Below are 135,000 nucleotides of genomic sequence, written 5' to 3' on the forward strand. Positions count from 1 at the left end.
CTTTGCGTTGAAATGTTTGCGAAAAAATAGCAAATACGAAAGCTTATCACCTGCGTGTAAAACACACAGAGACAGAGAAGAAAATAGTGCTTAATACAGTGATCCCATTCCGCAAAATGACTTGTGGTTTAATTCTCCTATTATGTATGAGGAGTTACAAACCGCTATAGCTTCCCTTAGCAATAATTGGTTCGCCTTGAAACAAGACCTGACTTAGTTATTGAGGCAAATCATTTGATACATTGTTTGAGGATTAAAAGGAATGAGGTTAGTGTTTGTTGGGTGCCTTCTCATGTTAGCATTCATGGCAATGAAACTGCTGATAAAGCAGCTAAAAGAGGAGCACAAGATTCAGAAAAATCGACAAAAATACATGTCCGTCTTTCCGTAAAAGAGGCATACATTTTGTTAGAAAAAACACAATAGGGTCGATTTCATAACCGATGGAAGGAAAAGTTTTTAAAACATAAAGGGACAATATTCCCCGAGAATATTATTAAAGAAAAGATACCGAATCCATCAGCTTGCTATACAAGATTAATAACCTATACTTTCTTCCGTATAAAACTTGGTGCGCTGGAGACAAAGTATAGTAAAAGTGTTACATGCATCTGTGGAAAGCAGTTCAGCTGACATCATTGTTTGTTTCACTGTCAGCAGTTACGTACCTTCTCGCCCAAGTATTTCAAAGAGAATAACTGTTCTGCAGATGATTTTTTTGCAAAGTTATTTCTGACGAGGTTCTTATGGTCGAACTTTCACAGGCATTAGTTCATAGCCCTATTTCTACATTCCTTTAATGTACTTCAGAAATGTGTTAATGGCTTCTGATTATTATCAACATTATTGAATCGTTACTGTTAAATGTAATTGCATTTTAGTTATGCATTTTTTGGTAGTTTTTTACCTTTTCTGTTTTCCTGTTCCCTCTCCCCGTTCAACAGAAACATTGTAATTTCGTATTGATTTTACCTGACAGTGAATAGGTTTTTCTTCTAGACTCCAAAATGACCTTATGGAAGAAGAGTTAACTGATGAGATACTTACTAACTAATGAGATATTTTAACTGCTTATCCCGCGATCTTTAAGTCAGATTCAGCTTAATGGTTATCCCTTGATCATAATGATCTGCGTAAATGATCATAAACAGGATATTTGAAAACGTCTAGAAACTGACTATATCACAAAATTATACACAGAATTACGTTTGTTGCTGTGAAGAGTGATATTCACCTTCCATGCGTCAAAAAAAAAAAGAAAGTTAAAAATTAGATTTTTCTGTAAATTTGAAATTACTGTTAACAAGAACATGCTTATCCACAGACTGTACCGAAATTCCATCATTTCCTGAAAAGTCAGATGTCATTTCGGTCAAAATTCCAAAATCAAATCAAAACAAAACAAAACAGATTTCTGAACAAAATAGCTATCATTGTTTACAGCAACACGTTTCCATGGACAGTTCCTGAAATTCCGTCATCCTTAAAAGGCTCAGATCTTCATATCGGTCAGGACGCCAATGACTTGAGGCAGGTAGTCGGAGCAGAAGGCAGAGCGAGTTAAGGGATGACAGGTACACACCTCCAGGGAGCCCTTGCCGGACCGTTCCCACAATTCCCCCCCCCCCTCCCTGCATGACCACGGAACTGTCGCCAGGGTCTCTGCAGGCTCCTCCCGTCACTGTGGGCAAACAAAATCACCAACAATAACAAAATCAACACAACTGCTAAAACTATATCTTCTATTTCTCACCCTTTCTGTTCTCTCGCTGGCTTCTTGTTCTCGGCCATGGCTACAGGAGTGAACCCAGTATTTCTTAAGTCCAAAGACGTTCCGAACGTAACCAGCGATCGTTCTGTTTCTGTGCTGGAGATGTGTCTTGCTGCAGAAAGAACGGCAGGGCAGGGCTCAGTTATCTGCGCCCAGCTGATGAATGGACTTTGGCGTATATACCCAGCATCCAGGGAGGCCAGGTCGACTATTCTGGTGCAAGGAGTACGTACCGCCCAACAGGTAAACGACATTAACCCTTTTATCATTCGCAGTGACTCTGGTGAGGAAAAAATTGTCGACAAAGGTCTGGATAGACAATGTTCCCATATCTGTGGCAAATTCTGAAATAGAACATGCGCTAAGTAAAGCAGGGTGTGAGCTTCGTTCCTCTGTAAAAATGGAGAGAGCGAGGGACTCGGATAATAAGCTAACAAGATTTCTGACTGGGAGGAGGTTTATTTTTATAACTGTCCCTTCTGTTCCACTGGAAAAGACAATGAAAATTAACATTTTCATCGTAAAAATTTACCACAAAGAACAAAAACTGGTTAACAAATCCGTAATTTGTTCAAAATGTTTGGAGAAAGACCACCACGCATCACAATGTTCAAAGGAGTTGTTGTGCAGAGCATGTAAACGTTCAGGTCACAAGCAGGGAGATCCACAATGTGACTTTGAAAATGTAGAAAATTCACAAAAAGAGAGTGAGTGTATGAATGATGAAAGAAAGGAAAGAGAGAGTGGTCGCGACAGAAGAGAGAATGAGAGTAGAAGAACTGAGCGTGAGAGAGAGGGTAAAAATGCGACAGGGAAAAAAGACTCTGTCAAACAGGCCAGAGGGCGTTCTAAGGCACTTCAGACAACGCTCCGCTCGTCGTTGCAACTCGGCTCCTCTCCCAGACGTCGCTCGGAGACGCCCAAACGTCGCAGGTCAGGGGATACCAGCAGCCCAGAGACCTCTGGCAAACAGCCTAGGCGCGACGGTAGGATATCCGACAGGCCTTCTCCCCCGGTCTCTGACAACGAGGATGACGAGGTATGTGACTGACAACCCAAGTCATTGCCTGAGTCCCCCAGATCCTTGACGACCCGGCTTCGATTGATGGACTACGATTTATGAATGCGATGAATGAATATTTGTGTTTGCACGAATGTTACTGTACATGAGATAACAATGAAATGATATAATCTGCTTAGATGGATAAAATAAGAATTACTTCGATAAATGTTAAGGGATTGAAAAAATAAACTTAAAAGGACTACCATATTCAATTATCTGAAAAAAACAAACATTACGATATCATTTGTATTCAAGAAGCTTACTTCACTAAAACTGATGCACCAATTTGGGAAAAGCAATGGGGGGAGGGGGGGGGAGGGGGGAATTATTCTATAACGAAGGAACAAACAGGAGCAAAGGAGAAGTTATACTGGTATCCAAACATTTCAATGGTGAAGTTAATTTAAACTGGCACAAAATAGAATCTTAGCCATATCAGTAACAAATGATAAGTATGACTTTATTTTAGTTAACACATACGCACCTAACAACTCCAGGGATAAGCTAGCCTTCTATGATGATCTACAGGAACAATTATGTGGATTTAGTGATAAGAACCTTCTGCTCTTGGGAGATTTTACTTGTGTGCTTAGCAATGACTTAGATATCATTTCAGGCCAACCTCATCGTCAAGCTGAGGTGAACAAGCTTAATGAAATAATTAAATCTTTAGAGTTAATAGATTCATAGAGAATTTTCCACCATACCGAAAAAGATCATAGTTGGAGCAGAACAAACCCATACATTGCCAGACGACTGAATTATTGCCTTGCCTCAGAAAGCATGATGCACTTCTGTGTCTCCTGCGAACTTCAGTATGTACCTGGTTCTGATCACAAGGCGATAGAAATAGAATTTAACGATAGCGATTTTATACGAGGTCCCGGATACTGGAAGTTTAATAATAGCTTCCTGAAAAACAAAGATTTTGTAGAAAAAAATGAATAGCCTTCTTGAGACATCTTTAGATAAATATAATAACGAATATTCATCTAGCATAAGTAGATGGGAACTGTGCAAAGTAGACATAAGAAATTTCTGTAGTGAATTTGGAAAACAACTTTCGTGTAAAAAAACACAATGAATCTCAAAATATGCAAAAACAAATAAAAGAAAAAGAAGAAATATTAAGTAAGAATCCAGATAATACAGAAGCAAATGCAAGTCTATTACAACTAAAGCAAAAATTAGAAATCTTACAGGTATATAAGGCAAAAGGAGCTCAGATTAGGTCAAGAGTAAAGTGGGTTGAAGAGGGTGAGCGCAACACAAAATATTTTTTTAGTCTAGAAAAATCCAGGGGGAAAAGAAAAATTACAACTCGATTACACAAAGATACAGGAGAAGTAATAACTAACAAGAATGACATTTTACACGAACAGGTCTCATTCTACAAACATCTTTACAATCAAAGCACTACAGTAGAAAATGTCATTGAAGCAGCCAACACATTTATAGAAGACGAAACATTTCCACGCTTAGATGAAAATGACGCTAATCTGTGTGAAGGTATGGTATCAGTAGAAGGAACAACAAATGCACTGAAAAAAAAAAAAATACAGAATGGTTTTGCACCTGGAAGTGACGGAATTACTGTCGAATTTCTTAAGTTGTTTTGGATTAAATTAGCTCATATTGTTACAGACTCTTTCATCGAGTCATTTCACAAAGGAGAACTATCATTCACTCAAAAGCAAGGAATAGTTACTCTGTTACACAAAGGTAAATACTTAGATAGGGACAAACTCAACAACTGGAGATCAATAACACTTACTAACACCGACTATAAGATATTAGCAAAAGGTTTAGCAGAGAGGCTCAATAATGTAATATATAAGCTAGTAAACGAGGATCAGGTAGGATACATTAGAGGCAGGAATATCGCCACAGTTATAAGATCAATAGATGACACGATTAATTATTTAAACACAATCAATAAAACTGGGTACTTACTTGCAGTTGACTTTTCTAAAGCTTTCGACTCTGTCTCTAAAACTTTTATGCAACATGTATTTCAAGTATTTGGTTTTGGTACTGATTTTCAAAGATGGGTTAATGTTTTGAATAATAATATCTCAAGTTCTGTTAACCACGGTGGATGGATATCTGAACCTTTCAGTCTTTCTTGCGGAATTAGACAAGGTTGCCCTTTCTCCCCCTTAGCTTTTATTTTAGCCGTAGAAGTGTTAGCCATTAGGATTAGAAATAGTACAATAGTAGGTATTAAACAACCAACTTCTGCAGAGAGAGACGCAATTTATTAAAAAATAAAGCAAATGGCTGATGATACAACATTATTCCTAAATGACAAAGATGATATCATTAAAGCCTTGGAAATATTTAGAATGTTTGAAACATTTTCGGGACTAAAGTTGAATATACAAAAAAAGAAAGCCTTAAAGATAGGGGAAAAAAAAAAAAAAAAAGAAAAAAGAAAAAGATGAAGACATTCCAATATCAGTAGTAAATAAATTAAAAATTTTAGGAATATATTTCGAATCAGATAATATGGTAAAAAACGTTGAAGAAAACTGGTTTAAGTAGAATGGAACATTTGAAACACTTAATAAGAGATTGGAGTAAAAGAGATCTCAGCATACAAGGTAAAGTTATTGTAATAAAAACATTCTTAATTAGTCAATTTGTTTACGTCATGCAGTCTATTGGTCTACCACGCACAGTCTTATGTAAAATAAATACGTATCTATATACATTTCTTTGGCAACCTCCCCCCCCCCCCCCCACAAAAACATAGCAACAGAAAGGCATTTGAAAAAGTAAAAAGAAAAGTAATGGAGTCTGGATATGGAGAAGGAGGCCTTGATATGACCAATATGATTAACTTACAAGAATATTTGCAGCCGCAGTGGGCAGGTAAGTTATTTGATGCCAAAGAACATTACTGCTGGAGTCTGATACCGAAATGGCATATTGGAAAACTCGCACCATACGACAATCTTTTCCAGATTAACTGTAAAACAGAAAAAAATAAAGGGCTTAGATAGAATAGATAATGAATTCTGGAAAGACGTGATTAAAATTTACTTACTTTACAAGAATATCACGAAACTAGAAGAAGTTACGGAAACTACTTTCCAAAACCAGTTATTGTTTAATAATTCATTAATAACACACAAAAGTACTCCACTCTTCTTCCAACACTGCCAAAAAAAGGGGATTATTCAAATCAAACACATGATGCATCACACAGAGAACTGACTGTTATCATTGAATGAAGTAAACGGTATAACTGGTCAAAATAGAGCGAGTATAATGCTAGAGTACAATGTTCTAATTAATTCCATCCCTAACTCCTGGGTTCAGTGGATACAGACAGGAAAACGGCAGACAGACGAACAGACAAGTGACGTAAACCGATTTAACACGAAACTAAAACAAATCAAGAAACTGTTAGCTGCTAATAAGGAACCAGACACCCCATCAGCTTTTTATTTTTGGCACAGGAAAATTAATTTTGAATTAGATCAGCTTGGGTAAGAGCAAAGGAAGTCACAAAGGAAACCAGATTAAGAGTTTTGCATTGGAAAATTCTTCATAATATCTACCCAACAAATACAATTCTAAATAAAATGAAAATTAAAGAAAACAACAAGTGCGCTTACTGTTGTGACAAAGTAGATTATATCGAACACTTTTTCTGTGAATGCCCAGTTGTATAATTTTATAACTTTTGGAGTTTAATTGAAGAGACAATTCATTACTCAGTTAATGTCAAGTTAAAACTATCAAATATAGATATATTATTTGGAGTAAAAAATGATCCGCACATTAAGGGAAATTATCACTATATCAATCTACTTATCTTAATTGACAAAATGTCTATAAGTATTTTCAAAAAAACAGATTCAGCTTTACCCTTACAATATACTTTCGAGAAGGAATTGAAATTAAGAAATATATCGGGCTGAAGTAATACTGATGATGGTGAAATGTAATACAAATCAAAAATACAAAGAAACGTTGTGTGTGTGTGTGTGTGTGTGTGTCTGTGTGTGTGTCTGTGTGTGTGTGGGTATATATATTTGTGTATATGTGTGTATATATATATATTTTTGCATACATACACACTGATTCACACGCACACACCGTGTGAAGAGTTCATTAATATCACATACGTTTCGTTATCTTTTATATATGTCAGGTATTGCAATACGTGAACATTGGTATCGGTTTCACCGTCTGGGAGTCTGAGTGTGATGTTGCTTGTTGGCAATGAGAATATCTCGAAATCATATTTTATCATTATTTTCATGTGGACAGCAACAAGAAGGGCCATCATATACAGTGGCAGATTCTCTCCAGTCTGCAACATTTCTGCGTTGTTCATCTGATTTGATTTTTTTCTCATTGAATTCAGAACATATTTCTTGTAATGATAATGTCTCATAACAATAATTAAGTGCTACTGACACTACTGAAATTAAGGATTCATGAAAAAAAACTTATAAAAGGGAAAGAAAAAAGAAAGAAAGAGAGCTAGGCCTCAGAAGTTGACTGAATCCATGTTAGAAAATGTTAAAAAAAAAGAAGAAAAGATGTCACACACACACACACACACACACACACACACACACACACACACACACACACACACACACACGCACACACACACACACACACGCACACACATACAGTCACAACACACACACACACACACACACACACACACACACACACACACACACACACACTGAACGCAAACACCTTTCACATATCCACTTTTGCATCCTTTATTTGTATCATTATTGTTAAATACTTGTGTTTATCTCACGGACTGGCCGAATGAGTATGATAAATAATGTCGACAATGAAAAAAACAACAACAAAAAATCAAAAAAAATCTTCTATTACAACAACAACAAGTGCTAGAACTAAAACTACTATACAACAACAACATTACAACTGCTAAAACTATGACTACTATACTACAACAACAACAACAACAACAACAACAACAACAACAACACACACACACACACACACACACACACACACACACACACACACACACACACACATATATATAAATATATATACATATATGTGTATATACCTGTATGATATAAAAAAAAACATGCCAAGTCTACTGTTTATATATATATATATATATATATATATATATATATATATATATAATGATATATCTATTTGTCTATCTGTCTATTCATTTATTTATCTATCTTACACACACACACACACACACACACACACACACACACACACACACACACACACACACACACACACACACACACACACACACACAGAGTGTGTTTTGTCAGTGTGGTTGTATTTGTGCATGTTATATGTTATCTAAACACACACAGAGAGATTATGTATGTATGTATGAATTCATACACAATAAAATGCATGTATATGTATGTATGTATGTATGTAGTGTATGAAATCATACACAATGAAATGCATCTGATCCATGGTTTCTAATATTGTGATTGCATATTTCATATCATGCATGTATGCACATATTTATAGCACACACACACACACACACACACACACACACACACACACACACACACACACACACACACACACACATATATATATATATATATATATATATACATATATATATATATATATATATATATATATATATATATATATATATATATATATACATACAGTCAGTGTTTTGTCAGTGTGGTTGTATGTGTGCATGTTATATATATATATATATATAAATATATGATTCTTATTTTTAACTGCAAAAGAATTGGCGATTCCGACTGATTTTGTTGATATTTTTATGGCAGTTTGGGGCATAATCCAGGAAGTGATGAGGCGTTTACAAATCTTTCTCTGAATAAATATTTAACGGTCTCCTTCTCCAACTTTCCATCACATGTTATCGTGTATTGTCTTTTGAATATTGGATTGAACGGGCAAGTCAACAACTTGAAACAAAATGTCGTCCTTCGCGTTCGTGAGGAATATGAGCACGCGCTTTGAATATATATAAATATGTGTGCGCAGTTTGTTTTTGCCCACTGCCTTCAGGGCTCAGCCAATAGATCTATAAAGACCACTCGTAGAAATGATTTTAATATTTTCCGAAAAAGACCACTTGGGCGAATGAACATAGTGATAGCCCTGTACACTGAGAGTAAAACACGCAAGCTTTTTATGTATTGAGTATAATTTCAAAATGTAATGTTTAAGATGAGAAAGGTAAGTTTAAAACAAATTAACCCCCCCACCCCCACCCCCCAGCATTAGTTACAGGTTAATTTCCCTTTTTCACTAGCTGCTCCAAAAATATAAATTCCATGCCTTGCAAAATAAATTCCTGTTTGAACAAAAAATGATAACAATGACTGCTATTGATGCTGCGTCAAAATATCAGATCAAAGTGCCAAGTTTAGTGAATAAAAAACAATAAATAAATAACAGTAAATTCATTTTGCATATAATTTGCCTTCTTTTAAATTTTTTTTTTTGGTGCCCATCCCACGGGTGCAATATTGTTTTAAACAAGATGACTGGAAAGAACTAAATTTATCCTATCTGTATGCCAAATTTGGTGTCAACTGACAAAGTATTTGCAGAGAAAATGTCAATGTTAAAGTTTACCATGGACACACACACACACACACACACACACACACACACACACACACACACACACACAACCGAACGCCTGGTTAAAATATAGATTCACTTTGTTTACACAAGTGAGTCAGTCAAGAATCAATATATGTCAAAATGTGTTCAAGCAATAAAATTCGAATAAGCATGTAAGAAAACAGAATGAAATAAATAAAAATGAAAATAAATCCTGGCTCGGTGCTTCTGCATGTCTCGCTGATCTTGAACATAATGCTATCTGAGTCAATGTTTTCACTCTACAAAATAACATTGTCGGATGGTGTTTACTCATCACCAGTTTCAGTTTCAGTTTCTCAAGGAGGTGCCACCGCGTTTGGACAAATCTATATACGCTACACCACATCTGCCAGGCAAATGCATGACAGCAGCATAAACCAATGCGCTTGTCAGGCCTTGGGTGCACGCTTACATCATACAATTTTGTGTTCTATCAGAGTGGATTTCTTTTTTTTAATAATTTTGCCAGGAGACAACACTCTCGTTGCCATGGGTTCTTTTCCGGTGCGCAAATTGCGTGCTGCACACGGGACCTCAGTTTATCGTCTCATCCGAAAGACTAGATGCTCAGTTTGATTTTCCAGTCAAACTTGGCAGAAAGGGCGAGAGTGGAATTCGAACCCACACCCTCACGGACTTTCTGTATTGGCAGCTGAGCGTCTTAACCATACTGCCACCTTCCTCCTTCCACCAAGAAAATCAGAATGCAGAAAAAAAAACAAATTCTTACCTGATGCGAGTTCCTTTCGTCTCTGGCCAGTCAGGGTGGACACAAAGTTTATGAATGTCCTTTTGGACACAGACGACTTGACATACATGAGCAGAAAAACGCAATCAACAATATCAAACGTGGCACGTATCATGACATTATCATGCACGTGTGAGATTTGACAAATGTGCGTATATTACACCAAGCAAGTCATTTTGGAGGAGAGGGGTTTGAGTTAATACATACATATAATATATATATGATACATACGAGCGTAAGCGTTTTGCAATCTGTTCCCTTCATTTTCTTTACTTTTATTGTCCACCTGTCGACGGGGGCAATAGACGAGTGGTTATAGCGTTGGACTTTCGATCTGAGCGTCCCGGTGTAACGTCCTAAATGCCCCCCACCCCCACCCCCTTTACATCCCCCGTTCCGTAGGTCCCCCGGGGGACTTGTCAGTGTCTATTCAGACACTGAGTCTGGTCATGGGCATAGCCCTTGCAACTGGTACCATGTAACCCAGTACTACCTGCCGCATGTGATGTCTCCCAACGACGGACCAGGCGGAGGAGGAAACCTTTCCCAACGGCTGTGAAGGCGGAAGAGGATGACCAAAGGGCAGGGGGAGCTCTTATCCGTGGTTGGAAATCTTCCTAGGAGACGGAGCTCCGAAGAAAAAACCTGCGCCTGCCGTGGCCGTCCTACACGTGGCAGTATCTGCACCTGTGGGACTATGAACGTCGGTAGGCGAGAGAGTGGGGAAGGGACTGCACAACTCCTCATCACCAAAAAAAAAGTCACCTGTGCTGGTCAGGCAGCCAGGCTAATGTCGGAACGACGAGCTAGCCCTTCAACACCCAGCTTTCCCAAACCCTGCGGCGATGGAGAACTGGTAACCAGGACAGGCAGAGGATGCTGCTGGCAGTTCCTAGTCAGGACTCTGCACGCAGGCGGTTGTGGGGTGATGGTCGTCCGCCGTAGACTGGGGCAGATGCGGCGCCCGTATCCTTCCATAGTGTCAGAGCAGCCCTGTTTAGGGACAGCGCTGCTCTCCCCACATGAGGAAGGGGAGAAAAAGTATCCCTGAACAAAGCCTGCCTCGCTTAGTACCTAGTAGGAAACCGCACCTACTTGGACATCCAACACTAGTGGTTGAAAACAACAGAAGAAAAGAACCAGGAATCATGCCCTGACTCTGCGTGCCTGGAATGTTCGCACCCTTTTAGACAGACGACAGACCAGAAAGACGCACAGCGCTCATTGCTAGAATGCTTCATCACTACCAGGTGGACATAGCAGCCCTGAGCGAAACCAGGTTTGCTGGTGAAATCCAGCTGGAGGAAGTTGGAGGGGGCTACACCTTCTACTGCATTGGGAAGCCAGATGGCATCCCAAGAACATCATGCGTGGGCTTTGCCATAAAAAACAAACTTACACGACAGCTTGACAGCCTTCCACGTGGGATAAACGATAGGCTGATGACCCTGCATCAGAAGCTGTCCGAGGATTGTTTCGCCACAGTCATCAGTTGCTATGCCCCGACGATGACCAACTGTGATAACATCAAAGAAGCTTTCTACGAGGATCTCAGCCGCACCATTTCAGCGGTAGACAGAAAGAACAGGCTGATCATACTTGGGGATTTCAATGCCCGCGTCGGTGTGGACTTCTCCTTGTGTCCAAAAGTCCTAGGACAGCACGGCACTGGCAAGTGCAAACCCAACGGACTGCTTTTGCTCTCGCTCTGTGTGCAGCATGGACTGACCATCACCAACACCTTCTTCCAACAAGCGGACAAGTACAAGAACACATGGATGCACCCCCACTCCAAGCAGTGGCACATGCTGGACTATGTGATTGTCCGGCAGAGGGACAGAGGTGATGTTTCCATAACACGCTGCATGAGAGGAACAGTCTGTTGGTCGGACCATCGCCTGGTACGCAGCAAGATGAACATCAGATTTGCACGCAAGCTCCAACCAGCCAGGCAGAAACCTACTAGGAGCTGAACATCCATCGCCTCCCTATCACAAAGGACGTGCTGCAGCAGCAAATCCAAGCAGCTCTCCAAGAAATTCCTGAATCGACTGATGTAGAAGAGGTATGGAGCACCTTTAGAGATGCTGTGTATACAGCAGCAGCTGACACATTCAGCTTTGTGCAGAGGAGCCACAAAGACTGGTTTGACGAGAACGACTCTGGAATCTCCAAGCTCCTGAAACACAGTGCATATAAGGCATCAGGATCACATTTCCGATAAAGACTGCCAGAACAAGAAGAACCAGCACTTGCAAACCAAGCAACTCGTACAGAAGAGGCTACGTGAGATGATGAACACCTGTTGGGAGAGAAAGTCCAAAGAGCTTCAGTCCGCTGTTGATGCTCACGATATGAAGACCTTCCATTATGGTCTCTGAGCTGTGTATGGGCCGAGAGTCACAGGATCAACCCCTGTCCGAGCCTTTGACCAGACCACCCTCCTAACAGACAAGAAAGACATCCTTGCCTACTGGGCAGAGCACTTCAACACCCTCCTCAACAGGGACTCGTCCGTATCTGACTAGGTAATTACAGCCCTCCCACAGCTACCAGTCAATGACTCGCTAGCTGCCCCTCCCACCAAGGCCGAGGCCCAGAAGGCCCTGAAGCTGACAACGTCAGGAAAAGCACCAGGAGCAGATGGAACCCAGGCCGACATCTACAAGTATGGAGGCGAGGTGCTGACAGACAAGCTGACCGCAGAACAAGGAGCTCCACATGGTCTTTGTGGACCTTCAGCTGCCCAGAGCGCCTAATCCAGCTGATTGCGCCATTCCACGATGGGATGCAGGCAAGAGTACAGGAAAATACTGACATGTCGGATCCGTTCCCTGTGGTAAATGGAGTGAAGCAGGGCTGCGTCCTAGCACCCACACTGTTCTCCATTCTCTTCTCTGCCATGCTGATTGATGCCTTCCAAGACTGTGACCGGGACATCTACATTCAGTTTCGCACAGATGGCAAACCTTTCAACTTGCTGCGACTCCACGCAAGGTCCAGGGTGTTTGAGGCACTGTTGAGAGAGTGCCTCTTCGCTGATGAGTGCGTACTTGCTGCATGCACCCATGAGGACATACAGTTCATTATGGACAGGTTCCCAACCTCCTGCAGGTGCTTTGGACTCACCATCAGCCTCAGCAAGACCGAGTCCATGTACCAACCAGCTAGCTCATAGAACGCCAGTGCCTACCCCCCACCTGCAATCAGGATCGATGACACAGAGATCAAGTCAGTCAACAAGGTTTGCTACCTGGGCAGCATCCTATCCAGCAACGGAGCCCATGATGCAGAAGTGACGCTGCGCATCGCCAAGGCCAGCTCTGCCTTTGGCAGACTCAACAACAGGCTGTGGAACAACAAAGGCATCAGGCTCAGCACCAAAATCAAAACCTACATAGCTGTTTTGCTGACCACCTTGTTGTACTTCTGTGAAACATGGACGACGTATCGCCGTCACATTCAACAACTTGAGCAGTTTCACCAGAGATGCCTACGAAAGATCCTCGGCATAAAGTGGCAAGACAGTGTCTCCAGCCTCCAGGTACTAGAGAGGAGCGGCCTGCCCAGCATCGAAAGCTTGCTGATCTAGTGCCAGCTACGCTGGACAGGACACGTTGTCCGCATGACAGACAGCAGGATCCCGATGATGCTATTGTATGGCCAGCTGAAAGAAGGCCACCGCAAACTTGGAAGACCCTGCAAGCGCTTCAAGGACACATTTGAAGACAAACCTCAAAGCCTGTGACATAGACATCGCTTCCTGGGAAACTGATGCCCTCGATCGCTCTCGCTAGAGGATGCTGTGCTCTAGTGGCATAAAGACGTTTGAAAACAAGAGAACGCTGGCCATTAAGGATAAGCGTGAGCGAAGGAGTTGGGCTCAACTTCTGGAGACGTTTTTCATTACCATCATTATTACTGTTTCTTTTTTTTTCTTTTTTTCTTTTTGTTTTTTTTTTGTTTTGTTTTTTTGTTCTTATTTTTGTTATTGTGGTGAAACACGTTTTAGATGTACTAAAACCATGTGGTGCTCACCCCATCTGCCCCCTTCTTCCCCCTGCCCCTTTGTAGTTAATATAAGTAACACCAAGGGGTTTATTGCAATGCTTTTTATTGGAAATGATATTATCACTCAAAGAACACCAACAAAAAGTGACTTGCTCGGTGCAATATATGCGCGTTTATTAAATCCAAAAGGAACAGATGTTAAATAATGTGCCACGTTCGCTGATGCTGAAGCTGCAGTTCTGTTCATGTATAAAATCGTCTGTGTCCCAAAGAACATTCATACACTTCGTGTCCAGCTTACGTGGCCAGAGACGAAAGGAACACACATCAGGTAAGCACCTGTTTTCTCATCTATCTTTCTCTGTATTCGGATTTAGTTGGAGGTGGGTGAACAGTGCTCGGTATTGTTGTATTTGTGGAGGGAAAATGTCCACACGGTAAACGTAACGTTCACGGAATTGTCGCCTCCTCCAATTTGTCATGGTTCAAAGACAAATTAGCCTACCAACAAAACTAAACGCCAAAGTCTCCCTGCGTATATTGCGGTGAGTTGATGATATCAAAGACAACGACAACGATGATGATCATGAAGATAACGATGAAATTGGTGGGAAAAAAGGAAATGTGGGTGGGGATAGATGATATCCCTTTCACGAGGAATATATACAGAGAGAAGGACACACACACACACACACACACACAGGGGACAGAGGCAGAGAGACAGCGAGGGAAAGGGAGAGAGAAGCATGTATGAAACGTGCACAGTGTAAACTGCCACCTGATACCTTTCTGTTGAAGATTGACTTGTTTTGTGTCCGTAGCAAAACATGTAAAATGATAAATGTTATTATGTGGTTCAGACGTTTGTTAGCATGCATATGTACGTTGGCAACCAATGTATTTGAAGGAACATTTGGTAAACTTCAAGTCTTTCGCTTTTTTGAACACAACGATCTCAGTTATGACAGCAGCAATTATTTCGTCTTTTAGGAAATGTGCGTAGAAGAGTGTATGTGTCTTCGGCACATTGATTTATCCAAACGTAATCAAACCCAAATTAGTACATATTAATTCTAACGTATGAGACGCAGTTTCTCTTACCTTTGTTACATTTTTTGAGGAAGCATCCTATCAGCCTCATTTGGCAGGTTATAAGCCCGTTCATTTGAGTTATCTTTTGTCAAAAATGAATACATTTAACACTAACCCCCCCCCCCCTCCCGGCACCCCCCCTCCGCACCCCACCTCACCCTCAAAACAAACGAACAAACAAACAAACAGCAAATACATAGAGTACATACCCGTTTTACCAAACACCAAAACGTCAGGCATCTGTGAAATTCCTTGGGAGCAAAAGAACTGATTTTCTCTCAGTGTAAGCATAAAGACCTCGTATTTCAGCTCCCTAATAATTGTACATTTGGTTGTGTTTGAAGATGAATCAGTTTCAACAACAACAACAACAGCACACACACACACACACACACACACACACACACATTTCTCTAGGATAGGAAAACTTAGTATGACAAAGTCAAGTTCGTTATCGGAATGAACCAGACACTTCGTTATCGGAATGAACCAGATGGCTATGCATCGCCAACCACTGAATCAAGAAAGAGCTATTATTCTGTCGTTCCAAACATTGTCTGGACCGGGTGAGATTTCCCGTGTTTAGTTAAACTATGCCACAGGCTCTACTCCAGGTGGTGCCATTCCATCAGCTCCTTGACGTTTCAGCTTCGCAACCATACCCCACCCCAAAACAACTCCCCAAAGCTGCCTGCAGAATGGATGAAGCAAACCCAGCGAATCGCAAGTTGGCGTCGTTTTCCTCGGAACTACAACGGTATTTGATTGTCTTCGAACCTTTGAGTTTCATTCTTGACAAATGAAAAACTGTTTCGCAAATGCTTTTGCAGATGTTCGTCTTCCGATGATTCAAGCCCCCCTCTATCCCTCTTCAGCATGACCCCGTGTTCCGAAAACCAACAAAATAGAATCCTCTCTTTTCTTTCTTTCTTTCTTTCTTCTCTGACATTAGGAGCAAATATCTTGCCCACCAGAGAACTGAAGACTTGGCGCAGACCCACAAGATGAAAGAAGCACGGTGGATGCCACTGCTGCTGGTGGTGCTGGCTTTGGGTGCTTCAGGTGTGATGGCAACTTCAAAGTGTCCAGATTTGCCATCGTCTCGAGGTAGTGAGTTGTTTCAATGTCTTCATGGATTGTGTTCACATTCTCTACGGCTATTGTGTTCATTTTAAAGATTTTAGACAATATGCACTCGTGCAAGTAGTTGTTTGTTGCAAATGTACCCCAGCAGCTTTTATTTAAGTATATTGATAAGTTATCAGCATGTACATACATCGACAATTCGCTATAATATATCATTGAAAAGAGGCAAATAAAGCCACCAATATTTCAGAGAATGATTTGCGCATAGGCCTCATCACTTACTGCATTGGGTATTGTCCAGGAATGATTTTAAACTCTCCTCACATTGCTTTTATGCTTTCTCTGGTTCTTCATCATGTTATCGTTTTGATCTCCACATTGTTGACATTCCAATAAGTCAAATGCATTCGTCGTTAGACTCCAGATTCTTCCTGTTATGACTAAGTGCTTCGGTCAAAGTTCCTTCGCATTTACTCCCCACATCTAGTGGGACACCTTGCCATACGATATAAGACGCAGCCCACTTTCACCTTCAAAACCAACTTCAAGACTCATCTGTTTCAAACTGCCTTTAAGTGATCACCTGATGCCTGCGACTGTGGGTGTATGTTTGTTTCTGTTTTCAGTGTGTTTTGTTGAGGTTTTGTGTGATGGGGAGGGAGGATGAGTGGATTGACGGTTGGGAGGTTGCGGGTTCGAATCCCAGAGGTGGGGTTTGGGGCATGCGGCAGGCTCCTACCCAAAGTTGAGTGTACTCTGGGCTTAAATGGGAAGACTGGGACCATACAGTCGAATATCATTCAGTTCATGAATGCGTCCGTGTGTGTGTTGCTCGAATTTCATGACCAACACTGCAATGTTTGTATCTCTTGGGACCCGGTGGACGCCAGGATATCATTATTACAGGAAAATTCACATAGTCCGAAAATAGCAGCATCGTCATCATCATCTTTTTTCCTCCTACTACGTTATCGATCTCCATAGCTCCTACCTCTCACACACACACACACACACACACACACACACACACACACACACACACACACATAGAAACGCACACACACACACACACACACACACACACACACACACACACACACACACACACACACACACACACACACACACACACATATATATATATATATATATGCATATACATACATACATACATACATACATATATGTATATGGCCTTTCATGCCCTGCTCTCCTGGTGACATCAGTTTCGATACCCCTCCACTTACGAGCTTGGGGTGAGTCTTGTTAAAGTCTTCAGTGACAGCAGATTCATGGGGGACTGTCAATGAAGGGACATGGTGGCGGTCTCCACTCTGGGGCAGACACTCACTCAGTCTGGCTCCGCGACTAAGCTATTATTGTTGTCAGTAGGGTCCTTAGTAGGAGGTGTTCTAAATACGTTAGATTTAAAAAAAAAAAAAAAAGGCACCACTGAACAACACTGAAGTGGCCCAGCAGCAGTGCAGGGTCTCCTCTGGTGTGTTACCCCCTGTCGATCTAACATGGATGGTTGCCTGTAGACTGCTGGCGCTTGGTTTACGACAGACGATCCCGGGTGTGGCCGTCTGTTGGGGACTCGGACTGAGCGGCATGGGAATAATGCCATCTCTGTTTCACACACATGGAAGTAAGCTCACAAATACACCAAAACTAGCCCATTTCACATTCACACATATTGCCTCATATAACACACACACACACACACACACACAACAACAACAACAACAACAACAACGACAACAAAAACCCAAAAAACAACAAACAAACAAAGAGACTAATCTGTTTAAATCTCCCTTTTATTGCTCTCCTGATGTCCCCGACACTGTAGGTGTGTGCTTTGTTCTGTTCTCAGTGTAGGTGTTGTTGAGGAGTCGTGTGAAGGGGATGGAGGAATAGTGGTACTGATTTGGGGGTGATGTAGCTGGGTTTCCACTGTTTGGGCGAAAGACGATTGGTCTGAGATATTCGAACTGGTTTTGGGGTGTTCATGTCATGGACATTGAGTTTAGTGTTACTTTTGATATAATGTCCTGTCATAATTCGTCTTGTTTGCTTCCTTAGTTTTGCCAACCTGCATATTTTTGGTGGATTTGGATTTTTGGTGATTTTGCTCTGAGCTCTTTATAATTACAATGAAAAAAAAGGAAGAAAAAACCCAAAACAAAACACACACACACACACACACACACACACACACACACACACACACACACACACACACACATATATATATATATATATATATATATATATATATACATTTTTTCGTTTTTTTCATTGTAATTATAAAGAGCTCAGAGCAAAATCATGCTATTTGGCACAAGATAAATAAATAAATTATTATCATTATTATTGTTATTGTTATCATTATTGTTATAATGTTATCATCATTATTATTATTATCATCATTACTGTGATTAACATTATTATTGTTGTTATCAGTATTGTTATCATCATCATCATCATCACCATTATTAGTACTGTTGTGATATCCACAAACTATGATCTAAATCAACAATCTCAGTGTTATGCGTTTGAAAGCTTTTTGTTTAATCTCAGTGTGATGCGTTTGAAAGCTTTTTGCTTGAAAGCTAACTTCCGTAACTTCCATCATTATATGCAGAGAACATTCTTGGTTTTTGGAGAGGAGTGTCCGTTTTTGCTGATTCGAATAATGTGCAGCCATTTTTTGGAATGGCATATTGATCGGAAAGGCAGGTGTTGATCGACTAATTGTCTAGAATTCGTGCAATCCGCCGATTATGAACACGCCGGAAAAACTGGATTTGTCTGGAATGTTTATCGTGTTTATTTCGCCCGAAAGTGTGCTTGGCGATTTTGTTCCAATTTTTCGAAAGCGAAACGTCTTTCATTAAGACAGGGAAAGCTTGAAGTTTAATAAATCTATATCATGATCGTAAACCAATCAAGTGGCAATCGATGTGACGTTGGTAAGATAGCATTGCTCCGTTTACAGTGCACAGAAATTTCGGCTCGACAGTTGTTTCTGGTGGTCAGCAAAAATACGGTAGTTACGTACGTATTTGAAATCCCCCATCTCCATCTCTCCGACAGTTTTTTCTGTACATGATGATTTTAGGTGGCATTTGGTTGCTTTGGTTTTGTTTTGTTTTGTTTGCTATACAGCAGGATTCATACTTGAGCCACGATGGCTTAACCTCTTGTTACACACGTAATTTCCAGAAATATCATTGAAATGACACTAACCAATGTGCAACAACTAATCAACAAGCCCCCAATTCTTTGGAGTCAACTTCCTCCGTCACTCATCTTCGCTGCAGTCTTCCAGATCCAGTCTGAAGACCCACCTTTTCCCCTTCTGAATAATGATATTCTCAACAGCTTATCCTCTTCCAGTATAAAGTTAAATGACTATCATTGAGTTTGAGAATTTCAGAATTTGCAGGTTGTATTTTTGATTGGGTACTATGGCTTGTGTGTGCGTGCGCGTGCGCGCGTGCTTGTGTGTTGTGTGTGTGTGTGTGTGTGTGTGTGTGTGTGTGTGTGTGTGTGTGTGTGTGTGTGTGTGTGTGTGTGTGTGTGTATGTGTGTGTGTGTAAACAATCTAATAATGTTTTATTTCTTGCGTCCAATTATTCCTCTTTAATGTTTACGTGTATTTTGTTTTGATTTGTAAACGCCGAGGGCTTATTTTCATGATCAGGCGTAATTGTTAATAATAATGATAATTGTAATGGTAATAATAACATAACTGTACTTATATTAACAAGAACAATAATAAGTATTACTACTACTAATGATGATGATGAGGAGGAAAATAGTATTCTAATAAAATCAATAATAGCAATGATTCTAATAATCTTATCATTATCATCTCCCTAGATGCACTGCTGGTTAGGTGGTTGCGCTACACAAGCGGTACGTGCATGGCACATGGAAGAGGCTTTCCCGATACAACGGTATTTGAAGCTGGCGACACGAAGAGTTTGCCAGAACTTGGTAACGACTGCCTCAAATTCACCTGTGGGGCTGAAGAACTGTATCTGAACGTTTCTGCCAGTGGTAAGTACTGAGAATGGGTTACTGGGGCTAAGACAATCACACTTACCACCCAAAGACCACCCACCCGCATCACACACACACACACACACACACACACACACACACACACATACACACACACACACACACACACACTCACGCACACACGCACGCACGCACACACACACACACACACACACACACACACATACATTCACATAAAATCCATCCACTTTGTGATGAAGCTTTTGATTTGAAAATCTACCCATTCCTTCATTTGTCATTAATCTATTCGATGGGCGCAAATTTGTACTTCCCTGTTATGTCTCTCAAACATTGTTTGTGCGTGTGTGTTTTTGTTTGTTTTGTTTTTTGTTTTCTTTTTGTTTGTTTGTTTTTTTTGGTTTTTTGTTGTTTTTTTAGAAAGCAAAATTAATGTTGAAACTAGTCAAAAAACCCCAAACAAACAACTATTTTTTTCACAACAAAAGTTTGCGTATTTTCTATGAGATGGCGAGAGACATTGAATCGGAAGTATGAACATCATTCAAGCCATGCCATTTTCTATTTTTCTATTTTCTATTTCAGTCTGGAAAGAACTGGTCCAAGCACTCTCTTTAAGAAACAGAAAAAAAACCCATAACAGTGGAGGAAAATATTCTATAGCGAAGGAACAAACAGGAGCAAGGGAGAAGTTATACTGGTATCCAACCATTCCAATGGTAAAGTAAATTTGAAGCTGGCATAAAACATAATCTTAGCCATATGAGTAACAAATGATAGGTATATCTTTATTGCAGTTAACACATACGCACATAACAACTCCAGGGATAAGCTAGCCTTCTTCAATGAAAACTACAAGAACAACTAAATGGATTTAGTGGTAACAAGCTTCTGCTCTGGGAGATTTCAATTACGTATTCAATAAATGATTTAGATATAATTTCAGGCCAACCTCATTGTCACACTGAGGTAAACAAGTTTGATAAAGTAATTAAGTCTTCTAAATGTTATATATAAAATTGGATCATATGCACAGCGAATCGCTTGAAGACTGTGTTGCCAAAACTGATAATCGAGGATCAGACAGGTTTCATGAGGCATAGATATAATTATTGGGGATGATATCAGACTTATTTATGATACAATAGCATATTTAGATGAAAACAATTTGCCTGGATTACTTTTGAATATAGACTTTGAGAAACCTTTTGATTCTGTTAGTTGGAACGTTATGTCCAAAGTATTGAAGGCTTTTGGCTTTCAGGAACACATATGCAAATGGATAGAAACATTCCATAACATATGAAATCTTGCGCTATTGTTAATGGTCAGATTTGTAATTGGTTTAATGTACAGCGAGGGTGTAGACAGAGTGACCCTATATCGCCATGTTTGTTTTTAATGTGTGTTGAAATATTGGCTATAATGGTACGTGAATGTAAGGATGTTCGTGGCATTACTATAGATAACACAGAACACAAGGTATCTCAGTATGCTGACGATACAGAATTTCTCTTTGAAGGTGATAAGAAGTCATTTGAAACTTGCATAGACATATTAGATATTTTTTGGGCGAAAATCAGGATCATATATGAACTCTAGAAAAACAAGTGCAGTATGGTTAGGCAGTCGTAAAAACGTTACATGGATCATTTGCAGATGGAATGGAGCCCTGGACAATTCAAAATATTAGGTATTTGGTTTACTAATGATTTGAAAGACTGTATTCAAATAAACTACTCAGAAAGAATTGCTGATACAAAACACCTATTCAAGATTTGGAAGAGTGGCAATATTAAAATCACTCATTCTCTCAAAATTGATACATTTTTGGATGTTTTATATCGGCCCCCCACCCCCCGTCCCCCGCCCCATTGATCACATGTTTTGGAATTGCCCAGATATCCAAAAATTCTGGCATGATTTTATCGCAGTGGTGAATGAAAAATATATGAATGTTCACAATATGTAGTTGACAAAAAGCCTTGTTATCCTTGGAGTTGATCGACATATACATACTGATGCCAATTTTTACTTCATACTTTTGTTGGCATAGCTATTAGTATGTATATCAGTGTAAAATGAACAAAACTAATCCACTTTTGAGAGCATTTCTTAGTAAGCTTAAACATAGGTACAAAATAGAAAAATATATAGCACAAACAAATTTACGGTTTTCTGATTTTCAGAACACATGGATACCATATAAACCAATCTTCTTGTAGTAATCGCTTACTTCTAATCGGCTGCCTGACAAAGAATCTTTGTTGCTGATGTATATTTCTATATGTGTATATATGTATATGTTAGCGATGGTTGATACATAACGTTATTACACAGTCTTTACAAAGTGTTTGTGCATAGGAAGAAAGGAAAAAGAAAGGAGGGAAAAGAAAAGAGAAAAATCGGATTAAAAAAAATCCTTGAAATAACATATCCTCGAGGCCCCATCTCCCACTGAAAACGAAGTGTTATAACTCCATTCAGCACGTTAGCCTATTGTGTGTCATCGAGTTCATGAAATACTCCAACTGTTTGAACCTTTTTTCTGTTTATGTTTTTCATTGTTTGTTTGCATTACACACCCTTCTCCTTATATGTTGTATTATCGTCATTTTCGTTTGTGTGTGTGTGTGTGTTTGTTTTCTGTTTGTTGTTGTTGTTGTTTTGGGAGGGGGGTGGGGTTGTGTGTTTGGTTGTTTTGTTTGTTTGTTTGTTTTTTTAAATTTATTTGTTGTTGTTGTTGTTGACTCACTTGTGTAACAAAGTGAGTCTATGTTTTAACCCGGTGTTCGGTTGTGTGTGTGTGTGTGTGTGTGTGTGTGTGTGTGTGTGTGTGTGTGTGTGTGTGTGTGCGTGTGTGTGTGTGTCCGTGGTAAACTTTAACAGTGCCATTTTCTCTGCAAATACTTTATCAGTTTACACCACATTTGGCATAAAAATAGGAAAAATTCAGTTCTTTCCAGTCATCTTGTTTAAAACAGTATTACACCTATGGGATGGGCACCAAAAAATATAAAAAAAAAGAAGCCAAATTATATGCAAATCTGTCGGCTGAGCCCTGAAGGTCATGGGCAAAAATCGATTGCATACACATAGTTATACAGATTCAAAGCGCGTGCTCATATTCCTCGCGAACGCGAAGGTTGCCATTTTGTTTCAAGTTGTTAACCTGCCCGTTCAATCCTATATTCCATCGACAATACATGATAACATGTGCCGGATGGAAAGTTGGAGAAGGAGTAAACAACTTTCGTGTCAAAAGCGCAATGAAACTAAAAATCTGAAATATAAGATAAAAGGAAAAGAAGAACTGCTAAATAATAATAATAATATCAAAATAATATAGTTCGTTCGTTTATTTATTTATAGTCTGTTCATCTAAGATGATGATATTAGACTGAAAAATAATATAGAAGCAAATGCAATTCTATTTGGAAATCTTACAATTGGACAAGGCAAAAGGGGCTCAGATCAGATCAAGAGTCAAGTGGATTGAAGAGGGGGAGTGCAACACAAAATATGTTTTTGTAGTTGAGACAAATCTAGAGGGAAAGAACAAAAATTATAACTTGATAAAACAAAGATACAGGGGAAGTTATAACGGACCAGAACGACATTTTACACGAACAAGTCTCATTCTTCAAAAACATTATAACCAAAGCACTGCTGTAGAAAATGTCATTGAAGCAGCTATTTTTATTTATAGAAGATGAAACATGTCCACGCTTACATGGAAATGACTCTAATATGTGTGAAGGTATGGTGGTGTGTGTCCATCGAGACCGATGATGACCATCGTTGTCATCCAGCTGGGGGATGGGGGGAGGGTGGTGGTGGGGGCGGATGCTCATGAGTCTATCTGTGAATGCGCAGATGGCTGAATAGTCCATTCTGCGCACGAAATGTTCGCTGACAGTTGGGGCAGACAAAGACAGGCATATCATTGTCAGGGAGCTTGTTTGCCCGTGACTTTCTGGCCTGCCTCTTCTGAACAGCTGCAGTCCTGTTGGCCTCGCACAACTTGGCGCCTTTGTGCACAGCAGCGCGCCATCTGTCACGGTCCATTGCAGATTCCTCCCAGGAGTCAGGGTTGATGTCAAACGCTTTCAGAGAGACTTTCAGAGTATCTCTGAAGCGCTTCTACTGGCCTCTGTGTGATCTCTTCCCTTGTTACAGCTCGCCAGTGGTCTGGCATGTGCGCCACGTGTCCAGCCCAGCGAAGCTGGGACTGCATCAGGATGGTGAATATGCTGGGAAGGGTGGCTTTTGCGAGCACCTCTGTGTCTGGGGTCCTGTCTTGCCACTTGATGTTCAGTAGCTTCCTGAGGCATGTTGTGTGGAAGTGGTTCAGCTTTTTGGCGTGTCGTTGGTACACTGTCCAAGTTTCGCAGGCGTACAGTAGTGTGGTGAGAACGACTGCTCTGTAGACCTTTAGCTTGGTCTCGAGACAAATGCCTCTTCTGTTCCAGACATTTGCATAGAGTCTGCCAAAGGTTGCGCTTGCTCTTGCAATCCTGACGTTCACTTCATCGTCGATGGTCGCATTTCGTGACAGTGTGCTGCCAAGGTATGTGAACCGCTCCACCGCACTGAGTCTCTGACCGTTGACTGTGATGTTGGGCTCAACGTAGGGTTTCCCTGGGGCTGGCTGATAGAGAACTTCAGTTTTCTTCGTGCTGATGGTAAGGCCGAAGTTCCTGCTGGCTGTGGCAAACTTGTCAACGCTGAGTTGCATGTCAGCTTCAGATCCAGTGTTGAGGGCACAATCATCAGCAAACAAAAAGTCTCTGATGATGTCTGTCATGACTTTGGTTTTTGCTTGAAGCCTTCTGAGGTTAAACATTCCAACATCGCCATCTCTGAAGGCATCAGTAGAGCATTGCAGAGAACATGAGGCTGAACAGTGTTGGAGCCAGGACGCAGCCTTGCTTGACACCATTTGTGACTGGAAAAGGAGCAGATGTTTCGCCATTGTCCTGGACTCGAGCCTGCATGCCTTCATGGAATTGGCTGACCAAGGAAATAAATTTCCGAGGGCATCCGTACTTGGCCATGATCTTCCACAGACCCTCTCTACTCACGTGTCGAAGGCCTTGTTGAGGTCGACATAGGTGGAGAACAGATCAGCATTTTGCTCCTGACATTTCTCTTGCAGCTGCCTTGCAGCAAACACCATGTCGATGGTTCCGCGCTCTTTCCGGAATCCACACTGGCTCTCAGGCAAATGACCTTGGTCAAGGTGTGCTGTGAGGCGGTTTAGTAGGATCCTGGCAAGTTTCTTGCCTGCGATGGAGAGCAAGGAAATGCCCCGATGGTTGTCACAGGCTTGCCGGTTCCCCTTTCGCTTGTACAGGTGAATGATAGAGGCATCTTTGAAATCCTGGGGGAGCGTCTCTTCTTTCCACATGAGTGAGTACAGCTGATGGAGCTTCTCAGTCAGCACAGTGCCTCCATCCTTGTAGACCTCTGCTGGTATGGAGTCTGAGCCAGGTGCTTTGCCACTGGATAGCAGACGGATTGCTTTCAGGGTCTCAAGAAGTGTTGGCGGATCGTCCAGTGTTTTGTTGATGGGGACTTGTGGGAGACGGTCTATGGCTTCATCATTTATGGAGGAAGGGCGATTTAAGACCTTGTCGAAGTGCTCGGCCCAGCGTTCGGGAATTTTCTCCTTCTCGGTGATCAAGGTGTTCCCATCTGCACTGAGGAGGGGGGATGATCCTGAGGATGTGGGGCCGTAGACTTCTTTTTAGGCATCATAGAACCTCTTCATATCGTGCCTATCAGCATATCCCTGAATCTCATCAGCTTTGCCACTCAGCCACTTATCCTGCATATGACGTAACTTTTGCTGAACAGTCCTGCGGATGGCATTGTACGCATCCTTTTTTTGATGCGGACTTTGGGTTGCTCAGGTAGGATTGATGCAGACGGCGTTTCTCATCCAGAAGCTGCTTGATTTCATCACAGCTTTCATCAAACCAGTCTGTGCTTTCTGGTCATGGGTCCCAGGGTCTCTGAAGCTGTACTATAGATCTGCTCGCGCAGGGTCCTCCAGTCAGACTCCACATTCTGGTTGTCCAGAGAGGCGGATTCCAGATGATCTTCCAGCAGCTCCACAAAGGTCTGTTTGATAACTGTGTTATGTTTTTCAGCTTAGCGATGTTGAGCCGTTTTGGAGCCTTCTGGCCTTGGGGACGTCTCTTGGGTTGGATTCGAATATTCAGTTTCGAGACTACAAGGCGATGGTCTGTCCAACATTCGGCACAGCACATGGTCTTTGTCACACGTACATCTTGCCTATCCCTTTTCCTGACGATGACGTAATCGATGAGATGCCAATGCTTTGAGCGAGGGTGCATCCATGACGTCCTGTTACGGGTAGGGAGGCAGAAAACTGTGTTGGTTATCAGCAGTTCATGCTCTCCACAGGTCTGAAGCAAAAGCAATCCATTTGGGTTGCAGTAGTACACGCCGTGCTTTCCAATCACTCCATCCCAGGAGATGTAGTCAGAGCCAACTCTAGCATTGAAGTCCCCAATAATGATGAGCTTGTCTGCTTTCGGGATAGCAGCAATGACAGAGTGAAGGTCCTCACAGAACTTCGCCTTCACTTCCTCCGGGTTGGTCATGGTTGGGGCGTAGGCACTGACAATGGTGAGGTGCTTCTGGCCAGATGCCAGCGGGAGTGTCATGGTCATAAGCCTATCGATGACTCCCTTTGGGATTCCGGCTAGCTTGCTGACAAGTGCTGTTTTTACTGCAAAACCAACGCCAGCCTCGCGTCGCTCTTTGCTTCCCCGTCCACTCCAGAAGAAGGTGTAGCCAGATCCCCGTTCATAGAGCTCGCCTTCGCCTGCAAGCCGAGTCTCACTCAAGGATGCGATGTCGATGTTGTATCTGGCGAGTACGGATACGACAAGTGCCGTTCTCCTTTGGGGTCTGTCCGCGTCATCTCTGTCCAGGAGAGTCCGTATGTTCCAAGCACCAATGGTGAGAAGAACGATCCTTGTTTTTTTTTCTTTTCTTTCTCTTTGTTTCGACCGCTGATGTAGGGTCCCCGCCAGCCGCGGTATGCTGGCAAGGGTGATATGGAGCAGGCAATCTTTCGGGCACCTTTTCTAGCCCCTTCCTCATGCTAGGGAGGTGAGCAGTGCATTCCTAAAGAGGGCTGCTCAGACGCTCAGATGGCTGCCGAGCTCCATCGCTGCTCCTGTCGATGAAGAACGACCCTATGGCCTGAGCCGCCTGCGTGCAGGTCCGCGGCTGCGACTGCCAGTGTACCCACACCTGTCGTTTCGTCGCTCGCCTGTCGCCACAGGACTTGGGGGTGATGAAGGGATGAATGATGAAAGGTCATTAAGGATGACTGATGACTTGCGCGATGAGTTTGTTTAAAGTGAAGAGGAGTTGCGCAACGTCGACCTCACTCCCTCGTCCGGGTCCACCGATTTCCAGTGGCAAGACTAAGTCGAGACGACTGGAGGATGAGCACGGATGCAGTGGATGACCAAGATATCCTTTCGGTGTCTCATCTTGCTCTCTGCACTCCACAGTGCGTTGTGTAACCGCCTTCCTCTCCGTTGAACCGATAGGTTTCTTCCGCAGATTCTGCCGGATCCAGACTTCACATGCATGGGTAGACACACCCCGGGGGTCAACTGCGTGTGGCATGCACACAGCACGGTGGAGCTGGATGGCGGTCGGTGGCTCTCCTGAGCCGACGCCCTTTTATGGATCTCGTTTTTAATTCCATAAGCGTGTCTAGCCACCCGCCTCACCAGTCCCGGAAGGGAGCGGTGGGAGTGCCGGTTTAGTCGCCGGCAACCCGACCCTGAACAGGTTGTACTGGATTACAGGTTACCAGTTGCAGATCTAATAACCTGACCTGACGCTTACATGGAAATGACTAATATGTGTGAAGGTATGATATCAGTTGAATGAACAACAAATGCACTGAAGAAATTAAAGAATGACTCTGCACCTGGAAGTGACGGAAATACTGTTAATTTTTTTTTCTTTTTTTTCTTCTTTTTTTTATAATAAGGACAAATTCAACAACTGGAGACCCATTACCCTTATCAACTTTGATTATGTTAGCAAAGTTTTAGCAGAGAGGCTCAACAAAGTAATATATAAGCTAGAAAACGAGGATCAGGTAGGATACATTAGAGGCAGGAATATCGCCACAGTTATAAGATCAACAGATGACACGATTGATTATCTAAACACAACAAATATAGCTGGGTACCCACTTGCAGTTGAGTTTTCTAAAGTTTTCGATTTATCTATTAAAAAAAAAATCCCCCCCCCCCCCGAAAGCTAAATATACAAGGAACAAAAGCCTTAAGAATAGGTAGACAAAATGAAGATGAAGATATTATTATATCAGTGGTAAATAACATAAAATTTCCAGGAATCTATTTTGAATCGGATAGAATGGCTAAAAACATAGAAGAAAACTGACAATATGGAATAGAGCATATGAAACATTTGATAAGAGAGTGGAGTAAAAGAGATCTAAGCATACAAGGTAAATTTACTATAATAAAGTCATTCTTAATTAGTCAGTTTCTTTATGTAATGCAGTCCATTGGTTAACCACAGACAGTCTTATGTAATATTAGTACGTTATTATATAAATTCCTTTTCGAAAAAAAGAAAAGAAAAAGAAAGAAAAAGCAACAGAAAAGCATTTAAATAGGGAAAAAAGAAAAGAAATGGAGTCTGGACATGGATAAGGAGGTCTTGAAATAACGAACATGATTGACTTACAAGAATATTTGCAGTTACAGTAGGGAGGAAAGATTTATTTTGCCTCCGAACATCACTGTTGGAGTCTGATACCAAAATGGCTTATAGAAAAACTCGCACCATATGACAAAATCGTTCAGATTAATTGTAAAACTGAAAAAATAAAAGGTTTAGATAGTATAGATAATGAATTCTGGAAAGAATTAATAGAAACGTATATAGAATACAATAATATCACAAAACTAGAAGAAGTAAAGCAAACTACCTTCCCAAATCACTTATTGTATAATAATTCATCAATAACATACAAAAGTAGTCCACTGTTGTTGTTTGTTTTTTTTTTTCCAGTACTAGCAAAGAAAGGGGATTTTTCAAGTCAAACGCCTAATGCATCACACAGAGAACAGACTACTATCATTGAGTGTGATAAGCTGTATAACTGGTCAAAACAGAGAAGTATAATGCTGGAATACAATGTCCTTAACAATTCCATCCCTAACACCTGAATCCAGTGGATACAGACAGAAAAACGACAGACAGACAAACAGACAAGCGACGCAAACCGATTTAACACCAAACCAAAACATATCACGAAAATATTAGCGGCTAATAAGGAACCAGATATCTCATCTGCATTCTATTTTTGGCACAGAAAACTTGATTTTGGATTCGATCAGCTTGGGTGAGAGCAAAAGAAGTCAGATAGGAAACCAGATTAAGAGTTTTACATCGGAAAATTCTGCATAATATCTACCCAACAGATATAATTCTACATAAAATGAAAATCAAAGGAAACAAGTGCTGTTTCTGTTGTGACAAAGTAGAATACATCGAACACTTTTTCTGTGAATGCCCAATGGTATATAGCCTTTGGAGTTTCATTGAAGAGACAATTTATTACACAGTTAATGTCAAGTTAGAGCGTGCAAATATAGATATATAATTTGGAGTATAAAATGATCAGCACATTAAGGAAAATTACCACTGTATCAGTCCACTGACTTTAATTTGGAAAATGTCTATAAGTACTATAAAAACAAAAAAACAAAAAAGAAGAAAAAAAACCAGAATCAGCTTTGCCTTTTTTTCGTGAAGGAACTGAAAGTAAGAAATATAACCGGCTGAAAAAAACAACATAACAGTGGAAGAAAACAATGGCATGAAATGATTTGACAAAGACGTTTTGTAGTTCAAAATCAGACGTTTTGGTAGTGGGATAGCGAGGGATGTTTAAATCGTTCTGAGACAGTAAATCTAGTTCAGATTTGAATAGTGTCTGAGAAAATGTTTCGTCATGCTGACACGAGTCGAATCTCGTTCCCTGTAGTCCATTCAGAGATCCATTCACATGATGGAGTATCACCACTTACAATTTGGTGTTGTTCTCAGTACACAACCTAGAAGTTCAGGCTGTTCCAAATACACCACTTACAATTAATTATCATTCTCAATACATCGCTTATAATTCGGTGTTTTTCCCAACACACCACCAACCATTTAGTGTTGATCCCAACAAATCACTTCCACTACAGTGTTGTTCCCAATACATCACTTATACTACAGTGTTGTTCCCAATACACCATTTACAGTTCAGTGTTGTAACCTAAATACCACTTACAGTTCTGTGTTGTGCCAAAAACACCACTAAGAATTACGTTTTGTTTCAAATAACCTGCTCACCATTCAATGATTCCCCAGTACCACACTTACATTTTTTGTGCTGTTCCCAACACACCACTTTCAGTTAAGTGATGTTCCCGGTCAAGACAAGTGCCGTGACACAATCGGCTAGGCGTTTGTGTTCACCAAAGGTCTGGGTTCGAGGCCCAGTTATGGCATGGTTTTTTTTATTTGTTTTTTTGTTTGTTTGTGTGTTTGTTTTTTCTGTTGTTGTTTTTTGTTGTTGTTGTTGTTGTTTTGGGGGGGAGGGATGGGGGGTGGTAGTGGGGTGGGTGGGGGGGGAGGCACTTTACTCCGAATTTTTTTCCATTCTACTCAGGTGTGCAAGGTACCCGACGTGGGTTTGGGAAGTATTACAAGAACCGGCAGGAGAAGGATCTGCTCCAATGGCCGAAAACGTGCACATACGCGCGCGCACATGCGCGTGCACACACTCTCACACGCAGGCGCACGCACGCAGGCACTCGCGCGCGCGCGCACACATACCTATGCATATGCACACACAAGCGCGCACGCACGCACGCACACACACACACACACACACGCACACACACACACACACACACACACACACACACACACACACACACACACACACACACACACACACACACACACACACACACACACAATTGTTTCACTTTGAATCATAATGTGATATGATCTTAACCAAATGTTTTTCGTTTAACACTGATGATAACTAATATGTGTGTGGTGATCAGTGAAGGGTGTGTCAGTTTTTCGTTGTTCTTTGATATTTGCTGATGGTAATGATGCAAACCGAAAGAGAATTTTCTGTTTTCGGTTGAAGCAGACAATAAAGTATTTTGAATTGAATTGAATTGAACTGAAAACATTTAAAGTTCCGATAGACCATTTTATAAACTTCCCGAAGCAGCCAAGTAAGTGTGATATTCGAAATAAAACATGAAATGAGGGAACTTATTATTTTAATGAAAGAAAAAGGAAAAAAATAAGAAGCAGGCAATAAGCAATTGAACTTTGCACCTCATGTTTGGGATATATACATACATACATACACACACACACACACACACACACATACACACACACACACACACGCACACACACACACACACACACACACACACACACACATACATACATACATATATATATATGTATATATATATATATATATATATATATGTATATATATATATATATATATATATATATATATATATATATATATGAAGAAGCTTTAAACAAACCTGCGGGTGCGTGCGCGCTGTGTGTGTGTGTGTGTGTGTATGTGTGCGTGCGTGCGTGCGTGCGTGTGTGTTTGTGTGTTCCAATTTCAGGCTGTAAGACACCATATGGCTGCTCTAAAAACGACAAATTTATCTACACCGGCGGCACATGCACCATTCCCTTGACCTGTCAGATTGCTGTGATTATGAAAAGGAAACCGGTCTCTTCTGAAAGCGTGACAGAATCTGCTTTCCTATTTATCGAGGGGTATGGCTGTGGGAAAACAGGTACGTCCTCCGCCTGTGTTTAAACAGCAATTCATTTGAAATGTCACAATGCAAATGCAGCAATGAAGGGACAACAAGAAAGTCTTAAAGAGTATGAAGGTGCGTGTGAGTGTGTGTGTGTGTGTGCGCGCGCGCGCGCGCGCGCGCGCGTGTGTGTGTGTGTGTGTGTGTGTGTGTGTGTGTGTGTGTGTGGCCGTGGACCTGTCTGTTTTTCTCAGCATCAACCACTTTCTCGTTTTTTATCTGTATGTATATCCGTATGTTTGTATGTGTGTCTACCTCTCTCCCTGTCTTTGTTATTAATCACCAACTTCAAGAACAGATGTATAAAAACAACATTATTGGGAAATATCAAACTGGATTTAAACAAGGTTATACAACTGTGGACCACATCCTGACTGTTCTCGCTGCAGTTTACAGCAATTTATCAAAACCGAATATCATATGTAGCAGTTCTTGATTTCATAAATGGTTTTGATTCTATGTTAAAAACAAACAAACAAAAAACAAACAAACACACACATATGGCCTATGATTAGTGAGATGGACTAAAAGGTAACCTGCACACTTCACAAGAAGCATGTATAACAATGTAAAAGCAAGGAATAGAATGGAACTGCATTGACAGGTTTAACAGATTGTGCAAAAGAAGTAAAGCAACTGGATGGATGTGGTCAAGTTATGTTTCCTTTGTTAACAATTCAGTCCTAGACATAATTAGATTTTTTCTGGACTTTGTTAAACTATGCACCCTATTGTTCGCAGATTACATTGTTTTATTGTCAGAAACAGCTAATGGTATACAAAACCAGGTGAATTGTTTGTATAGAGCTACTAGGACTCTTGGGAATTGAAAACAACAAACAATATGATACTTTTTGGAGGAGGGTATTTATAGCTTCATGGAGATATGTATTATGGTAATACACAAGTAGCAGTTGCTGTTAGAAATAGTTCAAATTTTAGCATATATTTTTCAACGAAGCTTAGTTTTAATACAGTTTGTGAAGATCAGGTAGGTGGGGCGAATATCAGCATTGTAGGTATTCTGAGAACGCTATCTAAATTAGAAAAGAGTGCAAGTGGTCTTTTAACCAACAATAACAACAAAGCCTTTGGATAAACAACAGTCATTAGACTATGTCTCTACTTTGGGTTTTGATTGTCTGGTCAGACAAACAATAAAGACGGAAAAGAAACGTTCATTGAAATTCTAGCGTGCCGTCTGTTCCCCTCAGTCACACTGTAAACTGTTGTCGCGTAATCACACTTACTAGTAGGCCGAGAACGTTCTTGTTAGTAGATTTTTCAACCCCTTGTCTACAGACTAGTGGTGAAATGAAGTAAGTATAGCATGAATCTGAGGTGCATTTACCTCATCGTGAGTACTTTGTAGTGATGTAGGTAATTTTACCAAACTCAAGATAATAATAATAATAATAATAAGAAGAAGAAGAAATAAATAATAACAGTATCTATATAGCGCTGAATCTTGTACAGAGACAAATCAAAGCGATTTCGCACCAGTCATTCACACGCATGCATAACTCTAAAACTGTAGAAAGTAAAGGCAAGGTAGGGCAGGTAAGGGAGGCTATTTTGGGAAGAGGTGGGTTTTAAGGCCAGACTTGAAAGAGCTGAGTGTGGAGACTTGAAGCGAAAGAGGAAGTTCATTCCAATCGCAAAGTCCAGAGACAGAGAAAGAACGGCGGCCAACAGTCGATTGTTTGAATATGGGTATGCGTAAACAGAGTGGATCCGAAGCCGATCGTAGTGAGCGAGAAGAAGTGTAGAGGTGAAGGCAGCCACAGAGATAGGAAGGGGCAGTTTGTGAATACATCTATAACATAGAGTGATTCTAGCGTGCCGTCTGTTTCACACTGTAAACTGTTCTCGCGTAATCACACTTACTGATCCAGAACGTTCAGGTTAGTAGATTTTTCAACCCCTTGTCTGCAGATTCTTGGTAGTAAGTATAGCATGAATCTGAGGTGCATTTACCTCATCGTGGAGTGGTGGCCTGGCGGTAACGCGTCCGCCTAGGAAGCGAGAGAATCTGAGCGCGCTGGTTCGAATCACGGCTCAACCGCCTATATTTTCTCCCCCTCCACTAGACTTTGAGTGGTGGTCTGGACGCTAGTCTTTCGGATGAGACGATAAACCGAGGTCCCGTGTGGAGCATGCACTTAGCGCACGTAAAAGAACCCACGGCAACAAAAGGGCTGTTCCTGGCAATATTCTATAGAAAAAATCCACTTCGATAGGAAAAACAAATAAAACTGCACGCAGGAAAACACACACACACACACACACACACACACACACACACACACACACACACACACACACACACACACACACAAAACAACAAAAAAAACAAAAAAAACAAAACAAACAACAACAACAACGGGTGGCGCTGTAGTATAGCAACGCGCTCTCCCTGGGGGAGAGCAGCCCGAATTTCACACAGAGAAATCTGTTGTGATAAAATGAAATGCAAATACAGATACTTTGTAGTGATGTAAATAATTTTACCAAACCCAAGATAATCAATGCGGAAAGAATGGTGACTGACTGACATCCAGACCTTTTTAGTTAGACAGCATCAGCACTGTCCAGAATGAAATCTGTAAGGGAGGACAGCAACATCTCTTTGAAACACACGGTCAAACTTCTGCGTGCGCTGGTGTATTCCCTCTTCTGTGTGCATGCGAGACATGGACCCTCACAGCAAATTTGGAAAGATGAGTTCGAGCCATGAAAATGAGGTCCATTGACCTTGCTAAAACAGTCCTCCGAGGAATTGCTGGGGGAGGGAGACGGAATGGTAGACAGACAAAAAAACAACAACAACAACAAAACCAAACAAACAAAAAAACGACTGACAACATTGCAGAATGGACATGAAAAGCATTTTGTTATTCTTCTTCTTTTTTTTTTTTCTTTTTTTTGCGTTCACATTTTTCACAGGAATACAGAAGACATTTATATAACAAGAAAATATGAATCATGAATATGTCAACCGTGCATTAATCATTTCGTATATCAACGTAGTAGAACGCTAGACAAGGCAATTTGCTGTCTCCCACTCCCTTCAACATCATTCTGGAGAGGATCTTGATTGATGCACTTGACCAACATGAGGGAACAGTCATCACTGCTGGTAAGACAATCACCACCCTGCGTCTTACTGATTATGTTGACGGATTGGCAGGGATTAAAGATGAGCTCGAGCAAGTTTTATTGTTTTATAAACGGAACCTCAACAAAGTGGCTTAAGGCAAATCAGAGTTCTGTAAGTACAATCACCAGAAGAAAGGAGAAAATAGACAGATAGATAGATATCCAAACACATTGTGATTCTCTTTTTGGAAACTAGGATGACGATGCGTTGTGCCATCATCAGAGGAACCTAAAGTCTGAAGCACAAATATGGATGCAGATGGGGCATAAAACGCCAGCAGGCAATGCTGGGACTGACGCAGATTCCTATTGCCGATCTCGAGCTGCTGCAAGGCATTGACAGACTCCCTCGAATGTCTTCTCTGCAGCAAAGAAGATAGATGAATCCTCTTTGTTTAGTGGGATACGACGTTTCGAACCATAGGCCAGTTGTCAAGTGATGAGAAGAGGACAGTGTGAATATATATATATATATATATATATATATATAATTGTGTGTGTGTGTGTGTGTGTGTGTGTGTGTGTGTGTGTGTGTGTGTGTGTGTGTGTGTGAGTGTGTGTGTGTGTGTGTGTGAGTGAGTATGTATTGCACTGACTGGTGATCAGCAAGTGTTTTAGTGTGCATGGTCCATCAAAACAGAAAGTGGTGAGATGTCATCACCCTTTTCTCACATAGGCTTTCCTATTCACACTGTCCTATTCTCATCACTTGACAACGGGCCTATGGTTCGAAACGTCGTATCCCACTAAAGAGGATTCATCTACCACCAAAAAGGTTTTTTTTTAGAAACTTTAGTTTTTTGTCTTCTCTGCAGTTTTGTTGTTGTTGTTCTTTTTGTCTGTTTTTGTTTGGACATGCTAGATACTTCTACTTTTCTAAATTTGTTGTTACAACATGCTACGTGCTACTTTCCGTTCTTATCAGTTTTCTTGACTACGAAAGAGAATGGCGAGATAAGATATTGACCTTTGTCTCTTTCAGCTTTCAACATTCTTGTTGTTGCTCCTTTGTTTTCATAACCATATTGCTTTTTCTTTGACCAGGTTTTAATTTCTGTGGGAATGATTATTGTTACAACCCTGTTGGCAACCCCATTGATGAATACGATTGGAGCATGTGTATACCCCGGCATACCAACTTCACCACGCCGGATGGAAGAACGTTTACATGCCAGATGCACACAACATGTGACAAGGAGTATTTCTACCTGGAAATGGTCAGAGATGAGCTGGAACCTGAACCTGAACCCGAATACGATAGTGAGTGGATGCATGATCTAATGACTGAATCGATTAATCACTGTGTGTGTGTGTGTGTGTGTGTGTGTGTGTGTGTGTGTGTGTGTGTGTGTGTGTGTGTTGGTCTGTCTGTCTTGTTGTCTGTGTGTATATGTATGTATTAATGCATATGTTTGTGTGTCTGTGTCTGCCTTTATCTTTGTGTCTATGTTTACGTGAGTGCATGTATTTATGAATAGAATATAGAATAGAATATGTCTTTATTACCAAGTCTGCTGGGGTCACAAGGAATATTGGGGGCAGGGGGTGGGGGAGTAGTACATATAAGGTACGAACATAAATTGAAAATCATACACAAACACAGATACAGTAGAAGTTAGGATACATACAAGTGCATATCAATATAAAAGCTTGTGCATACTCACACATGCTCGCCCTGCACACACAAACACACACACACACACACACACACACACACACACACACACATACACGCACGCACGCACACACGATTACACGTGCATGACAAACCTGTCGCACTTATCCTCCTGACCACCCACGTGTTTTCAGGCTGCAGCGTCAACGGTACCACTGTGGTGCCGGGGACAGTGACGTGGAGTGACCCATGCCGGCAGACAGTGTGCACTGTCACCGACGGTATCGCGGAACTGGTCACGGCGTTTAAAGGTGACGAATTCCTGGACCCAGTGTGTGGAGAAGACCAGGACAGGGGGAAGGGTGGGGGGTGGAAAAGGGGGGATGGGGTGGGGAGAGAGAGAGAGAAGGTTAGGACAGAGGGAGTGGGTTTTCTCGCTCTGTCCCAACGCTTTCTTTCACGTTGAGAGGTAGCATGAGCGCACTTTCCCTCACTTTATAATACAACGTGAGGTTGCTAGAAAATTTGGATCGTTCCCCTGCCACGGTTCCTTTCTTCAAGTGCGAGAAAAGACGAGGATCGCCCATACCACGTTTTCTCCTCGCGGTGTGTAGGGGGTGTGGGAAGTCTCCCCTGTATCTAATGAAATGATTTCCTTTCTCACTGGGATCGGTTTCTTGTCTTTTTTTTTCAACAGAGAAAAAATGGAAGAGTGAGAGACAAAGTTGCCGCACACACAAAAAAAAACAAAACAGTTGACAGACTAAAAGATCACACACACACACACACACACACACACACACACACACACACACACACACACACACACACACACACACACACACACACACACACACACATATGCTTTCTCTCAATGTGAGAGAAAGCATTGGATTGCAAAAAAAGTGTGGGCTAACAGGAGGGTGTGTGTGTGTGTGTGGGGGGGGGGGGGTATTTGTTTTAAAGGTCATACGGTATTTACTTTTAATTTATACATCCTGCATGAGGAAAAACCAACAACAAGATGTTGAAAAGTGCGGGGATGTATCTTGGGTCCTCTGTAGGGAGAAAAACAAGAAGGGGGATACTGGATCCTTCATTGGGAAAACTCGTTGAATACACAATGAAGGTAAAAACAGGGTGTGTTGGTGTATCCTTGATCCACCGTGGGGGTGGGGGTGGGGGGGATGAGAGAGGTAGTGGGGTGCGTACTCATGCTCAAGATACTGCTGCATTGACTTTTAACTTCTTCGTTTATTCTTCTCCAGAAACTGTTTATATAAACATTACAATGTATATTTACATTGGTATTTCTGACAATGATTTTTGTGTTTTAAACCCCACCCCCACCACAAACAAAACATCAGAGGATTGTACATCATCCCATTTTTTTTTATAACAGGAATAACTGTTTTGGTGGGCATAGTACTGACAAAACTATACCACACTAGCCTAGACTACTAGACTTTATTGTCTGTGAAATCATAAAATATGTCTCTTTTTTCCAAAAGGAAAATTCATTTTGATGGGTAGATTATCGGCTAGAATAGAATAGACAAGACTAGACTAATCTAGACTAGACTAGACATTTATTGTCTGTAAATTTATGGCATTTCTCTCATCTAATATCCTAACAGAGCGATTTGTATAAAAAAAATATTATAGAGAGGGCTAGATACTCCAAAACTACTAGATTTTATTGTTTTTCAGAGCAATTTCATTAATTTAGAAGGGCAGATAATGTACTTTAGACTACACTAGGCTAGACTAGACTATGCTTTCTGTAAAATCGTATAATTTCTTTCGTTTTTTTCTGATTAAAAATCGTTTTCGATGGACAGATTATTGACTAGACCTGTCCAGATTAGACTTTACTGTCTGTGAAATGACAGAATTTGATCCCCATTATTCTTTTGTTTCTAACAGAAACACTTCCTTTCTCTGTGCACTTTACAGACTGGACTAGATTAGACTTTATTCCATGTAAAATAACATAATTTCTGTCGTTCTTGTGGTTTTTTTCTTGTTTTTATGGGTTTGTTGTTGTTGTTGTTTTGAAAGGACAGATTAGAGATAGAGACCGTACCAGACTGAATATGGCTTTTTTGCCTGCAAAGTCACACTATTTCCTATTAAAAAGGGATAAAATATATGACAATACAAAAAGAAACCACTGTGATACGCGCATGTGTAGTCTAACTTGAGACTTGACACACGTTGGTGTGTAATTCAGTTTTGTCTGTTTTGGTGTTTGTACATTGTCACGGGTCGTGGCGTTCGTGTGTTCGTGTACATCTTCCCCCTCCCCTCTCTCTCCCTTTCTTCCTCCCCCTCCTCGCTCCCCCACTTCACTCGCTCTCTGTCCTACACCCCCTTTTCTCTTTCATGTGTTTATTCAGTTTAACGGTGAGCGTATGCATGTGCATCTGTTGGGATATGTGTGTGTGGCATTTTCGTTTTCTCGAACATTTTAAACTCTGAGCCGAGTTCTTATAGATAGTTAAGGAAGGAAGATTTCGTTTTCTTTTTGATGCCAAGCTCTCTCAAGAGACGGGTCGCCGTGCCAGCTTGTGAGCTGCTGAGTGCCGTTTGTTTGTGCCGTCAGTTGTAGGGTGTTTCCCTTGTCACCCCCTTCTTCCTCGTTGTATCTATGTGTTGGTCTCTGTGGGTCTGCTTTTTTCACCCTAGGCCACTGGTGCATCTGGGTTTACTTCGTGACATATTTTTCGTGAGTTTTCTCCGTCTGCCATAGCCTTTAACGGGACTCTGAGATATGAACCCTGGAACTCTCTTCGTTTCCCTTCTACCTTGTTCACCCCAAATGTCCCAACTCCACACTTCCGACATATCCTTTCCATTGTCCATTTCACCCTACCCTTCCCTTAACCTCGAGTCTGCGAGTGATTGACAAAGGTCTTCAGCTGTTGGGTGAAGTTTGAGTCAGGTGAACTCTGACAGTGTCATTGAGCTGAATTGATGGAGTGTCCTGCCGGACCCACGGATGAGTAGGCAGGCAGGCTTATCTGTCGGTGTGTGTCCTCATATCGGAGAAGAGGCCGATTCTGGATGCGCAACACTTCCCACAGGTGTTGCAAGGGAAAACGTCTCCAGAAGTTGAGCCCTGCTTCTTTCGCTCACGCTTCTCCTTTATGACCAGCGTTCTCTTGTTTACAAACGTCTTTATGCCACCAGAGCACAGCGTCCTCCAGCGAGAGCGGTCAAGGGCATCAGTTTCCCAGGAAGCGATGTCTATGTCACAGGCTTTGAGGTTTGTCTTCAAGGTGTCTTTGAAGCGCTTGCAGGGTCTTCCAAGTTCGCGGTGGCCTTCCTTCAGGTGGCCATACAATAGCATCTTCGGGATCCTGCTGTCTGTCATGTGGACAACGTGTCCTGTCCAGCGTAGCTGGCACTGGATCAGCAGGCTTTCGATGCTGAGCAGGCCACTCAGGCCTGGAGGTTGTAGACCCTGTCTTGCCACTTTATGCCGAGGATCTTTCGTAGACATCTCTGGTGAAACTGCTGAAGATGTTGAATGTGACGGCGATACGTCGTCCATGTTTCACACTAGTACAACAAGATGGTCAGTACAACAGCGATGTAGGTTTTGATTTTGGTGCTGAGCCTGATGCCTTTGTTGTTCCACAGCCTGTTGTTGAGTCTGCCAAAGGTGGAGCTGACCTTGGCGATGCGCAGCGTCACTTCTGCATCAAGGGCTCCGTTGCTGCATAGGGTGCTGCCAAGGTAGCAAAACGTGTCGATTGACTTGATCTCTGTGTCATCGATCTTGTCTGCAAGTGGTGGGAGGAGGCACTGGCGTTTTGTGAGCTAGCTGGTTGGTACATGGACTCAGTCTCACTGAGACTGATGAGTAGTCCAAAGCGCCTGCAGGAGGTTGAGAACCTGTCCCTCATGGGTGTGTGCAGCAAGTACGCAGTCATCAGCGAAGAGGAACTCTCTCAACAGTGCCTCAAACACCCTGGACCTAGCGTGGAGTCGCCGCAAGTTGAAAAGTTTGCCATCTGTGCGAAACTGAATGCAGATGCCCCGGTCGCAGTCTTGGAAGGCGTCAATCAGCATGGCAGAGAAGAGAGTGGAGAACTGTGTGGGTGCCAGGACGCAGCCCTGCTTCACTCCATTTACCACAGGGAACGGATCCGACATGTCAGTATTTTCCTGTACTCTCGCCTGCATGCCATCGTGGAATGAAGCAATAAGCTGGATTAGGCTCTCTGGGCAGCCAAACTTTAGGAGGATCTTCCACAGACCACGGCGCTTCACCGTGTCGAAGGCCTTAGTCATGTCTACAAAGACCTTGTGGAGCTCCTTGTTCTGCTCGCGGCACTTCTTTTGCATCTGGCGTACGGCAAACACTATGTCACATGTTCCCCTGCCTGAGTGGAAGCCGCACTGTGCTTCAGGGATGACTGTTTTGGAGACGTGGTCAACCAGTCTGTTGAGTATGATGCGGGCGAAGATCTTGCCGGCGATGCAGAGGAGAGAGATTCCACGGCGGTTATTGCAGGATGTTTTGTCTCCTTTCCGTTTGTAAATGTGGACAATTGAAGCATCCTTGAAATCCTGGGGGACCTCCCCTTTCTCCCAGATAGACTGGAGCAGGGCGGTCAGCTTGTCTGTCAGCACCTCGCCTCTATACTTGTAGATGTCGGCCTGGAATCCATCCGCTCCTGGTGCTTTTCCTGATGTTGTCAGCTTCAGGGCCTTCCGGGTCTTGGCCTTGGTGGGAGGGGCAGCTAGCGAGTCATTGACTGTGGGAGCAATTACTTCGTCAGATACGGACAAGTCCCTGTTGAGGAGGGTGTTGAAGTGATCTGCCCAGTGAGCAAGGATGTCTTTCTTGTCTGTCAGGAGGGTGGTCTGGTCCAAGGCTCGGACAGGGGTTGATCCTGTGACTCTCGGCCCATACACAGCTCGGAGACCATCATGAGGTCTCCGTGTCGTGAGCATCAGCAGCAGACTGAAGCTCTTTGGACTTTCTCTCCCACCGGGTGTTCTTCATCTCACGCAGCCTCTCCTGTACGAGTTGCTTGGTTTGCAAGTACTGGTTCTTCTTCCTCTGGCAGTCTTTATCGGAAATGTGATCCTGATGCCGTGTATGCAATGTGTTCAGGAGCTTGGAGATTCCAGCGTCGTTCTCGTCAAACTAGTCTTTGTGGCTCCTCTGTACAAAGCCGAGTGTGTCAGCTGCTGCTGTGTACACAGCATCTCTAAAGGTGCTCAATACCTCTTCTACATCAGATGCAGGAATTTCTTAGAGAGCTGCTTGGATTTGCTGCTGCAGCACGTCCTTGGTGATAGGGAGGTGGTGAATGTTCCGCTTCCTGGGGGATTCCTGTCTGGCTGGTTGGAGCTTGCGTGCAAATCTGATGTTCATCTTGCTGCCAACCAGGCGATGGTCCGACCAACAGACTGTTCCTCTCATGCAGCGTGTTATGGAAACATCACCTCTGTCCCTCTGCCGGACAATCACATAGTCCAGTATGTGCCACTGCTTGGAGTGGGGGTGCATCCATGTGTTCTTGTACTTGTCCGCTTGTTGGAAGAGGGTGTTGGTGATGGTCAGTCCATGCCGGGGCACAGAGCGAGAGCAAAAGCAGTCCGTTAGGGTTGCACTTGCCAGTGCGTGCTGTCCTGGGATTTTTGGCCACGAGGAGAAGTCTACGCCGACGCGGGCATTGAAATTCCGAAGGATGATCAGTCTGTCCTCCCTGTCTACTGCTGAAATGATGCGTCTGAGCTCCTCGTAGAAAGCTTCTTTGATGTCATCAGGGTTGGGCATCGTCGGGGCATAGCAGCTGATGACTGTGGAGAAGCGGTCCTCGGACAGCTTCAGACGCAGGGTCATCAGCTTATCGTTTATCCCACGTGGAAAGCTGTCAAGCTGTCGTGCAAGTTTGGTTTGTATGGCATAGCCCACGCATGAGGTTCTTGGGGTGCTGTCTGGCTACCCAATGCAGTAGAAGGCGTAGCTCCCTTCAACGTCCTCCAGCTGGGTTTCACCGGCAAACCTGGTTTCGCTCAGGACTGCTATATCCACCTGGTAGCGATCAAGCATTCTAGCAATTAGCACTGTGCGCCTTTCTGGTCTGTCGTCTCTGTCCAAAAGGGTGCGAACATTCCAGGCACCCAGAGTCAGGGCATTACTCCTGGTTCTCTTCTTCTGTTGTTTTCCACCGCTAGTGTTGAATGTCCAAGTAGGTGCGGTTTCCTATTAGGTAATAGGTGAGGCAGTCTTTGTTTAGGGATCCTTTTATCTCCCCTTCCCCGCGTGGGGAGAGCAGTGCTGTCCCTACAAAAGGCTGCTGTGATGCTGTGGGAGGATACGGGCGCCGCATCTGCCCCAGTCTACGGCGGACGACCATCACCCCACAGCCGCCTGCGTGCAGAGTCGTGACTTGGAACTGCCAGCAGCATCCTCTGCCTGTCCCCGTTACCACTTCTCCATCACTGCAGAGCTTGGGAAAGCTGGGTGTTGAAGGGCTAGCTTGTGTTCCGACATTAGGCTGGTTGCCTGACCAGCACATGTGACTTTTTTTTTAGTGAAGAAGAGTTGTGCAGTCCCTTCCCACCTTCTCGCCTACCGACGCTCGGAGTCCCGCAGGTGCAGATACTGCCACATGTAGAACGGCATCAGCAGGTGCAGGTTTTTCATCGGAGTTCCGTCTCCTAGGAGGACTTCCAGCCAAGGATAAGAGCTCCTCCCGCCCTTTAGTCATCCTCTTCCGCCTTCACAGCCGTTGGGAAAGGTTTCCTCCTCCGCCTGGTCCGTCGTTGGGAGACTTCACATGCGGCAGGTAGTACTGGGTTACATGGTACCAGTAGCAAGGGCTATGCCCCTGACCTGACGACAACTGAGCTGAACTAAAGCTGCAGCTAAAACATGTTGACTATATGACGTAAAGAACTGAGGCTGAAGATCGTGCTGTAATTGGGTAGGGGGTAAATGTTGTGTTCTTCGATTTATCACGCTTTCTTTCTTTTTTGCGATCACAGTAGAGAACCGAGCTAATTTATTTTTCTGTCTCTGTGTTTGTTGTCAGGACATTAGCTAAGTTGGGCAAGTGTGTGTGTGTGTGTGTGTGTGTGTGTGTGTGTGTGTGTGTGTGTGTGTGTGTGTGTGTGTGTGTGTGTGTGTGTGTGTGTGTGTGTGTGTGTAGGCCGGGGAAGGTACATGGGCAACACCTTATAGGTTGTAACATACAGGATGCGGCCTCTTTCGCCTCATTTCAGCAATATGATATCGCGAATCATCAACTGACTGCACGATTCCAACAGAGACAAAACTTTTCAATCAAGATGTTTGCCTTTGACTTGAATTGTGCGTATATCAATTTCACTTAAATGAGTATCCTCTTTAGAATGATTTAATGAAATAAACACTTCGATGATGTAATTAGTGCTAGAAGTTCGTCTTCTTCACTTTAAGACAAGAATGTCATGCCGTTTGTAAAACCCAAATCAAACATTCTGGCAACGAACCAAGAAAACCCACTAACAACTTGGGTATTGACAAAAACGTATTTCCTGAGATTGTTTTCAAAATATACCATGGACACACACACACACACACACACACACACACACACACACACACACACACACACACACAACCAAAGCACAGGGACATTACACAGACTCATGCTGTGTGTAAACTCAAACGTGAGCCAAAAATGTTTTGATGTGTGAATTATAAACTAGGACAGACCAGACGAGAATTGAATGTCCACAAAAACATTATTTCGTTCTTCTCTTTTTCATGTTATATATTATTTTTTCTATCAGGAACACATTTTGATGGGTAAATAATAACTTACATTACATTTGATTGCCCATAAAATCACAAAATGTATTTCTTTCTTTTTTTTCTTTTAATTTTTTTTTTTTAAAGAAGCAGATATGAACAGGAACAGTTCCTTTTGATGGGTAGATTAGGGACTAGACTAGATTTTATTGTCTGTAAAATTACAGAATTTCTTCTGGTTTTTGTTGTTGTTGTTCTTTTACTAACAGGAATAAAACAAATTGATGGGCAGATCACGAAGGGTGCGTGCACGAGCAGCAATGTGTGAAGGTGGATGGACGCGTCTTCAGTCACGATGGCAAAGGCTCTTGCACCGAACTGTTCTGTCGCAAAGACAGTAAAACGTCCCCACCTGTCTTCGAATTTGACGCTGTCGTAGTAGGTACGTATAAAACCACAGCGAACAGACGATTGAACGCATGGACGCACTCAGTGGTGCATTGGGTGCTAGTCTATCAGACAAGACGATAAAACCCAGTATGCTCTTCGCTGCACGAGAAAAGAAACCCAAGGCAACAAAAGGGTTGTCCCTGAAAAAAAAAGAATAAAAGACAAATCCTCTTTGATATTAAAACGAATAGACCTGTAAACATGAAAGGAAAAAAGAAACGGCAACGCTTCTGGGAGGAAATACACTCTACGTGTGGGAGGGTAGCCTGAATTTCACACAAAGAAATCTGACGTGGTAAAAATTGATTATGTAAAAATGAGAAAATGAAAATACTTTTCTTGAGATATTCTCCCTTCGCAACCACAAACAGGGTCATATGTCGTAATCTCGTCTCTCTCTGTCTCTGTCTCTGTCTCTGTCTCTCTCTCTCTCTCTCTCTCTCTCTCTCTCTCTTTCTCTCTGTGTGTGTGTGTGTGTGTGTGTGTGTGTGTGTGTGTGTGTGTGTGTGTGTGTGTTCATTTACAGGCTGCCGTGCTGACGGAAAGTGCTACACAGAAGGAACCGGGCCAGATGATGAGGATGGCTGTACGAAACAAAAATGTCTGTTTGACTCTGAAGCAGGACACCTCAAGATGAAGAACGTGTTTACAGGTGTGTGCTGTGTAACACCTGTGGACTGGACTGGCTCTGGTGTTATTTGTCAGATGCAAGGAAATAAAAACATGTTGAGTTTATTTGCAAGATGCAATGAAACAGAGTTATTATTATTTCTTTCTGCAGTAGTGTTGTGTGTAACTACAAAGCCATGACAGGAATGCCATATAGCAGAACACAGCAACACATCATGCAGGGAACATCCAGCAAGCAGGAGTGAGACAGAGTCATTGTCTCTGAGATATTTCAAACATATGGTCTGATTTCAAACGAAATAGTTTTGGAGATTCCTGTCAAAAGTGACATTGTGACTGATGAAATGTCTCTGCATTTACTGTTGATTACTTACTCTGACTGCTTCCAGAAGGCGGTTGCATGTGCACATCTCCGAAATATGTGTTAATTGTGTCTTTCTCATTATGGCAACAAAAGCATCTGTTATCAGTTTTGACTCCCATGTGTAACAGAACTACATTGGTGGCAATTATTTTGTGTATTATTCGTATCTGAAACCAATTTAACTTAATTTCCTGAATATCATGAATCATTTTGAGTTTCTTCATCCAGTTAACTTCTGTACACAGTTTGTCATTTCATTTCTTACAAAATTTTGTTTCTACATCACCCTTTCCAAGAACATCACAATACAAGCCTGTTCCTCTCTTCACTGAGTGTATCGGATGTAATGCTCTGAAGTAATTTGATTTGCAATTGTTTTCTAAACGTATATGTGATGTTCGAACGAGGGCTTTTATCCATTTAATAACTGCAGCATAGTTTAGAAAATTAGTTCCAAAATGGTACTTATTGATGAAATCAGTATATGTCAGTAAGTTTCCATTTTCAATGCACATGTCAGCAATGAAGTAAGCATTCTTATTAATCCATTTGTTCCGCCTTAGTGAAATGTTTATATTCAGTTTATCATTTAAAAGAATTGGATCTACTAATGTTTCAGTTTGATTTGTGAGCTTGACTTTGTCAAAGAAATGTTTATATGCTTGAAATGTGTCTTTCCAAAATAGGTTGTCGTTATATGCACTGAACAAAATATTTGGTCCAAATTTCTCTAGGGTTTCTATATTTGGATGCATTGATCACGGAACCAATCTCCACTTATGATTAATTTTGTAGTTTTTAGTTTTCTTATCCAACTTAATTTTAAAGCATGCATAAAGCAAGTTATTCCTCCCTCCTCTATTCTTTTTCTTGCTACCTTTCTATTAATACGGATTTGTTTTTGATTCCACACAAATTTTAAGCTAAGTTCATGTAATGCTTGCATAAATTCATCTGGTGGGTTAGTCAAAAGTATCCATAGATAGATGATTTTTGATAGGATTAAATATTTTAGAGCTGTTATTCTACCTAATGGTGTTCAAATTCGTTTGATCCCAACTTTGTACAGTTGTTTAATTTCCATAAATATTTCAGTGTAATTTATATTTTCACAGTCTGCAAGGTCAACAGTAAGCCATACTCCTAACATTTTAAACTTCTGGGGTTCCATTCCATTTTAAGGTTAGGTAAATACTTTTTTGTCGATTTTCTTTCTCTTCCTAACCAGATAGGTGATGTTTTCTCATAATTCATATTTAACCCTGTTTATCTTTTTAACACTCTAATTGTTTCGTCAAAGGAATGTCTTTGTAAACGTTGTGTATAATCGGCAAATTGTGCTATTTTTGAGTTCGGTCTGGTTTACAGGTATACCCTTAATGTTTCTATTTTGTCTTATATTAGCCAAGAATTCAGCACACAAGAAGAAGAAATAAGGTGAGATAGGATAACCTTGTCTGCAGCCTCTACTAATTTCAAACCATTTATGTGTCTGTCCATTTAGTATTACAGTGGCCTTAATGTTTTTATAAAATGTTTCAATCCAGTTACAAATACAATCCCCAAATCCAAACGTTATAATTACTTTCAACATAAAACCCCAGTCAATTGTATCAAAGGCCTTTTCAAAGTCAATACATGATAACAACACTGGCATATTTGTCTTATTCAAACAGTACATTAAATCGTATATTAGTCTTATCTCCAATGTATCTTCCAAGTACAAAACCTGTTTGGTCTTCACCAATTAGACTACGCAATACTAATTTGATTCTAGCTGCTATGCACCCAGACCCTATTTTGTACACAACAGTAATAGGCCTCCAGTTCTTAATAAATTCTTTTGGCCTATCCCCCTTTGGATTGCAAATAATAATTCCTTCTTTTTGGGTAGCGGAGAGTTCTTTTCTTTCTGATCCTTCGTTGAGTGACCTTCCTACAAACACCCCAATTTGCTTCCAAAAATTGTGAAGAATTCGCAAGTGAAACCATTACTCCCGGGGCTCTTGTTATTCTTCATATTTTGAAGTACAGCGGTTGCTTTTTTCATGTTATTTTCCTTCTAAAGTAGCTGAAACATCCTCAGTAAGTTTTGGAAGATTTTCTACTATTTCATTTATATTACAATCTTCTACATTTCGTTTTCCATATAACTGCTGATACAAAAAAAATTCTACTTCACGTTTTATGTCCTTGGAATCTGTTACGGTATTACCATGTTTATGTTGCGATTTAATCGTTTGCTTGCTTACATAATTTTTCTAGACTACAATAATAATCCGTTATCTTTTCCCCCTGAGAGATCCACCCAGCTCTTGATCTTAGTAGCACCCCGTCCATTTTCTTTTCTTCTTCTTATTATTATTATTATTATTCTCATCATCATCAACTTTATTATTATCATTGACCAGGATCAGGCTGCTTCGATCTGACCACCAACACGTGCAGCTATGGGAAATGGCAGACGTACACACTGGGTGGCTGCATCAAAAACAGATGTAACGCTGCCAAGAATGGGAAATGGCTGACGCGCTACAGAAATACAAGTAATGGAGATAGATAGATAGATAGATAGATAGATAGATAGATAGATAGACAGACAGACAGAGAGTTTGACATAGATAGACACACACACACACACACACACACACACACACACACACACGCACGCACGCACACGCACACACGCACGCACGCACACACACGCACACACACATAAATACATATATATGTATATATATATATAAAATATATATACACATCTATATATATCTATATATATATACATCTATATATACATAGTACACGCATGTCTATATATCTGTGTGTGTGTGTGTGTGTGTGTGTGTGTGTGTGTGTGTGTGTGTGTGTGTGTGAAAGAGAGAAGAGAGAGAGAGAGAGGCAGACAGACAAAGACATCGACGTGAACACTATCCGAAGTGAGCTAGTGTCTGTTGTTTCAATGCCAACAAGGGGCACATTAGATTAACTATATTGCATTGCATTGCATTGTGTTGCGTTACTTTTAATTATCTATTGATAAATGTGAATTCATTCATTGTAGAACTAATTGGGTCTTAGGTGATGTGCCCTGATGTCTAATGATTATCTAATACAGAACTGATGCAGGTCAATGTCTGGATGTTGGCCTGTTTCAGGAAAGTGCAAACCAATCTCGAGAGGATGTAAAACCACAGATGGACTGCCAGGTGATCTTTTTGTCTCTGTCTCTCTCTCTCTCTCTGTCTATGTCTCTGTCTCTCTCTCTCTCTCCCATCTCCCTCTCTCTCCCTTTCTCCCTTTCTTTCTAAGTTATGTCAAAGTTTCATATAAATGAGCAGTTAATCAAAATCAATCAATCAAAAACACTTTATTAATCCACATGGAAATTAAGTTGTGCAATCACAGGCTCATTGTAAACACTGGCATAAAATCATGCGCAACATAAGAAGAGATTAAAACTAGTCAAATAAGAATTCCCAATAGCTGACGATATACTAACCCCCCCACCCCCCAAACACACATACTCATGTTAAGACAATAGGGTATTGCACAACAATATTAACAAATGAAAACATCCAACAAAAAAAGGGTATAAGATTACTAAAAATGACATGCGCGCACGCACGCACACACACCCACACACACATACACACGCACACACACACACACACACACACACACACACACACACACACACACACACACACACACACACACACACACACACACGTTAAGACCATAAGGTATTGTACAACAATACATAAATAAAAACATCAAGGGAATAAATCGTATATATAAGTAAAATGCACACACACACACACACACACACACACACACACACACACACACACACACACACACACACACACACAAACAACGTATGCATGCACATGACATATGTCACGCCAATAAGATTAGAACATTAACATTAAGATACATGAAATCCAAGTAAAATAAGAAAATATTTAAAAATCACTTCCGATCACACACACACAAAAATGCTTGCTTGCCCGTGCTCACCCGCTCAGTCCCACATGCACGCATAATGTCTGCTCCCATACTCTCGTCTGCTGGTGAAGTTCAGGTGTTGCTGTGGCGAGGGGGCTTGGGGGGTGGGAGGGTTCACTTAGTGTATTGGATGTTTTGATTGTGTGCGCGAATGGCTGTAGGAATAAATGAATTAATGTATCGAGATGTTCTTGCGCGTGGCGCTCTAAACCTACCACTTATGTCTGACCTTCTGCTATTAATGTCATCATGTAGTGGGTGTCTTACGTCGGTCAAAATTGTTATTAGTCTGTCAGTCAGTTTTCTATTGTGCATGTCGCTAAAGGTGTCTTGTCTTATACCCACCACCCCACCCGCTTTCCTAATGACTTTTTCCAACCTGTCTTTGTCATGTTTGGTCAGGTTTCCCCCCCAGCACACGGCTCCGTATGTTAAAACACTACAGACAACAGATGTGTAAAACATTTGGAGCATCTGCTTGCATACATTAAAAGATTTCATTTTTCTAAGACAGTACATGCGACTGTTGCTCTTTTTAATGAGTGCAGTTGAGTTTTCATTCCAAGACAGCTTATTGTCGATTATCACACCGAGATATTTGTATGAGTCTACTTGTTCGACCACTTCATTTTTTGTGATGATTTTACTTAAAGTTGATTTCTTTTTTCTGAAGTCGATTACAAGCTCTTTGGTTTTGCCAACATTCAGCTCAAGGAAATTTTCTTCACACCAGTTCACAAACCTGTCAATTTCTCTTCGGTAGTCAGTGTCATCGTCATCAGTAATAAGTCCTGTCAGTGCGGAGTCATCTGCAAACTTAACGAGGGGACACGAATTGGTCAGACTTCTGCATTCAGCCGTATACAAGGTAAAAAGAAAAGGCGAGAGGACTGTACCTTGTGGTGCACCTGTGTCTGTGAAAGAGACAGTAGACATAAAATCATTTAATTTTACAAATTGAGGCCTTTTAGTAAGATAGTCTAAAACCCATAAAATCGTCGGAAAAGCGAGTCCCATGTGCATCAGCTTTTTTGCTAAGAGGTGAGGTTGAATTGTATTAAAAGCACTAGAAAAATCAAAGAACATCAAGCGGACACAGGTATTTGATTTGTCTAGGTGCTCATAGATTTTGTTCAAGACAAACAGTATTGCATCATCCGTACATCTGTTTCTCCTGTATGCAAATTGCAAGGGATCTAAAAATGGTTTGACAGACTCCTGCAAATAGACAAATATCACTCTCTCAAAAACTTTCATCACAGCAGATGTCAGTGCTACAGGACGGAGGTCATTCATACATGAAACATGTGTTTTCTTAGGTACAGGTATAATGCAGGAAGTTTCCCAGATAGATGGTATTTTGCATTCACTAAGAGACTGATTAAAAATAATTGTTAAAATCTGGTAGAGCTGAGCTGCACAGTATTTCAGTGTATTTGATCGGATCATATCAGGACCAGGTGCTTTGTTTGGTTTCACTCGTTTTAATTGTGAAAGCACTTCCTCTTCAGACACAACAATGCATTCGTCCTTCTTAACATTTAAAATATCACTTAAATCTTGTCTTTCTGCGCTAAAATCGTGACACTCAAAACGAGCAAAAAAGTCATTCAGTTTGTTTGCTTCTTCTTCTGATGATGATAAAACCGTTTCTTTCCCCCCCCCCCCCCCCCCTTCCTACCTTTGTATCCACTCATTAGTTTCATCCCTTCCCACACCCCTTTCATGTTGTTGCTGAGTAATTTGTTTTCTATTTTCCGCTTATAGTTTTCTCTGCCCTCTTGCAAGTCTTTCTTAACCTGTCTTTGTGCTTCCCTAATCTCTTCTTTTACCCCTCTCTTAAAAGCATTTTTCTTAGCATTAAGAGTACCTTTGATCCGTTTCGAAATCCAGGGTTTGTTGTTGGCAAAAATTTTAACATCTCTAGCTGGAACAACACAATCTTCACAAAACTTAATGTAATCTGTAACTGTATCTGCTAATTCACATACATTGTCCGTGGCCTCAACAAACACATTCCAGTCTGTGCACTCAAAACAGCCTCTTAAGGTGTCAATGGAGTCAGCTGACCAGTCACGCACTGACACTTTCACAGGCGGCTGATGTTTCACTAAAGGTCTGTAACGTGGCAACAGATAGGTTAGGCTGTGGTCAGAACGTCCAAGGGGTGGCAGCTGTACAGAAGAATAAGAATCCGGTACATTAGAATAAAACAAATCAATTGTCTTGTTCTCGCGGGTTGGGACAGTAACATGCTGGTAAAAATTTGGAAGTGTCTTTTTAAGAGAACAGTGATAAAATTCCCCGGTTAAAAGTTTCAAAGAGTCAGGTGCCTTTGCCTCAATATCGTGTATGTGGCTGGCAATTGCGTTCTCTGCTTCACTCGCACTGGCTTTGGGGTGAATATACACAACTGTCAGTTGCACATGAGAAAATTCTCGTGGCAAATAGTATGGCCTGATTCCAAGGGTCATGAACTCTAACACAGGTGAGCATTCCTTTTGTGTGACAGTGATATTGTTTGAATGACACCATTGTTTGTTGATAAAAACACCCACCCCACCTCCCCCCTTCTTCCCCGCATCTTCAGTCCTATCCCCCCTGAATAAACTAAAACCATCTAACGACGCTTGTTCATCAGCAATAAAACTGTTTAGCCACGTTTCTGTAAAACACATTAAACTGCACGTTTTAAAATCGGAACAGGATAAAATGTTGGCCGAAAGTTCGTCTGTTTTGTTTCTGAGTGATTGCACATTGCCCTCGATCACAGTTGGTAGATAGGGTTTATATTTTCTGACCTTGTTTCTGGCTCTGACACCACCCTTCCGACCTCGTCTGCGGGGCTTTAGCTCCTTTGGAAGATCGAGACGAGGTCGGATCTTGGACAGTGCAGACGACCGAAGTCGAAGTAGGTCCGCCATGTTGTAGTGAGTGGGCGCGGCAAGCCAGTCATGGTTGACACCGGTTGTTTGGCTAAAACAGCCACACACAGACAGGAGCAGCAACAGCAGGCACACCACAACACACTTGGAACAGTCACACACCATCTTGCACAAGTATAAAAAGGCTAATACAGGTAAAACTCCACAAAACACTAAAAAGCACGAGCCTGCAAAAACACCGTGTCGCCACTGAGCGCAGCGCCACCTGTACTATTATGAAGCGGTTCAGAATATAATGTGATATTTTGATATTTCATACATATTCAGCATATACAACCTTCACACAGACAGGCCAATCCTCTCGAAACCTGGAGAGGGTCAGGCTGGTGTTCTCCTGACCCACTCCCGGGAGGGTCACTACCTTGTCGTGGTCGGGAGGCTTAGTGGCCAGTGATCGAGCGAGCTATGTCGGCGGGGGCATCAGTGCTTCTTGGGGTTTGGTGCTCTGATCCCAGGTCTTAATTGACAGCCTACATAGCCATCGTAGCTGTCAGGGCTGAATAAGTGGTGGTTTTGTACTGATGCCCCTGACAGGGCTTCCCATGCCAAACAGGTCGTGAGTGAGGCCCAAACTAAACGTGACCCACTGTCCCTTTCGCTGTTCTCTATTCTTCTTTTTACTGCCTCTTTTCTGTCCTCAGCTCCCCATCAAGCCTTCTTTTCCACATTCTTTTTTTCTCTGCGGCCTTCTTTAGGCCTGCCGTGTTTGCCGTGCGGCGCGACCTGTGATGGAGGGGAATGAGATCCTGGGGATTGAGAGAGCACGCTGCTCTCAACACATCCCTTTGGCTCGGACCTCTCCTAAGACAGGCGGCACACATTGGCCCGTGTGTGTCAATCGGCTACCCCTTCGTGGGGCTGGGTCAAGACTGGCGGTTTAGTGGCTGACGAAGGTAACCCCCGTAGTGCTCAGTTCTCTGTCCCCGGGAGCTGGGCATGATCGGGGGGGAACACGTTGGAGCTGGACTGTTGGTCGTATATCCCTCCCGAAACCTGGAAGGGGTCAAGCTGGTGTTCCCTTGACCCTGGCCCCTAAGTTGGACCCCATGGTGGGTGGGTAAGGGAGGGATAATTTACATTTTTTTCAACATGACTTCCAAAAAATCACACACCCCTAACTCGGGTAAAAGACGAAGACAGGGAACGGACGACTCAGACTCCGATTCAGAGGTCGTTGAGACCTCTGGATTTTGGCCATCGCGGCTGGTGATGGAGGGCGCTGATGACGACAAGCCGTTGTCGGCTCTCAGCCCCTTCGCTGTCCAGAAGGGCTTTCAGTGTCTGGCAGGATCGCTGAAGTCCATCAAGAGGCTGAGGAGCGGAGCGTTTTTAGTTCAGACGGAGTCCAAAAGGCAGACACAGCTCCTTCTCAAGGCGACCACTTTCGTGGATAGGCCGGTGAAGGTTTCCCCTCACAAAGGTCTCAACTGCTCAAAGGGGGTCATCAGATGGCCGGAGTTGAAAGGTGTGTCTGAGGCTGAAATTAAGAGCGAGCTGTCCTCTCAGGGAGTGACCGACGTGTACAGGGTGACGGTGAGGAAGGGGTTGGACAGAATCCCGACCAACACTTTCTTCCTCACCTTCTGCTGCCCGGATGTCCCCAAGGAAGGAAGGAATTTTAGTTTAATGTCCCGTCACACATATCGGTGATTGAAGACATTTTGTAAAAGTATTTATGAATACATCTGAGTATTATCGGTTAGAAGGGGTGGGAGATGTGGATGAATGGAGGGTTTGGGGAAACTGGGCAAATGAGGGTAAAAATGTGGGTGAAATTTGAAAGAAAAACAAAACAAACAAACAAACAAACAAACAAAAAAAACCCTCTAAATACAGTTACAGGAAATTACTTAAAGGACTTCGTAAAAGAGAAGTCGTTAAACTGACAAGCGAAACAACTGATAATGAATGCAAAAAGTCAAAAACATCAACGTTCTCAGTCACTTGTGAAGACACACTTTCGTGTACAAAAGGCTTCATCAAGCTACAGTGAAAAATTATATGCTCAATTGTCAGGTTATTAAAGCATATACACTTGACATTAGAACAATACTTGGTCCGTAATGAATTTGATAATAGTCTGAGAGCTAAGCTCAGAATTGGTCTGCGAATCGGACCAAAGTCTGAGAGAGTCAACTGACGAGGTTTTAGACTTGAATTCAAGCACCTATAAAAGTCTCTTTCTAGTATATTGCTTATTTCCTTGTATGACAATGGGCAATATACTTTTATACTATCTATATGATTTTTTGCTCCCCTTTTTGCTGCCCTATCTGCTTGGTCGTTATAACGGAATCCAGTGTGGGATGGTATCCAACAAAAATCAACATTTGTACCCTTCACAAATAGGGAGTGCAATAAATACCTAATTTCAAAAAATAAATCTTCTCTTTGATTATTCTCAAAAAGGAGCAAACCTTTTAAGACAGATTGAGAATCAACACAAAATAGGATATTACTTATTATGATTGGTATATCAACAAGATGATTTAAAGCCATAAGGATGGCCACCAATTCAGCTGTAAAAATTGAATGTCCCTTACCTAAATAATATGATTTTTCTGTTTTTAGGTCAGGAATGACAAAAGCAGATCCTGCACTGCTATCATCCAGGACCGAGCCATCAGTGTAAACTTTTAAATGATAATCAAAATTTTCTTCTAATTCAATTCTGACAGATGCTGCTATTATATGTGGAGATTCTCCTTTTGTTGTGTCAGAAGCACATATGTTGACGTTTGCTTTTGTTAACTCCCAGGGAGGGACAGGTGGCACCAGAACACGAGGTGCCATATCATGCAAATCAATGTCTGAAGAATTTAAAATATCTGACACATATGTGCGAATGGTTTGTAGATTTGAATTATTTTGTGCATTTTTTGGAAAATCAATATCAGACCTAATATTTAATTCCTCAAAATCATCCACTGCTGTACATCTCACAATATATTTAGCAGAACTTAATTTTCTGATTTCATCTAGTGGTAGAATACCCGCAAGCTTATAGGCTTCTGAGGTCTTAGTATGCACAGGTACCCCTAAAGCCAGTTTCACAGCTTTACTGTCAATTATTCGCAGCTTCTTTAGGAACGTCGGCGGGGCAGAAAAGAAAATTTCTTGACCGTAGGTCAATCTTGATCTTACGAGAGATGTCGCTAAATGTAAAAGAATTTTGGAGTCTTGTCCCCAAGGAGAGTGACTTACAATTTTTAAGAAATTTAAACTTTTAACTGCTTTAGTCACCATGGAATCAATGTGTTTCTTCCAGTTTAGTTTTGAAGTAAATAGGATCCCAAGAAATTTGATTTCCGACTTGAAAAATATTTCACGTCCTCCTAAAAAAAAACGTGGTAGTTTGCTGGGATTATAACCATTATTAAAGAGGATCAAATGTGTTTTTTCTACAGAAAACTCAAAACCATTAGATTGCATATAGCTACTCAGTCTATCGAGTTCACCCTGAAAATGTTTCTGTACATAATTTATGTAATGTAGGCTTGTCCTTTTCCTCAAGGATGTCTGAATCCATATAGCAATATCATCAGCATATTGAGCCAGCTTGGTAGATGATGCAAAACATGTATGTAAATCATAAAGCATAATGTTGAACAACAATGGAGAAATAATGGAACCCTGCGGGATTCCCATGTTTATAGGCCTAGAGGTTGATAAAGTTACTCCCACTTTTGCCACTATATATCTCCCACTTAAAAAGGATTTAACATAGTCATAAACATGACCCGACAGACCAATTTGTTTCAGCTTAAATAACAGTCTGCTATGCCACACTCGGTCATAAGCTTTAGTAAGATCGAAGAAGGACGCAAGGATACTTTTTCGCTTAGAAAACTGTTTTTTAATTTGGGTAGTGAGACGGGTCAGATGATCAATTGTAGATCTTCCTTTCCGGAATCCAGTTTGAGCTGACGGAATTATGTTATTTTTGTCACAGTAATACACCATTCTAATATTTACAATTTTCTCCATGACTTTCCCAACGTGGGAGGTAACCGAAATAGGTCTATAACTCGAAGCTTCTGTTCGAGGTTTACTCTGTTTTAATACAGGAGTTACAATGGAAGTTTTCCATACCTCAGGGATTTGTCCACATTCCCAGCACTTTTGAAATAATGTATGTAACATAATCAACCAGTTTTCTGGCAAATGGTTTAACATGGTGTAAGATACTACATCCTTACCAACTGACACATTTTTGTTACTCAACAAATGAATAGCGTTCTTTACCTCATGTAAAGTTATTGCCGAATTGATTGTATTATCATTTTGTGGGGTAGGATCTCTATATTTGTCACTGATTTCTTCTTCCTCTCTTAAAGTCTTTTGTTTAGTTGACAAACTATCTACACTGCCTGTTTTAGAATACATACAAACAAATTCTTCAGCCTTCTCTTGAGGGGACAGAAACTCTTTATCTTTTGTTTTAATAGGATAGTCTTGGAGAACAATGCCTGATTTCATTTCTTTCATTTTGGCCCACACTTTCTTCATATCCTTATGGTCAGATACTTCATTCAAACAGAATTGTGACCAGTATTGTCTTTTTTCTCGGGCTATGATTCTATTCGCCTTGATTTTTGTGTAACACATTTCTTTATCAGCGGCTTCTTTTACATCTTCATCACGTACTTTTCTGAGTTTCAACCATGTTAGGTATGCTAGTTTCTTTGTATTTACAGCCTCCGCACATGCATCATTCCACCAAACATTTCCAGAAAAAATGTCACTCCTCTTTGAACCTTTTTTGGGAATTGCTATTTCAGCAGCTCCAATAATTGATTTTTGAAAGTTGTTATAAAAAACATTTAAATCTTCACAAAAAAATTCACTTTCAGAAATGTTCGTAAGATAGTTTTGAAATGTTTCCCAGTTTGCATATTTGTAATTGAATTTTGGGATTTCGTCTTCTCCGCTGTATTTAGATATATTACAATCCTTAAAAGACAGTGTGATTGGCACATGATCACTGCCTAGTGGATCATCCCCAGTATCCCACTGTACTGTTAAAGCTAGAGATGGTGATATGAAGGTTAGGTCAAGTGCCGATGCTCTATGATGAGCCACATCTGGGATACGTGTAATCCTCCCATCGTTAAGTAAATGCAACGATGAATCAACAATATTTTCAACAAAGTCAGGATGAGATATTATTTGACAATCACTATCCCAGAAGGGAGCATGGGAATTAAAATCTCCCCCGACGATCCATCTTTCTTTTGAGCAATTTAATGTTCGCAACCAATTTGTATTTTGCTTACTTGGACCTTTGGGATAGTAGACTGACGCAAAATGTATGATTTGATTATTAGAGACATGCAATTTTACAAACGTAGCTGACATCTTTTCAGTATAGTTTGAAATAGGAGATGGATGGACACTTGCGTAATTCAAACCACATTGTACGTAAATAGCTGTACTAATCTTGTCAGAATCCTCGATTATATGATAAACCGGAGGATAATAATAACCTTTCAGATTCGGTAACTTATTTTTAGTAACATTCAATGACTGAAAAAGGAGAATATGATGAGAATTTTCAAAAAGGTAAGCACGCAGATTATCAATATTTGTACTCAAAGAGCGGGAGTTCCATTGCAAGACTGATAGATTCCTACATTTGCAACTTCTTAGTCATTTATCAGCTAGAATGAATCGTAGAAAAAAATATCATTAGATAATGAGATATCCGAATTTAAAACTAAGATAATGATAGATAAAGGGCCTTATACTATCAAAATACTAGGTGATGAGGTGTTCTTCGTGTAGACAATGTGATGACTGATTTGATGCAATGTTAGGTAGTTTACAAGCTGTAGTTTCATCTCCTCGGATGACGACGTAAAAAGGTCTTTATATAGACCAGTCGTTGTCTCCGCTGATGACGACCTCTGGTAGTCATACAGTCCAGGTGTTGTCTCCCCAGATGGCGACGTCTGGTGGTCGTCATGCAGACTAGGTGATGACTGCTTAGATCGTGATGTTATGTATTCATGTGGACTAAGTGATGACTGTTCTGATGATGACGGCAGGTGGTGGTCATGTGTATCAGGAGTTGTCTCCCCAGTTGGCGCCGTCAGGTGGTCGTCATGTAGATTATGTAATGTCTGCTGAGGTGATGCTGTTGGAAGGCTTTCATGTATACCCGATGATGTCTTTACAGATGACGACGTCAGGTGGTCATCGTGTAGAACACGTGAAGCATTTTCAGATGATGATGTCATATGGTCATTGTGGAGAACAGGTGATGGCTCCTCTGATGACGATTTCAGAAGGTATTCATGTAGATCAAGTGATGTCTCCTCCGATGACAATGTCAGATGACCGTCTTGCAAACCAGATGATGTGTCCTTAGGTGACAATGTCGGGTGGTCGTCATGTAGAATAGGTAATGTCTCCTCAGATGATGATGGCAGGTGGTTGTTGTGAAGATCAGGTTTTGTTGCAGATGACAAATGGACGTCATGTAGACCGGAAGTTTTACGTTCTGATGATACCGTGTAATCATCATATACATTTTTCAACATTAATTTTCCATCAAAGACCTCAGTCTGTGTTGACACACTGTCATAATGTACATCTGTCTGTGTAGACTTGGAACACAGTTTATGATAAGCTTTAACAACTTCTGCATATGATTTCTTTTTTTCGCACACATTTTGATTCGTATTCAACCTTGCCTGTCGAAGTGCTTCTTGAAATGAAATGTAAGTTTTAGATTTCAGTTTATTCGCTTCTCTTGCGACGATTTTGGCCGGACATCCATGGAAAGCAGCTGAATGGTCTCCCTTGCAGTTCCAACAAAACCTTTCAGCAGTACATTTGTCTCGAGAATGAGACGACTGTCCACATCTGCTGCATCGATGAGTATTGCTGGAACAATATTTTTTAGTGTGATGTAACAATTGACAAAAAGTACATCTTACCACTGGAGAACAATATGGATATATTTTTAAATGGACATTTTCAAAGCTTAGTTTTTCTGGAAGGTCATGAAGTTTGAATGTTATCACTGTCGCAGGTCTCCCGTTTTTCAGATGGATTTTCCGACTGTCGCTCACAATAGGTATAGTGGAAAGAAAGCTGGTGTCAACTTCTCGGAAAACTATTCCCACTGTTTTCGGGTCAGGTTTTGAAGCTAAGACAGAAATGCCCGCGATGCTTTGCGTCTGTAACAACTTCTTACGTTGTCTCTCGTTTTTACACTGGACGTAAAAACTATTATTTCTCAGTTTTGTTACAGAATCCACCTCTCCAATTACAGACTGGATGGCTTTTTTATGGTAATGTGGATATAAATGTCGCAACTGGAGAGAGTCATTTCCCGAATCTTTTAATAAAACAAGAAACCGTTCTTCTGTGTTTAACTGATCAGGTGAAAAGGATGATTTTTGATACTTGAGATGTACTTGTTTTGAAGGAGTGGTTACTGTCAGATGTTGTTCAGTCTTTCCCCATTTAAATTCCATCATAATAATGACGCAAACTGTATAGACGACGTCGCCTCATCCAGTTACGTCAATGCAAGACGTCATATTCAGGTTAAAAAAAAAAAAAAAAAAAAAATTCTATAACAAACCCAAAAGGGTTTGGGGAAAAAAGAAAAAAAGAAAAAAAAAGGGTTAACACACAAAGAACAAAGTAAATACTGATTTCGGCTTCGTGTTAATCGTGGCGTGTAATATTCTGGTAGAAGAGCACCGCTCCTAAAGAGGCCGCCGGAACAATGGCTGAAGTACAGCCACGAACACAGGTCGACGCACAAATGGACCTTGTAGCACTCTCCTACCGAATCCACCGCACAAAAAACTCCGATTTCACGTCACCAAAACACAGATGAATGGGGAAACGAATCTGATGATATTAAAAAGAAAACAATAACAGTTAAAAGATATTATTTTATGGCAGTGCTGTTTGTTCCTGCTGCTTGACGTTATCCATGGGCAGGTCACTCTCTGTCCCCAAGGACATTCGGGTCGGATACCTGCTAGTTAATGTAAGCCTGTATGTGCCGTCCCCTCTGAGATGCTTTAAATGTCAGAAATTCGGACACGTCAGGGACCGATGTAAGGAGGAAGAGGCGTGTGGCACCTGTTCGAAGGCGGCGCACCAGGGCGATTGCGTCAGTGCAGCCCGGTGTGCGAACTGCGGAGGTGGCCACCCGTCCTCATCGAAAGACTGCCCCGCCTGGAAAAAAGAAAAACAAATCCAGAAGGTAAAGACTGAAAAGAAACTTTCCTTCTTTGAGGCAAAGAAGCAGGTGGAGGCCGCGTCGCCTGGGGCGTCGTACGCCTCTGTCGTCGGACCCAGGATGGTGGACGTCGCGGTCCAGACGACGTCCACAGGAACGCAGACGGACGACTTAACCGCCTTGTTAGAACCGTTGGCCTTGGGTGGAGACGCCGTGTCCACCCCTTCCCATCCTGTGCGGCAGTCCTCAGGGGCTGCTGGGCGGGAGAGAAAAGCCTCGGGTGGAGGCACGTTGTCCGCCTCCCGCCCCACCCCACCCCCCGGCACCCCTCGCCCCGCCTCTCGTCTGCCTGGCCCTCGGGCTGGCGGAAGTGGCCGGAAACCCCCAATACCTCCAAAACTCAAGGAGGGGAGGGTTGCGGCCTCGGCGGGATCGGGAGGGGCCGAGGTGGTGGATATTCCGACTCGGTCGGAATCAGAAAAAATTATTTCGAAAAATAAATATTCCATCCTGGCGGACCTTGAGCCACCGCAAGCACAGGAGCAGGGGGTAGCGATGGAATAGGCTGCTGCTTTATTTTTTTTTAACCTTTTTTAATGGCAGTGATCCACTGGAACATCAGGGGGTTCCACGCCAATTTTCAGGAACTCCAGCTGCTTTGTCGTGCTTTGAAACCCTCAGTGCTGGCGCTGCAGGAGACTCTGCAAAGAGATGGCAAGGTTTTATCTCTCTCTGGTTTTAACTCCGTTTTTAAACCCGCTCAACCGAAGCAAGAGGGATTGACGGGAGGTGTCGCTCTTTTTATTCGCAAGTCCCTTTTATACAGTACAGTTCTTTTAAGCACCCCTTTACGGTGGCAGTCAGAGTCACGCTTGAGAAAACCATCACTGTCTGCTCTGTCTACCTTCCTCCTTCCGTCCGTGTTCTGAGGCAGGACCTCATGAACCTGGTCGACCAGCTCCCACGTCCGTTTTTACTGTTGGGCGACTTCAATGGACACTCCCCGCTCTGGGGGAGTGAGATGACATCAGCCCGAGGTCTTCTCTTGGAAAACCTTCTTTCCGACATGGAATTGTGCTGTCTTAACGACAAGTCTCCCACTTACCTGCATCTGTCCTCTGGAAAGCTCTCGTGTTTAGATCTGTCGGTCTGCGATCCATCGTTGGTCCTGGACTAAGAGTGGAAAGTGCACGACGATCTGCACGGGAGTGACCACTTTCCTGTCGTCCTCCGCCCCACAGATGGAGAAGGTGACTCTCTGCCTGACCGCCTGTACTACGACAAAGCAGACTGGAGTTTTTTTACCACCAAGATAAGAGCGGAGCTGCAGGAAGAAACAGTATTGAAAAGCAAGGACCCTGCTGACGCTCTGACTCGGATCGTTTTAGATTGCGCCAAAGCAGCAGTCCCATCGTCTACCTCCAAGCCTCAGGTCCCTAGAACGCCCTGGTTCAACGCAGAATGTCGGGAGGCCCGCAAGTCTCGGAAGAGAGTGCAGCGACGCGTCTTTCGGAGACCGGAGACTGATAGCGTTCGAACTCATCAACAGCTGAGGGCGAAAGCCAGGTTTTAAAAAGAGCCAGAGGAAGTCATGGAGAGATTTCTGCTCTTCCTTAACCTCCAACACACCCAAGAAGAAAGTGTGGAGGGTTTTAAAAAGAATTAAGGGCAAAAACGTATGCCCGACCTTTCACCATCTTAAACTTTCAGACGCTCTGGTCACAGAGAAGAAAGCAGTTGCCAATTTGCTTGCCTCCACAATAGAACAGAACTCGAGATCTGCTAACAAATCTGCTCGGTTTCTTAAAACCAAAAACCTGTCAGAAAAAAACACCATGTAACTTCTTTTCCGACAACACAGAGAATTACAACCTTCCTTTCACAATGAACGAACTTAAATCTGCCCTTCAGACCTGTACGGATTCCTGTCCAGGAATGGACGAGGTCCATTATAAACTCCTAAAGCACCTTCCCCAAACCTGTCTGGACACACTGCTTAAAGTTTATAACCACATCTGGGTCACAGGCTTCTTTCCACCCTCCTGGCGGAAAGCCCTCATAATCCCGCTGCCGAAACCGGGAAAAGACCCCTCGAACCCCTCCAACTACCGCCCAATTGCACTGACCAGCTGCATCTGCAAACTGATGGAGAATAATGTCAACGGTAGACTGATGTGGAAACTAGAGACCGACGGCCTTCTGGCGAAAGAACAGTGCGGTTTCCGCAAGCATCGCTCTACCGTTGACCATCTGGTTCGTCTGGAAACCACTGTAAGAAATGCTTTTGTGAACAAACAACATGTGGTGGCCATATTTTTTGACTTGAAGAAAGCTTACAATACCACGTGGAAGTTTGGTATTCTTTCCGACTTGCACAAGCTCGGCTTCTGAGGACACCTGCCTCAGTTCATCCACAATTTTTTACAAGACAGACAATTCCAGGTGAGAGTCGGCACCACCCTGTCCGACATTCACGAGCAGCAGCTGGGTGTCCTGCAAGGGAGCATCCTGTCGCCGGCTCTTTTCAGCATCAAAATTAATTACATCGTTCAATCCGTTCAGAAAGGATCGGACAGCTCGCTGTTCGTGGATGATTTTGCCTTATATGCAACCGGCAGCACGTACGCCAGCATCCAGCAACGGCTTCAGCTCTGCGTCAACAAAATCCAGTGTTGGGCAGAGGAGAATGGCTTCACATTTTCGTCCTCCAAAACCGAATGCATCCATTTTCATAATTTTCGCCAGTTCTATCCGGACCCTGAAATCCGTCTGGGAACATCCACCATCCCGGCGGTCAAGGAAGCCAGATTTTTAGGGGTCGTCTTCGATCAGAAGCTGAACTTCCTCAGCCACATTAAACAGCTGAAAGTATCTTGCCAAAAAGCCCTTAACATCATCCGAGTTGTGGCACACACGAACTGGGGTGCTGATAAGAGAACTCTCTTGCACCTCTACAGAGCCCTGGTCCGGTCCAAACTGGATTATGGAAGTGTGGTATACGGCTCGGCCAGACCGTCCTATCTGAAACTGTTGGACCCTGTACACCACCAAGGGTTCCGTCTCAGCTTAGGTGCTTTCCGCACCACCCCTGTGCACAGCCTGTACGCAGAGGCAGGGGAACCGCCTCTCTCCAACCGTAGATTGAAGCTGACCCTGAATTATTATTTGAAATTGTTTTCGGAACCTACAAACCCTGCTTACGACGCTGTATTCAACAATCCTTTCGATAAGAAATTTACAGACAACCCAAACTGCATACCTCCTCTCGGACTCCGCTTTCAGCTGCACTTGGAAAATGCCGATCTGGATGTCGGTGGCATCTCAGATTTCTCTAAGTTCCCTGACAGCCCCCCTTGGACCTTTACAACACCTGAGGTCCGGTTCGATCTGGCCTCATACCGAAAAGACACCACCAGTTCTCTGGCCTACAGAACTTACTTTTCGGAACTGTGCCACAAATTCCCCACTTTTCAAAGCATCTTCACTGACGGTTCCAAGTCAGAGGACGGAGTCGCTGCATCTGCGTTCTGTCCCGCCTTTCCTGACCGGCCCTCAACGGAACACATCCTGTCTGACAGCTTGGTGTACACTGCGGAACTGACCGCACTGGTTCTGGGGTTAAAAATGGTTCTCTCTTCGAAACAGAAGAGATTCATGATCTTTTCCAACTCCTTGTCAGCCCTGGAGGCGATCGCCTGCAGGAATATCACTCATCCCAAACTGCTGGAATTTTATGAAACTTTTACTCTCGCAACGAAGAAAGGATACGAGGTTGTGTTGGCCTGGGTTCCCGGACATGTTGGCATTCGTGGTAACGAAAGGGTGGACCTGCTGGCCAGGAACGCTGTAAAGAAAGAATTGTCCAGATCCTTGGTACCCTATACAGACATGAAGCGGAAGGTCAACACTTACGTTAACTCTCTCCATACGAACGGCGAAAGAGACGACGTTAACAGCGTTTCACCCCAATTACCGTCATCAAAATATTACAAGCGGAACGCTCTTATACTGAAGAGATGAATGTTGACAAAGAATACCACAATTCTGACGACGGAAGCTAAAGGTTGGGTAATTGAGACACCCACTGGACATCCGAGGGGTCTGTGTAGAGGAGAAGAGAGGACTGGCCGTACTGAGTTAAGGATCTTTGGCAAGAGGAGTGGAACACCCAGACGGACAACAAGCTCTTCCAGATCCGTCCGGACCTAAAAGAGACCCTCCCTTCGGGGGTGAAGAACAGAAAGGAGGAGTCTGTGCTGTGCAGACTGCGTGCGGGGCACACTTTTTTTTTACTCATTCTTACTTGTTGAAGGGGGAAGAGGCCCCTCGATGCATTCCCTGTGACGAGCCTCTCACCGTGAAACACGTGCTCCTTGATTGTTGGGATCTGCATGACGTTAGACGCAGACATTACACGGCGGTTTCTTTGAAGACTTTGTTTCGTGATGTCCCTCCGTGGGCGCTGATGGACTTCTTAAAAGAAGTGAACCTTTTTAACCAGATTTGAAGGTTTTAAACTATGGAAGTTTTCTTTTAACTTTGGAGTGAAAGTTTGAAGTGGTGACTCGTTTTAATTGGTTGTTGTTGTTGTTTTTTTTTTTTTTTTTATCCTTGTAGTAGTTATTGACGCGGCGATAGCCTTGAGATGGCCTTAGTGGTCGGCGAGGCTCTAAGCACCATAATTTCATTTCATTTCAGACAGGCCAATGTTTTGAATAAGTGAATGTTTTATGTCAGTTTAATTTAATAAAAATTATAGATATATTTACAATAACAATCGTTGTGTGGAAAGAAACTGGCATTTTCCTTCGTCAACATGCACGACTAATAACGACTGCGTAGATTTTGAAGAACAAACCTATTACTTTAACACAATACATCAACTTGCAAGGCAAGGCGATGCAAGTACCAAGAGGTTTATTTCATGGACCCACCGGTTTTTGCACAAAAGTGAATTGAAGTCATGTGGGAACAAATCCGGAAATATTTCCAATAGATTTAGACAACAGTACATTTTTTTCCACTGGTCACGGAAAACGGTTGTCAGCATCAGATGGATGTTACCAGCATAAGATATAATTGTTCATGATTAAACTCATTCCGTCAAGTGGATTCCACAGTTTAATTAAAAAATATCTCAAACACACGTCTTCCATTCTGCCCACCATCTACTTCTTCTGGTTGTATGTATGTGTGTTCTCGCTTGTATTCACACATTCGTTTTGGTTTTTCAATTTGAATACCATAAAAGAAATGTCCCTAGGACTTGTAATATCTTATCGTAAACTGTATTAGTATCTTAAAATATAAGATGTAGTGTATGGCTGTGGAATTTTTAAACGCCGAAACACTTAAAATGTCTTGTAGCAAACTATCATTATTTAAAAAAAATGAAATGTACTGTACGGCTGTGGCATTCCCAGAAGCCGAAATTCTCCTTCTTGACAAAAAAGGATCTTTATCTTCAACTTCTTACTTTTCTCCACAATTCTTTCCGATTTCAACGTCACAGCATTTCACAGAAAATGTTACATTCACATCTTTTATCCAAAAGCCTCCGTGTCGAACGATGTCAGCTTCATGATCCGAACATGATACAAAGAAGTGAGATTCCATAGCCTGACAGGGCCACCAGAGCAGTGAATTCATATCCTCTGTGACGAAGCCTCGACACTGGAAGGCGAGGCCCAATCGTCTGATTACGCCGCTTTAAACTTCCTCAGTCAAATTCAGGTGCCTGTTAACACCTGGATGGAGTGAGGAAAAATAATTTATTGTGTGGATGTTAAAAAGCCTGAGAAATAAAAACCCATATGTTTTCTTTGGCGTTGATGTGGTGTAGCGTATATGGATTTGTCCGAACGCAGTGACGCCTCCTTGAGCTACTGATACTGATACTGATCACACAGCGCATTTACTGGCTGAAGAAGGGTATGCTGCCTAAACAGTTCTTCCATGCCCTCTCCTTAAAAAAGCATCGCACTTGCACCTAACAAGATTCGTCACAGTTATTTATTCCTTTCCTTTGCACTTTTAACTCTTTTGTTTTCTTTGTTCAGGATGTAAGCACCAGAAGAAGTGCTACCCTGTGAAGAGTGTGATCACGTGGGATGACTGTGCTCAGTACGTGTGCTATAGTGACGACACTGACCTCAACAATGGAATCAACAATAAGAAAGCTGCCCGACCCATGTGGAGAGAACGTGCAACAGGTGCGTGCATGGGTGACAGGGTTAAAACAGAAGAAAAAATAGTAATTTTACAGAGATAGAGAAAGTGGGAGAGACACAGAGGGAGAGAAAGAAAACAAACACGAACAGGGGTGGTTTATTCAGCAAAGGCATTTGCTCCTTGAGAAGGGGTGCGTACAAACCTTTTCAATCCTATCACCATCAATTTTGTTCCTGAAATAATCTCACGTCAGTGCGATTTCTCTTATTTGATACCTTAATAAAGATGACATAGTTCTTGGACGGACAGTATCAGCATTTACAGATGACATCAACACCCTAAAGAGATTCAGGCTTGTAAATAAACATTGGTAAATATAAGTGTTTCTAACATGTTATGGAAATGTATAACCAATGTATTCCTAAACAACATTTGACTATTATGGGCTTTGTCTACTGTGTTCATCAGATGAGAGAGGGAGGGGGAGTGGGAGGAAGAGAGAGAGAAATATTGTTTGTGTGTGTGTTTTTAGTGTAACGACAAGAAGAAAAAGAAGAATGGCAACAACAACAACAGCAGCAACAATAACAGCAGCAGCAGCAACAACAACAACAGCAACAACAACAACAACATTGACGACGACGACGACGAAGATAATAACAATAATAATAATAATGATGATGTAACTGCGTAAAATATGCGTACATATGCATGTATGTATGTGTGGGTGGGAGACGTGTGTGTGTGTGTGTGTGTGTGTGTGTGTGTGTGTGTGTGTGTGTGTGTGCGCGCGCGCGCGCGCGCTCGTGCAAGATGAAACAAGACAAGGTGACTATATTCCTTCAAACATCAAATTCAACATCCCTTAGATCGTGTGACAGACGATACGATTTCATTTTTTTCTTCTACATGTTTTATAATTCAAAGAGTATAACTATGATCTCGTTCATTTCTGTTTGAAAGGTTGCTACGGACCAAAAGGCTGTATGAAGCTTGGTGAACAATTTGTGGACCCGAATACCCGCAACACATACCGATGTACCTATAAACTGGGAGACCGCGGGCTCAAGTACCCTCAATTCCATAAATGTAAGTAAATGTGTACTGGACCTCACAAGGGTATGATATATCAAGACATTTATAACAAAATATTGGTAATAGAAGTCACAAATAGTGACAGTTGGAGTCGTAGTTGTTTGCCTAAATGTAGTAGGTATACTATCAATATGAGTAGCAATGGTTTACAATACCAGTAACAGTGATAATAACAGTCATTACATAATACATTATTCACAGTAATTCTTATATCGTACATTGCGTTAAAATATAGACAGAGAATTAGAATTAAAAAACAACATTTTGCATTTCTCCTATCATAATATTCTTGTATTGTGCATTCCGTTAAAACATAGAGAATATGGAGGGAAAAAAGAAGACATTTTGCATTTCTAGAACACAACACAGCACAGCACAGCACGGCACAGGACAGCACAACACAACACAACACAGCACAGCACAGCACAGCACAGCACAGCACAGCACAGGACAGGACAACACAAGGCGACAACACAATACAACATGGCACAACACAATTACAGTTTTCACAGTACATTATTCAGAAAATCACCTCTAATAAATGAGGGGAAAATGCACTTCATGCTCATTCACTGTCTCTCCCGTCTGACACTGGCAAATACACATCCATCAAACAGGCTTCACTTTGTCTTTTCTTCATCAAGCGTGTTGGAGTCTCCCGTCGAACCGACGGATGATTAGGCAGGCAGGCTTATCTGTCGGTGTGTGTCCTCATAATTTATGGGAGAAGAGGCCGATTCTGGATGCGCAGCACTTCCCACAGGTGTTGCAAGGGAAAACGTCTCCAGAAGTTGAGCCCTGCTTCCTTCGCTCACGCTTCTCCTTAATAGCCAGCATTCTCTTGCTTTCAAACGTCTTTATACCACTAGAGCACAGCATCCTCTAGCGAGAGCGGTCAAGAGCATCAGTTTCCCAGGAAGCGATGTCTATGTCACAGGCTTTGAGGTTTGTCTTCAGGGTGTCCTTGAAGCGCTTGCAGGGTCTTCCAAGTTCGCGGTGGCCTTCCTTCAGCTGGCCATACAATAGCATTTTCGGGATCCTACTGTCTGTCATGCGGACAACGTGTCCTGTCCAGCGTAGCTGTCACTGGATCAGCAGGCTTTCGATGCTGGGCAGGCCGCTCCTCTCTAGGACCTGGAGGTTGGAGACCTTGTCTTGCCTACTTTATGCCGAGGACCTTTCGTAGGCATCTCTGGTGAAACTGCTCAAGTTGTTAAATGTGACGGCGATACGTCGTCCATGTTTCACAGCAGTACAAAAAGGTACGCCCATTTTAACGACAGGAAACTTAGTTCATATTTACTTCAGCCCCTTTCTGCACCGGTCGACACTGTCCAAATACCATTCTACATGGCTTTTTGTTCTTTTGTTATATTTGACAGCAAGCAAGCAGCAGTCTAGGAAGATAACAGAAATATTAGCTTCAAAGCCGACTATCCATATGTGTTACATCTCATCTCCTTTTCAACAGAAAAGAAAGAAAAAAAGAAAGAGAAAGAAGGAGCAAATACTAGAACTATGCATAATGCAAAGCACTGATCAGGCCATGAGAACCTGTATGAGTTTGGAAAGTGGAATGAATAATCAGTTAAGTAAATGCATTAGAATATGATCAAAATGAAAGATGCCTATCCTATAGGGGAAATAATTTAAATAAACTAGGAATAAATATTTTAAAAAATGAGTCACGTTTAGCGCATTTGTGAGCATCCACACACGTGAGTATTCACACACACACACACACACACACACACACACACACACACACACACACACACACACACACTTCATCACACGTGCAACAGTTTGCAGTCTCACATAAACACGAGTCCAACCCTCAGGAAAGAAAACACCACCACCATTCTAACTGGCTCCACTTTGTCTGTCCCTCTTCAAGCTTGCGAGACTCCCGACGGACGAGTGCTGGCCCTTGGAGAATCTGCACGCGTCAACAACCTCTGGTATTCCTGCAACAGTCATGGGAGGCTGAGAGGGCCTGTCGATCGTAAGTGGATGCTCAGAGAGAAAGACAAGACAAGAGAAGACAAATTCTTTATTATCGAGGATAATAGATAAGCACTGACACGCTTTTTGTTGCTTTTTTTTCCATCCAGACCTCGCCTATCTATACATGAATAAGGCATTTCACAAAACTACATTATATATGTCATTGCATACACTACACAATGTTACAAGAATGTGTCATAGAATGCGAATACTATGTTTCATAAAGACATCATCATGGCCTGGCTTCGCTGACGAAGATCTAGGAAGGGCGTTGTCCACGTCTGATGCAGGCACGCTCATGGCTGACAAGGCCAATGCGGGAAAAGCAGAGTCGGCCGCAGCGGTTGCAAGGGAAAGTCTGGTCTGGGTTCGCGGCTGCAGCGTCGTGGTTCTTCCTCCTTCTGCGTTTGTCCTCAAGGCTGGCCCTGCGGTTGTTTTCGAAGGAGGAGACAGCTTGGTGGATGGTGCGTCGCCAGGTCTCTCGATCAGCGGCTACTGCGGACCACTGGCGATGGTCAATGTGACAGGCACCGAGAGCTTTCTTCAAGGAGTCTTTGTATCTCTTCTTGGGTGCTCCTCTGTCACGGTGGCCAGTGGACAGTTCGCCATACAGCGCGATCTTGGGCAGGCGGTGGTCCTCCATCCTGGACACGTGCCCTGCCCAACGTAGCTGGGTCTTTAGCAGCACTGCCTCGATGCTGATAGTCTTTGCCTGCTCCAGGACCTCGACATTTGTGATGTAGTCACTCCAGTGGATGCTGAGGATGGTGCGAAGGCAGCGCTGGTGGAAGCGATCAAGCAGTCGTATGTGGTGCCGGTAGGTGACCCAGGTTTCGGAGCCATACAACAAGGTGGGCAGTACAACAGCTCTGTACACGCTGATCTTTGTGTCTTTCTTCAGGTGTTTGTTGTTCCACACTCTCTTGTACAGCCTGCCGAATGCGCTGTTTGCCTTTGCAAGTCTGTTGTCGATCTCCTTGTCGATCTTGGCGTCAGACGAGATGGTGCAGCCTAGGTAGCTGAACTGGTGGACCGACTTCAGCTCTGTCTCACCGATGTTGATGTGAGGAGCGTGGAATTCTTCCTGTGGGGCAGGCTGGTGGAGAACTTCCGTCTTTTTCAGACTGACTTCTAGGCCGAAGAGCTGCGCAGCCTCTGCGAAGCAGGACGTTATACGCTGCAGGGCCGCTTCTGTATGGGCGACGAGGGCAGCATCGTCGGCAAACAGAAGCTCTCTGATGAGTTGCTCCAGTGTCTTGGTGTGGGCCTGTAGCCGCCTCAGGTTGAATAGGCTGCCATCAGTGCGGTATCTGATGAAGATACCGTCGTCGTCGCCAAGATCTTCAGTGGCCTGTTGGAGCATCATGCTGAAGAAGATCGTGAAGAGGGTCGGCGCGAGGACACAACCTTGTTTCACTCCATTTCCAATTGGGAAGGGCTCCGAAAGGTCGTTGCTGTGTCTGACCTGTCCACGCTGTTCCTCATGTAGTTGGATGACCATGCTGAGGAATTTTGGGGGGCATCCTAGACGTTTCATGATCTCCCACAGACCTTTTCTGCTCACGGTGTCGAAAGCTTTCGTGAGATCGACGAATGTCGCATACAGTCCTTTGTTCTGTTCCCGACATTTTTCTTGTAGCTGTCTGAGAACGAAGACCATGTCAGTGGTGCCTCTGTTGGCTCTAAAGCCACACTGACTCTCTGGGAGATGTTCTTCGGCGATAGTAGGCACCAGCCGATTTAGGAGGACTCTGGCGAGGATCTTGCCTGCGATGGAGAGCAGAGTTATCCCCCTGTAGTTGGAGCAGTCCGACTTTTCTCCCTTGTTTTTATACAGGGTGATGATGACTGCGTCACGGAGGTCCTGTGGTAGTTTGCCTTGCTCCCAGCAGCAGACAAAGAGGTTGTGGAGTTTGGAGTGTAGTGCTGGGCCTCCATTCTTCCACGCCTCCGGCGGAATTCCGTCAACCCCTGCTGCCTTGCCACATTTCAGCTGTTCAATGGCCTTGACAGTCTCTTCTAGGGTTGGTAGCTCGTCCAGTTGTAATTTCACTGGCTGTTGTGGGATGCGGAGAATTGCCGAGTCTTGAACCGTGCGGTTGGCGCTGAAGAGGGCCTGGAAATGTTCCGACCACCTGTTCAGGATCGACGTCTTGTCTGTGAAGAGCGCCTGGCCGTCTGCGCTGCGCAAAGGACTCTGGACCTGGTATGAGGGACCGTACACCGCCTTCAAGGCTTCGTATAAGCCCCGGTAGTCACCAGTGTCTGCACAAAGCTGAGCCCTCTCTGCCAGGTTGGTCCACCACCCATTTTGAATCTCACGAAGCTTGCGCTGGAGGTTGCTGCATATGAGCCGGAAGGTTGCTTTCTTCACCGGACAAGACGGTTGTGCAAGGTGAGCCTGGTGGGCTGATCTCTTCTTCGCCAGCAATTCTTGGATCTCCTGGTTGTTTTCGTCAAACCAGTCCTTGTTCTTTTTCGACGAGAACCCTAGGACTTCTTCAGAGGACTGCAGGATGGCTGATTTCAGCTGTGCCCATAGTGCTTCTGGAGAGGGGTCTGTGGGGCAACTGGGGTCTTCAAGTTTGTCCTGAAGCTTCGCCTGGAATTCAGCTTTCACTTCAGCTGACTGAAAGTTGCCGACCTGGAATTTCTTCCTAGGAGCTCCTCCTTTCTTTGGTTTGGGCTTGAAGTGGAGCCTGAGCTTGCTGCGGACGAGGCGGTGGTCAGTATGACACTCCGCGCTGGGCATCACTCGGGTGTGTAGGACGTCTCGTACGTCTCTCTGGCGCATCAGGATGTAATCAATGAGGTGCCAATGTTTGGACCGAGGATGCATCCACGTTGTCTTCAGGCTGTCCTTCTGCTGGAAAATGGTGTTGGTGATGGTAAACTGCTGCTCTGCACAGAACTCGAGAAGAAGGCGCCCATTGTCGTTGCAATTACCAACGCCATGCTTGGCAAGGACTCCTTTCCAGGCTTCTGAATCTTGGCCAACTCTGGCATTGAAGTCGCCAAGGATGATGACCTTGTCGTCAGCAGGGGTGTTCTGAACGAGGTTGCGCACATCAGTGTAAAACTTGACCTTTTCTGTGGGGTCCGCTTGGAGGGTTGGAGCGTACACGCTGAACAGAGTGGCATGCTGTTTGTTCCGTAGTGGGAGGCGCATGGACATAATTCGGTCTGAGTGTCCTGTTGGCAGGTTTTCAAGCTTGGAGGCAATGGTGCTCCTGACCATAAAGCCTACGCCATAAAGGCGTCTCTCGGTCTCTGGCTTGCCTGACCAGTAGAGGGTGTACCCAGCGCCGTGTTCCTGGAGGCTGCCTTTCCCTGCAAAGCGGACTTCGCTGACGGCAGCAATGTCAATGTTCAGTCTCTGAAGTTCGTGTGCGACTAGAGCGGAACGCCTTTCTGGGTGGTTGCTGTCTGCAGAGTCACGCATGGTTCGGATGTTCCAGCATGCTAACTGTAGTCCTTTTGCACCGAATTGTGAGGCAGGTGCCGGCCTTTTCTTCTCTATTGTTGTTCGACCGCGTTTGGAGATGCCCGTTGACCGCGGCTAGCCAACTGGGGGGTATGGAGATGAGCATTTGTTTGGACCACCTTTTCTAGGCCCCTCTCCGTGTGGAGCAAGCAGTGCTGTCCCTAGAAAAGGCTGCTTGGTCGTTCAGGGTGCTGCCGAGTGATGCTGTCACCTCCGGGTCAACAATCAGGCGACCAATATCCTGAACCGCCTGCATGCAGGATTGGAACTGCGGCTTCCAGTGACATCTTCCACCTGCCGTTTTCGCCCCTTTCCCATCGCTACAGGGCTTGGAATAGTTGGTGGCGCGGACGTGGACGTGTCCTTCAAGCCTGCGCAATGGAATTTTTAGGTGGAGTGCAGTGTGCGCAGTACTGGCCCCACCCTTTACACCCGTGGTTCATCTGCCATAGCCTAGCAAGCTGGGACGGTGACAGTGAGGTCCTCAGGTCATAGGTTTTATATCAGACTGTCCTTGTCCTAGCCTCTGGCTCAAAAACCTTCCTCGGAGGCACGGGGGCGCGGCTACTGAAAGTCGGGACATGGCCATGGACCCAGGGTCAATGCATGTCGAGACTGTCCTGCATTCCTTAGCACTTCATGGGTTTTACTTCAGACTTTTCCTTGTCTTAGATGGACTGCCTTCCCGGGCTGTCGAGCTCCATCTGCCCGCATGTGACAGGTAGCACAGGGTTACATGGTACCTGTGGCAGGTAGAGACCTGACCTGACATAAGTACGGTAAAAATAACACACACACACACACACACACACACACACACACACAGAGAGAGAGAGAGAGAGAGAGAGAGAGAGAGAGAGGCACAAGCATGGAATCGACATATATCTCTCTCTCTCTCTCTCTCTCTCTCTCTCTCTCTCTGTCTCTCTCTCTCTGGAGAGAGAGAGAGAGAGGGAGAAGGGGGAGGGAGGGACGGAGGGAGAATAATATGGGGAAAGGAATTCCACATTCAAATGCCTTATTCATGTATAGATAGGCCCAGGTCACCTGTGATAGGGGATCTGAACATTACGATACACGTTGCAATACAACTTAAAAAACAACAACAAAAAAACAGATACATCAACATTGTTCTAAACTTCAGAATACAAAGTATCGATTTTCATTGAGTTTGACACACACACACACACACACACACACACACACACACACACACACACACACACACACACACACACTCACGCATGCACGCGCTTTTTTTTTCATCCAGATCCCGCCCATAAACAGGGTCTACACTTCACAAAACTACATTATATATGTCATTGCATGCACTACACAATGTTACATAGAATGTGTCATAGAATGCGAATACTATGCTTCATAAAGGCATAAGCATGGTAAAAATAACACACACACACACACACACACACACACACACACACACACACAGAGAGAGAGAGAGAGAGAGAGAGAGAGAGAGAGAGAGAGAGAGAGAGAGAGGCACAAGCATGGAATCGACATATTAAAAATATAAAATAAAATAAAACAGAACTCACACACACACACTCTTTCTCTGTCTCTCTCTCTCTCTCTCTCTCTCTCTCTCTCTCTCTCTCTCTCTCCCTCTCTCTCTCTCTCTCTCTCTCTCTCTCTCTCGCACACGCACACTTACAGAGAGAGAGAGGGAGGCGGGAGAGAGAAAGAGAGAAGGGGGAGGGAGGGACGGAGGGAGAATAATATGGGAAAAGGAATTCCACATTCAAAATCCCTTATTCATGTATAGATAGGCCCAGGTCACCTATGATAGGGGATCTGAACATTACGATACACGTTGCAATACAACTGAAAAAACAGATACATCAACATTGTTCTAAACTTCAGAATACATATATCGATTTTCATTGAGTTTCACACACACACACACACACACACACACACAACGTTCTATATATATATATATATATATATATATATATATATATATATATATATATATATATATATATATATATATATATATATATATATATATATATATATAGAACGTTGTGTGTGTGTGTGTGTGTGTGAAACTCAATGAAAATCGATGTCGTCACATGTATATATACATAATTATAAATACATAATCATATGTGCGTGTGTCATGTATATATATATATATATATATATATATATATATATATATATATATATATGTGTGTGTGTGTGTGTGTGTGTGTGTGTGTGTGTGTGTGTGTGTGTGTGTGTGTGAATCAATTTAAAATGATTTAGCATGTATGGCTGTTTTTTTTTTTTTTTCGTTTGTATCTATTTAACTGTCTTACTCCATTTCCCTTTTTGTTGTTTTCTCAAATTGTCTGTGCAATTTTCAGCAAATGCTGCACCGGATAAAAGTGAGTATTCATTTTCCATACGTCAAACATCGAATATCTGTCTAAATGTTACTGGGTGGGGGAAAACGTAACTAAATTTTCTTCTATTCATATTCATTTTCGGTATAATTGTTTTTGTTGTAATTACTAGCTTGTGTACTAAAGTGGTTGTTTTTGTTTGTTTGTTTAGTTTTCTACATCACGCGCTTTCCTTGTATGATGTGTGTATTAAAAGAGAGAGAGAGAGAGAACTCAGAACTCAGAAATGTTTTATTGTAGAAGGCCTTCTGACCCATTACAATGTTGAGCACACACACACACCCCATCCCACACCTCCACACCCCTTCCCACATCTCCCCCTCCCCCCCACACACACACACACACATGTGTGTGTGTGTGTGAGAGAGAGAGAGAGAGAGAGAGAGAGAGAGAGAGAGAGAGAGAGAGAGAAAATGCGTGTGTGTTATGTTTTGATGCTCCCAGGGGACACATGAAATAACTTCCTTACCTTACCAGCCGCCGTAGCGAAGTGGTTAGCGTCGCGGACTGATGGCTGGGAGGACACGGGTTCGAATCCCAGCGGAGGTGGGCTTTTCGGCCCGTGGCCGGCTCCTACCCAGAGTTGAGTGTGCTGTGGGCTTAAATGGGGAGACTGGGACCACACAGTCGAGTGTCATCCACTTCAAGGATGCGTCTTTGGGTGTGTTGCTCTAATTACTTGACCAACACTGCAAGTGTCTGTATCTCTCGGGCCTGGTTAACGCCGGGATATCATTATGACAGGAAGCATAGAGTACAGCCTTGTCACGCAGTCCCAAACCAAAATGGACCTCCATAGCAACATCGTCATCGTCATCCTCCTCCTCCATCATCATCAATATAGACAGAACAGTCTCAAAGTCTGTGGCCTTTCATGCCCTGCTCTCATGGTGACCTCAGTTTCGATAACCCTCCACTTACGTACTTCGGATGAGTCCTGTCAATGTCTTCATTGTCGGCAGATTCATGGGGGGTTATTGTTTGGGGACGTGGTGGTGGTCTCCACTTTTGGAGGGTCACTCACTTAGTCTGGCTCCGCGACTAAGCCATTATTGTCGTAGGGGGCTTAGTAGGTGGTGTCCTAAGTACACTAAATCAGAACAGGCACCACTGAACACCACCGAAGTGACTCAGCAGCAGTGCAGGGTCTCCTCTGGTGTGTGGCCTCCTGGCGACCTAACATCGATGGTTCCCTGTGGACTGCCGACGCTGGAAGTGTGACGGACTAACCCGGGTGTGGCCGTGTATGGGGCAATCAAAATGAGCAGCCTGGGAGTAATGCCACTGAAACGGTGCAGATGATGGGGCAGCAATAATTTTTAAAAAATAAAATAACTTCCTTACCTTGCCTTGCCCAAACAGACAGCAAGGAATGTGGACAACATGCAGAGACGGGGCAAACGCTGTATGAAGGAGTTCCGTATGTCACCCGGGTTGCCACGTGCATCAGGGATGAATCGTGTAACGAAAAGTGCCGCTACTTTGACCGTGAGTAAAACAGGGGGTACATCTCCCTCCCCGCACAACCTCCTCTCCACCCATCACTGTATCTGTCGGTATGCCTCCCCCCCCTCCCCCACTCTCTTCTCTCTCTCTCTCTCTCTCTCTCTCTGTCTCTCTCTCTCTCTCTCTCTCTCTCTCTCTCTCTCTCTCTCTCTCTCTCTCTCTCTCACGTTTTTTGAACATAACACTTAGAGTACCAAACAAGTTTGCATACGGCGAATTAGGACGTTATCCACTATATATAAATAGTGCAACAAGGTGTATCAAGTACTGGTTAAGGTTGCTGAATATGAATGTGCAACGATTACCCAGACAGGCATATTTGATGTTGTTTAACTTAGACGAAAGGGGAAAAAAATGCTGGGTGTCTTTAGTAAAAAATACTTTATTTAGACTTGGGTTTGGATATGTCTGGTTGCAACAAGGCGTTGGTTGTGAGCAAACATTTTTGTCATTATTTAAGCAAAGAATGAAAGATATATTTATGCAGGAGTGGGATGAATCAGTAATGTCTAAAGATATATATCATAACTACAGACTGTTTAAAACTGGTTTTCAGTGTGAGCAATATTTTGAATATGTGGATAAAAAGTGTTTTAGGGACTGTTTAGTAAAATTACGGCTTGGTTTGCTCCCAATAAATGGATCATTTTTTAGAAGAACATTCAAATGTAATTCAAACTACGCATGTAAACGTTGTAATGTAATCGAAGATGAAAACCATTTTATAAACAATTGTGTCCTTTACAATGACCTGCGGCAAAAACATCTGAACTCTGAAGGTCAATCGTATGTTCACTTGATGAAGAATGGTTCTGTTTACAGTATTCGTAAACTATGCGTTTATATATTTAATGCCCTGAAGATACGACAGGAATTCTGTGACAACAATGATGAAAGTTAGAATTAATTTACAATGCACGAGAAGCACTTTTGTTCTACAGGTTAAGTTAGTACGTATTTTACATTTTGTTGTGGTTGAGTGATCACCATATTGTGTACTTTTGACCTCTTTCTAGGGGCCGGAGGCCTGGAGATTAAAGTTTTGTTCTTGTTCTTGTTCTTGTTCTCTCATGTGAAAGTTGGAATATAGTGATCATTTTAAGGAATATCGCAAATTCAAATTTTTATTACAGTCAGAAAAATACCCTCGGCATATTACAATAGCAAAATTTAGAATGGCTCTGGTGAAGTTTCGTCTAGGCGTTAACGACCTTAAGGTAAATAAAAGATAAAACGATATGTCAACACCAAAAAACTGTCCTTTTTGTGATGATCTAGAAACTGGAGTTCATTTTCTTATTAGATGCCCTATATATGCTTACCTATGAGAGCAGTATATATTTAAACATTATAGAAATAGTAACACTCCGCCAATTCCATTTTTGTTACAAAATGAAGACAGGTCTGTAATAAGAAATGTTGCCATTTTTATTTACTATGCTTTCCGTTCCAGCGAGGAACTGATGTGATGTTGAAATCAAATTGTGTGGCAGAGGAATTATGTTTAAGTTCTGTTGAATCTGGTTTTTCTTTCTTTTTTTTCTTTTTTTCTTCTTTTTTTTTCTTTTGTTCAAATCGTTATCTTTATGTATACGTGTTCAGGCTAGTGGCCTTCGCATTTAACTTCCTGTGTTCCTGCGTTCTTTTGTGTGATATTGTATGGAGCTAAGGCCCTTATCCGAATAAATGCATGTATTCGTATTCATATTCATTTTCTCTCTCCAACTATGTCCCTGTTCCTCTTGATCAAAATGCAAGTCAGCCCTTCAGTACGGGGCAAAGCCCCCCCCGCCCCCCCCCCCCTCTCTCTCTCTCTCTCTCTCTCTCTCTCTCTCTCTCTCTCTCTCATCGTTATATTATATGCACGAAGAAGATGAAGGTGTCTCGATGAATACAGATATGCGTTACTTTGCATTGTCTGTATCTGTAGTGCTAAATGTGCACATATATGATAGTCAGTCGTGTCCGACTATGACCATCAGATCAGCAGAGGAGGCAACTGCTGTTCCGACTATTTGGGCTAGAATTTGATTATAGTGGAGAGTGTCTTGCCCAAGTTACATCCCCACTCTCTAGGCCAGGAGGGTTTTAGGACAGTCGGCGCTGGGATTGTTCCCAAAGGCCAACTAGCCCACAAGGCTGCAGCACAAAGAGCCAGTGCAATTTTGCCTTCTAGTTTGAGAGTCATAGTCCTTCACAAAAGACTAAGCTGTAAATGATTTCCCATTGACTGGAGAAACCATTGATAATACAGCTCTCACTTTGCTGTTGGCCCAAATGTAAAACTTATGTCAATCTGTGATATAAGCCGAGTGTTGGGCCAGTAATGTGTGTACCGTGTTTATACGTACCATATTTTATGTATTCAATTTGAAGATGAAATAGATCATGCTACCAACCAGAGCCATGCAAAAGTGACGGAAAGTACCCAGACGACTGGCGCTTCGTTGGTGACAAGTTCAACCTGGATGATGCTGAGTGCGTGTGCACCCAAGACTATGAAGTGAACAACCAGCAGATCCCAGGGGATGGCTCTCTTGTCAACACCCCTTCCCTGTGCGGGGAAAGAGGGGGTAAGTGTGTTTATGTCATAAACCATACTGTACCCGCATACCTTTGTGACTTACTTTTGATCAGTTCTCCTTCTGGATCTTCACGCACAGCTGCTGATTCCAAAGTGATGATAATTTCTTAGAGAAACAAAAACTCCAAGGGTCAGCGCCCTTTCTCCTATAATGTTTCAGCATTGAACAAGTTTGCCCTTCTCGGTTTGTCACGTGGCATCTCTGGTCCAGTTTAAAGTCTTTCCCCTTCTTCTTCTTCTTCTTCCTCGTTCGCCTCCCGTTAGATGAGCAGCCCGGTGTCCTCGATGAAGGCTGCCGTCCGTCGCAGCTCCTCCAGTGTGCCGTACAGCTTGGCGTCTACTGCTGTCGGTGTTGGCCAGTACTTCCTCCTGGATGCTGCATGCGTAGTGCAGTCTTGAAGGATGTGGTCTTTTCCCAAACACTTCTTTTCATTCTGCCTACCAACATTATTGACTGATGAGCTTCACACCTGCATGTTCTATAAGCTACGACCTCCATGTCTGGAAGAAGAACAAGAAGTAGTAGTAGTAGTAGTAGTAGTAGTAGCAGCAGCAGCAGCAGCAGCAGCAGCAGCAGCAGCAGCAGTAGTAATAGCAGGAGTAGTAGTAGTAGTAGCAGGAGTAGAAGTAGGAGTAGTTTCAATTTGTTTCTTTGTAATCTTCTTTCTTTCCATTTAAGACATTTTCAGTGTATTCTGAAAAACAAAAAAATCGCGTCATGAAAGCATTACGCTTAGCTGTAAGGGACTCGCTTTCCTTTTTGAGTGATCGGGGACATTAACTCCAAACAGTAAATGGATGATGTCAACACAATATATATGGTGTGGTTTTTTCTTGGTTTTTTTTTTTTTGCTTTCAGGCCTCGGGCTCAAAACCTATCTCTTTTCAAAAATATATCCACCACAGCCACCCTCCTTTTTTGTCATTTGTTTTTCTGGCCTTCTTTCCGAAGCAGCAGTTGTAGTAGTATCAGCATCATCATTATCATCAAAATTATCATCATCATCATCATCGTCATCATCATCATCATCATCAGTTGCAGTAGTATCAGCATCATCATTGTCATCATCAAAATTATTATTATTATCATCATCAGTAGTAGTAGTAGTAGTAGTAGTAGTAGTAGTTGTTGTTGTTGTTGTAATAGTAGTTATAGTTTTAGCAGTTGAATTGGTGGTGGTGGTGGTGGTGGTGGTGGTGTGATAGTAGTTATAGTTTGGGCAGTTGAATTGGTGGTGTTGGTTTTGGTGTTGGTGTGATACTAGTATTGTTTTGGCAGTTGAATTGTTGTTGGCGGTGGTTGTTTTGGTGTTGGTGTGATAGTAGTTATAGTTTTGGCAGTTGTATTGTTGTTGGTGGTGGTGGTGGTGGTGGTGTGATAGTAGTTATAGTTTGGCAGTTGTATTGTTGTTGGTGGAGGTGGCGGTGTTGATGTGATAGTAGTTATAGTTTTAGCAGTTGAATTGGTGGTGGTGGTGGTGGTGGCGGTGGTGGTGGTGGTGTGATAGTAGTTATAGTTTGGACAGTTGACTTGGTGGTGGTGGTGTTGGTTTTGGTGTTGGTGTGATACTAGTATTGTTTTGGCAGTTGAATTGTTGTTGGTGGTGGTTGTTTTGTTGTTGGTGTGATAGTAGTTATAGTTTTGGCAGTTGTATTGTTGTTGGTGGCGGTTGTTTTGTTGTTGGTGTGATAGTAGTTATGGTTTGGGCAGTTGTATCGTTGTCGGTGTTGGTGTGATAGTTGTTATAGTTTCGGCAGTTGTATCGTTGTTGGTGTTGGGGTGATAGTAGTTATAGTTTTGGCAGTTGAATTGTTGTTGTTGTTGGTGGCGGTGTTGGTGTGATAATAGTTATAGTTTTAGCAGTTGAATTGTTGTTGTCGGTGGTGTTGGTGTTGGTGTGATAATACTTGTTTTAGCAGTTGAATTGTTGTTGTTGTTGTTGTTGTTGTTGGTGGTGGTGGTGGTGGTGGTGGTGGTGTGATAGTAGTCATAGTTTGGGCAGTTGCATTGTTGTTGTTGGTGGTGGTGGTGTTGGTGTGATAGTAGTTATAGTTTTGGCAGTTGTATGGTTGTTGTTGGTGGGATAGTAGTTATAGTTTTAACAAGCGTAATGATGTTTGCCCACAGTGAAGGGAGGGGCCTGCACAGACCCTGTCGACAGTTCCGTGGTCAGGCAGTGGGGGGAATTGTGGGAACGGTCCGGCAAGGACTCCATGGAGGTGTGTACCTGTCACCCCTTAACTCGCTCTGCCTTCTGCTCCGACTACCTGCCACAAGTCATCGGCGTCTTGACCGATATGAAGATCTGAGCCTTTTAGGAATGACGGAATTTCAGGAACTGTCCATGGAAACGTGTTGTCAACAATAATAGTTATTCTGTTGAGATTTTTTTTTTTTTTAATAGTTTTGTTTTGTTTTGTTTTGGGCATCTTGACCGAAATGACATCTGACCGTTTTGGGAAATGATGGAATTTCGGTACAGTCTGTGGATAAGCATGTTCTTGTTAAGAGTAATTTCAAATTTACAGAAAAAAATCTTATCTCACCTTCTGTTTTGTTGTTTGACACATGGAAGGAAAATATCACTCTTCACAGCAACAAACGTACTTCTGTGTATAATTTTGTGATATAGTCAGTTTCTAGACATTTTCAAATATACTGTTAATGATCATTTGCGCATATCATTAAGCTGAATTTGACTTCAGAATCATGGGATAATCATTAAGCTGAATTTGACTTAAGAATCATGGGATAATCATTAAAGCTGAATCTGACTGAACGATCACGTGATAAGCAGTTAAAAGTATCTTATTGGTTAATGAATATCTTATTTTGTCAACTCTTCTTCCATGCGGTCATTTTGAATTCTAGAAGAAAATCCTATTCATTGTCAGGTGAAAATCAATATGAAATTAGAATGTTTCAGTTGAACGAGTGATATCATTTGGAATTTCTTTCTTTAAAGCAACCCCTTTCCAGATTTTTTTATCCCCGTATAAAAAGGAGAAGTAAAACAAGACACTTGTTGCAGACGAAAATGCTGTATAATCACAAATAAAGTTCAAGCGAAAAAACACAGAGTGCATAAATGTGTTAAAACCTGTGTTCGAGGTGTGTATTGTTTGTTTGTGTGTGTGTGTGTGTGTGTGTGTGTGTATGCTTGCTTGCGTGCGTGCGTGTGTGTGTGTGTGTTTGTGTGTGTGTATGCTTGTGTGCGTGCGTGCGTGTGTGTTGCGTGTGTGTGTGCGTGCGCGCGCGCGCGTCTCTGTGTGTGCGTGCGCGCGCGCGCGTCTGTGTGTGTGCGTGTGCGTAATTCTCTCACTCTTCATTTCACTCTTTTGTTCTCCCTCTCTCAACACACACACACACACACACACACACACACACACACACACACACACACACACACACACACGCACATACAGAGAGAGAGAGAGAGAGAGAGAGAGAGAGAACAAGAGAACAAACAAACACACACATAGATAAAAATAGATCGATATACATTTGTATGTATGTATATGTATATTAGTACATGCATCCGTACACACACATGCGTGTATATCAATCAATCAATCTATCTATCTCTATCTCTCTCATATATATATATATATATATATATATATATATATATATATATAATGTACATCTATATAGCGCCCTTTCTCTCTAAGAGTTTAGGGCGCTTTACATGAAAGAAAAATATTGCAAGTTACATAAAACGTTCATGACTACTCTTTATCAAGAACCCCTCCATCGCACCCCCCTTCACCCGCACTCCCCCCCCCCCCCCACACACACACATACACTCTCCCCCTACCACTCTACATGCATCCAAAGTGAGCTGACAAGGGTGGTGCTGGAGAACAAGGAAGCTGAGAATGCTTGTAGATAGGTTTTAAAAAGATGAATTTTTAGTGATGAGCGAAAAGCAGAAATAGAATCAGATGCACGGATATGATGAGGACGGTTGTTCCAGATGTGAGGAGCAGCAAAGAAGAAAGAACTTTCGCCGACGGTTCTTGTACTCACACGAGGAAGTTTCAAAAAGTAACACTCAGAGGGAGAGCGGAGATTTCTTGCAGGAGTGTAAACACTGATAAGGTCAGAAAGACATGTAGGTCCTTTGGAATAGAAAGTAGAATAGCAGAGACACGCAACTTTGTATTTAATTCTCGCTTCAATGGGGAGCCAATGTACAGTGCGGAGGTGAGGACAAATGTGATCAGTACGTGGGACTCTGAGAGTCAGACGGGTAGCATTGTTTTGAATTTTTTTTAATTCGCTGAAGAATATTATGTGGACAGCCGATGAGAAGAGAATTACAGTAGTCAATTCGTGACAACACAAAAGCAGAAATAAGAGTTTTAGTAGTTTCAACAGAAAGGTACTGACGGATAGAGTTGATGCGACGAAGTTAATTGACTATGCGTATCAGATTTACTATCTGAGCATGCATGCTGAGGTTTGAGTCAAGAATGACTCCAAGGTTCCTTGCTGAATTAGAAAACTGAACTGTGGCATCACCAACCACAATAAAGGCAAAAAAGAAGTAGATGTGGATATTCTTGCAGAGGAAATAATCATAGCTTCAGTTTTGTCATCATTTAACTTAAGTTTGTTGAATGTCATCCAGGATTTAACATCGATAATACAATCCTGCATTGACAGAATCAGACTGTGCACTTGGTTTGGTTCTGCAGACTTTTGTAGCTGAGTATCATCAGCAAAAGAGTGGTGAAGAACAGAATGGCCAGAAATGACATCAGAAAGAGGAGCAGTGTACAGAACGAACAAAACGGGGCCCAGGACAGAGCCTTGTGGTACACCATAAGAGATCAAGGTTGGATCAGACTTAAAGTTACTAACAGAGACAATCTGGAAGTGGTTGGATAGGTATGAAGAAAACCAACTCAGAACTGTTGAGTGAATCCCTAAAACATGTTCAAATCTGGAAAGGAGTATACTGTGGTCTGTTGTGTCAAACGCAGCCGACAGATCAAGCAAAGTTATCACAGATAGTTTACCTTCATTAACAGACAGTAACATGTCATTAACTGCTTTCAACAAATCAGTTTCAGTGCTATGGGCAGATGTATATGCTGACTGAAAAGAAGAAAACAGGTTGTTGCGCACACTGCGATACACTGTCACAGAAGTGGGGAGGTCAATGTCGAGGACACTAACTACACACAAATGGTCAGACTCTAAGTCATGATTCACCTCAGACGATCGATGAACTCCATCACTGGACCTCTCAATCACCAAATCAAGAGTATGACCATGCTTGTGGGTAGGTTCACGCACAGTCTGAGAAAGGTTGTACATATTTAGAAGTTCCAAGAATTTTACAGCACTGCGATCAGTGGAACTGTCAACATGAAAGTTAAAATCCCCCAAAAGACACAGATTTCCACGAAGACAGTTACAGTAGTCCAAAAGATTAGGAAACTGTTCAAAGAACATGGTCTCCATTAACTTATTAAAAGAAGTGGGCCAGGGGCGATACACACACATGAAGTGCAGCACGCTGTGCTGGGAAGTGAGGGACACACGATGCAATTCAAAGGATGAGTGGGTGAAGGAAAATGTGGAGGTGAAGGTAAGGTGGGGAGTGAGAGTGTATCTGTAAATGGTTGCAATTCCTCTGTGTGTGTATGTGTGTGTGTGTGTGTGTGTGTGTGTGTTGTGTGTGTTTCTTTTCCATAAAGTCAGTTTAATCTTGTGTTTCTGATTGGTTTACCTGTTATTGTGTCATCCGACTGTCCCATGCTCACACACACAGGCAGTTGACGGGCGTGCTCGGGTGAGAAGAAACTGTCTTACCCATTACACTATCGTGGATCCTTAACTGACGTTCTCAAATTTAATATTTGAACATACCTTTTTAAAGGGCGATAAATCGATTGCGGTATTCGTAGTGAGAACGCTGTTTAAATCATATTATTCTGGTGTATCTTGGGCATTCAAAAAATCTTTAAGGGCAATAAAAATTCTTTTTGAGTCCGCGGTAAAGGAGACGTGGCTATCGCCGCAATCACACTGCAACATTTAGCCGTTTCCTCTACATCTAGATAGATGTACAAGTTTAGTTACACCCACCGGGAATGTAGTACGACACGGTCGATTCAATTTCTCTTTTATCTTCATTCAAGTTTTATAGTTTTAAAGTTGATATGAAAATTTAGTGTTTTGTTAAACTAATAACATGTAGAGCCAAGTACAAGTACTTCTGAACGTAGTATGAAGTGAAAAGGACTTCATTTTGAGAAAAGTCAAGACTGGAAATGTTTACGTTTCACCAATTCAAGGGTATTAACTCGCATGGTTTACAAATTTTAACTGTGAATTCCGACTGATTCTGTGGAAATTTTTTATGGCAGTTTGGGGCATAATCCAGTAAGTGATGAGGCGTTCACAAATCGTTCTCTGAATAAATATTTAACGGTCTCCTTCTCCAACTTTCCATCACATGCTATCGTGTATTGTTGATTGAATATAGGTTTGAACGGGCAGGTCAACAACGTGAAACAAAATGGCGTCATTTGCGTTAGCGAAGAATATCAGCACGCGCTTTGAATATCTATAAATATGTGTACGCAATTGATTTTTGCACATGAACTTCAAGGCTCAGCCAATAGATCTATAAAGTCCACTCGTCCTATTGATTTTACTATCTGCACCAAAACGTTTCCAAAATAAATGTAACTTCCATGCTTAACAAAAGAAGTTCCTGTTTCAACAAAAAAATGATAACAATGACTGCTCCTGTTGTTGTGTCAGAATATCAGATCAAAGTGCCAAGTTTAGAGAATAAAAAAAAATATAAATATAACAGTAAATGCAGTTTGCATATAATTTGGCTTCTTTTTTATTTTTTGTGCCCATCCCAGAGGTGCAATATTGTTTTAAACAAGATGACTGGAAAGAACTGAATTTTTCCTATTTTTATTTCTAATTTGGTGTCAACTGACAAATTATTTGCAGGGAAAATGGCACTGTTAAAGTTTACCACGGACACACACACACACACACACACACACAGAGAGAGAGAGAGAGAGAGAGAGAGAGAGAGAGAGAGAGAGAGAGAGAACCGAGCATCGGGTTAAAACATAGACTCACTTTGTTTGCACAAGTGAGTCAAAAATAATAATAAATAAATACAATGAAATAAAATAAATAAAAAACTAAATAAAAAACTAAAAAATAATAATAATATAGTTATAACTAAATAAAAAACTAAATAAATAATAATAATATAATTATAACTAAATTAATAATAATAATAATAATAATAATAATAATAATAATAATAATAATAATAATAATGAAAATAAAATAAATAAATAGATCAATAAATAAAATAAATTATTTTTTAAAAAGTAGACACACATTCACACATACACACACATATGCATAACAGATATGTACCAAACATAAAGTTTCACAGATATGAAAGCACAGTCAAATACACATAAACATACATGAGCCCCAACACACACACACACACACACACACACACACACACACACACACACACACACACACACGCATGAACATAATTATAATATATATATATATATATATATATATATATATATATATATATACATATATATATATATATATATATATAGATAGATAGATAGATAGATAGATAGATAGATAGATAGATAATTATACAGTCAGGGTGTGTTTTGTCAGTGTGGTTGTATGTGTGCATGTTATGTGTCATCTAAACATACACAGACACAGAGAGATTATGTATATATGTATGTATGTATGTATGTATGTATGATTTACATAATAAAATGCATGTGTATGTATGTATGTCTGTATGTGTGTACGAAATCATACACTATAAAATGCATCTGATCCATAGTTTCTAACGTGGTGATTGCAAATTACATATCATGCATGAACATAATTTTTTATTGTACACACACACACACACACACACACACACACACACACACACACACACACACACACACACACACATGTATATATATATATATATATATATATATATATATACCCACACACAGATAGATATATATATATACCCACAAACAGATAGATATATATATATAAGTGTGTATGTATGTGTGCATGTGTGTATGTATGTATGTATGTATGTATAAATGAATTCATACACAAAAAATGCATGTATGTATGTATGTATCTATACATGAAATCATACACAATAAAATGCATCTAATATATAGTTTCTAATGTGTTGATTGCAAATTTCTTATCTTGCATGAACATAATTATAGTACACACACACACACACACACACACACACACACACACACACACACACACACAAACAAACACACACACATACAGATATGTATATAGGTAGATAGATAGAGAGATAGATAGATAGATAGATAGATAGATAGTTAGATAGATATTTAGATAGATAGATAGATATATACACACACAGGCAGAGTGTTTTGTCAGTGTGGTTGTATGTGTGTATGCTATGTGTCATACGTATGTGTGTATGCATGTATGTGTGTATGTATGTATGTATAAATGAATACATACACAATAAAATGTATATATGTATGTATGTATGTATGAAGAGTCAGAGTGTGTTTTGTCAGTGTGGTTGTATGTGTGGATGTGTTATATATATATATATATATATATATATATATATATATATATATATATATATATATATATATATATATATATATATATATGGTTTATTAGTTTTAACTGTAAAAGAATTGGCGATTCCGTTTGATTTAGTTGATATTTTTATGGCAGTTTGGGGCATAATCCAGTAAGTGATAAGGCGTTCACAAATCTTTCTCTAAATAAATATGTAACGGTCTCCTTCTCCAATTTTCCAGCACATATTATCGTGTATTGTCGATTGAATATTGGATTGAACGGCCAGGTCAACTACCTGAAACAAAATGTCGTCCTTCGCGTTCACGAAGAATATGAGCACGCACTTTGAATATGTATAATTACGTGTACGCAATTGATTTTTGTCCATGACCTTCAGGGCTCAGCCAATAGATCTATAAAGTCCACTCGTAGTGTTGATTTTAGTATTTTTCGAAAAAGACCACTTGGGCGAATGAACATAGTGATAGCCCTGTACACCGAGAGTAAAACACAATAGCTTTTTATGTATTGAGTATAACTTCAAAATGAAATGTTTAAGAGGAGAAAGATCAGTTTAAAACAAATTAACCCCCCTAGCATTAATTGCATATCATTTTCCCTTTTTTACTAGCTGCACCAAAGAGATGCACCAGAAATATAAATTCCATGCCTAGCAAAAGAAGTTCCTGTTTGAACAAAAAATGATAAAAATGACTGCTATTGCTGCTGTGTCAGAAAATCAGATCAAACTGCCAAGTTTAGTGAATGAACAAAATATAAATATAACAGTAAATTCATTTTGCATATGATTTGGCTTCTTTTTAAATTTTGTTGTGCCCATCCCAGAGGTGCAATATTGTTTTTAAACAAGATGACTGGAAAGAACTGAATTTATGTATTTTTATGTCAAATTTGGTGTCAACTGACAAAGTATTTGCAGAGAAAATGACAATGTTAAAGTTTACCACAGACACACACACAGAGACAACCGAACGCCGGGTTAATATATAGACTCACTTTGTTTACACAAGTGAGTCAAAAATCAGTATATGTCAAAATGTGTTCAAGCAAAAAAATTATAATAAGCATGTAAGAAAATAGAATGAAATAAATAAAAAAAATAATAATAAATCCCGGCTCAGTGCTTCAGCATTTCTCGCTGGCCTCGGCGTAATGCTGTCTGAGTCAATGTTTTCACTCCACAAAATAACATTGCCGAATGCTGTTTACTCATCACCAGTTTCAGTTCCAGTTACAGTTTTACAGGGAGGTATCACCGCGTTTGGATACGCTACACCACATCTGCTAGGCAGATGCATGACAGCAGCATAAACCAATGTGCTTGTCAGGCCTTGAGTGCACGCTTACATCATACAATTTTGTGTTCCAGTCAGAGTGGATTTCTTTTTCCATAATTTTGCAAGAAGACAACACTCACGTTGCCATGGGTTCTTTTCCGGTGCACCAATTGCGTGCTGGACACGGGACCTCAGTTTATCGCCTCATCCGAAAGACTAGATGCTCAGTTTGATATTCCGGTCAAACTTGGCAGAAAGGGCGAGAGCGGAATTCGAACCTACACCCTCACGGACTTTCTGTATTGGCAGCTGAGCGTCTTAACCATACTGCCACCTTTCTCCTTCCACCAAGAAAATCAGAATGCAGGAAAAAAAAAACAAATTCTTACCTGATGCGAGTTCCTTTCGTCTCTGGCCAGTCAGGGTGGACACAAAGTTTATGAATGTCCTTTTGGACACAGACGACTTGACATACATGAGCAGAAAAACGCAATCAACAATATCAAACGTGGCACGTATCATGACATTATCATGCACGTGTGAGATTTGACAACTGTGCGTATATTACACCAAGCAAGTCATTTTGGAGGAGAGGGGTTTGAGTTAATATATACATATAATATATATATGATACATACGAACGTAAGCGTTTTGCAATCTGTTCCCTTCATTTTCTTTACTTTTATTGTCCACCTGTCGACGGGCGCAATAGCCGAGTGGTTATAGCGTTGGACTTTCGATCTGAGCGTCCCGGTGTAACGTCCTAAATGCCCCCCACCCCCACCCCCTTTACATCCCCCGTTCCGTAGGTCCCCCGGGGGACTTGTCAGTGTCCTAAATCAGACACTGAGTCTGGTCATGGGCATAGCCCTTGCAACTGGTACCATTTAACCCAATACTACCTGCCGCATGTGAAGTCTCCCAACGGCTGTGAAGGCGGAAGAGGATGACCAAATGGCAGGGGGAGCTCTTATCCGTGGCTGGAAGTCTTCCTAGGAGACGGAGCTCCGAAGAAAAAACCTGCGCCTGCCGTGGCCGTCCTACACGTGGCAGTATCTGCACCTGTGGGACTGTGAACGTCGGTAGGCGAGAGAGTGGGGAAGGGACTGCACAACTCCTCACCAAAAAAAAAGTCACCTGTGCTGGTCAGGCAACCAGGCTAATGTCGGAACGACGAGCTAGCCTTTCAACACCCAGCTTTCCCAAACCCTGCGGCGATGGAGAAGTGGTAACCGGGACCGGCAGAGGAAGCTGCTGGCAGTTCCTAGTCACGACTCTGCACGCAGGCGGTTATGGGGTGATGGTCGTCCGCCGTAGACTGGGGCAGATGCGGCGCTCGTATCCTTCCACAGTTTCAGAGCAGCCCTTTTTAGGGACAGCACTGCTCTCCCCACATGGGGAAGGGGAGAAAAAGGATCCCTAAACAAAGCCTGCCTCGCTTAGTACCTAGTAGGATACCATACCTACTTGGACATCCAACACTAGTGGTTGAAAACAACAGAAGAAAAGAGCCAGGAATCATGCCCTGACTCTGCGTGCCTGGAATGTTCGCACCCTTTTAGACAGACGACAGACCAGAAAGACGCACAGCGCTCATTGCTAGAATGCTTGATCGCTACCAGGTGGACATAGCAGCCCTGAGCGAAACCAAGTTTGCCGGTGAAATCCAGCTGGAGGAAGTTGGAGGGGTTACACCTTCTACTGAATTGGGAAGCCAGATGGCACCCCAAGAACCTCATGCGTGGGCTTTGCCATACAAACCAAACTTGCACGACAGCTTGACAGCCTTCCACGTGGGATAAACGATAGGCTGATGACCTGCGTCTGAAGCTGTCCGAGGATCGCTTCGCCACAGTCATCAGCTGCTATGCCCCGACGATGACCAACTGTGATAACATCAAAGAAGCTTTCTACGAGGATCTCAGCTGCACCATTTCAGCGGTAGACAGAAAGGACATGCTGATCATCCTTGGGGATTTCAATGCCCGCGTCGGTGTGGTCCTAGGACAGCACGGCACTGGTAAGTGCAACCCCAACGGACTGCTTTTGCTCTCGCTCTGTGCGCAGCATAGACTGACCATCACCGTCACCCTCTTCCAACAAGCAGACAAGTACAAGAACACATGGATGCACCCCCGCTCCAAGCAGTGGCACATGCTGGACTATATGATTGTCCGGCAGAGGGACAGAGGTGTTGTTTCCATTACACGCTGCATGAGAGGAGCAGTCTGTTGGTCAGACCATCGCCTGGTACGCAGCAAGATGAACATCAGATTTGCACGCAAGCTCCAACCAGCCAGGCAGAAACCTACTAGGAAGCTGAACATCCATCGCCTCCCTATCACAAAGGACGTGCTGCAGCAGCAAATCCAAGCAGCTCTCCAAGAAATTCCTGAATCGACTGATGTAGAAGAGGTATTGAGCACATTTAGAGATGCTGTGTACACAGCAGCAGCTGACACATTCAGCTTTGTGCAGAGGAGCCACAAAGACTGGTTTGACGAGAACGACTCTGGAATCTCCAAGCTCCTGAACACACTGCATATACGGCATCAGGATCACATTTCCGATAAAGACTACCAGAGGAAGAAGAACCAGCACTTGCAAACCAAGTAACTCGTACAGAAGAGGCTGCGTGAGATGATGAACATCTGGTGGGATAGAAAGTCCGAAGAGCTTCAGTCTGCTGTTGATGCTCACGACATGAAGACCTTCCATTATAGTCTCCGAGCTGTGTATGGGCCGAGAGTCACAGGATCAACCCCTGTCCGAGCCTTTGACCACACCACCCTCCTAACAGACAAGAAAGAACATCCTTGCCCACTGGGCAGAGCACTTCACCACTCTCCTCAACAGGGACTCGTCCGTATCTGACTCGGTAATTACAGCCCTCCCACAGCTACCAGTCAATGACTTGCTAGCTGCCCCTCCCACCAAGGCCGAGACCCAGAAGGCCCTGAAGCTGACAACGTCAGGAAAAGCACCAGGAGCAGATGGAACCCAGGCCGACATCTACAAGTATGGAGCCGAGGTGCTGATAGACAAGCTGACCGCAGAACAAGGAGCTCCACATGGTCTTTGTGGACCTGACTGAGGCCTTAGACACGGTAAACCAACGTGGTCTGTGGAAGATCCTCCTAAAGTTCAGCTGCCCAGAGCGCCTAACCCAGCTGATTGCGTCATTCCACGATGGCATGCAGGCAAGAGTACAGGAAAATACTGACATGTCGGATCCGTCCCCTGTGGTAAATGGAGTGAAGCAGGGCTGTGTCCTAGCACCCACACTGTTCTCCATTCTCTTCTCTGCCATGCTGATTGATGCCTTCCAAGATTTTGACCGGGACATCTGCATTCAGTTTCGCACAGATGGCAAACTTTTCAACTTGCGGCGACTCCACGCAAGGTCCAGGGTGTTTGAGGCACTGTTGAGAGAGTTCCTCTTTGCTGATGACTGCGTACTTGCTGCACACACCCATGAGGACATACAGTTCATTATGGACAGGTTCTTAACCTCCTGCAGGTGCTTTGGACTCACCATCAGCCTCAGCAAGACCGAGTCCATGTGCCAACCAGCTCGCTCATAGAACGCCAGTGCCTACCCCCCAACTGCAATCAAGATCGATGACACAGAGATCAAGTCAGTCAACAAGGTTTGCTACCTGGGCAGCATCCTATCCAGCAACGGAGACCTTGATGCAGAAGTGACGCTGCGCATCGCCAAGGCCAGCTCCGCCTTTGCCAGACTCAGCAACAGGCTGTGGAACAACAAAGGCATCAGGCTCAGCACCAAAATCAAAACCTACATAGCTGTTGTGCTGTTGTTGTTTTTTTTCTTCTTCTTATCATTATAATAATAATGATATTTATTATCATAATTAGTAGTAGTAGCAGTAGTAGTAGTAGTGGTAGCAATTTGTTACTATCATTATATTATTATTATTATTGTTGTTGTTGTTGTTGTTGTTGTTATCATCATCATCATCATATTATTATTATTATTGTTTTTGTTATCATTTATTATTATCACCATCATCTCATCATCATCATCATCAGCAGCAGCAGCAGCAGCAGCAGTAGCAGCAGCAGCAGCAGTATTACAATCATCATCATCATCATCATCATCATTGTCATTATTGTCATCATCATCATCATCATCATCATCATATTATTATTATTATTATTATTATTAATATTATTATTATTATTATTATTATTGTTATTATTATTATTATTATTATTATTATTATTATTATTATTATTATTGTTGTTGTTGTTGTTGTTGTTACCATAATTATTATCGTTTCTTTTTTTGTTTGTTTGTCTGTTTGTTTTTTTGTTCTTGTTTTTAATATTTGTGGTGAAGCACGTTTTAGATGTACCAAAACCATGTGGTGCTCAGCCCATCTGCCCTCCTCTTCCCCCTGCTCCTTTGTACGAGTAGTTAATATAAGTAACACCAAGGGGTTTATTGCAATACTCTTTTTTTTTTATTTTATTGGAAATGATATTATCACTCGAAGAACACCAACAAAAAGTGACTTGCTCGGTGCAATATATGCGCGTTTATTAAATCCAAAAGGAACAGATGTCAAATAATGTGCCACGTTCGCTGATGCTGAAGCTGCAATTCTGTTCATGTATATAAAATCGTCTGTGTCCCAAAGAGCATTCATACACTTCGTGTCCAGCTTACGTGGCCATAGACGAAAGGAACGCACATCAGGTAAGCACCTGTTTTCTCATCTATCTTTCTCTGTTTTCGGATTTAGTTGGAGGTGGGTGAACAGTGCTCGGTATTGTTGTATTTGTGGAGGGAAAATGTCCACACAGTAAACGTAACGTTCACGGAATTGTCGCCTCCTCCAATTTGTCATGGTTCAAAGACAAATTAGCCTACCAACAAAACTAAACGCCAAAGTCTCCCTGCGTATATTGCGGTGAGTTGATGATATCAAAGACAACGACAACGATGATGATCATGAAGATAACGATGAAATTGGTGGGAAAAAAGGAAATGTGGGTGGGGATAGATGATATCCCTTTCACGAGGAATATATACAGAGAGAATCACACACACACACACACACACACACACACACAGGGGACAGAGGCAGAGAGACAGCAAGGGAAAGAGGGAGAGAGAAGCACGTATGAAACATGCACAGTGTAAACTGCCACCTGATACCTTTCTGTTGAAGATTGACTTGTTTTGTGTCCGTAGCAAAACATGTAAAAAGATAAAATGTTATCATGTGGTTCAGACGTTTGTTAGCATGCATATGTACGTTGGCAACCAATGTATTTGAAGGAACATTTGGTAAACTTCAAGTCTTTCGCTTTTTTGAACACAACAATCTCAGTTATGACAGCAGCAATTATTTCGTCTTTTAGGAAATGTACGTAGAAGAGTGTATGTATCTTCGGCACATTGATTTATCCAAACGTAATCAAACCCAAATTAGTACATATTAATTTTAACGTATGAGACGCAGTTTCTCTTACCTTTGTTACATGGTTGAGGAAGCATCCTATCAGCCTCATTTGGCAGGTTATAAGCCCGTTCATTTGAGTTATCTTTGGTCAAAAATGAATACATTTAACACTAACCCCCCCCTTCACCCCCCCCCCCTCCGCACCCCCCCCCCACCCCACCCCCACCCTCAAAACATACAAACAAACAAACAAACAAACAGCAAATACATAGAGTACATACCCGTTTTACCAAACACCAAAACGTCAGGCATCTGTGAAATTCCTTGGGAGCAAAAGAATTGATTTTCTCTCAGTGTAAGCATAAAGACCTCGTATTTCGGCTCCCTAATAATTGTACATTTGGTTGTGTTTGAACATGAATCAGTTTCAACAACAACAACAACAGCAAACACACACACACACACACACACACACACACACACACACACACACACACACACACACACACACACACACACACACACACACACACACACACACACACACACATTTCTCTAGGATAGGAAAACTTAGTATGACAAAGTCAAGTTCTTTATCGGAATGAACCAGACACTTCGTTATCGGAATGAACCAGATGGCTATGCATCGCCAACCACTGAATCAAGAAAGAGCTATCATTCTGTCGTTCCAAACATTGTCTGGACCAGGTGAGTTTTCCAGTGTTTTGTTAAACTATGCCACAGGCTCTACTCCAGGTGGTGCCATTCCATCAGCTCCTTGACGTTTCAGCTTCGCAACCATACCCCGCCCCAAAACAACTCCCCAAAGCTGCCCGCAAAATGGATGAAGCAAACCCAGCGAATCGCAAGTTGGCGTCGTTTTCCTCAGAACTACAACGGTATTTGATTGTCTTCGAACCTTTGAGTTTCATTCTTGACAAATGAAAAACTGTTTCGCAAATGCTTTTGCAGATGTTCGTCTTCCGATGATTCAAGCCCCCCTCTATCCCTCTTCAGCATGAACCCGTGTTCCAAAAACCAACAGAATAGAATCCTCTCTTTTCTTTCTTTCTTTCTTCTCTGACATTAGGAGCAAATATCTTGCCCACCAGAGAACTGAAGACTTGGCGCAGACCCACAAGATGAAAGAAGCACGGTGGATGCCACTGCTGGTGGTGGTGCTGGCTTTGGGTGCTTCAGGTGTGATGGCAACTTCAAAGTGTCCAGATTTGTCATCGCCTCGAGGTAGTGAGTTGTTTCAATGTCTTCATGGATTGTGTTCACATTCTCTACGGCTATTGTGTTCATTTTAAATATTTTAGACAATATGCACTCGTGCAAGTAGTTGTTTGTTGCAAATATACTCCAGCAGCTTTTATTTAAGTATATTGATAAGTTATCAGCATGTACATACATCGACAATTCGATATAATATATCATTGAAAAGAGGCAAATAGAGCCACCAATATTTCAGAGAATGATTTGCGCATAGGCCTCATCACTTACTGCATTGGGTATTGTCCAGGAATGATTTTAAACTCTCCTCACATTGCTTTTATCCTTTCTCTGGTTCTTCACCATGTTATCGTTTTGATCATCACATTGTTGACATTCCAATAAGTCAAATGCATTCGTCGTTAGACTCCAGATTCTTCCTGTTATGACTAAGTGCTTCGGTCAAAGATCCTTCGCATTTACTCCCCACATCTAGTGGGACACCTTGCCATACGATATAAGACGCAGCCCACTTTCACCTTCAAAACCAACTTCAAGACTCATCTGTTTCAAACTGCCTTTAATTGATCACCTGATGCCTGCGACTGTGGGTGTATGTTTGTTTCTGTTTTCAGTGTGTTTTGTTGAGGTTTTGTGTGATGGGGAGGGAGGAAGCGTGGATTGACGGTTGGGAGGTTGCTGGTTCGAATCCCAGAGGTGGGGTTTGGGGCATGCGGCTGGCTCCTACCCAAAGTTGAGTGTACTATGGGCTTAAATGGGAAAACTGGGACCATACAGTGGAATATTATTCAGTTCATGAATGCGTCCGTGTGTGTGTTGCTCGAATTTCATGACCAACACTGCAATGTTTGTATCTCTCGGGCCCGGTGGACGCCAGGATATCATTATTACAGGAAAATTCACATAGTCCGAAAATAGCAGCACCGTCATCATCATCTTTTTTCCTCCTACTACGTTATCGATCTCCATAGCTCCTACCTCTCTCTCTCACACACACACACACACACACACACACACACACACACACACACACACACACACACAGATACACACACACACACACACACACACACACACAGATACACACACACACACACACACACACACACACACACACACACACATACACATATATATATTTATATATATACATATATATGCATATACATACATACATGTATGTATATGGCCTTTCATGCCCTGCTCTCCTGGTGACATCAGTTTCGATACCCCTCCACTTACGAGCTTGGGGTGAGTCTTGTTAAAGTCTTCAGTGTCAGCAAATTCATGGGGGACTGTCAAGGAAGGGACATGGTAGCGGTCTCCACTCTGGGGCAGACACTCACTCAGTCTGGCTCTGCGACTAAGCTATTATTGTTGTCAGTAGGGTCCTTAGTAGGAGGTTTTCTAAATACGTTAGATTAAGAAAAAAAGGCACCACTGAACAACACTGAAGTGACCCAGCAGCAGTGCAGGGTCGCTTCTGGTGTGTTACCCCCTGTCGATCTGACATGGATGGTTGCTTGTAGACTGCTGGCGCTTGGTTTACGACAGACGATCCCGGGTGTGGCCGTCTGTTGGGGACTCGGACTGAGCGGCATGGGAATAATGCCACTGAAACGGCGCAGATGATTGAGCATTAAAAAGAAAGAAGAAAAGGGAGGCGCGCACACACACACACACACACACACACACACACACACACACACACACACACACACACACACACACACACACACAAACAACAACAACAACAACAAAAAACCCAAAAACAACAAACAAACAAACAGACTAATCTGTTTAAATCTCCCTTTAATTCCTTCCTGATGTCACCGACACTGTTGGTGTGTGCTTTGTTCTGTTCTCAGTGTATGTGTTGTTGAGGAGTCGTGTGAAGGGGATGGAGGAATAGTGGTACTGATTTGGGGGTGATGTAGCTGGGTTTCCACTGTTTGGGCGAAAGACGATTGGTCTGAGATATTCGAACTGGTTTTGGGGTGTTCATGTCATGGACATTGAGTTTAGTGTTACTTTTGATATAATGTCCTGTCATAATTCGTCTTGTTTGCTTCCTTAGTTTTGCCAACCTGCATATTTTTGGTGGATTTGGATTTTTGGTGATTTTGCTCTGAGCTCTTTATAATTACAATGAAAAAAAGGAAGAAAAAACCCAAAACAAACACACACACACACACACACACACACACACACACACACACACACACACAGATATATATATATATATATATATGTGTGTGTGTGTGTGTGTGTGTGTGTGTGTGTGTGTGTGTGTGTGTGTGTGTGTGTGTGTGTGTGTGTTTCGTTTTTCGTTTTTTTCATTGTAATTATAAAGAGCTCAGAGCAAAATCATGCTATTTGGGACAAGATAAATAAATAAATTATTATCATTATTATTGTTATTGTTAGCATTATTGTTATAATGTTATCATCATTATTATTATTATCATCATTACTGTGATTAACATTATTATTGTTGTTATCAGTATTGTTATCATCATCATCATCATCATCACCATTATTAGTACTGTTGTGATATCCACAAACGATGATCTAAATCAACAATCTCAGTGTTATGCGTTTGAAAGCTTTTTGTTTAATCTCAGTGTGATGCGTTTGAAAGCTTTTTGTTTGAAAGCTAACTTCCGTAACTTCCATCATTATATGTAGAGAACATTCTTGGCTTTTGGAGAGGAGTGTCTGTTTTTGCTGATTCGAAAAAAAAGCCATTTTTTTGGAATGGCATATTGATCGGAAAGGCAGGTGTTGATCGACTAATTGTCTAGAATTCGTGCAATCCGCCGATTATGAACACGCCGGAAAAACTGGATTTGTCTGGAATGTTTATCGTGTTTATTTCGCCCGAAAGTGTGCTTGGCGATTTTGTTCCAATTTTTCGAAAGCGAAACGTCTTTCATTAAGACAGGGAAAGCTTGAAGTTTAATAAATCTATATCATGATCGTAAACCAATCAAGTGGCAATCGATGTGACGTTGGTAAGATAGCATTGCTCCGTTTACAGTGCGCAGAAATTTCGGCTCGACAGTTGTTTCTGGTGGTCAGCAAAAATACGGTAGTTACGTACGTATTTGAAATCCCCCATCTCCATCTCTCCGACAGTTTTTTCTGTACATGACGTTTTTAGGTGGCATTTGGTTGCTTTGGGTTTTTTTTGTTTTGTTTGCTATACAGCAGGATTCATACTTGAGCCACGATGGCTTAACCTCTTGTTACACACGTAATTTCCAGAAATATCATTGAAATGACAATAACCAATGTGCAACAACTAATCAACAAGCCCACAATTCTTTGGAGTGAACTTCCTCCGTCACTCATCTTCGCTGCAGTCTTCCATATCCAGTCTGAAGACCCACCTTTTCCCCTTCTGAATAATGATATTCTCAACAGCTTATCCCCTTCCAGTATAAAGTAAAATGACTATCATTGAGTTTGAGAATTTCAGAATTTGCAGGTTGTATTTTTGATTGGGTACTATGGCTTGTGTGTGCGTGCGCGTGCGCGCGTGCTTGTGTGTGTTGTGTGTGTGTGTGTGTGTGTGTGTGTGTGTGTGTGTGTGTGTGTGTGTGTAAACAATCTAATAATGTTTTGTTTCTTGCGTCCAATTATTCCTCTTTAATGTTTACGTGTATTTTGTTTTGATTTGTAAACGCCGAGGGCTTATTTTCATGATCAGGCGTAATTGTTAATAATAATGATAATAGTAATGGTAATAATAACATAACTGTACTTATATTAACAAGAACAATAATAAGTATTACTACTACTAATGATGATGATGAGGAGGAAAATAGTATTCTAATGAAATTAATAATAGCAATGATTCTAATAATCTTATCATTATCATCTCCCTAGATGTACTGGTGGTTAGGTGGTCGCGCTACACAAACGGTACGTGCGGGGTACATGGAAGATACTTTACAACGGTATTTGAAGCTGGCGACACGAAGAGTTTCCCAGAATTTGGTAACGAATGCCTCAAATTCACCTGTGGGGCTGAAGAACTGTATCTGAACGTTTCTGCCAGTGGTAAGTACTGAGAATGGGTTACTGGGGCTAAGACAATCACACTTACCACCCAAAGACCACCCACCCGCATCACACACACACACACACACACACACACACACACACACACGCACGCACACACGCACGCACGCACACACACACACACACACACACACACACACACACACACACACACATACATTCACATAAAATCCATCCACTTTGTGATGAAGCTTTTGATTTGAAAATCTACCCATTCCTTCATTTGTCATTAATCTATTCTATGGGCGCAAATTTGTACTTCCCTGTTATGTCTCTCTTTTTCTTTTTTTTTCTTTTTTTTCTTTTTTTGTTTGTTTTTGTTTTGTTTTTGTTTGTTGTTGTTTGTTTGTGTGTGTGTGTTTTTTTTTTTTTTGTTGTTTTTTTTGTTTCTTTTTGTTTGTTTGTTTTTTGTTTGTTTTGTTGTTGTTTTTTTAGAAAGCAAAATTAATGTTGAAACTAGTCAAAAACCCCGAAACAAACAACTATTTTTTTTCACAACAAAAGTTTGCGTATTTTCTATGAGATGGCGAGAGACATTGAATCGGAAGTATGAACATCATTCAAGCCATGCCATTTTCTATTTTTCTATTTTCTATTTCAGTCTGGAAATAACTGGTCCAAGCACTCTCTTTAAGAAACAGAAAAAAAAACCATAACAGTGGAGGAAAATATTCTATAGCGAAGGAACAAACAGGAGCAAGGGAGAAGTTATACTGGTATCCAAACATTCCAATGGTAAAGTAAATTTGAAGCTGGCATAAAACAGAATCTTAGCCATATGAGTAACAAATGATAGGTATATCTTTATTGCAGTTAACACATACGCACATAACAACTCCAGGGATAAGCTAGCCTTCTTCAATGAAAACTACAAGAACAACTAAATGGATTTAGTGGTAACAAGCTTCTGCTCTGGGAGATTTCAATTACGTATTCAATAAATGATTTAGATATAATTTCAGGCCAACCTCATCGTCACACTGAGGTAAACAAGTTTGATAAAGTAATTAAGTCTTCTAAATGTTATATATAAAATTGGATCATACTGCATAGCGAATCGCTTGAAGACTGTGTTGCCAAAACTTATAATCGAGGATCAGACAGGTTTCATGAGGCATAGATATAATTATTGGGGATGATATCAGACTTATTTATGATACAATAGCATATTTAGATGAAAACAATTTGCCTGGATTACTTTTGAATATAGACTTTGAGAAAGCTTTTGATTCTGTTAGTTGGAATTTTATGTCCAAAGTATTGAAGGCTTTTGGCTTTCAGGAACACATATGCAAATGGATAGAAACATTCCATAACATATGAAATCTTGCGTTATTGTTAATGGTCAGAATTCTAATTGGTTTAATGTACAGTGAGGGTGTAGACAGAGTGACCCTATATCGCCATGTTTGTTTTTAATGTGTGTTGAAATATTGGCTATAATGGTACGTGAACGTAAGGATGTTCGTGGCATTACTACAGATAACACAGAACACAAAGTATCTCAGTATGCTGACGATACAGAATTTCTCTTTGAAGGTGATAAGAAGTCATTTGAAACTTGCATAGACATATTAGATATTTTTTGGGCGAAAATCAGGATCATGTATGAACTCTAGAAAAACAAGTGCAGTATGGTTAGGCAGTCGTAAAAACGTTACATGGATCATTTGCAGATGGAATGGAGCCCTGGACAATTCAAAATATGAGGTATTTGGTTTACTAATGATTTGAAAGACTGTACTCAAATAAACTACTCAGAAAGAATTGCTGATACAAAACACCTATTCAAGATTTGGAAGAGTGGCAATATTAAAATCACTCATTCTCTCAAAATTGATACATTTTTGGATGTTTCATATCGGCCCCCCACCCCCCACCCCCCCACCCCCCGCCCCATTGATCACATGTTTTGGAATTGCCCAGATATCCAAAAAATTCTGGCATGATTTTATCGCAGTGGTGAATGAAAAATATATGAATGTTCACAATATATAGTTGACAAAAAGCCTTGTTATCCTTGGAGTTGATCGACATATACATACTGATGCCAATTTTTACTTCATACTTTTGTTGGCATAGCTATTAGTATGCATATCAGTGTAAAATGAACAAAACTAATCCACTTTTGAGAGCATTTCTTAGTAAGCTTAAACATAGGTACAAAATAGAAAAAATATATAGCACAAACAAGAACACATGGATACCATATAAACCAATCTTCTTGTAGTAATCGCTTACTTCTAATCGGCTGCCTGACAAAGAATCTTTGCTGCTGATGTATATTTCTATATGTGTATATATGTATATGTTAGCGATGGTTGATACACAGTCTTTACAAAGTGTTTGTGCATAGGAAGAAAGGAAAAAGAAAGGAGGGAAAAGAAAAGAGAAAAATCGGATTAAACAAAATCCTTGAAATAACATATCCTCGAGGCCCCATCTCCCACTGAAAACGAAGTGTTATAACTCCATTCAGCACGTTAGCCTATTGTGTGTAATCGAGTTCATGAAATACTCCAACTGTTTGAACCTTTTTTTCTGTTTATGTTTTTCATTGTTTGTTTGCATTACACACCCTTCTCCTTGCACACCCTTCTCCTTATATGTTGTATTATCGTCATTTTCGTTTGTGTGTGTGTGTGTGTGCGTGTTTGTTTTCTGTTTGTTGTTGTTGTTGTTTTGGGAGGGGGGTGGGGTTGTGTGTTTGGTTGTTTTGTTTGTTTGTTTTTTTTTTTTTAATTTGTTTGTTGTTGTTCTTGTTGACTCACTTGTGTAACAAAGTGAGTCTATGTTTTAACCCGGTGTTCGGTTGTGTGTGTGTGTGTGTGTGTGTGTGTGTGTGTGTGTGTGTGTGTGTGTGTGTGTGTGTCCGTGGTAAACTTTAACAGTGCCATTTTCTCTGCAAATACTTTGTCAGTTTACACCACATTTGGCATAAAATTAGGAAAAATTCAGTTCTTTCCAGTCATCTTGCTTAAACCAGTGTTACGCCTATGGGATGGGCACCAAAAAATATAAAAAAAGAAGCCATATTATATGCAAACTGAATTTACTGTTATATTTATATTTTTTATTCTCTAAACTTGGCACTTTGATGTGATATTCTGACACAACAACAAGAGCAGTCATTTTTATCATCTTTTGTTCAAACAGGTACTTCTTTTGCTAAGCATAGAAGTTATATTTCTGGTGCATGTCTTTGCTGCAGATAGTAAAAAAGGGAAATTAATCTGTAATTAATGCTACCGGGGGCCAGGAGGGGGCGCGGGGGGGGCGGGGGGGCGGGGGGGGGGGGGGGGGTTATTTGCTTTAAACTGATCTTTATCATCTTAAACATTACATTCTGAAATTATACTCAATACATAAAATCCTTGTGTTTTACTCTCAGTGTACAGGGCTTTCACTATGTTCATTTGCCCAAGTGGTCTTTTTCGGAAAATACTAAAATCAATACTACTAGTGGACTTTATAGATCTGTTGGCTGAGCCCTGAAGGTCATGGGCAAAAATCGATTGCATACACATAGTTATACATATTCAAAGCGCGTGCTCATATTCCTCGCGAACGCGAAGGTTGCCATTTTGTTTCAAGTTGTTAACCTGCCCGTTCGATCCTATATTCCATCGACAATACATGATAACATGTGCCGGATGGAAAGTTGGAGAAAGAGACCATCAAATATTTATTCAGAGAAAGATCTGTGAACGCCTCATCACTTACTGGATTATGCCCCAAACTGCCATAAAAAATATCCACAGAAGCAGTCGGAATTCACAGTTTAAAATAATAAACCATGAGAGTTAATATCCTTGATGAAACGTACAAATTTCCAGTTTGACTTTTCTCAAAATGAAGTCCTTTTCACTTCATACGATGTTTAGAAGTACTTGTACTTGGCTCTACATGTTATTAGTTTAAAAAAAAACAACTCGATTTTCATATCAACTTTAAAACTATAAAACTTGAATGAACATAAAAGAGAAATTGAATCAACCGTGTCGTACACTTCCCGGCGGGTGTAACTAAACTTGTACATCTATCTAGATCCAGAGAAAACGGCTAAATGTTGCAGTGTGATTGCGGTGATAGCCACGTCTCCTTTACCGCGGACTTAAAAAGAATTTTCAATTGCCCTTAAAGATTTTTTTTAATGCCCAAGATACACCAGAATAATATAATTTAAACAGCGTTCTTACTGCGAATACCGCAATCGATTTATCGCCCTTTAAAAAAGCATGTTTAAATATTATATTTTTGAACGTCAGTTAAGGAGCCACGATAGTGTTTTGGGTAAGACAATTCTTCTCACCCGAACACGCGGGGTTTGAATCTGCCGTCAGGACTTAAAAAAATTTTTTTTTAACCCAAACCGTTATATTTATGCTAACAAAGACAGAACACATTTTAACGATTAGATTTTTTTTTTAAAGTGTATCACAAGTGAATCTTGAAGGCCTTGCCTCTCTTGTTTTGGTATGGTTTGGTTTGGTTTGGTTTGGGTTTTTTGTTTTAAAAAAAAGACAAATCTATGCGATTGTTTACCACCTTGTACTTGTGAACTGAATAAAAACAAGTTAAAAAAAATCTTTAGAAGTAATACACACATGGAGAATTTTCCACAATGTTGAAAAAGATCATAGTTGGAGCAGAACAAATCCATTCATTGCCAAGCGACTAAATTATTGCTTTCCATCGGAAAGCATGATGCACTTCCGTGTATCTTGCGAATTCCAGTATGTTCTTGTTCTGATAACAAAGCGATAGAAATAGAATCTAATGACAGCAATTTTACAGGAGATCCAGGTTACTGGCAATCTAATAAAAGCTTCCTGAAAAACGAAGATTTTGTATTTAAAAAAATGAATAACCTGCTTGAAACATTTTAGACAAATATAGCAACAGATTTCATTCTAGCTTAAGTACATGGGAGTTATGTAAAGTTGACATTAGAAATTTCTGCAGTGAATTCGGTAAACAACTTTCGTGTCAAAAGCGCAATGAAACTAAAAATCTGAAATATAAGATAAAAGGAAAAGAAGAACTGCTAAATAATAATAATAATAATATCAAAATAATATAGTTCGTTCGTTTATTTATTTATAGTCTGTTCATCTAAGATGATGATATTAGACTGAAAAATAATATAGAAGCAAATGCAATTCTATTAGAAATCTTACAATTGGACAAGGCAAAAGGGGCTCAGATCAGATCAAGAGTCAAGTGGATTGAAGAGGGGGAGTGCAACACAAAATATGTTTTTGTAGTTTAGACAAATCTAGAGGGAAAGAACAAAAATTATAACTTGATAAAACAAAGATACAGGGGAAGTTATAACGGACCAGAACGACATTTTACACGAACAAGTCTCATTCTTCAAAAACATTATAACCAAAGCACTGCTGTAGAAAATGTCATTGAAGCAGCTATTTTTATTTATAGAAGATGAAACATGTCCACGCTTACATGGAAATGACTCTAATATGTGTGAAGGTATGGTGGTGTGTGTCCATCGAGACCGATGATGACCATCATTGTCATCCAGCTGGGGGATGGGGGGAGGGTGGTGGTGGGGGGCGGATGCTCATGAGTCTATCTGTGAATGCGCAGATGGCTGAATAGTCCATTCTGCGCACGAAATGTTCGCTGACAGTTGGGGCAGACAAAGACAGGCATATCATTGTCAGGGAGCTTGTTTGCCCGTGACTTTCTGGCCTGCCTCTTCTGAACAGCTGCAGCAGTCCTGTTGGCCTCGCACAACTTGGCGCCTTTGTGCACAGCAGCGCGCCATCTGTCACAGTCCATTGCAGATTCCTCCCAGGAGTCAGGGTTGATGTCAAACGCTTTCAGAGAGACTTTCAGAGTATCTCTGAAGCGCTTCTACTGGCCTCTGTGTGATCTCTTCCCTTGTTACAGCTCGCCAGTGTTCTGGCATGTGCGCCACGTGTCCAGCCCAGCGAAGCTGGGACTGCATCAGGATGGTGAATATGCTGGGAAGGGTGGCTTTTGCGAGCACCTCTGTGTCTGGGGTCCTGTCTTGCCACTTGATGTTCAGTAGCTTCCTGAGGCATGTTGTGTGGAAGTGGTTCAGCTTGTTGGCGTGTCGTTGGTACACTGTCCAAGTTTCGCAGGCGTACAGTAGTGTGGGGAGAACGACTGCTCTGTAGACCTTTAGCTTGGTCTCGAGACCAATGCCTCTTCTGTTCCAGACATTTGCATAGAGTCTGCCAAAGGTTGCGCTTGCTCTTGCAATCCTGACGTTCACTTCATCGTCGATGGTCGCATTTCGTGACAGTGTGCTGCCAAGGTATGTGAACCGCTCCACCGCACTGAGTCTCTGACCGTTGACTGTGATGTTGGGCTCAACGTAGGGTTTCCCTGGGGCTGGCTGATGGAGAGCTTCAGTTTTTTTCGTGCTGATGGTAAGGCCGAAGTTCCTGCTGGCTGTTCCAAACTTGTCAACGCTGAGTTGCATGTCAGCTTCAGATCCAGCGCTGAGGGCACAATCATCAGCAAACAAAAAGTCTCTGATGATGTCTGTCATGACTTTGGTTTTTGCTTGAAGCCTTCTGAGGTTAAACAGCTTGCCATTTGTTCGGTACTTTAGGCTGATTCCAACATCGCCATCTCTGAAGGCATCAGTAGAGCATTGCAGAGAACATGAGGCTGAACAGTGTTGGAGCCAGGACGCAGCCTTGCTTGACACCATTTGTGACTGGAAAAGGAGCAGATGTTTCGCCATTGTCCTGGACTCGAGCCTGCATGCCTTCATGGAATTGGCTGACCAAGGAAATAAATTTACTTGGCCATGATCTTCCACAGACCCTCTCTTACTCACGTGTCGAAGGCCTTGGTGAGGTCGACATAGGTGGAGAACAGATCAGCATTTTGCTCCTGACATTTCTCTTGCAGCTGCCTTGCAGCAAACACCATGTCGATGGTTCCACGCTCTTTCCGGAATCCACACTGGCTCTCAGGCAAATGACCTTGGTCAAGGTGTGCTGTGAGGCGGTTTAGTAGGATCCTGGCAAGTATCTTGCCTGCGATGGAGAGCAAGGAAATGCCCCGATGGTTGTCACAGGCTTGCCGGTTCCCCTTTCGCTTGTACAGGTGAATGATAGAGGCATCTTTGAAATCCTGGGGGAGCGTCTCTTCTTTCCACATGAGTGAGTACAGCTGATGGAGCTTCTCAGTCAGCACAGTGCCTCCATCCTTGTAGACCTCTGCTGGTATTGAATCTGAGCCAGGTGCTTTGCCACTGGATAGCAGACGGATTGCTTTCAGGGTCTCAAGAAGTGTTGGCGGATCGTCCAGTGTTTCGTTGGTGGGGACTTGTGGGAGACGGTCTATGGCTTCATCATTTATGGAGGAAGGGCGATTTAAGACCTTGTCGAAGTGCTCAGCCCAGCGTTCGAGAATTTTCTCCTCGGTGATCAAGGTGTTCCCATCTGCACTGAGGAGGGGGGATGATCCTGAGGATGTGGGGCCGTAGACTTCTTTTTAGGCATCATAGAACCTCTTCATATCGTGCCTATCAGCATATCCCTGAATCTCATCAGCTTTGCCACTCAGCGACTTATCCAGCATATGACGTAACTTTTGCTGAACAGTCCTGCGGATGACATTGTACGCATCCTTTTTTTGATGCGGACTTTGGGTTGCTCAGGTAGAATTGATGCAGGCGGCGTTTCTCATCCAGAAGCTGCTTGATTTCATCACAGCTTTCATCAAACCAGTCTTTGTGCTTTCCGGTCATGGGTCCCAGGGTCTCTGAAGCTGTACTATAGATCAGCTCGCGCAGGGTCCTCCAGTCAGACTCCACATTCTGGTTGTCCAGAGAGGCGGATTCCAGATGATCTTCCAGCAGCTCCACAAAGGTCTGTTTGATGGTGATGTTTTTCAGCTTAGCGATGTTGAGCCGTTTTGAAGCCTTCTGGCCTTGGGGACGTCTCTTGGGTTGGATTCGAATATTCAGTTTCGAGACTACAAGGCGATGGTCTGTCCAACATTCGGCACCGCACATGGTCTTTGTCACACGTACATCTTGCCTATCCCTTTTCCTGACGATGATGTAATCGATGAGATGCCAATGCTTTGAGCGAGGGTGCATCCATGACGTCCTGTTACGGGTAGGGAGGCAGAAAACTGTGTTGGTTATCAGCAGTTCATGCTCTCCACAGGTCTGAAGCAAAAGCAATCCATTTGGGTTGCAGTGGTACACGCCGTGCTTTCCAATCACTCCATCCCAGGAGATGTAGTCAGAGCCAACTCTAGCATTGAAGTCCCCAATAATGATGAGCTTGTCTGCTTTCGGGATAGCAGCAATGACAGAGTGAAGGTCCTCACAGAACTTCGCCTTCACTTCATCCGGGGTTGGTCATGGTTGGGGCGTAGGCACTGACAATGGTGAGGTGCTTCTGGCCAGATGCCAGTGGGAGTTTCATGGTCATAAGCCTATCGTTGACTCCCTTTGGGATTCCAGCTAGCTTGCTGACAAGTGCTGTTTTTACTGCAAAACCAACACCAGCCTCACGTCGCTCTTCGCTTCCTCGTCCACTCCAGAAGAAGGTGTAACCAGATCCCCGTTCACAGAGCTCGCCTTCGCCTGCAAGCCGAGTCTCACTCAAGGCTGCGATGTCGATATTGTATCTGGCGAGTTCGGATGCAACTAGTGCTGTTCTTCTTTGGGGTCTGTCCGTGTCATCTCTGTCCAGGAGAGTCCTTATGTTCCAAGCACCAATGGTGAGAGGAACGATCCTTGTTTTTTTCCTTTTCTTTCTCTTTGTTTCGACCGCTGATGTAGGGTTCCCGTCAGCCGCGGTATGCTGGCCAGGGTGATATGGAGCAGGCAATTTTTAGGGCACCTTTTCTAGCCCCTTCCTCATGCCAGGGAGGTGAGCAGTGCATTCCTAAAGAGGGCTGCTCAGACGCTCAGACGGCTGCCGAGCTCCATCGCTGCTCCTGTCGATGAAGAACGACCCTATGGCCTGAGCCGCCTGCGTGCAGGTCCGCGGCTGCGACTGCCAGTGTACCCACACCTGTCGTTTCGTCGCTCGCCTGTCGCCACAGGACTTGGGGGTGATGAAGGGATGAATGATGAAAGGTCATTAAGGATGACTGATGACTTGCGCGATGAGTTTGTTTGAAGTGAAGAGGAGTTGCGCAACGTCGACCTCACTCTCTCGTCCGGGTCCACCGATTTCCAATGGAAAGTCTAAGTCGAGACGACTGGAGGATGAGCACGGATACAGTGGATGACCAAGATATCCTTTCGGTGTCTCATCGTGCTCTCTGCACTCCACAGTGCGTTGCGTAACCGCCTTCCTCTCCGTTGAACCGATAGGTTTCTTCCGCAGATTCTGCCGGATCCAGACTTCACATGCATGGGTAGACACACCCCGGGGGTCAACTGCGTGTGGCATGCACACAGCACGGTGGAGCTGGATGGCGGTCGGTGGCTCTCCTGAGCCGACGCCCTTTTATGGATCTCGTTTTTAATTCCATAAGCGTGTCTAGCCACCCGCCTCACCAGTCCCGGAAGGGAGCGGTGGGAGTGCCGGTTTAGTCGCCGGCAACCCGACCCTGAACAGGTTGTACTGGATTACAGGTTACCAGTAGCAGATCTAATAACCTGACCTGACGCTTACATGGAAATGACTCTAATATGTGTGAAGGTATGGTATCAGTTGAATGAATAACAAATGCACTGAAGAAATTAAAGAATGACTCTACACCTGGAGGTGACGGAAACACTGTTAATTTTTTTTCTTTTCTTTTTCTTCTTCTTTTTTTTTAATAAGTTAGCCAATATTGTTAGACTCTTTCATCGAATCATGCCACAAAGGAGAATCATCATTTACTCAAAAGCAAGGATAATTACTCTGTTACATGAAGGTAAAGATTTAGACAGGGACAAATTCAACAACTGGAGACCCATTACCCTTATCAACTTTGATTATGTTAGCAAAGTTTTAGCAGAGAGGCTCAACAAAGTAATATCTAAGCTAGAAAACGAGGATCAGGTAGGATACATTGGAGACAGGAATATCGCCACAGTTATAAGATCAACAGATGACACGATTGATTATCTAAACACAACAAATATAGCTGGGTACCCACTTGCAGTTGAGTTTTCTAAAGTTTTCGATTTATCTATAACCCCCTCCCCCCCCAAACTTTTATGTACCCTGAATCTTAAGTATTTGGATTTCGTACCGATTTTCAGAGGTGGGTGTACGTTTTGAATAATGATTTCTCAAATTCTATCAACCACGGTGGGTGGATTACCTTTCGGTCTACTACTATATTAGTAGGCACTAAACAACCAATTTCTGCTGAAAGAGAGACGCAGCTTATTAGAAAATAAAACAAATGGCTGATGATACAACATTATTTCTAAATGGCAAAAAGGCTATTATTTTATCCTTGGAAACATGTGAAAGGTTTGAAACCTTTTCGAGACGAAAGCTAAATATACAAGGAACAAAAGCCTTAAGAATAGGTAGACAAAATGAAGATGAAGATATAATTATATCAGTGGTAAATAACATAAAATTTCCAGGAATCTATTTTGAATCGGATAGAATGGCTAAAAACATAGAAGAAAACTGACAGTATGGAATAGAGCATATGAAACATTTGATAAGAGAGTGGAGTAAAAGAGATCTAAGCATACAAGGTAAATTTACTATAATAAAGTCATTCTTAATTAGTCAGTTTCTTTATGTAATGCAGTCCTTTGGTTAACCACAGACAGTCTTATGTAATATTAGTACGTTATTATATAAATTCCTTTTCGAAAAAAAGAAAAGAAAAAGAAAGAAAAAGCAACAGAAAAGCATTTAAATAGGGAAAAAAGAAAAGAAATGGAGTCTGGACATGGATAAGGAGGTCTTGAAATAACGAACATGATTGACTTACAAGAATATTTGCAGTTACAGTAGGCAGGAAAGATTTATTTTGCCTCCGAACATCACTGTTGGAGTCTGATACCAAAATGGCTTATAGAAAAACTCGCACCATATGACAAAATCGTTCAGATTAATTGTAAAACTGAAAAAATAAAAGGTTTAGATAGTACAGATAATGAATTCTGGAAAGAATTAATAGAAACGTATATAGATGACAATAATATCACAAAACTAGAAGAAGTAAAGCAAACTACCTTCCCAAATCACTTATTGTATAATAATTCATCAATAACATACAAAAGTAGTCCACTGTTGTTGTTGTTTTTCCAGTACTAGCAGAGAAAGGGGATTTTTCAAGTCAAACGCCTAATGCATCACACAGAGAATAGACTACTATCATTGAGTGTGATAAGCTGTATAACTGGTCAAAACAGAGAAGTATAATGCTGGAATACAATGTCCTTAACAATTCCATCCCTAACACCTGGATCCAGTGGATAAAGACAGAAAAACGACAGACAGACAAACAGACAAGCGACGCAAACCGATTTAACACCAAACCAAAACACATCACGAAAATATTAGCGGCTAATAAGGAACCAGATATCTCATCTGCATTCTATTTTTGGCACAGGAAACTTGATTTTGGATTAGATCGATCAGCTTGGGTAAGAGCAAAAGAAGTCAGAAAGGAAACCAGATTAAGAGTTTTACATCGGAAAATTCTGCATAATATCTACCCAACAGATATAATTCTACATAAAATGAAAATCAAAGGAAACAAGTGCTGTTTCTGTTGTGACAAAGTAGAATACATCGAACACTTTTTCTGTGAATGCCCAATGGTATATAGCCTTTGGATTTTCATTGAAGAGACAATTTATTACACAGTTAATGTCAAGTTAGAGCGTGCAAATATAGATATATAATTTGGAGTATAAAATGATCAGCACATTAAGGAAAATTACCACTGTATCAGTCCACTGACTTTAATTGGGAAAATGTCTATAAGTACTATAAAAACAAAAACAAAAACAAAAACATAATCAGCTTTGCCTTTTTTTGTGAAGGAACTGAAAGTAAGAAATATAACCTGCTGAAAAAACAACAACATAACAGTGGAAGAAAACAATGGCATGAAAATGACGTGACAAAGACGTTTTGTGGTTCAAAATCAGACGTTTTGGTAGTGGGATAGCGAGGGATGTTGAAATCGTTCTGAGACAGTAAATCTGGTTCAGATTTGAATTGTGTCTGAGAAAATGTTTCGTCATGCTGACACGAGTCGAATCTCGTTCCCTGTAGTCCATTCAGAGATCCATTCACATGATGGAGTATCACCACTTACAATTTGGTGTTGTTCTCAGTACACAACCGAGAAGTTCAGGCTGTTCCCAATACACCACTTACAATTAATTATCATTCTCAATACATCGCTTATAATTCGGTGTTTTTCCCAACACACCACCAACCATTTAGTGTTGTTCCCAACAAATCACTTATACTACAGTGTTGTTCCCAATACACCATTTACAGTTCAGTGTTGTAACCTAAATACCACTAACAGTTCTGTGTTGTGCCAAAAATACCACTAAGAATTACGTTTTGTTTCAAATAACCTGCTCACAATTCAACGATTCCCCAGTACCACACTTACATTTTTTGTGCTGTTCCCAACACACCACTTTCAGTTAAGTGATGTTCCCGGTCAAGACAGGTGCCGTGACACAATCGGCTAGGCGTTTGTGTTCACCAAAGGTCTGGGTTCGAGGCCCAGTTATGGCATGGTTTTTTATTTGTTTGTTTCTTGTTCTTGTTTTTTTGTTTGTTTTTTGTTTTTGTTTGTTTGTTTGTTTGTTTTTTCTGTTTTTTTTTGTTTTTGTTTTTTTGTTTTTTTTTTACTCCGATTTTTTTCCATTCTACTCAGGTGTGCAAGGTACCCGACGTGGGTTTGGGAAGTATTACAAGAACCGGCAGGAGAAGGATCTGCTCAAATGGGCGAAAACGTACACATACGCGCGCGCACATGCGCGTGCACACACTTTCACACGCAGGCGCACGCACGCAGGCACTCGCGCGCGCGCGCGCACACATACCTATGCATATGCACACACAAGCTCGCGCGCACGCGCACACACACACACACACACACACACACACACACACACACACACACACACACACACACACAAACGTACACACACAGTTGTTTTACATTGAATCATAATGTGATATGATCTTAACCAAATGTTTTTCGTTTAACACTGATGATAACTGATATGTGTGTGGTGATCAGTGAAGGGTGTGTCAGTTTTTCCTTGTTCTTTGATATTTGCTGATGGACATGATGCAAGCCGAAAGAGAATTTTCTGTTTTCGGTTGAAGCAGACAATAAAGTATTTTGAATTGAATTGAATTGAACTGAACTGAAAACCTTTAAATTCCGATAGACCATTTTATAAACTTCCCGAAGCAGCCAAGTAAGTGTGATATTCGAAATAAAACATGAAATGAGGGAACTTATTATTTTAATGAAAGAAAAAGGAAAACAAATAAGAAGCAGGCAATAAGCAATTGAACTTTGCACCTCATGTTTGGGATACATACATACATACATACATACATATATATATATATATATATATATATATATATATATATATATATATATATATATATATATATGAAGAAGCTTTAAACAAACTTGCGGGTGCGTGCGCGCTGTGTGTGTGCGTGTGTGTGCGTGCGTGCCTGTGTGTTTGTGTGTTCTAATTTCAGGCTGTAAGACACCATATGGCTGCTCTAAAAACGACAAATTTATCTACACCGGCGGCACATGCACCATTCCCTTGACCTGTCAGATTGCTGTGGTTGCGAAAGGGATAACGGTCTCTTCACAAAGCGTGACAAAATCTGGTTTCACTTTTTACGCGGGGTATGGCTGTGGGAAAACAGGTACGTCCTCCGCCTGTGTTTAAACATCATTTCATTTGAAATGTCACAATGCAAATGCAGCAATGAAGGGACAACAAGAAAGTCTTAAAGAGTATGAAGGTGCGTGTGTGTGTGTGTGTGTGTGTGTGTGTGTGTGTGTGTGTGTGTGTGGCCGTGGACCTGTCTGTTTTTCTCAGCATCAACCACTTTCTCGCTCTTTATCTGTATGTATATCCATATGTTTGTATGTGTGTCTACCTCTCTCCCTGTCTTTGTTATTAATCACCAACTTCAAGAACAGATGTATAAAAACAACATTATTGGGAAATATCAAACTGGATTTAAACAAGGTTATACAACTGTGGACCACATCTTGACTGTTCTCGCTACAGTTTACAGCAGTTTATCAAAACCGAATATCATATGTAGCAGTTCTTGATTTCATAAATGGTTTTGATTCTATGTTAAAAACAAACAAACAAACAAACAAAAAACAAAAAAAACGCACACATATGGCCTATGATTAGTGAGATGCACTAAAAGGTAACCTGCACACTTGTACAAGAAGCATGTATAACAATGTAAAAGCAAGGAATAGAATGGAATTGGATTGACAGGTTTAACAGATTGTGCAAAAGAAGTAAAGCAACTGGATGGATGTGGTCAAGTTATGTTTCCTTTGTTAACGATTCAGCCCTAGACATGATTAGATTTTTTTCCGGACTTTGTTGAACTATGCACCCTATTGTTCGCAGATTACATTGTTTTATTGTCAGAAACAGCTAATGGTATACAAAACCAGGTGAATTGTTTGTATAGAGCTACTAGAACTCTTGGGAATTGAAAAAAACAAACAATATGATACTTTTTGGAGGAGGGTATTTTTAGCTTCATGGAGCTTATGGTAATACAGAAGTAGCAGTTGCTGTTAGAAATAGTTCAAATTTTAGCATATATTTTTCAACGAAGCTTAGTTTTAATACAGTTTGTGAAGATCAGGTAGGTGGGGCGAATATCAGCATTGTAGGTATTCTGAGAACGCTATCTAAATTAGAAAAGAGTGCATGTGGTCTTTTAACCAACAATAACAACAAAGCCTTTGGATAAACAACAGTCATTAGACTATGTCTCTACTTTGGGTTTTGATTGTCTGGTCAGACAAACAATAAAGACGGAAAAGAAACGTTCATTGAAATTCTAGCGTGCCGTCTGTTCCCCTCAGTCACACTGTAAACTGTTCTCGCGTAATCACACTGGACTAGTAGGTCCAGAACGTCCCTTGTCTGCAGACTCGTGGTGAAATGAAGTAAGTATAGCATGAATCTGAAGTGCATTTACCTCATCGTGAGTACTTTGTAGTGATGTAGGTAATTTTACCAAACCCAAGATAATGATAATAATAATAATGGTATTTATATAGCGCTGAATCTTGTGCAGAGACAAATCAAAGCGCTTTCGCACCAGTCATTTACACGCATGCATAACTCTAAAACTGTAGAAACTAAAGACAAGGAAGGGCAGGCAAGGGAGGCTATTTTGGGAAGAGATGGGTTTTAAGGCCAGACTTGAAAGAGCTGAGTGTGGAGACTTGAAGCGAAAGAGGAAGTTCATTCCAATCGCAAAGTCCAGAGACAGAGAAAGAACGGTGGCCAACAGTCGAGTGTTTGAATATGGGTATGCGTAAACAGAGTGGATCCGAAGCCGACCGTAGTGAGCGAAACGAAGTGTAGAGGTGAAGGCAGCCACAGAGATAGGAAGGGGCAGTTTGTGAATACATCTATAACATAGAGTCATTCTAGCGTGCCGTCTGTTCCCCTCAGTCACACTGTAAACTGTTCTCGCGTAATCACACTTACTGGTCCAGAACGTTCAGGTTAGTAGATTTTTCAACCCCTTGTCTGCAGATTCTTGGTGAAATGAAGTAAGTATAGCATGAATCTGAGGTGCATTTACCTCATCGTGGAGTGGTGGCCTGCAGGTAACGCGTCCGCCTAGGAAGCGAGAGAATCTGAGCGCGCTGGTTCGAATCACGGCTCAACTATCTATATTTTCTCCACCTCCACTAGACCTTGAGTGGTGGTCTGGACGCTAGTCTTTTGGATGAGACGATAAAACGAGGTCCCGTGTGCAGCATGCACCTAGCGCAAGTAAAAAAACCCACGGCAACAAAAGGGTTGTTCCTGGCAATATTCTATAGAAAAAATCCACTTCGATAGGAAAAACAAATAAAACTGCACGCAGGAAAAAAACAAAAAAACAAAACAAAAAAAAACGGGTGGCGCTGCAGTATAACGACGCGCTCTCCCTGGGGGAGAGCAGCCCGAATTTCACACAGAGAAATCTGTTGTGATGGAATAAAATATAAATACAAATACTTTGTAGTGATGTAGATAATTTTACCAAACCCAAGATAATCAATCCGGAAAGAATGGTGACTGACTGACATCCAGACCTTTTTAGTTAGACAGCATCAGCACTGTCCAGAATGAAATCTGTAAGGGAGGACAGCAGCATCTCTTTGAAACACACGGTCAAACTTCTGCGTGCGCTGGTGTATTCCCTCTTCTGTGTGCATGCGAGACATGGACCCTCCAAGCAAATTTGGAAAGATGAGTTCGAGCCATGAAAATGAGGTCCATTGACCTTGCCAAAACAGTCCTCCGAGGAATTGCTAGGGGAGAGAGACGGAATGGTAGACAGAAAAAAAAACAAAAAAAAAAAAAACGACTGACATCATTGCAGAATGGACATGAAAAGCTTTTTTTTTTTTTTCTTTTTTTTTTTTTTGCGTTCACATTTTTCACAGGAATACAGAAGACATTTACATAACAAGAAAATATGAATCATGAATATATCAACCCTGCATTAATCATTTTGTATATCAACGTAGTAGAACGCTTGACAAGGCAATTTGCTGTCTCCCACTCCCTTCAACATCATTCTGGAGAGGCTCTTGATTGATGCACTTGACCAACATGAGGGAACAGTCATCACTGCTGGTAAGACAATCACCACCCTGCGTCTAAATGATTATGTTGACGGATTGGCAGGGATTAAAGATGAGCTCGAGCAAGTTTTATTGTTTTATAAACGGAACCTCAACAAAGTGGCTTCAAGGCAAATCAGAGTTGTGTAAGTACAATCACCAGAAGAAAGGAGAAAACAGACAGACATATAGATATCCAAACACATTGTGGTTCTCTTTTTGGAAACTAGGATGACGATGCGTTGTGCCATCATCAGAGGAACCTAAAGTCTGAAGCACAAATATGGATGCAGATGGGGCATAAAACGCCAGCAGGCAATGCTGGAACTGACGCAGATTCCTATTGCCGATCTCGAGCTGCTGCAAGGCACTGACTGACTCCCTCGAATGTCTTCTCTGCAGCGAAGAAGGTAGATGAATCCTCTTTGTTTAGTGGGATACGACGTTTCGAACCATAGGCCAGTTGTCAAGTGATGAGAAGAGGACAGTGTGAATATATATATATATATATATATATATATATATATATATATATATATATATATAATTGTGTGTGTGTGTTTGTGTGTGAGTGTGTGTGAATGAGTGAGTATGTATTGCACTGACTGGTGATCAGCAAGTGTTTTAGTGTGCATGGTCCATCAAAACAGAAAGTGGTGAGATGTCATCACCCTTTTCTCACATAGGCTTTCCTATTCACACTGTCCTGTTCTCATCACTTGACAACGGGCCTATGGTTCGAAACGTCGTATCCCACTAAAGAGGATTCATCTACCACCAAAAAGGTGTTCTTTTTTAGAAACTTTAGTTTTTTGTCTTCTCTGCAGTTTTGTTGTTGTTGTTCTTTTTGTCTGTTTTTGTTTGGACACGCTAGCTGCTTCTACTTTTGTAAATTTGTTGTTACAACATGCTACGTGCTACTTTCCGTTCTTATCAGTTTTCTTGACTACGAAGCAGAATGGCGGGGTAAGATATTGACCTTTATCTCTTTCAGCTTTCAGCATTCTTGTTGTTGCTGCTTTGTTTTCATAACCATATTGCTTTTTCTTTGACCAGGTGCTAATGTCTGTGGGAATGATAAGTGTTTCAACCCTGTTGGCAACCCCATTGGTAATGAGGATTGGAGCATGTGTATACCCCAGCATACCAACTTCACCACGCCGGATGGGGGAACGTTTACATGCCAGATGCACACAACATGTGACAAGGAGTATTTCTACCTGGAAATGGTCAGATATGAGGTGGAACCTGAACCTGAACCCGTATACGATAGTGAGTGGATGCATGATCTAATGACTGAATCGATTAATCACTCTCTCTCTCTCTCTCTCTCTCTGTGTGTGTGTGTGTGTGTGTGTGTGTGTGTGTGTGTGTGTGTGTGTGTGTGTGTGTTGGTCTGTCTGTCTTGTTGTCTGTGTGTATATGTATGTATTAATGCATATGTTTGTGTGTCTGTGTCTGCCTTTATCTTTGTGTCTATGTTTACGTGAGTGCATGTATTTATGAATAGAATATAGAATAGAATATGTCTTTATTACCAAGTCTGCTGGGGTCACAAGGAATATTGGGGGCAGGGGGTGGGGGAGTAGTACATATAAGGAACGAACATAAATTGAAAATCATACACAAACACAGATACAGTAGAAGTTAGGATACATACAAGTGCATATCAATATAAAAGCTTGTGCATACTCGCACATGCTCGCACTGCACACACAAACACACACACACACACACACACACACACACACACACACACACACACACACACACACACATACATACATACACGCACGCACGCACACACGATTACACGTGCATGACAAACCTGTCGCACTTATCCTCCTGACCACCCACGTGTTTTCAGGCTGCAGCGTCAACGGTACCACTGTGGTGTCGGGGACAGTGACGTGGAGTGACCCATGCCGGCAGACAGTGTGCACTGTCACCGACGGTATCGCGGAACTGGTCACGGCGTTTAAAGGTGACGAATTCCTAGACCCAGTGTGTGGAGAAGACCAGGACAGAGGGGAGGGAGGGGGGTGGAAAAGCGGGATGGGGTGGGGAGAGAGAGAGAGAGAGAGAAGGTTAGGACAGAGGGAGTGGGTTTTCTCGCTCTGTCCCAACGCTTTCTTTCACGTTGAGAGGTAGCATGAGCGCACTTTCCCTCACTTTATAATACAACGTGAGGTTGCCAGAAAATTTGGATCGTTCCCCTGCCACGGTTCCTTTCTTCAAGTGCGAGAAAAGGCGAGGATCGCCCATACCACGTTTTCTCCTCGCGGTGTGTAGGGGGTGTGGGAAGTCTCCCCTGCATCTATTGAAATGATTTCCTCGCTCACTGGGATTGGTTTCTTGTCTTTTTTTTCAACAGAGAAGAAATGGAAGAGTGAGAGACAAAGTTGCCGCACACACACAACAACAACAACAACAACAAAAAACAGTTGACAGACTAAAAGATCACACACACACACACACACACACACACACACACACACACACACACACACACACACACACACACACACACACACACACATGCTTTCTCTCAATGTGAGAGAAAGCATTGGATTGCAAAAAAAGTGTGGGCTAACAGGAGGGTTGGGGGGGGGTATTTGTTTTAAAGGTCATACGGTATTTACTTCATGCTCAAGATACTGCTGCATTGACTTTTAACTTCTTCGTTTATTCTTCTCCAGAAACTCTTTATATGAACATTACAATGTGTGTTTACATTGGTAATTCTGACAATGACTTTTGTGTTTTAAACCCCACCCCCACCACAAACAAAACATCAGAGGATTGTGCATCATCCCCTTTTTTTATATAACAGGAACAACTGTTTTGGTGGGCATATTACTGACAAAACTATACCACACTAGCCTAGACTACTAGACTTTATCGTCTGTGAAATCATAAAATGTTTCTTCTTTTTTTTTTCAAAAGGAAAATTCATTTTGAAGGGTAGATTATCGGCTAGAATAGAATAGAGAAGACCATACTAGTCTAGACTAGACTAGACAGTTATTGTCTGTAATTTTATGGCATTTCTCTCATCTAATATCCTAACAGAGCGATTTGTATGAAAAGATTATAGACAAGGCTAGATACGTCAAAACTACTAGATTTTATTGTTTTTAGAGCAATTTCATTGTTTTAGAAGGGCAGGTAATGTACTAGAGTAGACTACACTAGGCTAGACTAGTTTATACTTTGCTTTCCGTAAAATCATATAATTTCTTTCATTTTTTCTGATTAAAAATCGTTTTTGATGGACAGATTATTGACTAGAGTTGTCCAGATTAGACTTAATTGTCTACGAAATGACAGAATTTGATTCCCACTATTCTTTTGTTCCTAAAAGGAACAATTCCTTTCTCTGTGCACTTTACAGACCGGACTAGATTAGACTGGACTAGACTTTATTCCATGTAACATATCTTATGTCTTTCTGTTTCTGTTTGTTTGTTGTTGTTGTTTTCTTTTCTTTTTTATGTTTTTTGCTGTTGTTAGTGTTTTGAAAGGACAGATTAGAGATAGAGACGGTACCAGACTGAATATGGCTTTTTTGTCTGCAAAGTCACACTATTTTCTATTAAAAAGGGATAAAATATATGACAATATAAAAAGAAACACTGTAATATGCACATGTGTAGTCTAACTTGAGACTTAACACACATTGATGTGTAATTCAGTTTTGTCTGTTTCGGTGGTTGTACATTGTCACGGCTCGTGGTGTTCGTGTGTTCGTGTACACCTTCCCCCTCCCCGAGGATCTTTCATAGGCATCTCTGGTGAAACTGCTCAAGTTGTTGAATGTGACGGCGATACGTCGTCCATGTTTCACAGCAGTACAACAAGGTGGTCAGCACAACAGCTCTGCAGGTTTTGATTTTGGTGCTGTGCCTGATGCCTTTGTTGTTCCACAGCCTGTTGTTGAGTTTGCCAAAGGCGGAGCTGGCCTTGGCGATGTGCAGCGTCACTTCTGCATCAAGGGCTCCGTTGCTGCATAGGGTGCTGCCCAGGTAGCAAAACCTGTCGACTGACTTGATCTCTGTGTCAACGATCTTGATTGCAGGTTGGGGGGAGGCACTGGCGTTCTGTGAGCTAGCTGGTTGGTACATGGACTCGGTCTTGCTGAGGCTGATAGGTAGTCCAAACGCCTGCAGGAGGTTGAGATCACCCATAATGAACTGCATGTTTTCATGGGTGTGTGCAGCAAGCGCGCAGTCATCAGCGAAGAGGAACTCTCAACAGTGCCTCAAACACCCTGGACCTAGCGTGGAGTCGCCGCAAGTTGAAAAGTTTGCCATCTGTGCGAAACTGAATGTAGATGATCCGGTCACAGTCTTGGAAGACGTCAATCAGCATGGCAGAGAAGAGAATGGAGAACAGTGTGGGTGCCAGGACGCAGCCCTGCTTCACTCCATATACCACAGGGAACGGTTCCGACATATCAGTATTTTCCTGTACTCTCGCCTGCATGCCATCGTGGAATGAAGCAATCAGCTGGATTAGACTCTCTGGGCAGCCGAACTTTAGCAGGATCTTCCACAGACCTTGTTCTGCTCACGTCACTTCTCTTGCATCTGGCGTATGGCAAACACCATGTCACATGTTCCCCTGCCTGAGCGGAAGCCGCACTGTTCTTCAGGGATGACTGTTTTGGAGACATGGTCAACAAATCTTTTCAGTATGATGCGGGCGAAGATCTTGCCAGCGATGCAGAGGAGAGAGATTCCACGGCAGTTATTGCAGGATGTTTTGTCTCTCTTCCGTTTGTAAATGTGGACAATTGAAGCATTCTTGAAATCCCGGGGGACCTCGCCTCTCTCCCAGATAGACTTTAACAGAGCGGCCAGCTTGTCTGTCAACACCTCGCCTCCGTACTTGTAGATGTCGGCCTGGATTCCATCCGCTCCTGGTGCTTTTCCTGACGTTGTCAGCTTCAGGGCCTTCTGGGTCTCGGCCTTGGTGGGAGGGCCAGCTGGCGAGTCATTGACTGGTAGCTGTGGGAGGGCTGCAATTACCTCGTCAGATACGGACGAGTCCCTGTTGAGGAGGGTGTTGAAGTGCTCTGCCCAGCAGGCAAGGATGTCTTTCTTGTCTGTCAGGAGGGTGGTCTGGTCTAAGGCTCGGACAGGGGTTGACCCTGTGACTCTCGGCCCATACACTGCTCGGAGACCATCATGGAAGGTTTTCGTGTCGTGAGCATCAACAGCGGACTGAACATCTTCGGACTTTCTCTCACACCAGGTGTTCTTCATCTCACGCAGCCTCTTCTGTTCGAGTTGCTTGGTTTGCAAGTACTGGGTCTTCTTCCTCTGGCAGTCTTTATCGGAAATGTGATCCTGATGCCATATATGCAGTGTGCTCAGGAGCTTGGAGATTCCAGAGTCGTTCTCGTCAAGCCAGTCTTCATGGCTCCTCTGTACAAAGCCGAGTGTGTTAGCTGCTGCTGTGTATGCAGCATCTCTAAAGGTGTTCCATACCTGTTCTACATCAGTTGATGCAGGAATTTCTTGGAGAGCTGCTTGGATTTGCTGCTGCAGCACGTCCTTGGTGATAGGGAGGTGGTGGATGTTCAGCTTCCTAGGGAGTTTCTGCCTGGCTGGTTGGAGCTTGCGTGCAAGTCTGATGTTCATCTTGCTGCGTACCAGGCGATGGTCCGACCAACAGACCACACCACTCATGCAGCGTGTAATGGAAACATCACCTCTGTCCCTCTGCCGGACAATCACAAAGTCCAGCATGTGCCACTGCTTGGAGCGGGGGTGCATCCATGTGTTCTTGTACTTGTCCGCTTGTTGGAAGAGGGTGTTGGTGATGGTCAGTCCATGTTGCGCGCAGTGCGAGAGCAAGGGCAGTCCGTTGGAGTTGCACTTTCCAGTGCCGTGCTGTCCTAGGACTTTTGGCCACGAGGAGAAGTCCACGCCGACGCGGGCATTGAAATCCCTAAGGATGATCAGCCTGGTCTTTCTGTCTACCGCTGAAATGGTGCGGCTGAGATCCTCGTAGAAAGCTTCTTTGATGTCATCAAGGTTGGACATCGTCGGGGCATAGCAGCTGATGACTGTGGAGAAGCGATCCTCGGACAGCTTCAGACACAGGGTCATCAGCCTATCGTTTATCCCACGTGGAAGGCTGTCAAGCTGTCGTGTAAGTTTGATTTGTATGGCAAAACCCACGCCTGAGGTTCTTGGGGTGCCATCTGGCTTCCCAGTTCAGTAGAAGGTGTAGCCCCCTCCAACTTCCTCCAGCTGGGTTCCACCGGCAAACCTGGTTTCGCTCAGGGCTGCTATGTCCACCTGGTAGCGATCAAGTATTCTAGCAATGAGCGCTGTGCGCCTTTCTGGTCTGTCGTCTCTGTCCAAAATGGTGCGAACATTCCAGGCACCCAGTCAGGGCCAGACTCCTGGTTCTTTTCTTCTGTTGTTTTTGACCGCTAGTGTTGGATGTCCAAGTAGGTGTGGTTTCCCACTAGGCACTAGGTGAGGCAGGCTTTGTTTAGGGATCCTTTTATCTCCCCTTCCCCATGTGGGGATAGCAGTGCTGTTCCTAAAAAGGGCTGCTCTGACGCTGTGGGAGGATACGGACGCCGCATCTGCCCCAGTCTATGGCGGACGACCATCACCCCACAGCCGCCTGCGTGCAGAGTCGTGACAAGGAACTGCCAGCAGCATTCTCTGCCTGTCCCCATTGCCACTTCTCCATCGCCGCAGGGCTTGGGAAAGCTGGGTGTTGAAGGGCTAGCTCGTCGTTTCCACATTAGCCTGGTTGCCTGACCAGCATAGGTGACTTTTTGTAGTGAAGAAGAGTTGTGCAGTCCCTTCCCCACTCTCTCGCCTAGCGACGCTCGGAGTCCCAAAGGTGCAGATACTGCCACGTGTAGAACGGCATCAGCTGGTGCAGGTTTTTTCTTCGGAGTTCCGTCTCCTAGGAGGACTTCCAGCCAAGGATAATAGTTCCCCTGCCCTTTGGTCATCCTCTTCCGCCTTCACAGCCGTTGGGAAAGATTTCCTCCTCCGCCTGGTCCGTCGCTGGGACACTTCACATGCGGCAGGTAGTACTGGGTTACATGGTACCAGTAGCAAGGGCTATGCCCCTGACCTGACGACAACTGAGCTGAACTAAAGCTGCAGCTAAAACATGTTGACGATATGACGTAAAGAACTGAGGCTGAAGATGAGTCGTGCTGTAATTGGGTAGGGGGTAAATGTTGTGTTCTTCGATTTATCACGCTTTCTTTATTTTTTGCGATCACAGTAGAGAACCGAGCTAATTTATTTTTCTGTCTCTGTGTTTGTTGTCAGGACATTAGCTAAGTTGGACAAGTGTGTGTGTGTGTGTGTGTGTGTGTGTGTGTGTGTGTGTGTGTGTGTGTGTGTGTGTGTGTGTAGGCCGGGGAAGGTACATGGGCAACACCTTATAGGTTGTAACATACAGGATGCGGCCTCTTTCGCCTCATTTCAGCAATATGATATCGCGAATCATCAACTGACTGCACGATTCCAACAGAGACAAAACGTTTCGATCAAGATGTTTGCCTTTGACTTGAATTGTGTGTATATCAATTTCACTTAAATGAGTATCCTCTTTAGAATGATTTAATGAAATAAACACGTCGATGATGTAATTAGTCCTAGAAGTTCGTCTTCTTCACTTTTAGACAAGAATGTCATGCCGTTTGTAAAACCCAAAACAAACATTCTGGCAACGAACCGAGAAAACCCACTAAGAACCTGGGTATTGACAAAATCGTATTTCCTGAGATTGTTTTCAAAATATACCATGGACACACAGACACACAGACACAGACACACAGACACACACACACACACACACACACACACACACACACAGACACACACACACACACACACACACACACACACACACACACACACACACACACACACACACACACATCCACACACAGACAACCAAAGCACAGGGATATTACACAGACTCATGTTTTTTGCAAACTCAAACGTGAGCCAAAAATGTTTTGATGGGTGAATTATAAACTAGGCTAGACCAGACTAGAATTGAATGTCCACAAAAACATAATTTCGTTCTTCTCTTTTTCATGTTATATATCATTTTTTTTCTATCAGGAACACATTTTGATGGGTAAATAATAACTTACATTAGATTTGATTGCCCATAAAATCACAAAATGTATTTCTTTCTTTTTTCTTTTTAATTTTTTTTTAAAAGAAGCAGATATAAACAGGAACAGTTCCTTTTGATGGGTAGATTAGGGACTGGACTAAATTTTATTGTCTGTACAATTACAGAATTTCCTCGGTTTTTTTTTGTTTGTTTTTTGTTGTTGTTGTTGTTGTTGTTGTTTTTCTAACAGGAAAAAAAAACCAAATTGATGGGCAGATCACGAAGGGTGCGTGCACGAGCAGCAATGTGTCAAGGTGGATGGACGCGTCTTCAGTCATGATGGCAAAGGCTCTTGCACCGAACTGTTCTGTCGCAAAGACAGTAAAACGTCCCCACCTGTCTTCGAATTTGACGCAGTCGTAGTAGGTACGTATAAAACCACAGCGAACAGACGATCGAACACATGGACGCACTCAGTGGTGCATTGGGTGCTAGTCTATCAGACAAGACGATAAAACCCAGTATGCTCTTCGCTGCACGAGAAAAGAAACCCAAGGCAACAAAAGGGTTGTCCCTGAAAAAAAAAGAGTAAAAGACAAATCCTCTTTGATATTAAAACGAATAGACCTGTAAACATGAAAGGAGAAAAGAAACGGCAACGCTTCTGGGAGGAAATACACTCTACGTGTGGGAGGGTAGCCTGAATTTCACACAAAGAAATCTGACGTGGTAAAAATTGATTATGTAAAAATGAGAAAATGAAAATACTTTTCTTGAGATATTCTCCCTTCGCAACCACAAACAGGGTCATATGTCGTAATCTCGTCTCTCTCTCTCTCTCTCTCTCTCTCTCTCTCTCTCTCTCTCTCTCTCTCTCTCTCTCTCTCTGTGTGTGTGTGTGTGTGTGTGTGTGTGTGTGTGTGTGTGTGTGTGTGTGTGTGTGTGTTCATTTACAGGCTGCCGTGCTGACGGAAAGTGCTACACAGAAGGAACCGGGCCAGACGATGAGGATGGCTGTACGAAACAAAAATGTCTGTTTGACTCTGAAGCAGGACACCTCAAGATGAAGAACGTGTTTACAGGTGTGTGCTGCTGTTACCATGGTAATAATGTAACACCTGTGGACTGGACTGGCTCTGGTGTTATTTGTCAGATGCAAGGAAATAAAAACATGTTGAGTTTATTTGCAAGATGCAATGAAACAGAGTTATTATTATTTCTTTCTGCAGTAGTGTTGTGTGTAACTACAAAGCCATGACAGGAATGCCATATAGCAGAACACAGCAACACATGATGCAGGGAACATCGAGCAAGCAGGAGTGAGACAGAGTCATTGTCTCTGAAATATTTCAAACATATGGTCTGATTTCAAACGAAATAGTTTTGGAGAGTCCTGTCAAAACTGACATTGTGATTGATGAAATGTCTCTGCATTTACTGTTGATTACTTACTCTAACTGCTTCCAGAAGGCGGTTGCATGTGTACATCTCCGAAATATGTGTTAATTGTGTCTTTCTTATTATGGCAACAAAAGCATCTGTTATCAGTTTTGACTCCCATGTGTGACAGAACTACATTGGTGGGAATTATTTTGTGTATTATTCGTATCTGAAACCATTTTAACTTAATTTCCTGAATATTATGTCTATTTCTTCATCCAGTTAACTTCTGCACACAGTTTGCCATATCATTTCTTACAAAATTTTGCTTCTACATCACCCTTTACAAGAACATCACAATACAAGCCTGTTCCTCTCTTCACTGAGTGTATCAGATGTAATGCTCTGGAGTAATTTGATTTGCAATTGTTTTCTAAACGTATATCTAATGTTCGAACGAGGGCTTTTATCCATTTAATAACTGCAGCATCGTTTAGAAAATTAGTTCCAAAACGGTATTTATTGATGAAATCAGTATATGTCAGGAAATTTCCATTTTCAATGCACACGTCAGCAATGAAGTAAGCATTCTTATTAATCCATTTGTTCTGCCTTAGTGAAATGTTTATATTTAGTTTATCATTAAAAAGAATTATTTCTACTAATGTTTCAGTTTAATTTGTGGGCTTAACTTTGTCAAAGAAATGTTTATATGCTTGAAATGTGTCTTTCCAAAATAAGTTGTCGTTATATGCACTGAGCAAAATATTTGGTCCAAATTTCTCTAGGTTTTCTATATTTGGATGCATTGATCACGGAACCAATCTCCACTTATGCTTTGTAGTTTTTAGTTTTCTTATCCAACTTAATTTTAAAGCATGCATAAAGCAAGTTATTCCTCCCTCCTCTGCTCTTTTTCTTGCTACCTTTTTATTAATACGGATTTGTTTTTGATTCCACATAAATTTTAAGCTAAGTTCATGTAATGCTTGCATAAATTCATCTGGTGGGTTAGTTAAAAGTGTCCATAGATAGATGATTTTTGATAGGATCAAATATTTTAGAACTGTTATTCTACCTAGCGGTGTTCAAATTCGTTTGATCCCAACTTTGTACAGTTGTTTAATTTCCATAAATTTTTCAGTGTAATTTATATTTTCACAGTCTGCAAGGTCAACAGTAAGCCACACTCCTAACATTTTAAATTTCTGGGGTTCCATTCCATTTTAAGATTAGGTAAATTCTTTTTTGTCGATTTTCTTTCTCTTCCTAACCAGATAGGTGATGTTTTCTCATAATTCATATCTAACCCTGTTTATCTGTTTAACACTCTAATTGTTTCATCAAAGGAATGTCTTTATAAACGCTGTGTATAATCGGCAAATTGTGCTATTTTTAGTTCATTCTGGTTTACAGGTATACCCTTAATGTTTCTATTTTGTCTTATATTAGCCAAGAATTCAGCACACAAGAAGAAGAAATAAGGTGAGATAGGATCACCTTGTCTGCAGCCTCTACTAATTTCAAACCATTTAGGTGTCTGTCCATATAGTATCACAGTGGCCTTAATGTTTTTATAAAATGTTTCAATCCAATTACAAATACAATCCCCAAATCCAAACGCTATAATTACTTTCAAAATAAAATCCAAGTCAATTGTATCAAAGGTCTTTTCAAAGTCAATACATGATAACAACACTGGCATATTTGTCTTATTCAAATAGTACATTAAATCGTATATTAGCCTTATCTCCAGTATATCTTCCAGGTACAAAACCTGTTTGGTCTTCACCAATTAGACTACGCAATACTAATTTGATTCTAGCTGCTATGCACCCAGACCCTATTTTGTACACAACAGTAATAGGCCTCCAGTTCTTAATAAATTGTTTTGGTTTATCCTCCATTGGATTGCAAATAATGATTCATTCTTTTTGGGTAGCGGAGAGTTCTTTCTAATCCTTGGTTGAGTGACCTTCCTACAAACACCCCAATTTGCTTCCAAAAATTTTCGCAAGTGAAACCATCACTTCCAGGGCTCTTGTTATTCTTCATATTTTGAAGTACAGTAGTTGCTTCTTTCAATGCTATTTTCCTTCTAAAGAAGCTGAAACATCCTCAGTAAGTTTTGGAAGATTTTCTACTATTTCATTTATATTACAATCTTCTACATTTCGTTTTTCATATAACTGCTGATACAAAAAAAAAAAATCTACTTCACGTATAATGGCCTTGGAATCTGTTAAGGTGTTACCATGTTTATCTTGCGATTCAATCGTTTGCTTGCTTACATAATTTTTCTAGACTACAATAATAATCAGTTATCTTTTCCCACTGAGAGATCCACCTAGCTCTTGATCTTAGTAGCACCCCGTCCATTTTCTTTTCTTCTTCTTCTTCTTCTTCTTCTTCTGATTATTATTATTGTTGTTATTCTCATCATCATCAACATTATTATTATCATTGACCAGGATCAGGCTGCTTCGATCTGACCACCAACACGTGCAGCTATGGGAAATGGCAGACGTACACACTGGGTGGCTGCATCAAAAACAGATGTAACGCTGCCAAGAATGGGAAATGGCTGACGCGCTACAGAAATACAAGTAATGAAGATAGATAGATAGATAGACAGACAGAGAGTTTGACATAGAGATATATAAACACAAACACACACACACACACACACACACGCACGCACGCACGCACGCACGCACGCACGCACACACACGAACACACACATACATACATATATATATATATATATATATATATATATATATATATATATATATATATATATATATATATATATATACACACACACACACACACACACACATCTATATATCTATCTATATATACATTTATATATACATAGTACACGCATGTCTATATATATCTCTGTGTGTGTGTGTGTGTGTGTGTGTGTGTGTGTGTGTGTGTGTGTGTGTGTGTTTGTGTTGTGTTGTGTGTGTGTGAATCTCTCTCTCAGAGAAAGAGAGAGAGAGGCAGACAGACAAAGACATCGACGTGAACACTATCCGAAGTGAGCTAGTGTCTGTTGTTTCAATGCCAACACGGGGCACATTAGATTAACTATATTGCATTGCATTGCATTGTGTTGCGTTGCTTTTAATTATCTATTGATAAATGTGAATTCATTCATTGTAGAACTAATTGGGTCTTAGGTGATGTGCCCTGATGTCTAATGATTATCTAATACAGAACTGATGCAGGTCAATGTCTGGATGTTGGCCTGTTTCAGGAAAGTGCAAACCAATCTCGAGAGGATGTAAAACCACAGATGGACTGCCAGGTGATCTTTTTGTCTCTGTCTCTGTCTCTCTCTCTCCCTCTGTCTCTCTGTCTATGTCTTTGTCTCTCTCTCTCTCTCTCTTCCATCCCCCTCTCTCTCCCTTTCTTTCTCAGTTATATCAAGGTTTCATATAAATGAGCAGTTATGAAGCGGTTCACAATATAATGTGATATTTTGAGAATCCATACATATTCAGCATATACAACCTTCACACAGACAGGCCAATGTTTTGAATAAGTGAATGTTTTATGTCAGTTTAATTTCATAAAAAGTATAGATATATTTACGATAACAATCGTTGTGTGGAAAGAAACCGGCATTTTCCTTCGTCAACATGCACGACTAATAACGACTGCGTAGATTTTGAAGAACAAACCTATTACTTTAACACAATACATCAACTTGCAAGGCAAGGCGATGCAAGTACCAAGAGGTTCATTTCATGGACCCACCGGTTTTTGCACAAAAGTGAATTGAAGTCATGTGGGAACAAATGCGGAAATATTTCCAATAGATTTAGACAACAGTACACTTTTTTCCACTGGTCACGGAAAACGGTTGTCAGCATCAAATGAATGTTACCAGCATAAGATATAATTGTTCATGATTAAACTCATTCCGTCAAGTGGATTCCACAGTTTAATTAAAAAAATATCTCAAACACACGTCTTCCATTCTGCCCACCATCTACTTCTTCTGGTTGTATGTATGTGTGTTCTCGCTTGTATTCACACATTCGTTTTGGTTTTTCAATTTGAATACCATAAAAGAAATGTCCCTAGGACTTGTGATATCTTATCACAAACTGTATTAGTATCTTAAAATATAAAATGTAGTGTATGGCTGTGGAATTTTTAAACGCCGAAACACTTATGTCTTGTAGCAAACTATCATTATTTAAAAAAAAATGAAATGTACTGTACGGCTGTGGCATTCCCAGAAGCCGAAATTCTCCTTCTTGACAAAAAAGGATCTTTATCTTCAACTTCTTACTTTTCTCCACAATTCTTTCCGATTTCAACGTCACAGCATTTCACAGAAAATGTTACATTCACGTCTTTTATCCAAAAGCCTCCGTGTCGAACGATGTCAGCTTCATGATCCGAACATGATACAAAGAAGTGAGATTCCATAGCCTGTCAGGGCCACCAGAGCAGTGAATTCATATCCTCTGTGACGAAGCCTCGACACTGGAAGGCGAGGCCCAATCGTCTGATTACGCTGCTTTAAACTTCCTCAGTCAAATTCAGGTGCCGGTTAACACCTGGATGGAGTAGCGTATATGGATTTGTCCGAACGCAGTGACGCCTCCTTGAGCAACTGATACTGATACTGATCACACAGCGCATTTACTGGCTGAAGAAAGGTATGCTGCCTAAACAGTTCTTCCATGCCCTCTCCTTAAAAAGCATCGCACTTGCACCTAGCAAGATTCGTCACAGTTATTTATTGCTCTCCTTTGCACTTTTAACTCTTTTGTTTTCTTTGTTCAGGATGTAAGCACCAGAAGAAGTGCTACCCTGTGAAGAGTGTGATCACGTGGGATGACTGTGCTCAGTACGTGTGCTATAGTGACGACACTGACCTCAACAATGGAATCAACAATAAGAAAGCTGCCCGACCCATGTGGAGAGAACGTGCAACAGGTGCGTGCATGGGTGACAGGGTTAAAACAGAAGAAAAAATAGTGATTTTACAGAGATAGAGAAAGTGGGAGAGACACAGAGGGAGAGAAAGAAAACAAACACGAACAGGGGTGGTTTATTCAGCAAAGGCATTTGCTCCTTGAGAAGGGGTGCGTACAAACCTTTTCAATCCTATCACCATCAATTTTGTTCCTGAAATAATCTCACGTCAGTGCGATTTCTCTTATTTGATACCTTAATAAAGATGACATAGTTCTTGGACGGACAGTATCAGCATTTACAGATGACATCAACACCCTAAAGAGATTCAGGCTTGTAAATAAACATTGGTAAATATAAGTGTTTCTAACATGTTATGGAAATGTATAACCAATGTATTCCTAAACAACATTTGGCTATTATGGGCTTTGTCTACTGTGTTCATCAGATGAGAGAGGGAGGGGGAGTGGGAGGAAGAGAGAGAGAAATATTGTTTGTGTGTGTGTTTTTAGTGTAACGACAAGAAGAAAAAGAAGAATGACAACAACAACAACAGCAGCAACAATAACAGCAGCAGCAGCAACAACAACAACAGCAACAACAACAACAACATTGACGACGACGACGACGAAGATAACAATAATAATAATAATAATGATGATGTAACTGCGTAAAATTAAAAGTACATATGCATGTATGTATGTGTGGGTGGGAGACGTGTGTGTGTGTGTGTGTGTGTGTGTGTGTGTGTGTGTGTGTGTGTGTGTGTGTGTGTGTGTGTGTGTGTGTGTGTGTGTGTGTGCGCGCGCGCTCGTGCAAGATGAAACAAGACAAGGTGACTATATTCCTTCAAACATCAAATTCAACATCCCTTAGATCGTGTGACAGACGATACGATTTCATTTTTTTCTTCTACATGTTTTATAATTCAAAGAGTATAACTATGATCTCGTTCATTTCTGTTTGAAAGGTTGCTACGGACCAAAAGGCTGTATGAAGCTTGGTGAACAATTTGTGGACCCGAATACCCGCAACACATACCGATGTACCTATAAACTGGGAGACCGCGGGCTCAAGTACCCTCAATTCCATAAATGTAAGTACATGTGTACTGGACCCCACAAGGGTATGATATATCAAGACATTTATAACAAAATATTGGTAATAGGAGTCACAAATAGTGACAGTTGGAGTCGTAGTTGTTTGCCTAAATGTAGTAGGTATACTATCAATATGAGTAGCAATGGTTTACAATACTAGTAGCAGTGATAATAACCGTCATTACATAATACATTATATCACAGTAATTTTTATATCGTACATTACGTTAAAACATAGACAGAGAATTAGAATTAAAAAAAAAAAAAACATTTTGCATTTCTCCTATCATAATATTCTTGTATTGTGCATTGCGTTAAAACATAGAGAATATGGAGGGGAAAAAGAAGACATTTTGCATTTCTCTTATTAGCCTCCAGAACCTCCAATATAATGGCATGTCAAGAAAATATTTAGAACACAACACAGCACAACACAGCACAGCATAGCACAGGACAACACAACACAGCACAGCACAGCACAGCACAGGACAGCACAGCACAGCACAGCACAGCACAACACAACACAGCACAGCACAGCACAGCACAGCACAACAGGACAACACAAGACGACAACACAATACAACATGGCACAACACAATTACAGTTTTCACAATACATTATTCAGAAAATCACCTCTAATAAATGAGAGGAAAATGCACTTCATGCTCCTTCACTGTCTCTCCGGTCTGACACTGGCAAATACACATCCATCAAACTGGCTTCACTTTCGTCTTTTCTTCATCAAGCGTGTTGGAGTCTCCCGTCGAACCGACGGATGAGTAGGCAGGCAGGCTTATCTGTCGGTGTGTGTCCTCATAATTTATGGGAGAAGAGGCCGATTCTGGATGCGCAGCACTTCCCACAGGTGTTGCAAGGGAAAACGTCTCCAGAAGTTGAGCCCTGCTTCCTTCGCTCAGCATTCTCTTGTTTTCAAACGTCTTTATACCACTAGAGCACAGCATCCTCTAGCGAGAGCGGTCAAGAGCATCAGTTTCCCAGGAAGCGATGTCTATGTCACAGGCTTTGAGGTTTGTCTTCAAGGTGTCCTTGAAGCGCTTGCAGGGTCTTCCAAGTTCGCGGTGGCCTTCCTTCAGCTGGCCATACAATAGCATCTTCGGGATCCTGCT

At 42.0% G+C, this 135,000-nt stretch overlaps 2 protein-coding genes across 3 annotated transcripts in view; both read left to right on the top strand.

The window, feature by feature from the left end:
* Positions 1–14,438: 14,438 nt before the first annotated feature.
* Positions 14,439–83,895, top strand: LOC143286503 (uncharacterized). The gene is made up of 17 exons (XM_076594081.1): positions 14,439–14,572; positions 16,308–16,440; positions 20,305–20,484; positions 32,226–32,402; positions 36,630–36,845; positions 37,395–37,511; positions 45,252–45,401; positions 45,936–46,061; positions 48,815–48,949; positions 49,562–49,612; positions 67,625–67,777; positions 68,700–68,825; positions 70,729–70,836; positions 76,695–76,715; positions 78,096–78,221; positions 80,642–80,812; positions 82,952–83,895. Exons 2-17 carry the CDS (start codon positions 16,338–16,340, stop codon positions 83,131–83,133), a joined length of 2,142 nt encoding a protein of 713 aa, XP_076450196.1. The 5' UTR covers positions 14,439–14,572; positions 16,308–16,337; the 3' UTR covers positions 83,134–83,895.
* An 11,447-nt stretch (positions 83,896–95,342) lies between these two features.
* LOC143286504 (uncharacterized) overlaps positions 95,343–135,000 on the top strand; it is a 49,105-nt gene continuing 9,447 nt past the window's right edge. For both annotated transcript variants that reach the window (XM_076594082.1, XM_076594083.1), the window contains exons 1-12: positions 95,343–95,473; positions 97,295–97,427; positions 101,310–101,483; positions 115,193–115,369; positions 119,391–119,606; positions 120,202–120,318; positions 126,726–126,875; positions 127,406–127,531; positions 130,301–130,435; positions 131,098–131,148; positions 132,642–132,794; positions 133,744–133,869. In XM_076594082.1, the coding sequence (XP_076450197.1) occupies positions 97,325–97,427; positions 101,310–101,483; positions 115,193–115,369; positions 119,391–119,606; positions 120,202–120,318; positions 126,726–126,875; positions 127,406–127,531; positions 130,301–130,435; positions 131,098–131,148; positions 132,642–132,794; positions 133,744–133,869 (1,528 nt within the window). In that variant the 5' untranslated portion in view covers positions 95,343–95,473; positions 97,295–97,324. The remainder of the gene's footprint in view (positions 95,474–97,294; positions 97,428–101,309; positions 101,484–115,192; positions 115,370–119,390; positions 119,607–120,201; positions 120,319–126,725; positions 126,876–127,405; positions 127,532–130,300; positions 130,436–131,097; positions 131,149–132,641; positions 132,795–133,743; positions 133,870–135,000) is intronic.

Source organism: Babylonia areolata, chromosome 10, assembly GCF_041734735.1.
Source record: "Babylonia areolata isolate BAREFJ2019XMU chromosome 10, ASM4173473v1, whole genome shotgun sequence".
Lineage (NCBI taxonomy): Eukaryota > Metazoa > Mollusca > Gastropoda > Neogastropoda > Buccinidae > Babylonia > Babylonia areolata.

Excerpts from the sequence above, each read along its gene's own strand:
- LOC143286503 (XM_076594081.1), top strand. The coding sequence starts at position 16,338 with ATGAAAGAAGCACGGTGGATGCCACTGCTGCTGGTGGTGCTGGCTTTG. Across the intron at positions 37,512-45,251 it reads ACTGGTCACGGCGTTTAAAG|ATCACGAAGGGTGCGTGCAC; the intron begins GTGACGAATTCC and ends ATTGATGGGCAG. Across the intron at positions 70,837-76,694 it reads GCTGAGAGGGCCTGTCGATC|CAAATGCTGCACCGGATAAA; the intron begins GTAAGTGGATGC and ends TGCAATTTTCAG.